A 144179-nucleotide genomic window follows, 5' to 3' on the forward strand; every position below is an offset into this window, starting at 1 on the left:
TGAAGCAATCTTAATTTTCTACTATCATTTTCTTAATCACTGTACCTGATTTGGTGGGGAAAAAAGTGCAGTTAATTATTCATAACAAAAAAAAATTGTCAATTAAAACTGTATTAAAGTGTAGAGTATAACAGTTATCAGAGTTGTGATTCAAGTGGACAGTATGTAGACTGTCTAACATGATTAAAAGATTGCACTGTGAATGATATTCAATTTTTTTTTTAATTCAAAAATATATATAAATCGATTCCTGATGAAAACTTAATTTACAAAGTTGTAAAACAGCAGAAAAAAATTGTCAACAATAAAATAAACATTACAATACAACACTTTTTTTTTAAACAAATCAGTTTTAGTAAGCTCATTTTACATCACAAATTCGAGGTATAGTTTAAAAAATTTCTTTTCGAAACCGGAAGCCAAATTCATTGCATTTTGAGTGCAAGATCTTTGCTAGTTCACTCGGTCCACAGAAGAAAACAGTAACTTTGCCTTTTCCCTGATTTAAGATTTCTGTGAAGACCTAAAAACGAAATTAAAAAACATTATATTAATTTTTTTTTAAGTGAGGAAAGAACTGTAAGAGGAATCAAAAATGATCAAGATGACATGAAAACTGCAGATAAGGATAACCTAGATATATGAAGTAATTATATTGATAGACTTAAATGAAACAAGCAGTGACAGAACCATACTAGAAAATTTTCTAAGAGGATTGCAGTGAAAAAGCAATCAAAAACTTGAAATGCAGTGAGGCAGCCAGAGAAATATTTAACTATGTGAGTATAAGGAGAGTTTTGCAGTGAGTACATTACATAATTCAGAGGACCTGGTTAGGTGGAATTTGTGAAGATTGGAGTGCAGCTCTAATACTTCTCATCTATAGAAAATGGAATAAAGCTGAAAGGCAAGAAATTCCTCTGTAATTATCACAAAATGTTCCAGGTAATATTTATGCAAGTACACTTGAAAAGAAGTTGAGAAAAATTGTGGAAGAGAAACTTTTTTTTTCCTCAACTTCAAGCATAGACCATTAACTATTACTTATTAAAAATCTGATCCTGTTATTCAGGATCAGATTTTCACTTTACGACAAATAGTTGAGAAATCATGGGAATATAATAAGGATCTGTACACAAGTTTTATATATCTGGAAAGGACATATGACAAGGTGCCAAGAGAAAATCTTATCAAAAACACTACAATTATATGGGATAAATTAAACATTATACAAAGTAATACATACTTGTAATTTATATTTAAATTGTAACTCAGCAGTAGAATTGAAGGAAATACAAAAAGATGGTTTGATGAAAACTCAGGTATAACACAAGGATGCACATCATCTACGCTCTTATTCGTTATCTACATGGATCACATTATGAAAGATTGTGGCATTAGGCCTGGTATTAGAATTGGAGATATCAAACTCAGTTCTTTGCTTTATGCAGATGTACTCCTAAATACATTTAGTACAAATCCTGGAGATTTGCACTAGATGTGTTTAGTATTTGCAAAATTTTGGGAATCATTCCCATGATTCCCCAAGTTCTTATCTCAATGTTCACTTCTAACTATAAATTTGGTAGGAAATCAGCAATAACTAACTTCAACCAGCCCTTCTATCCTTTGTGCCTTAGATGTATTTTCCTTGGAAAGTACATCTGGAACAGTACATTACCATTTGAAGAGACCTTTTTTCACAAAGAGCAATAAGTCGAAAGTCAGTTTACCGATAACTCTCCTTCTTTGTCAACCCTGCGAGGTGGTTTTGAGATTCAGTTGATGCAGAAAATAAAAAGGAATTCTGCAAAGGCATTTGACAGAATACCACATGGAATGTTAAGCAAATTAGAACAAATGGGGATGAACATGACACTTGTTAAGTGGATTAGAGGGTGGGCTGCTGGATAGATATCAAAAAAGTGGCATATAGAAATTCTGTACTGGGACCATTGCTGTTTAACTTCTGCATAAATGATACAGGAAATAACCTACAAAGAAATATTCATTTATTTGCTGATGATGCAAAATTAAATAGAGTAATAATTAATCAAGGTGAGAGAAGCTTGCAGGATGATTTGAATAAGTTGTCAGTTTAATGTGGAGAAATGCAAAGTTATGCATTTTGGGATAAACAGATTACAAGCTAAGTACCACATTAATGGAAATGTACTCCAGGAAATAGATGAATCCAGAGATTTAGGGATGGTAATGGAGTTAAAGTTTAGAGGATATAGTGCGAAGGTTGTTAAGGCAGCCCATAAGATTACTTGGCTGTTGAACACATTATGTAGAGATAAGGCCTTCATATACCCACATCTGGATTACTGTGCTCAAGTCTGGTCCCTGGGGTTTCTTGGGAATGAGGAAGTGGAGAGGATTCATAGGTGAGTGGGCTGTGGAATGTTTCCTGGGGATATATTGCAAGTGTGTGGATTGCAGAAGTTGGTTGATAGGAGAAAAAGAAGGGATATGATATAAACATTTAAGTTTTTAAAGGGTTTTATAGGATTTCTCCTACATGAGAAATGTTTCAGCACTTGTCTGGAGAGACCAGAACAAGGGTCATCCCTGGAAGTTGAATAGAGGTAAAAGGTGTGGTTTGTAGGGATATGAGAACTAGATTTTTTTTTGCTTGGAAAGTTACAAGTGGAATGGGTTGCCAGAGTGCCAGTTGTGAGTGCTTTGTCTGTTAATGGGTTCAAAGGGAGGTATGATGGATTGGACTTCCTGCTATAATTCATGAAGCCAATATAATAATCCTTAACTTCCACACAAAAGAAGACAGGATGATATTAGTTACTGACCAAAAAATGAAACTTTCAACCCTGAAAACTTCGGTCATCTCTGCCTTCCAAGCCCACCAACAAGTGGAGAAATGGAATGAACTGCCTATATGGTGAATGACCTATGACATGTCGATGAGCAGATCAGAATTTATAAGTACCGTGAACAAGTTTGAAAGTTCATCCACATACCAAATGCATACAAGCCCTCCAGGATCATATTTTTACTCAGCAAGAATAAGCATGTCAACTGCCTTGCCCTATGGATGAAAAAAAAAAAAAATTGTGCAGAAGCTTGGAAAATCGACTAAAAAGAGGAATGCTGGTGAAGAAATCAAGCACTCTTAATATAGGAAATTATCTTACGGTTTATAGGGAATGCATAGTCAACAGCAAACCTCCCTGAGCATTTCTGATTCACTTTAATTGTACATGGTCTTAAGTTCTTATCTCAATGCTCACTTCTATCTTCAATTTGTCAAACTGCATCTATATTGACAGAACAGGGACAGTCAATCATACATCAACCTCATAGCTTTAGTTGCTTTGACCATAAATAGTCCTGACAGGAATTCAAACTTCATTTTAGCATTTATGTTCACTCAGATGTACCATAGAGTTAACATAGAATTTCTCCTTTGATAGCATAGAGCTCTACCCTACCTATGAAATTCATCTGCACATCTACTGCTGTCCTAGTCAAGATCATTGTTAGGGTATGTACCACACTTAGATGAGCACAATTGTGCTTCCCCTAAATTCAAGAAAATATTTAAAAAACTATTCTCATGGACGAGATAAACTTTGCTGCATTGAAAATTGCTGACCCTAGTACCAACCACTATGAACATTGATTGCCTTCACTCCAACTTTCTCAATGGTGAAGTCTTCTTCCTTGGCGATTACAAATATTCACAATTATATTTTCTTTTCAAACTGTACAAATCAAATGGGACAGAATGCAAAGACATGTTATCACCAACAAGAATTTTTCTGTTCCACTCCAAGTTCTCTTTTGCTAACTATATGGTTCTCCAAAATGTATACAAGAGAAGAACTGGATATATCTGAGCTATCTTTCAAAATTATCTTCCTTTATTCCATAGGTTCCCAAAGTGGGCGCTGAAGCCTTCTATTCTAGGGGGGGAGGCTATAGTGGGATCAGAAGCATTTGGGGATGTTCAGGCAGTCTAGGGGTCGGTGGCTCTTTATAGAAGAAATTAATAATATTTAAAAATTAATTATTTTCGTGATTTTGCGATTAGATAATAATTTAAATATTGCATTTTAATTCATCTTATGCCTGTCTTACATGATCAATTTTTTTTTTTTTTTTTTTATCAATTTTCTATTTCAATTATTTAATCATTTGAAAATTTACCATGTCAGATTTTTAACGAAAGTTGAACCCGATATTAACAAACTTTTAAAAATGCACCAAGTTCGTCCTTCACATTAATTTGTTATTTTTTCTTTGTATTTTTACTCTAAGTTCGAAATAAATCATCTAATACATTTGATGGTGTTTTAATTATTACAATAAGATTCTTACTATTGCAATGCAATCTCTTAATTGTATTCCACGTTTTCATATTTAAACCATTGTATGAAACTGTGCATAATGTTATTCGAGCATACATTTTACAATCTTTACTTATGGGCTACGTTTCACCAAAATCGGTATAGCAATAACTGTGTTCAAGATGAAGCACATATTGGCCACTTTTTTTAAAAAATTTAACGGCATAAGCAGTAACGTATCATTAGTTGCTATTTACGTCAAAAATGTCAAACGACTTGAACGTGGAAAACTTATAATGGGGGGGTGTTACAAAATTTATGTCTTGCAAAGTGGGCGGTGGCCTGAAAAAGTTTGTGAACCTATGCTTTACTCTTATACAGAGTGGGAAGGTTTTTTCTCCAAGAAACTGCATTTTTTTTTCATACTGCAAAACAAAAAAGATGGCAAGAAGAATACATGTTTATAGACATAATACACTAATCATAAATCCAATCACCACAACCAAAGCCTGAAATTACTGCAAGCAAGTTATCAACTGATTTTGAGAGGGCTAAAAGCTTGAATATCAACTCATGTCAAAACTATTGGCGTAACATTTTCTAAATATTTCTACCATTCCTGTTGTACTTCATACATCATTCCACACCTTTTTTTTCCCTTGAATTCTTACATTGTGTTTGGGAATGGTAAGAGAACATTTACCAATGTCCCCTTTTGAGTTTTCACTGGAAAGAGATCAATATAATGCATACTGGATAGCAAGTCTGGATAGCAACTCCATATAACTGATTCCAAGAAGGGTGACAAATCCTTACCATTGCATAATCAAATATCACTCACTTCTAAAATTTAACTCAGTGGTGCTGAGGAGTAGATGACATTTTATGTGGATGAAGATGATAGTGACATATCTGAGGCTATCAAAATTCATCTTCCTTTACTCTTATTAGCCAACCGTCTCGTATAGAGGTGGCAGAGTGTTTCTTCCTATAAAAGTGGAATTGGTGGATTCAATGGTGGAGACAGGAAGTTTTGAGTTGAGTACCTTCCCTCAATGAGACCTTGGAGACGTCACGTAATAATAAAAATAAATAGGGGAAAAACAAAAACTTATTCCACCATTGTTCAACAAGGCATCTTCTCATTTATGTCTCATATTTCAACAAATGCAATTGGAAAGTATTATTATGTGACACTTCCAGGGAGTCCAAAGACTCATCAAGGAAGAGTCTGCCAACAGCATCGAATGATTGATACCCTTCCAACTACTAACCGCACTCAAACTTGCTTAACTTTTTGCTGAGCCATTAGTAGCAGAGGCTCTACCAATCAACCAACCTTTGCTGGCAAGTATCTCAAGGAGTTGCTGTCTCTAAAGCTGCATTTCCTAAAGTGTGGTACTTGTAATAAAGTTTAAGCATTCATTCATTTTTACTTTCCATTTGCAGATGTCACCTGACCTTATGATCTTGAAAAAACAAAAAAAAAAAAATAGATTTTTTTTTTTTTTTTTTTTTTTTTTGAAACCATGTATGTGAATACAAATGAGTCATCCAGAATGGCTTTTTGTTCCACACAGAACTTCTGAGCAACTACATCCCTTCTACAGCTTCCAGATCTCAACAATGAAATATTTTCATGGTTAGTGAAAACTAAAAATTTCTAGATGCTATCATTATAGATGCATCTATGGACATTTATAGGAATAACAAATATAGTTCTGCTAGATACTGAAAACTTGAAACTAGCAGTAATCAATCAACCAACATTTAATCTGGCTTTAACTCTTAACTCCAGTTTAACTACTAATTATTCTGGTCATTTGGAATACTTATGTTCTGTTCCCAGAGACACTTTCCTAACCATCAGTGCACTAGAGATCCTAAAAAATCTGAAGATTTAGGAAACCATTCATAATCTGAAGATCTGATTCATTAGTAAAAACTGCAGTTGTAAGAAATCATGAAGTAGTAATTCATAAAAATGTGTACTCAAATATTTGAAAAACCATGAAAGATCTAAGAAATAGATCAGAATATAACCATAAAACTAATAAGTGTCATTATAATGACACTTATTAGTTTACAGACACCAAATACTAGTTGTGGTGGAGGTGGGCAGTTGATGGAGATGATTTGTAGTAGAGGTTCGGTGTAGTAGTTGAGACAGTTGTAGGTGTCCTCCTGCAATGAGTCTTCGGACTCCTTGGAGGTGTCACGAATAATAATAATACTGACAAACATTATTATTATAACAATGTCTCTATCGAGTCAAGACTCTGCAGGAGACCCCGCATCAACACACTAACTATTATCCACAAAATACCTATCATACATACTCATTCACAGACGAATCACTCGCTCAATCACAAACATCTGTGGCAACGCATTCCACACATTCACCACCCTCAAAACAAAAAAATTGTCCTAATAGCCTTGTTGACCCCACTTACGCAATACAATTTCTAGGGATGACCCTTTGTTCTCTCTTCCTGCACTGTACAGAAGAAAAGTTGGTATCAATCCTTTAAACCCCCCTTTAATAACTTATGCTTCTATAATATCTTCTGTCTCTTATGCCTATCAGCTAGTTTTTGAAGCCCAAAGACTGTTTTTCCTCATAGGAAAGATTACACAGACCTGCAACAATCTATTACTCACCTCTGGATCCATTTCATTACCACAGAATCCAGGTGACCAGATCTGTGCACAGTAGTCCAGATGTGGTCTTTCTAACAGATAAGCTTAAGTGTTGATGGTTATTCATGACTTATTTTTCACGGTATTAACAACACTACAAACACTTTTAACAACAAAGATGTTTTATTAACGCTAATATTTCGCCGATTTTCAACTCAGCATCATCAGAGCACAACACACATGTAAATGCGACAGTGAGTGAGTGAAACAATATAATTGCAAAAGACAAAAGATCTAAAGTCCTATTTTTGGTGCCCTCTAACGGGGGGAAAAAAAAAAAAAATAGCAGTTATCCAGGAGTTTTTCTTAGGATAACCATCTCCCAAATTTTTGGCAAATTAATGCAACCGTATTTGTTAAGGTTGGGAGAATTCTTCAAAGCCATTGCTGACTCAAAAAATAATCTTTCAGATCTATACCGACTCCTAAATAGCACATTCGTTTTCCTCCATCTAATCCTGTGTGAAGGAGTGTCCAAAGCGTGGTCTGCCAGTCCCGACTTGCCGTAGTAATAGTAGCGAATGTATCTTTCATGTTCTTCCACGTGGATGTTCACTGATCTTCCTGTTTGCCCATAATGGGCCAAATCACAGTCACACGGAACTTCATACACTCCTGGATGTGCTAAAGGGTGAAGTTTATCCTTAGGCGAGCGGATCAGAGTTGCCAGCTTGACATGAGGTTTGAAAGTGGTGCGAAGGCCATGTTTCAACAATACTTTGGCTATCTTTTCCGATGTACCTCTGATATGGGGAATAGAAATGGTCATGTTGTATTCTTGTGTATTAGGGGAGGGCAGAGTAATGGGCCTATGTAGTATTTTATCTATTTTGTAGGGATTGTAGCCGTTGGCTAAGAACGTATGGCGCAGGTATTGGAGTTCAGTGGTCAGAGCTGTATCGTTAGAACAAATGGCTCTGGCTCTGTGTGTAAGTGTTTTTAAAATGCGTACTGTTGGACTGGATGATGATGTGATTGTTTATGTAGGTATCTTCCTGTGTGTGTAGGCCTTCTGTAAATAGAAAAAGATAGTGCACCATCTGAAAGGCAGGTGACTAATGTGTCAAGAAATGGTAAACAGTTATTTGATTCTTTTTCTACTGTGAAGTGAATTTTGGGGTGTTGGCTGTTTAGGCAGGTGACAAAAGCATCCAAAGTGTCTTGTCCATGGGGCCAGATGGCAAACACATCATCTACATAGCGTAACCACACCTGTGGCTTATGTCACCTCCTTATTTACCAATGTACCACTTATAGACACTCTTGATTTAATCAAGTCTAAATTTCCCCCAGATATTTTTGAATTATTTCAATTTACCATGAATGCAGGTTACTTTACATGGGGGGGGGGATTCTACAAACAGATTAATGGTACTGCTATGGGTTCCCCCCTCTCTCCCCCGTTAGCAAATTTTTACATGGAACACTTTGAAAACAAAGTACTTACCACAGCTACATACAAGCCACAGGTGTGGTTACGCTATGTAGATGATGTGTTTGCCATCTGGCCCCATGGACAAGACACTTTGGATGCTTTTGTCACCTACCTAAACAGCCAACACCCCAAAATTCACTTCACAGTAGAAAAAGAATCAAATAACTGTTTACCATTTCTTGACACATTAGTCACCCGCCTTTCAGATGGTGCACTATCTTTTTCTATTTACAGAAAGCCTACACACACAGGAAGATACCTACATAAACAAATCACAACATCATCATCCAGTCCAACAGTATGGCATTTTAAAAACACTTACACACAGAGCCAGAGCCATTTGTTCTAACGATACAGCTCTGACCACTGAACTCCAATACCTGCGCCATACGTTCTTAGCCAACGGCTACAATCCCTACAAAATAGATAAAATACTACATAGGCCCATTACTTTGCCCTCCCCTAATACACAAGAATACAACATGACCATTTCTATTCCCTATATCAGAGGTACATCGGAAAAGATAGCCAAAGTATTGTTGAAACATGGCCTTCGCACCACTTTCAAACCTCATGTCAAGCTGGCAACTCTGATCCGCTTGCCTAAGGATAAACTTCACCCTTTAGCACACCCAGGAGTGTATGAAGTTCCGTGTGACTGTGATTTGGCCTATTATGGGCAAACAGGAAGATCAGTGAACATCCACCTGGAAGAACATGAAAGATACATTCGCTACTATTACTATGGCAAGTCGGGACTGGCAGACCATGCTTTGGACACTCGTTCACACAGGATTAGATGGAGGAAAACGAATGTGCTATTTAGGAGTCGGTATAGATCTGAAAGATTATTTTTTGAGTCAGCAATGGCTTTGAAGAATTCTCCCAACCTTAACAAATATGGTTGCATTAATTTGCCAAAAATTTGGGAGATGGTTATCCTAAGAAAAACTCCTGGATAACTGCTGTTTTTTTTTTCGTTAGAGGGTGCCAAAAATAGGACTTTAGATCTTTTGTCTTTTGCAATTATATTGTTTCACTCACTCACTGTCGCGTTTACATGTGTGTTGTGCTCTGATGATGCCGAGTTGAAAATCAGCGAAATATTAGCGTTAATAAAACATCTTTGTTGTTAAAAGTGTTTGTAGTGTTGTTAATACCGTGAAAAATAAGTCAGATGTGGTCTTATTAATGCCTTATAAAGTGAAACAATAACTTCCCTATCCCTGCTTGTCAGGGTGTTCAACAATCATGTAATTTGATGTGAAGTTTTGTCAACCTATGTAATATGCTCTCTAAACTTAAGTTCTGTCCACAATAATTTCCCAAGTCCTTTGCCTCGTCAACTTCTTGCAGTTCATTTCCATTAATATAATAAACAGCATGTGATCTCATCCTCTCGAAGGGCATCATCTTACACTTAGCCATGTTAAACAAACAGCCTTTTAACTTTTCCCATACCACCAGCACGTTTAAGTCATCCCACAAGATATCCACATCACCTCCGTTGACAATCGCTCTTTGCAAGTTTGCTTCACTTGTTTGCTGATGCTGCGAAGCATCAGCAAACAAGTGAAGTGAAAACTAATCATTCATCATTAACATAATATAGTATCTGTTATCCAAATGTTTTTTGCTTAGTGATAAAAAAAATATATATAAAGGAAAACTTAAACCACACAATATTTTCTTAACATCCTTACGTGCAGCTTCCCTTTATATTAACGTGAACGTATCCAGACTACTCAACATCATCGTACAATTCTTAATTTTTAATTATCAAATTCGAAATTAGCCACACCTGATCTTTTCGTCACTTAAAATTGTTTTCTAAGTATTCAAAAGCCACGTCATTGCATATGTTTCTGGTTATCCTAACTCTGGAAAATGCACCTGCGATCCTACCACTTCTTCCAGCAGAAGACTTCATTCCCAAAACTCGGCGAGGTGCGGAAATGACCATATGGCATAAATGTGATTTTTTTTTTTTTTTTGGAATCAGCAACAACCTTTAATCCCCAATGCCCTTTGCTCAGAAAATGCGATTGTTCTGTGTAGAGAAACTATGCTATACTTAAATTATTGGATAAATTCATAACAGCTTTGACTTTTCTTTTTTTTATATCAAATCAGAACATGTTTGACCATAAATCTATAAATGTTAGCAATTACCTACAGTTGTACTGTCTGATACTCTCATAATATAGAATACCTGATGTGGTTCACATAGCAAAAAAAAGTCCAGCCTCCTTGCAAAAAGATCCACTAACGCCTTTTATTCTCCAAATCGGATAGGCAAAGCAGTTTATCCTCTTTTTTTTTTTTTTTTTTGATACTGTGGGAGAATAGCCAGTTCACTATTACCTAATCACAAATAGATCGTCCAAGACTATCATCCATTTTAACTGGCATCTGAGAGTAACAGAGAACAACTCACGTATATTGTCTGGAGTTCTACAGTCGAGTTGCGGGATTAAAACACCAAGTTTCTGGGAGGGAAAAACACCACTCACAGTGCCAGAGATCGACTCATTTGAGAATAAGTTGAAGAAAGGCTTGGGAAAAGTTCGTCTAGTCGACAAACAGAATCAATCTTGCAACGGTCTTTCTTCATGCTACTGAACGCTATTTTCACAGGCCCACAGAAAATGTCTCCTCGCAGAAACAAATATTCCAAAATAAGGCTCTAGGAGATTTGCTGTTGACTGCATGGGCCACAGACATTCACGTGTAGTATTTGTGCTATGATTTCTATGATAGATTTTTTGATGATGAAACATTTAAGTACAGATAACAAAGAAGACACCAAAATTAAACACTAAATTGAAATTAAAGGAATTTCTATACAGAATTATAGACAGATAAATATTTTAAAAACGATAACTGACAAACATTTAATGAAAATGAAATAACCAAAAAAGAATTAGAATTCAGCCTGAAAGAAACAAACGGAAAATCGCCTGGAAAAGATAGGCTAGGTTCAGATATAAATATGCAGGGATAAAGTTCAAAGAAAGACTCCTATTATTTTTAAATAAGATCTATTCAACTGGTAACCCCCCCCCAATAGAATGGAAAAAAGCAATTGTGATCATTATCTTAAAAAAAAAAAAGGTAGTCGAGATGATAAACCAATTAAATATGCTGAAAACTATTTTAGAAGTACAGGATGGATTTAGAAAAGGACGATCATGTATAGATCCGGTCGTTTGCCTAAAATTAATACTACAGAAAAGAAAAGAATATAATTTAAAAAAACACATTACATTTATTGACTTTGAAAAAGCAGCATTTTATTTAACATATTAAAAGAAATGCATATGAAATAATCAATTACAAGTAAGATTAAATCATGAACTATCTATCGTATACAAGAGAGATAAACCAAGGAATCCCACAGGGATGTCCTCTTTCAGCAACTCTTTAATATTTATTTAAATGAAATAAAGTGGAATAAAAACTTCTATCAAGGTATTAAAACTTTCTCCTACTGTGAACTTAAAACACCCCTTTTTGCTGATGACCAAATAATTACAAATTCTGAAGATAACTTACAGAGAGATATTTTAAATTTAAATGAGATAGCCAAAGATTATGGTATGATAATATCAACAAAAAAATAAAAAAACCATGGCCTTTAAATGATAAGATCCAGTAAGAACTAAAATAGTAATAGATAAGATTTTCGAACAGGTGAATTCATTCAACTACCTCAGACGTGTGATTACATATGAAAATGAAAAAGATATAAACCTAAAAATTGCAAAATATTTAAAAATAACAGGTGTAATTAACTATATTTAAATCTAACCTAGTTCAAAAATAAACCAGACTAAAAGTATACAATACTTCAGCCCTACCAGTCCTATTGTATGGAAGTGAATTCTGAAATCTGGACAATAAAACAAAAAGATAAAGATTAATAATATCTGAAATGAAGTTTGAGAAAAACTGCAAAGTATACTTTATTCGATGACAAAATAAATGAAATTATGAAAAATAAAATTAAACCGGAATCGTTAATAGAAAAAAAAATTTTAAAAATATAAACAAATAGATGAAACACATTGAAAGAATGAAAACAGATTACCAAATCAAGCCTTAAATTACAAATCATTAGGAAAAAGAAAACCAGGACTTCTCTCAAGAGATTCAATGATTACTTTTAAGGCTAGAATAGGCCACTCTAGGACTAAATCCTTGACAAGCATGACGATGATATATTAAATAACGTTGAGCTCTTGACTTCCTGGAGGTCTCTCTTAATAATATCTCTGTTGGTTGAAATTGAAAGTTGCGTATATTCATTTTCTGGCTGGTTGTTTCGCTAGATGAAACAAGTATCCGGGAAGAAAAAATCCCTTATGTATAAGATCTACTAACCATTCGTTGAAAATTCCTTAAAGATTTACGTTCTAGACTAAATTCCAAGCTAGGCCGTTGCAACCAGGCAACGCCAGTATTTCGACTGCATATCAGGACCGAGATATGCAAGCTTTTCTTTCTGCTTGAGTGTGCGCGCGCACACACGCACCATCCAGTCAAAATGATTTCTGTTATTTCACAATAGTCAATTTCAACCCTCTGGGTAGCACTTCTCAAACGATGAAAGACAGTATACATCATACTGGAGTTGTATGACGTTGAATAAACAGTACGTTATATAACTAGGCAGGATACGGGGAAGAATACCAGTCACTGAACCAATGACGGATCTGTAATATGGGTGCTACAAACACCTATCCATTGTGGCTGATCAGGTTCATTCACGAATGAGTGAACCTGATCAGCCATAATGTCTTCCCAGATGCAAAGGTGTGTTCCAGCAGGATAACGTTTATCACATTACTGATATCGATAGAGAGTTGTCGAACAGAACGATTTCCAGATGTTACCACGGCTGCCGAATTTGAATCCCAGAGAACATTTCTTGTTCTATGTGGATTGAGAGAGCCAGTGGTTGAGTCGTTTACTCAAATACTCGGAGACCCACAAGCAACAATCCTGAGAATATGTTGTTTAACACGTTCATTGCCTATCGCGCGATGCGAGTTCTCACCAAACGGCCGATCACGCGTTATCGCGTGGACGTAGCTAACTAAATAAACAAAATTTGGCCACCACACGAAATTCCAATTTTCAGCTTGGCAATGAAAGTGTTAAGAGATACTGTGCTATGAGAGGTTTCTACAATTAACACGAAAAAAAAAACAAGGGATAAGTAATACTATTTATTTAATGCTATATTTTCGCCTGAATATTACAGACCACTATCAATGGCGACAATAGTTAATTATCAAGTACAGGGTGGCCATAATTAAAGAGGTGTTCAGATCCCTGTAGTGAAAAGATTTACTGAAGATAAAGAATAGTAAAAAGGAACCTGGGGACATATGGCGCTATAAACGCCACCATGTGGTTCAATTTGTCCTTTCAGATGTTCTAAGAACTGCATTCTGGGCATAACCTTTTCTACGATGGAACGCAGCAAATCTGCATTGATTTGCCTCACATGCTTCGTTATTGTCTTTCAAGATTGCTAAATCAGGAACATGTCCTTCGTACACCACACGTTTCGGATAGCCCCACAACCAAAAGTCACAGAGGTTAAGATCTGGCGAACGAGGTGGCAATGCTGTGGAAAATGCACGACTGATCACTGTGTTCTGCGAAGTGTTTTCGTAACATTCGCTGTATCGGTAATCTAATTTCAAAACTTTTGAATGTATTTACTTGTTGCTTAGTTTGAATGTATTTATTTACAAACAGAATTTTGGGTTGCCTAATTTTGGCGTTGTAAGCGGCGATGAAAGACAAAACTAAGATGATTCTACTATTTCTTTATATCAGTTCTGCATGGGAGAAATTGAAACCCACAGCACATCAGCGCTGTGTGTGTGTGTGTGTGGGGACAAGTGGTCACAAAGAAAGAAACCAGTTTTGTTTTGTTTAAAAAAAAAAAAAAACTGAAGGGAGAGTCGTAAATTGTGATCAAGTGAAAACTAACATTTTCTGGAAGTTCATTTCCCCCCCGATAATGGCCTGGCAATTATTTATTTTATAAATAAATGAGTAAACTGACTAATACCTCACCTTGTTCCAGTCAGGCCTACCAGCTTGTGTTCTGGTTTTGAGTCCTGTGATGAGGCACCGTTTCTCCTTCTCGTGCAGGAGATCCAGAGCCATGTGTAGACCAAGTGCTTTCATGTCATTTTTATGCAAGGCGGAAGTTATGTACATATGGATATCTAAGAAACGATCACTGTCGCTGAGCAAAGCTTGTTCCACCTCCAACTGACTAAGGAGACTCACGAACCATTCGAACGCCTTCTGCTGTCGATTCAACCAAAAGAAGTCCACCTGGAATAAAATTACATACAGAATAAAATTAACAGATTTGCCATATTTGCTCAACGAAATGTTTCAAGTGAAAAGATACTTAAGTTTTACACTCAAGTTCCATCAAACAAACAAACAAAAAAATTATACTTTAAAATTCAGCTGCAAAACTTAGGATACTGTTATTTGTTACACAATTGTGGTGGCAGCTAAGTAAGCTTTTCAGAAGTGCTAAACTTTACTCTTAGAAGTGAATACTTGCCCCTTTGAGATCTGCTTCATGTTGGTTAACAGATTGGGTTGGTTGGAATTACAGCTGAAGTAATTGTGGCTACGAGATTAGTGTATTATGTGTGCTAACTAACTTGTGTTCTTTTTTTCAGCTGTTTGGCAAAATAAAAAATCAGTTTATAGAGAGGAAACCCACCACTTTACAAGACAAGCTAATTTTATTTGAAAAATGAAAATTTTTTTTTTTTTTTTTTTTTTTTTTTTTTATAAATTCATCATTTCAAGATGAGAATTGAAACCAGATCTTTACCTACAGTATATAAGGCTAATATTGCACATCCTTCCGAATACTCTATAAGGGTCCTATAATAGTTATACCACTAATTTAAAGCGAAGTTAAATTAATAAGCTGAACTAAATATCACAGACCCTGTGATTATATCCATAAATGAACACAAACTGTGCGTTAAGTTTGCCAAATTAAGGCACGTTTTTGTAAATATATTGACTTAAGTGGATATATTGAAGTTGGCAATGTTCAGATTAAAAACAAGGCGTTAATCTTACTCGAAAGAGGGCAGAAGCAACTTTCTCACACAAGATTCAAAATCTACATTACTGGCCTTTTTTTTTTTTTTTTTTTTTTTTTTGCCTGGAACTAATTTGGTTTTAACGTAGATCGAGTACTGAATCCAAATCTGACAGCATTCTATTCTATAAGCATTTTATAGCCATATGCATACACACTTTTCATAGATTAAAAAAAAAAAAAAACGTTTCTCTTGAATTAATGGCAAATACTAAAATTTTAAATTTTCACTTAAGTGCGTGCCCTCTTGTGGCTGTGCTAACTTTTAAGGCAGTTAGCGGTAGTTTGAAAAAGTGGAAAGAGGATTTGAATATCTGAACGTGCTTTTAAATCGCTCGTTAATTTAGGTCACATTCAGCCGTAATCAAATTCACATTCAAGTGCGGACTGCTTCCATTATATGATTTGTTTACACAAATATTACGCAAAGATCTCGATTTGCGCAATATGGACTGTGTGTATCATTGCTTCAGGAACGACACTGAGACCAATATACCGATATTAAGAATTGGGGTCATTATTGCTGTCCGTATTGTAAATGAATGGATGGTGAACCAATTGATTTTGAAGAAATAGAATACGCTCTAAGTCAAATGAAAACAAGTAAAACACCAGGGCCTGACCATATCCCTCTCCAATTGTTAAAGAAAGTAAATGAAAACACACTTAATGACCTAAAGGTTATTTTTAATAACATCTATAATACAGGATGGAGAAATTGTTGGCGAACATGGCTTAGGCACCAGAAACGACAGAGGAGATCGCCTAGTCCAGTTCTGTCAAGAAGAAGATCTAACAATAGTCTTCCACCCAGAAGACTGTATACTTGGAAATCGCCTCAAGATAACCAACATAACATTGTCAGAAATCAAATTGATTATATACTGATAAATAAAAGATTCCACAGTAGTATAAAGAGTGCAAACACTTATCCTGGAGCAGATATCTCATCAGACCACAATCCCATCGTTGCAGAAGTACGTCTTAGATTAAAATCAGCTAAAAAATCACAAAAGAAGAAAAAGAAAATTGATGTAGAAAAACTGAAAGACCCGAACATAAATAAAAGTGCCAAGACACAGCTTAACCTGCGATTACAACAGATTAACATAGAAGAAAATAAAAGTGTGGAATCTCTTTGGAATAGCTTAAAGAATGCCATCGTAACAACAAGTATTGAAGAAGTAGGTTATGTGAATAATATAAAACAACAGGAATGGATGACAGATGAGATTCTCTCTCTTATTGATACAAGAAGAATGTACAAAAACACAACATCATCAAGAAAAAATAAAAGAAGCCAAGGAAAATTGGATGAAAAATTTATGTACTGAAATTGAACTGCTTCAGGAGAAACATAATTTCAATCTGTATAAGAAAATCAACGAAATTTCCGGAAAACTGAAGAAAAAGCAAATAGTGTCTCTAAGAGACGAAAATGGAAAAATAGTTCTAGAAGAAGAGAATAAAGCACAGATTTGGATAAAATATGTAACAGAACTTTTCAATGATACTAGACAGAAGCCTATAAATATAAAAGATAACATTCAAGGACCAGCAATCATGAAATGCGAAATAGAGAATGCTATACGAACAAGTAAAACAGGAAAAGCCAGTGGACCAGATGGTGTGCGAACAGAATTTTTAAAATTAATAGAACCAGATAACATCAAACTTCTTGAAAAACTATTTAATAAAATATATGAAAGTGATGAATTTCCATCAGATTGGCTCAAATCTACATTTATCACTGTCCCAAAGAAACCCAAAGCGAATTCCTGTGGTGACTTCCGACTTATTAGTCTAATAAGCCAAACATTAAAAATATTTTTGAAAGTAATTCAGAATCATATTTATAGAAAAAGTGAAGAAACTCTAAGTGAAACACAATTCGGCTTTCGGAATGGTTTTGGTACTAGAGAGGCCCTTTTCTGTACCCAAATATTGATACAAAAATGCATAGAAAAACAGAAATCTGTCTTTGTGTTTCATAGATTTTGAAAAAGCATTCGACAAAGTCAGACACACTAACTTAATAGAAGTCCTTCAACAAATAAGGCTAGACGAACAAGACATAAGACTAATAACAAATCTGTATTGGAATCAGTCAGCTACCGTTCAATTAGACAACATTACCACCAGTGATATTAACATCAAAAGAGGAATGAGACAAGGATGTGTGCTCTCACCACTCCTGTTCAACATATATACAGAGGTAATCTTTAAAAAAGCATTGGAAGAATGTTCAGAGGGAATCGCAATAAATGGAAAGATTTTAACAACCTTCGATATGCAGATGACACCGTGCTAATTGCAGATAATATTATGGATCTCCAAAAACTCATTGACAGAGTATACATAGAAAGCCAAAGAATGGGAATAAATATAAACATCAACAAGACAAAATACATGATCATCAGCAAACATCCAGCCTCATCAATGAAACTGACACTCAATGGGAAAAGTGTCAAGTGTCAAGATATAAATATAAATAAATATAGATATAAATATAAATTGATCAAGTGTCAAGATATAAATATCTGGTTGCTGGCTTAATGAACGGTGGGATCCAGAAATAGATATAAAGACAAGGATTAAAGTTGCACGGCAGTCCTTCATGAAAATGAGAACACTATTCTGCAATGGAGACCTAAACATGGAAGTCAGATGCCGAATGCTGAAATGCTACGTGTGGTCTATTCTGCTCTATGGAGTTGAAACATGGACATTGAAGGCGACAACCATCAAGAAAATCGAAGCCTTTGAGATGTGGCTATACAGAAGAATGCTAAAGATATCATGGACAGAAAAAATTACCAATGAAGATGTCTTAAAATCCATTGGCAAAGCTAAAGATCTTATACAAATAATCAAGAAACGAAAAACATCATATCTTAGCCACATCATGAGAAACAGCAAATACCGACTTCTACAAACTATTTTGATAGGAAGAATTGGTGGCAAAGGAACTAGAGGAAGAAAAAGAATATCATGGTTTGACAACATTAAGACGTGGACAGGAAAGAGCAGTGCACAACTGCTCAGATTAGCACAAGAGCGCAGTTTGTTCGCCAAGATGGTCGCTGACCTTCGATAGAAGATAGCACAATAAGAAGATAATACAGGATACATCCCCCGATGATCTAAGGAAATCCATGTTTGTCGCTATTCCCAAAATTCCAAGAACTTTTGAATGTTCAGAATATAGACTAATAAGTTTAACAAGACGTGTTACAAAATTACTACTGAGAATAATCCTAGAAAGAATAAAAAGCACTTTATCACTAGAAATAGAAGACAATCAGGTTTTCAAGAAGACAAAAAAGGTACAAGAAGGAATTTTCAATTTGAAAACATTATGTGAAAGAAGCCTTGATAACCAAAAAAGCATATATCTTTGTTTTATTGATTGCACCAAAGCATTTGATTCAATAGATCACAAGAAATTAACACATATCCTTCAGAATAATGGGTGAAAAGGAAAAGATCTACGTATAATTACAAATATATACTGGAATCAAATGGCCTCAATAAGATAAAAATGCACATACTGACAACTTTGAAATTAAAAAAAGGAGTAAGACAAGGATGTATCTTATCACCCTTGCTGTATAATATATATATATATATATATATATAGTGAACAAGTTTTTAAAAATATTTCATTATTGAAGGGTGTAAAAGTCGGGGGTAGGAACTTCAACTTCAGGTATGCAGATGACACAGTCCTTATAGCTGAATCTGAAGATCATCTTCAAAACTTAGTCACAGAAATTTACAACAGAAGCTTAGACATGGGATTAATTATTAACCTAAAGAAAACAAAGTGCATGATTATATCAAAAGAATCAATCAATAAGAAACTAAACATAACTGTTAACAAAAATAAAATTGAACAGGTTCAGTCTTTCATACATTTGGGACAAATGTTTACAGACAGAGGAAATTCCGTTAAAGAAATAAAAAGAAGAATAGAGATACCAAGAAAAGCCTTTGATATGAAAACTGTTCTAACATCCAGAGACATTAATATACACAAGAAAACGATTAATAATCTGGTCAAGCCTTCTCTACAACAGTGAAACTTGGACTCTAAATAAACAAGCAGAGAAAAAATTAAAAGCTTTGGAAATGTGGACCATCAGAACAATGTTGAAAATACCATGGACAGAAAATGAAAAACGATGTTTTGAAGAAAGCAAAAATGAAAAGAACATTTAATGAAAATAAAGAACGAAAACAAATATTTTGGACATCTAACTAGACAAGAAGGCCTTCAGAAATTAATATTAGAAAGGAAACTGGATGGAAAAAGAGGGAGACCCAGGAGAATGTGGTTTGAAGACATTAAGGACTGGACTGGCTTTAATTACCATAAATGTACGAGAGCAGGAAAAAAAAAGCGTTCCGTGACCTGGTTGTCAACCTCCTAGGTAAGTGATGGCGAACCTATGACACGTGTGTCAGCACTGACACACTTGAGGGTTTCACGCGAAGGTAGGTTTCGGTTCATTGAAAGAGTTATATGTTATAGTTAGCCTATTTCTATTTTATCTTGTAACTAGCCTATAAACAATGAGCGTTTTAAGGTTACGTTTTCTTTCTTAATCATTATAATTTCTGCATAGTCATATGATATTATAAAAACTTATAAAAATTATTATCAATATTATATGATACAAACTTATAAATACGTGCTTTATATATTATAAACGTAAAGTTTTCATTTGACTTCTGTGTGAAATTCGTTCACGCATGCATTCCAAGTCTCTCGACTGAGTAATACAAGTTCTATATTTAAAACCACTTGAACAGAAAATATAATTCGCAGCATTAAATATTGAATTTGAGTAAATAATGAAAACATTTTTATAGTTGCAATAAATTCAGTAAATTTTGTTGAATAATGTAAATCGCAACAAAATCTACTAAATAGTATGATAGAGAGTTGGTGTATAATTCGTTTCCAGTAATTGTTAGTTATTAATTATTACTGCTTAATTACCACTGTATATAATTGTGCTCTTTTTTAATTTGTGAACCCTTTTACAATGGCAGTTAGCACTAATAAAAACTAAAATTATCACAGAAAGGAAGTGGAAGAAATTTCCAAGATGCCTGGGCTGAACAATGTGGTGTTATTGATAGAGGCGGGTTGGGTTGATAGAGATGGGTTGTAAATTGTGTGGTGAGCTATCTGTGAATAGAACTTGGAATGTAAGAAGACATTTTAAAAATAAGCACAAATGGCTCCTAGAAAAAACGTTTCAAGAACGCAAAGAATACATATCGCAACATCTAAAACTGGCAGAATCACGATCAGGGATTTCAATTAAATTTGTTTCAGGACCTTCAAATTTAGTAGCCGCAAGTTACAGTATTTCACATACTACTGTTGAATATGGGAAACCACTTAGTGATAGTGATTATATTAAAGAAGCTTTCGTAAAGTGTGCACCATTTTTATTTGAAGACTTCCATAATAAGGAAGCTATTGTAAAGCGCATGAAAGAGTTACCATTAAGTAGGAATACTATTAAAGACAGAGTTATATCAATGAATGCCAGTATAGAAAATCAAATACAACAAGACTTGAACTCCTGCCATTGTTTTTCCATTTGTCTCGACGAAACTACAGATATCACGTCACTAGCTCGATTGGCTATTATTGCAAGGTATGTTTACGGTAATTCTATTAATGAGGAATTGATAAAGTTAGAAAATTTATCTCAAAACATGACAGATCAAGACATATGCGATTGTGTTGTTAAAGTGTTCCGTGAGAAACAGATAGATTTATCGAAAATATTTTCGATTACAACTGATGGCGCGCCTAATATGGTTGGCCGTAATGTCGGTTTTATCAAACAATTTACAGAATATGTTGGTCATCCCCTGGTTTGTTTCCATTGTATTATACATCAGGAGACACCGTGTGCGAAATCAGGCTTAAAGGATTTGGATGATGTGATGAGAATTGTGACAAAGGTAATTAATTTTATTGCTGCCAGGGCTTTAAACAAACGAGAATTTAATTCACTTTTAAGCGAAGTTAAATCAGTGTACAATGGTCTATTAATGTACAATAATATTCGATGGTTGAGTAGTGGCCAAGTACTTGAACGGTTTGTTGAATGTTTAAATGAAATTAAATTATATTTAAATACGAAGGGCATGGAGCACGAATTTTCTCAGTTGAACGATTCTGCTTGGCTCAGTAAGCTGATGTTTTTCACAGATTTTTCATTGCACCTGAATGAACTTAATATACAATTGCAAGGTTTCGGAAAATCTGTCGATGTTATGTTTGGCACGATCAAGAGCTTTGAGAATAAACTCAAAATATTTCAACGTGATTTAGAAAGTAACAATTTCAAGTATTTCCAAAGAGTGAAATTTTTTTTTTTTTTTTTTTTTTTTAACAAAACCAGCTCCAAAAATCGTGAACAACATATCAACCAATCTATCGAAGTTCTAAAGTCAGTAACTGAGCAGTTTTCTTCTAGATTTGAGCAATTTCGAATGTTGGAACAAACATTCGAAATTGCTCAAATCGAAACAATCCAATTCATAAAGTATCCTGATGAAACAGAATTCACGGATCTTAAATTAGATGGCTTTGAGTGGTTGGATTTAAAAGATCTAGAAATGCACCTAGCCGACTTCCAGTGCAATCCTATCTGGAAAAGAAAGTTTATTGCTCTTAGAAATGAATTAGAAGAACTTGAGTGGGAATCTGCATGATGCCGCGTGTAAAAATTGAGACTGAAATTCTAAGCGTATGGAATAGCCTTCCCGAAAACTTTCATGCTCTTAAAATGTTTGCTAAAGCTCTTCTACATACTGTTGTGAAACTATTTTCTGCCTTAAATAATATCAAATCAAAAGGGAGAAATAGATTGAGCAAATGATTAAAATGATTAGCATTAAAATGTACACACTGCCCTTCTATAAAGAAACTTTCTACCAGTACTCAGTAACAGAAAAGTCATTAAATGTAATTTAAGTTTGTAATTTCACTTTATTAAATTAATTGTATAATATAAATTCATAGATTTTATATCAATGTCCTATTAAATAAATAGCCTAATATGATATGTATAAGTCACCATCTATGATTATGTAGGTAAATTTATAATTCATGTATGCAAGTGGCACATCAACAACGTCAATATTTAAAATAAAAAAAAAAAAGATGTTTGACACACCTGGATAAAAAAAAGGTATGAAGGTGGAAGACAATCACAAACATCCATGCCTACGCGGGATTCGAACCCGAAGCCTCTTGGTCTGGAGAGCAGATATGCTAACCAAGAGACTGCGGGTTCGAATCTCGCGTAGGCATGGATGTTTGTGATTGTCTTCCACCTTCATACATCCAAGTATAGATACACTTTCTCAATATGGACTGGGTCACTATGGGAGTAGAAGACCCAAAACCTCCCTCAATGGGAGAGGCTTTCACCCTGCAGTGGGTAGAAAAACAGGCTGTTCATCATTCTTGGACCTAAAATGTATAAGTATTTAAAGGCGAATCAAAACGTCTCACTAAATAGAAGTTCAGTAAGTATTCGGTTATTTTTTGAATTGGTAATTTTATTGTTAAAATTACAAATAACTAATCAACTTATAACAAAGTATTATAAGATGGAACATATCACTAAATTCACTTCCTTTATTCTCACCTGGACTTTTCCTATAAAGGGAAAAAAAAAAAGCTACGGTAACAAGTGAACGGTTCGACCAGTATATAATTGGAGCAAAATATATCTAGGGGGAAATGAATGTCTGATAGTAAACACGGCATGCAGAACCCACAAAGTGGATTGGATTGAGTTCTTTTGAAATTATGGCCGAATCAACTAAGGTATTCTGTGAACTGCATTATGTTTTCGGATTGGCTGCTCCTCTGAGGGAGGAAAAACCCTAATAAAGGTTCTTTGTATCCTGGATGGAATTGGAACCCAGGTCCAACTGAAGGTCATCGTCGATGCCGACAGCTCCAGAAGCTTCCCCCCACCCCTCAAGTAGATGCAATTTCAGATCTGAAGATGAGATTCCGAAAAGGCTTGCGGATTAAGATAAATATACTAGATGGTTTAAAGTGCTGGAAAACAGTTACTACAAAAATTCAAGCTGCCAAATAATCTAAAAGTTTCGTTATTTGATAGTTAAGCTATGAGAATTTTTACACATTACTACTCTTGAGGGGAGGGGGGGTAGTTGCCTGGAATGGCATTCTTAGCCCTTGGATAAAATTTCAAAAGTGAAAAGCTTCTCCACAATTGAGTTATTGACTTGATATAATTTGGTCACTAATAAGGAGCGAAATGTTGAGAGAGCAAGCCATTTGGTCAGCTTGATGCTGAAGAATTAACCTCATGAGACTGATCTGATCTACTCTTGAATTTTATCATAAGATTTATTCAACAAGTAACATTTAGTTATAATTTTTCGCCCAACCCTAATTGTAGTAGAGCTGCAACCCCCTTTCGGAAAGAAATGAAACTACATGAACATCATCCATTTAAAGTTTTTTTTTTTCTCATTCGAGGTCTCAGCGTTGAGATATTTTACGATATTCGTCAAGCAATTACACTTACCTTCCGGAGCTGCATACTCTGGTCAGGTAGAGGATCTAACCACAGATGATTACAGCTTGGACACGTGTGTCTGGACTTCTTGTATCGGTGGAAAATGCTTTGTAGGATACTGGCGAAGGGTGTCACTCCTATTCCGGTACCGATTAGAACTGCGTGTTGTGCACGAAAGATTTGTCTGGTTGGCGATCCATAAGGACCGTCAAGAATAATCTAGAAAAGGTAAAGAAAGTTTTGAATATATACGGATATTGGTAAAAAAAAAGGCAATTACTCGAAATGCATGCCGATAGGTAAAAATACTTAAATAGAAAGAAAAATTGCAAAATTACTCCACAAAAGGTACTAATTTTAGAAATTTTTTTTTAGACTTTGAAATATTTAAGCTTCTTTAAATTATTAGAAAACTTTGACCAGAATTCGAGTGATTAACTTGAATATCTGACGTTCAACTTTGCACAAAATAAGCAAACAAAAGGTGGAAAAACTTAAATGCAACTAACTGTTCTCTTTAATACATAAAAATTGTGACGCATTTAGAGGTTTCCAGTGAGATTCTAGAATTGGATTAAGTAAGATTAGCAGCTACTTGTTCACAAAAAATTTCACAATTTAATATAATGCATTCTTTTATCTGGACAAGGCAAAATTTGCAGTTTTGTAAAGCCACATATAATAGTCAACTTTTAGGATTAGTTATGTTACTGAAACGGCAATTAATGCAAAGAAAATGAGTTTAAAAAATAAGTTAAATATTTATGCACATAGCACCTGATTTTAACGCTAACACGTTATCTTACTACTCAAATATCTCCTCCATCCTATTATAGGATGATCAATAATTAAAACGCATTTCAATGATATTGGACCTTTCAAATAAATTTCTCACTTCATTAAAAATTATATCCAATGTGATATGTTAAACTTTTGTGTGAATCCTGCATAGGAAAAATTGTAAATTGATAGTATTGTTAAAATAAACCTGGATCGTTAAAATAATCCTTCCAGAGACCAAAACATTTTACTTTTTTCAAACCATTTCAAGGCTTCCAAAGTAAATAGATGGTGTTCCGCACCAGATGACGAACACTCAGTGCAGCACTAGAATTCGAACCCACAATCTGTTAGTCGGAGACTATCAACTCCGTCAACCAGACAGACAAACTACTAAGAATGTCAGTTTGAAGGAGACATCTGTTTTGGTGGAAATACAGTATTTAAGTTCTATAAAGAATCTTGGTTTCTAGCATGATTCTTTACAGAACAATAGTTTCTAAGACATGGAACCATTTTGCGGAAATTTATTTTGCGATAATCAAGTTTCAACATTCTAAGCTTTTAGGGACGCTTACTTACACGCAGTATATCAGCAATTGCTAACGTTTCAACTGTATTTCAATGTCAGTTGGTTGAAAATAATTTCTTCAGTTCTATTGAAATCGTTAAATTAGATCCGACTAATTAAAAGTTCAGTCAGATCTAAAGTATTCCGTAAAGAATAATGTATATTTTCTTGAGGACTTTTTTTTATGGTCACTTCTGAACACGGGTGGTTAATGCCATGAATAAAGCACAGAATGCAGTAGTTCGTTATTCAGTCACCTTGAGATCAATATCAAATTTTAATTTAAATTTCTTAAACTGCTGTGATAGCAAGCACTGAAGTGTTAACATTTCCTGAATGTTGCTAACACTTCCAAGTTATATTGTTTATCATCTCTCTCTCTCGTAAACTTTACTTGAGTGGGGTACTAATGAAATTGTCTAGAACATCGGTTCCCAACCGGTGGTACGCATACCCATGGGGGTACGTGCTGGGCCGTTCAGGGGTACACGAAAAATAATCGGTATTGGAGGGAAAACCTCATTTCCACTATTTTACATTAAGATAGACACTGAACAAAAGTGTCAGTATTTAAAAACAGCTATTTTAAAAACAAGGGGTACAATTTATACAAGTGGGTTTAAAAGGGTACACAGCTGGAAAAAAGGTTGACAACCACTGGTCTAGAAGAACATGCTAATGCACAATTAACAAAATATGCCTCAGAAATTAACGAGGCAAAGCAGGCACTATTTTTAATATGTTGCTCAGTGCACTTCCTTTTCTGAACGAATTTTTTTTTTCTCCTTCGTAGATAAAATACACTAGAGGTCAACGTTCACTTGCAGCTGTGACATTAAATTTGCTACAGTACTGAACCAATGACTGCAGACTTCCACCTTTCAATAAAAAGGTGGAAGTTTGCTGCGTTTTGTACTTTCAAGGAGGCTAAATCAAGTTTTCATTTCTAATTTTATGTTGTCACGAAATGTGGAAGTCATACCAGTACTAAGATATGCATCAGAAACACGTGCAGCAACTACAAAAATTACATTCATATAACTACCAAGAAGAAAACATTTAGAAAAATATGAAGGTGTATCGATAAGCAAACAAAACTAGGAACTCACGAATCGGAGAAAGTTATAAAATATAGTCAGTAATTAATTTGATCAAAAAACGGAAAAATCAAACAGCAAGAATACAGGAAAGCAGATAAAGAAAGACGAAATTGGAAGCATGGGAAAGCAAAGGAGAAGATGGGTGGGATGATCTTGAAAACAGCAGCGCTCCAAGTAACTAGTCTTAATAGTGGAAGAAGAAACTATGAAGATATTTCTTTTAAAATTAATACAACCGCTAGGGAATCTTGATTTACTGAAAATAGCATGGAAATACTGCCATGAGACTTCCGTTAGTCTGAGTAATTTCAATCGATTTGAAGAAATAACCTTCAAGTCAGAAACGGATCCGGGAGTAGTATGCAATCTACTTCGAAATTATACGAGTTCCAAGCTTAAGGATTTATTAAACAAACTTGTTTGCAATTCTGTTAAATGCAAGTTCGGTGAAACAACATCCGCTCCCCCCCCCCCCAAAAATGGAATGAGTTTGAGAAGATGAACTTTACTCTTGTACATGGATCGAGTACAAATACTCGTTGGCATTCACAAAGGTCACTTTCTTTAAACATTACTTACAAACGTAGGCGTAACTCGATAGCCACACGTACTGAAAACAAACGAGTTTGCCCTACAAATTACCTGTTGAGACCAAATAAGTTGCTTATTTTTCTTTCCATTAATGCTTGAAGAACCTGATCTTAAGTGTTTAACATAGCTCAAGAGCATTACTACAAGCTAACGTCACAAGTCACAATATAATACGTATTCAGTGAACGACAGTAGCATTCTTATTGTCTGAACATTCATGTGAAACCTAGCACGATATATCTCCCCAGATCTGTCTTGACACATGCATACGTTTAACAAATTAAACTACGTGCTTGGAGGACTATTCCAAAATAAAATAGCTTTAACTAGAACAGAAAATTAATTTTAACTGATTTAGTAGGAAATGCTAATCTCATACCGATGACAGTTATATTGGTGAACTTAAAAGTGGAATAAATGACGTATAATTTATGAGTGTTTTTTTTTTAATTTGAATATCAAAATATTCACGATGAGAATTTTTTTAAATAAAAATCTTTTCTTACAATATTTTAGTTTAAAATGTTGGCAGACAGCCAAAATAAGAGCCTTACTTTCAGTGGCTGTTGGAGAACGATGATGTTGTCTTCACCCGTGTTTTCAGCTTCAACTTTAGGTTCCTCTTTTTTCTTCACTGATTTTTTTGTCTTTCTGTTTTCGCTCTCCTCGTCTTCAGTGACAGTCGGCAACAGAATTATCGTCTGGCACTTTCTGAAGCTCTTTCTTGCTACCGAAACTCGTACAGACTTGCGCCTTGCATCAATCGGTCGCAATTTCCTACGCTTTTCCGGATTATCACTAACGAACCGCCTAACTTCGTTGTGTTTTTTCCTGAGAGTAATTTCGGCGTTGGACAGAGAACGTAACGATGACTGGGTGGTTAATTTGGCTGGTGTAGAGATGATGTGAGAATTTTCAAGAGATTCTCGGCTGATGGATATCTCTGACGGTTCGGGAGTTGAAGTGGCTGAAATTTCGTTCATTTCTACAGAAATCTCAGGACAAAGAATGCTGGAAGGATGATCTGAAGGAACAGTGAGGTTCATGTGAGTAGAGTCGCAGTTTTCGCTGGCGTTCGTGGACACCGACTTCTCCAAGTCCAAAGCCAAAGTTGGACTCAATTCAGCATTTATATCTTTTTCTTCAAAGTAGCCATAGAGTCCATTTGTCCAACCACCAACAGCTCTGATGTGCAGCCATATTTCCCCTGAAAAAAAAAATATGTCATATGGTTAAGAAATTCATTATGTTGACACTAAAATACTTGCATTTAGTGCTGAGGACTTGTGGACTTCGAATTCGTGATTCGATAAATTATAAATTCCAAACGCAAGCTGTTTTGTGGAAATAATTAAACTAAAATTTAAGGTTTTTCTGACTGTATGAAGTGGATGAATACAGAAAAATGAGGAGTCTGGGTAAAATAAGTTATTTAAATATTAAGAAAACCAGGGCGTATAGTGGTCTTTTGAAGACAAATTCAAGCTTGACTTTTTCAATTTTTCCTTTTCATACGTTTAAAATAAATATCAATAGTTTATTTTACATAATCTGTTCCTTTCTATTTCGAACACTGAAGGAATAACTGGTCGCAAATGTCAATATTTTGTATAAATAAGCACTATGTATTCTGTTTACAAGGTAGTGGGACTGCAAATTATGTTTGCATGTGGCTTCGTGTGTTCAACATTGGATTTTGTGAAATAACGAATTGAATAAAGTAATGATGGCTAAAATATAGAGCAAAAAAGGTTTTGGTTTGGCACGGGTAAATGTTAAAATGGAGGATATTATCGATCCAAACATTTTATAGCCAAATATAGAAAGAAACAAAAAAGTTTCTAAAACTAACGAGAGCTTATGAAAACATCACCTTCAAGCATGAGTCACTTTGATTTGCGCTACTTAAGAGTAAGCTCTGATAAAGTTTCGAAACTAATTTTTTTTTTCTATATCTGGCTATAAAATATGGGCTGAATCCATAATATCACATTTTAATATAATAGATGGTTTTCCTAACAAGCTATTAATACCATCGCGATTATTTCTTCTTGAGTGCATATTGCCTTTGTTAGTGAGTGAATTTAAGTATTTAATAATAAGCTAATGCCTTTTATATCCTTATAGGAAGTAAGCGAGGCCGGCCTACTTAAGTATTTAATTGTAAACAAAATAAAAACCTTAAATGTGTCTGAGAAACGTGAACGCGATGTATTAATAATACACGTTTTCAATAAAGGGCTCATAACTATAGACTGAAAGTAGAAATTATTAAAAAAACATTTAAAAGTAATCAAGTTCGTAGACATTGCTTTTGCATGCTTACGTAATGAATGAATTATGTTATGATTTCGAGTTATGCAGTACGTGAAAAGTTCGGCCAAATGCAATCCACTATATTATTTCCACGAAAAACAGGCATGCTAATAGAAAAAATGGTAAATCAATGGCGATTTACTGTATTTACAGAGGTAAAATATAGTTGGTTTAACATTGTAACAATGAACGTAGCAAACTGAATATGAAAATAAAATTACTTAAAAATCTAAAGTGTTTTTCTTGACATTAAAAACTTTTCTTTACATATTTGATAAGTACGGTATATTTATTTTATCAAAGGGTAGCATTTCAGTTTTAGTATTTGCAAAAGGCGATATTCCTTTTATTTGTAAAAACCATTAAGACAACATATAATAGAAATAAATGGGCAGAAACAACATCAAAAGAAATTAAATCGGCAAGACAATATCGAGATTTAGTAAATAAAAGCTTAAGATTTGGCTGAAAGTTCGTCAGATATTTATAACCAATGAATTATTTAGTATTGTAAAAATAAGTTAATATTGGACATGAAATACAACTGGGCAGTGAGAAAAACTTCGGTTATTGTTGTAATGAGGATATCAATTATAATCTTGTTAGTATGAAATGGCTGGTTTCAAGATAGAGGCAGATCAAATCTTTGACACCTACCGTCCAGTTCTGGAGCGCTGCTAATGGTGAAAGGATGCCACTCATTATGAGCAACTTGGGGAATATTTACGAACACGTAATCACCCGGATAAAAGTCAAAATTTGGAGGACGTTTAATGACCAAATGTGTCACCTGAAACAAATGGAAATGCAAACCTAAAATGGAAATTTATTCGGCATTAAGTCAATAAACTGTATAACCTCCATTTTATAAAAACTATTGCTATCTAATTATAATTCCACTCAAAATCTAGAATAGAATGATCAAGTCTACATAAATTTTGAAATGATTTTTGATGAAAAATGTCAATTTCTAAGAAGAGAAATGTTCAACCAGAAAGAAAATTTTTACAGCTCACCTTAGAAGGCAGGAGGACTCCTTTTTGGACGTATGCCGTACGACTGCTGGTGAAGTTTCTTTTAATCCGTATCATGCTTTCGATGAGGAAGATGATGGCAGGACCAAGGAACCATTTCCAGAAATTGGGCCCATGGAGGATAAGACAAATCCAAAACACGATGAATAACAGATGAGTGTAGTAGAAAATCTGGGAAAGACAGAATATTAAAACAATAATAAAGTTTGTACCCTGCAAATTTGTTACACTAAGCTATATTAGTAGGAAAGTAGAACCTTTATATACTGGGCCGTACGCAAATACCATTATTGCATGGTTTATTATAAGGAGGACTACATATACTGTCATTTACATTTTCACCTAAATTAAATATCAGCTAAAGGGCACATAATTTCGGGATCACCCCAGACACTGGTTAAATCTGAAAAACAGTATAAAAGTGGCTAACGATATATTTCTATTCGAGTTCGACCGTTTCTACTTATGTGGCATACAATGATTCTCTTGTATTACTGATACGTAAAGAAAAACAGGGAGATTTCGAAAATATTCAAAAGGACAGATTGTGTATTTGGAAATATGGCAGGAAAAACATGAATACTAAACAGATATAGTGAGAATAATGGCGGTGCTGCCAGTGTATGGCAAATTATCAAGCTAGAAACAGGGAAGTCTGAAATGTTCAGTCTATATGCTACATACAACATAAGGCATCTTTGAATAGACGGAATTCTTAGAGTAACGCGTCAAGTTTTTTCCAGCAATTAACCTCAGCAGGAGAATATTAAAAAGAAATCCTGTCGTGAAGAACTAGACTTCTTTATTGATAAAAAAAAAATAATAAAATTTCCAAATTGCAAAACGTTTTACAAACGTTATTTCATCTTCAAATATTTTCTTTGTTCTTTTCCCTTTATACGTATGTACATGCCGTTTCTTTTTTTGACATAAAAAAAGGGAGGGTTATGACACTTTTGGTAACACTAACATCATAATCCATTTAATTTCTCTTATTTTTATTCATACGTTTTTCTGGAATGTATCTGCAGTTCTTCCAGGTTTCGATTCATATCCCCGTTTTTTTTTATTAAAATTTCTTACATTTTAAGGGGAAAGGGATTACTAACAAGAACCACTCTTTCTTGTACTATTAGTCCGTGTTCTGATAAGAATAAAAAAAAAAAAGGAAAATGGTTCCACTATATTCACGATAAAGTTTAGAAACGTGGTTAAATGTGTTCTCGACTGTAACAAAAATCATCATGTATATTTTGTAATGCTTATAGATGGAATATGTGCTGCAGAGTAAACAGAAATAATCGACATATGCTAATATCGATTTAGTAATTATAATTTGAGATTAAAATTTTTAATTTTTCTGTCATTAGCCCTTCAATCATCAACCCTGTTAATCACTACTCACCAATAGCCATAAAGCTTCAAACAAAATGTAATTAACGATGATGAAACCTTTATTCAACGAGCCAATTCAATCCTTCAAAAGATTTGTAGTTTATGATCTCTAATGAAACACGAAGACATCGTTTTTAGTATTATTCTCCTGTACGTTTAATCTAGTGTTTGTCAAGGGCGTACGCCCCACAGGGGGGCAATTTGAATATTTTTTTGGGGAAATTAGAAAATGTACATATTTATATTATACTTTTTCAGAACTTGGCTGACTATTATGCTAGAGGGGGACATCAAAATCTTTGAGGTGGGGCATCAAGATCTTTTAGAAGTTGAGGTGGGGCATGATCCAAAAAGGTTGAGAAACACTGGTTTAACCAATAAAACGTGCAAGCTAGACACATGGCATAATGACCATATTCTCGTGCCATCTAGCGGAAATTCTAAGAAACAAGAACAAACAGAGAACTGTGTGCCATAAACACGTATTCAATAACTATCCAATTGGGACGACCAAAACTGACGTTAACTATTTCGTAAAGTTTATTTAAACCACATTTCTTTCTACAATATTTTTTCCCTCCTAAAAAGGAGAGGAACCTAAATGCTTTGTCATCCACCTAAATGCAATTTCATACTGAAGACAGTCAAGCACTAACTTGAATACTTTCTCAAAAGTAATCAACATTCTGGCTTTTCCGTATACATTTCGCTAATATTAGATGGCACGTTAATGAAACAAAATAACGATTAATATCAGGCAGAATCAGTTATGTGATACAAGTGTGAACATTGTAATTGAAAAGTGGAACAATTTAAATATTATAAGGCATATTCCGGAAATTGGACCAATTTTTTTTTTTTTTTTATTAAGCTAAAAGCACAAAAAAGAAATAAAACCAGACAAGTTTCGTAAGTCGTTTGACCTACATCTTCAGGAGTAAAAAGGTAACTGAAAGTTAAAACAACAAAAAAGAGAAATTATTCAAAAATAGTTCATACTACACAGTTGTAGCCGTCTGACTGTTTATAAAATTAAAAAATCAGAATGCAGATTCAAAGCAGTGCTAAGTTTAAACAATGCCGGATGATGCCACGTTCTGTTGTTCACGATCATAATGTCCGAGGTCTGACTGAGGTATAATTTTTATCAAAGCTGACCAAACTTGGTGTAGAATTAAGCCTTGGTTTTTATTGCATTGTGTTGGAATTCTAAGCATGTTTGCAGCTTCTTTAAATTTCCTTATGTAACAGTTTTTTTCTATATAAGACAAGTTTGTTTTCTGCCAGAGTACATTGTGGCCGGTGGTAGTGGTATTGAAAGCTAGACCTGATTTGTGTTCTCTTCTGTTTTGTACATCCTTTTGGTGTTCGTTCATGCGTATTTCCCCAGATCTTCCTGTTTGTCCTACGTAGCAGATGCCGCAAGAACAATAAATTTTATAAACACCTGGTTTTTTTTAAAGGATGGAGGTTTCGGGGGATATAGAAATCTTGAAAAATGTTTCCAGTGGCAGAAAGCCTACTTTGATGTTATGTTTGTTTAGTAATTTAGCCATCTTGTCTGTAACATTCTTGATATATGGAAGCGTGATGGCGTTTTTGAAATCTTGTTTCTGTGTGATGCTTGTAGGAGGCGTGTGGAGGATTTTTTTTTTTTTTTTTGATAGTCTTGGGTTCATAACTATTTTTTTTTTTTTGAGGATCTGTGTTAAATATTCCAATTCTTCATTTCTCTGTTTTTCTATGCTGGAAATATTATAAGCTCTGTCCCTCAGGGTTTTTATTAGACCTATTTTTTTTGCGAAGGGTGGTGGTGTGAGGCCGCATTAAGAAATCTTCCTGTGTTGGAAGATTTCCAGCACAGGAATTCTTAAATAAAAATTCTTTTATTTCCATGGATCATTATAAAATGAACCATGGAAATAAAATTATAAATTCGTGGTTCTATTTTCAGACTGCAATGAATTTTTAGGTGGAACATGTAAAAAAAAAACAATTAGAGGTAATACCATCATTTTTTTCCTCCTATCTCCGAATCCTGGTGGATCAAAAGGTTGCAGAGTTCACTAAGCACGTTTGAACAATACGCTAATTGATGTATGCTAAACTAATAACTGCAAATTACATTAAAAAGTTTTTACCTCGAATTTTCCTCGTCTTCTAACGATAGGCTGTGCTGCCACGAACATGACTATCAACACCACCAGAAGGATCCAACCCGTGAGGGCAGCAGCACCTTTTACAAGACCAGTTTTGGAACAGTTCCAGAAGAGATATTCATGCAGCGTGCATTCGGAATTAACCGATTTCGCTAAGAACGAAAATATTTGGTCTTACAAATCTTAACATAATTTGTAAATCAATTTAAATTTTAATCAATCAAGAAATACAAATTGTAATAACTAGCAAACAACCTGATTTTATATTTTCTTGGTTTTTCAGAACTTTAAATGTTTAAGACCTTCTTGAGAAAAATCCAAATATTAAAAAGAATAGTTGAAATAAGCGTTATGTCCTTCTTTGAAAGTTATAACGGTGCTTTCAAACTTACACTGTCAATAATGAATCACGTCTCTTCCCTCTACTTAATTTTTCAATCAACACTTACAGATTTTGGAAGTCTTTTTTGAAAGAAAAGTTGAATTCCAAATTTAAGTTAATACATATACCTTATGCCGTTGCAGCTTCTAGTCTAGAACAATCTGCAACGAACAAAAAGGATAACTATATTCGTTCTCTATTTTTACCCAAAAAAGATTTGTAAATCTTGGCGCAGTTTGAAGATGGCGCTGAAGTAAAGTATAGTACAACGGCTATTTATATTTGGAATATTTACATGAAAAATATAATTTAAATGCACTTATCACGATTAGATCTGTGAAGGAACGTTTAAAGAACTTATCCCTAAAAATTCTCAATGTTAATTAGGAACTTTTGCTTCATTTAGAGAATCACATAGGATTCAAGTGTTTTCGTCAAAATCATTTTTCTTTTATTAATTATCAATTATTTTTCCTTAATTCTTTATCTTAAAAGAAGACTTGAAATGATACCTTCCTCCCGCCAATAAAAGTATCAAAAAATTCTTAAACACAAGACCAGATAACGATATTAAAATACTTACCGAAGTTACAAATGTGTGTGACTGTGTGCACCAAACTATAGCCAAGAATAAACCAACCAGTTAGCTTATGAAAGTAGATATGTTGGTCCAGAGGAAGATATTCTGCAAGTCCCATGGTTCTCAGTAACGTTATCGTCTGTCGTAGTACTAGCACAAGAACGAACATACAAGTGAAGTTCAAACATTGACCTACGTAATGTAAAACAGTCCACTTAGAAGTTGTCTTTTGCAAACAAGAACTTAATGTTCTTAATCAAAGGAGTTAAGGGCACTTACCACACGCTCGGGCTAGTATAACAAAGACGTTCGCTCCTTTATTAGCATACTCCACAGACCTGGTGACGAAAAGAATGACGTTGACAGCGAGAAAGAATAACAGAAATATGACGCTGGTGTAGTTGTTTCGGATGTAATCCCACCTTAACTTCCTAGGCCAGTATTTCTTGAAAAACACTTGTTCTTTGGGAGGTGGTGGAGGTGGAAGTAGCCAACTTTCTATACTGAAATTGGAAAATGCTACGAACTATAAACCACTATCAGTTTAGAGCATTAACTACATTATATTCATGGATCAATTAAAATTGTTTGGTAACCCTACTAGCATAATGCAATTAAAAATACGAGAATCTCTTACGCTAATGTACGATGGCTTTGCAGCCTTTTGTGAGCGACATTCGCATAAAAAAGAGATCCTAACACAAGCAACTAAAATAGAAATGAATTTGAGATCAAAAATGTGATGTGTCCTCAATGAGGAAGAATGGTACGACCTTGGTCACTAGAGGAATAACACATTGACAATGCGACTTTTATTCCTGCTAGTCTTGTCTATACATTGCGTATATTCTCCGGGTCATTCGTTTTATGGTATGAAAAACTTGGAGCTTCCAGGAGAAAGAAAAAACCCGCTACCTCCTTTATGAGACCCATTGTCACCATCGACGTCTTTTCCGACAGAAGAGTAAATAATTGAGCTACCGAACACGTTAAGGTCCAGAATTCTCGCGTTATATTACTCGTGCACTAATTTACTAAAGTAGATGAATTTAGACTAATAAATTCCTATTCGTTAGATAATTTTTTTTATAATAATAAATCTCAATGTTGGATCGCCTGTATGAGGTGATCCAACAGTGTACATTTCCTTCCCGTTTTTACTAAGAAAAGAGAAATCCCAGTATCTGGACAACAGTTCAAAGAAATTGGGAAGAAAACCCACCTGAGAGTGACATTTTCCATTAGTCCCGGATGCCGTTCCAACTGCGCTCGAAATTTCTCAAAACTAATGCTTCCGCTCTTATCCGTGTCTGCATCTTCGAACAGCATCAAGGTGAGTTCTTCGATTTCGTGGTCGCTGAATGTCAGTCCGTTTTCCTTCATGCATTCTTTGATTACTGTGCGCAGTTCGGAAAATTGGATCGAACCATCATCTAAAATGGATTCAAATAATACGAATTAAAATAAATATAATTTTAGGGAAAGAAGAAAAGTCACATTTGATGTTATATACTTTAGTGGATTTTTAAATGCAAATTTAATTACTTTTCAGTAGTATAAGCTTTCCGTACATTGCACGGTAGTAACAACAGAATTTCTTGAACAGAAGACGAAGATCTTCAGTTATCCAACATTAACGTTCCTGGATCGGGAACGGATAACGAAGTTTGTTTTCCTGTGGAAACAGAATGGCTTGTACCATTAACCAACGCTTTCAAAATACGATGACTTAAGTGAAAAATGTATCAACTATAAAGCGCTGGACACTGAGCTGTAATCCCCAATGCTCCCCACTTCAAACTTTCAACTAGTCTCTCAGGAATTCTTATTGAGTTCACGAAGTTCTTAGATCCTTGCACATTGCAGTATTTTTATACTTATCACTAGAAATTCTTTGCAGTTAACTGAAAGAATATTTCATTCTCAATTTGACGATTCTTCTAAATGCAATAAAAATGCGTAGATGAAGTATTAATACGAATTCCATTTTTTTTTTAAATACAAATTTATTCCTGTAGTACAGGAGAGAAAACAAAATACAGTGCCATATGTATGCATTTTGAGTTCCATTTATAAATAATTCTTCAAATGAAGGAGAGTTAATAGGCTTGCTACAGATGTCCGAGTTTTCCTTGCCGAAAACAAACCGGCCTAAGAACACAAGTAAATAACAGTTGCGAATATCAAAGATTACAGTGAGTATTTAATTGGAAACTGTGCGTAGTCCGAGTTCCTAGAGCTTAAATCGAGTAGAGAGTCAGAGGCGAAACGTAGGATAAGCAAAAAGAACGTGAATTTGAAGAGTATCCGAATAACTGAATCTGGATTGAGTATACTTCGAAATTGAATACTTTTCCGTTATATTCCGATAAGCCACTGGTAGTTCATTGTATTCTTGCAGTAGTATTTGCAAAACGTATGAAGAGAAAAGGAATTTATTACCATCTTGTTTAAAAAATTGAGGCTAAAATTTTAGTTCAAGCCAAAAGGGGAAAACTTCGTAGAATCTGCAGTTGTACCCTCGAAAAACCGCAGATTCTATGAAGTTTTCTCGTGTTCTATTCGGTCATGAAAATATTTAAAAAAAAAATCTCAAAGTCAACTTTTGATACGAACTAACCATTTTTATTCGGTGAGAGAGCGGTCACTTAAGTCAAGGATTTTAAAAGAGGTTTCAGGAACATTGGCCCAAAAACCTCCTTAAAATAAGATGGATTTAAGATTTATACAGCGAATATAATTGTTCAAGAAGGAAGCGATGCCTGCAGCGACAGATACCCAAATTTCTTAAATGCTGAGACGTCTGGGTTTCTTATATTTCTTTATGCAAAAAGTTGAAGGATAGATGTTATTCAAAGGCGTCTTGGAATGGTCTAGATATGATTATCAAAGAGGCATAAAGAGGTCAAAAGGAATTTTCGGTGACATTAAGGTTAACATGAAATTATTTCTATCCAGTTTGTATTCGTGACGTTTAAGGAGATGACAGCACGTATTAATGTTTTGTACAAATAAGTGAATAGCAGTATTATCAGAAAAATCGTGGATAAGATTTGAAGTCAGTTATAAACTAACTATCCATCGTATGGAGATAATAAATTTGGTAAATAAAAGTAACAATTTTTTTAAAAAAATATGTTAACTTCCTTCAAGAAACTCGAGTATCTGCTGAAGATTTTGACATCTTTAAAAATAAAGCACCGTTTTGTTTTTTAAAAACACGTAATTGTTCAAAATACTAATTTTAGAATGTTTAGATTTTGAAAACCATTTTAAAGCATTGTACCGAGTGTTTGAATTACCCGTCATCCATTAAAATCGGATTAAAAGGAATGGTTCGCTGCAAAGACTGACACTAATCCCTATGAGAGCTAAGATAAGGTCTCCTAAACAGTTTCCTTATAACTAATTCAAGTAAATTATGGTGTATTGTGCAACTGAAGACTTGTCCAGGATGCATAAAATAAAACCTGTTTTTCAGTGTTTTAAATATACATGACGTAGCATGCGTCTTCGGAGCATTCAAATCAGTTTGTCAAACTAATTTTTGAGTGAAAGAAGTAAAAAAAAAATAAAATAAAATCTCAGTTTACATTTTGAAGGACATCTTATATTAAATGATTACTTTATAAATTTTATCCACGAAAGCCTGCTAGCCCAAACCTATTCTCCAGTCCGAACATTGACCTTTCCGAGCCATTCAGGATCCAATACGCGAGGTAATGGTCTCGTATCGCGTGACTGAATTCATTTACCACCTGAAGACATTCACAAACATCCATGCCCATGGTAGATTAGAACCGCAACCATTGGGAAAGAGCACACTAGCAATTCGGCCAACCAAACAGACATGGTGTACCATCCACATGGAATTCGTAACTCCAATGCTTTTTTTTTTAATTTTCAACAGCTAAGGAGATTGAGGATTCAGCACAGGAATCTTGGCTTCACTACGTGAAAGGTTTTTTTAGTCTTCAGTTTTCTAGGCATCAAGAATAGTATCGGAGTAGAGAAGTGTCGGAGCACTGACAGAGATTATCGTCTTACTGCTATTGTGTTTATGCAATGAAAGTTGTTACAACTGAAAATCTCGACGTAATGTAGTGTTACGACGTTTATTTACCAAGGGTGCATTTTTTCGCATGTTTCCATAGAATTACGATCGGCTCTGTGAATGGACTGTTCTGGATTTTTCCTTTATTTTACGATATTTTTAATTAACTTTTAAGGTAATCGTTAATCGTGGAAGCAGAAATAGATGAAAAGGATTATGCAAAAAAAAAAAATGATTTTTTTAAAATAATTACTATGAGGTGGGGGGGGGAGTTAAATGCATTTGGCATTCGTTAGATTGACATCTGTTTTATGGCTTGTAAAAACTGGTCAAGAGCACGGATAGGACTTTTCCAGTAGCATTAACTACTTTCAGGCTATCAAAAAAGTTCACCGAACAGTACATCCATTCAATGAAATTGAAGAAATTTTGTCACGATCACAAATATAGAAATTTAGGGAAAAGCAAAAGTTACTAAAGCGGCCTATCCTGAGATAATGTTACAAATGAACTCTCTAAATTTGAAATACTAGAGATTTTATGCAAGACTATTTATTTTTCTTATTCAAGAGTGTCTACATGTGTGTTGGGATATGCTAAACGGTAAACATTCTAAAGTGAATGTTTAATAAAGTTTGTTTCGATACCGATCGGAAAATTGTTTCAAGATCAACGAATTGAGTACAGTAGTTCAAACAAGGAAAATTAGTATTGAATGATGGAAAAGGATCTATAACAACTTAAAATAATGATTGGAAAAGGACTTGGCAAAAGGGTAAAAAAAAAAATAATAATAATACGGAGTCGTTTTCTATAGTGCTTGAGTTCGTTAAAACTACTTTAAGTCAAGGGACGGATTGCGGATGGAAAAAAACATGACGCTTCTGGATATTAAAAAAAAAAAGTCATATTCCTTACGTGTGCCCTCAAGGAGTATACAGGATATGTCAGTAATGATGCAACTTTCATGCAGTGCTAACTTCCTATTGATAATTTTCCTCCAAATCAATCTGTCAGACTACAACGTTATCAGATCATATATTTGTCTTGTAAGGTTTTTTTTTACTGTATCGATCAACCTAAATCTTGGCCATCTTTATCAACATTCAATATCAACTGAGATTAGCTCTGCTCACACATTCCCAAATGCTAACATCAAGTTTCTTCCTAACGTCCTCGTTTTTAATGTTTCTGCCAAGGATGTTCATCCCCCTCCCCTATCTTTCTCAGAACTCTCATGTGTAGTCTCCAGTCTTTGCTCAAGTGTTTTATTTCTAACCCAGCTCTTAGCTCTATATAAAAAATAAATTATCCAAAAAAAAAAATTAAAAACTCTAGTAACAGATGGGATGTGGATCTAATTCGTTCCCAAATAAAGTGACAAAAATTGCTTAAGTTCTCAGTACCCAGTTATGATTAGTCAATTATTGAATTTTTTCACACACACACGAGAGGTAAGAATGTGTTAAACGATTTTGTTTCGGCTCAATAGTAATGACAAATGTTGCTTCAGCATCTCTCAGCCAAATTAGTAGAATGCAGAAAAAGAAATCCAACTGGAATTATAAACACTAAAATCACCCAGAAGAAAATGGCTTTATTATTAGGGAGAGAGATCAGATTTAAAATTTTAAGGCGATTTAGAGCTTCGTATCCAGCTTTAGCTCGACGTCTATAGACGTCGTGGCCGGTTTGGGGGGGGGGGTTAAAGGAGGCGGAGAATGAGTCGGAGAATTTTGATACAATATATAAGGATGGTGGAATGGTTTAAATGATACCCTAGAACAGAAGTTCTAAGCGAAGGTGTTGATTTCGTCTACAAAGATGCTTTTCGAGTATGACTTTCCATGGTTCCAAGAAGATTTGAGAGAATACAACCTGTTCTTTCCTAACTATGTTATTGATCCTCAAATATTAATGCTTGTAAGAAAAATCTTCCTATTTAACATCTTAAAAACACTTTACGACATGGCGTAAAGTGTTCATTATTCCACTACAAAATCTTAATACATTGAACAATGAAATAAATAAATAAATAAAAATCCATAGTTTTTATAGGGAACCATCCAGCAGCATGACTCTTCGAAACCGATGAATTTTATAACAATCTTGCTTAAATACTGCATACCTATAGCACTTCTCCAGTTAATCAGACCAGAGAAAACTGTGACAACACTAATTATTCAGGCCTAGAATAATTAGCGTTGTCACACCAAATGAAATAACCTATCAAAGAAACATCGATGGCAGCATAGCGGAATTCGAAAAGTCTGTAGGATGAAGTGGAAACCATCCACTCGGCCAACCAAAGTTAGTCTTCTTATATATCTTAAATATTTCAGTATAATTATTTAGATACTTATCAAAGAATATCATTAGTATATGGAATTTACTTAATAATTATACCACAGCTTTTAATGGGTTACTCATTCTTTTCATTAGAAGTTTACGGGCAATAATTGTGTGTGCGCACTCAGTCCAGTTAGACTAACAAAAAAGTTGTTTCTAAACACTAAATACTTCCCCTATCCTGAAAATTTTAATATCTAAGTATAGGAGTAAAATCCTAAATGAATGTGCTTATTAAACCGATCTTAACTGCACCTGACCAAACAATTCTTGTTTGTCCGAACGTGCAAAAAAAAAAAAAGGTTTCAACTCAGGAAAGAAGGCGTTCCGGGATGCACTTATCGGAAGTTTCCGTCCTTTTCGTTTCCTTCCTCCGAAAGCTGTTCTTGTATTGATACTCAATTGAAGTTCATAAACTTCCACTAAACAATGCACGATCCTAGTAAGATGTCGGATCAATATTAAAATAAGTTACGTATTTATCGTACATAATATTGTAAATGTATTATATAACTTACAATTATAATTTAAAATATTTGTCACATGATTAATATAATAGTTACGCATCTTAAAATGGTCAATTTCTTTCTCAATTTCCCTCACGATTCTGCATGTTAAATACAATACAACTGCCTTATATAAGTTTAGTGCAGAATATTCATTCTTAGCAATGCCACTAGAGGGCGCCAATTATAAATAGAAATACGCCAGAAAAATAACGCTTAAAATAATTTTCATTGCCATTTATTCTTCATTTATATTCAGGGTACACGTATATTATCAATCAGAATAAGGTGTAGTGGTCTTTCCCCACTAAAGAGTTCAGAACAGTGTTCTGATATGCAACGAAGCCAAATTCCAACCAACCTTCATTTCACTGTGACCTACTGACTCACTTAATATTGCACAGTAGAGATGAAAGGTTTAATTCATACATTTAAAACCACCCACTTAAGAAATTCAGAAAACAGGTTTCATTAACTTACGATTTTGATCGTAGACTTCGAAAAGGTAACGTAGTTTCTCGACTTGCGACTGTTGGGCGAAACACCACATTGCCCTCATGAACTCTTCCAGCGAGATTGATCCGGAGTTATCCGTATCGAAAAGCTTGAATATCCTTTCGACGAAAAACATCTAGAATAGAAAATATGTAAAGAATTAGTTCACCAGATGAAGAATACGGGGTGAGAGCAAGTTCTGTGATTGAAGTCTAGATCATTTAGTTTTCAATATATTTTTATATTGAAATACATATTTTTCAGTTAGTAATTTTCTCAAAGCATGACCGTTCTGAAACTGAGTTGAATACTATTTGAACATAGTATTCAGAAAAGGAAGAAGAATATCACTATATTCTTCTTCCATTTCGAAATTTCAACAGATGACATCACATTGATAAGACTAAGTTATCAAAAGTTGATCCTGAGCAATATTCACTCAGATTCTCATGTGGGTATTGAGGCTATTTTTATACGAAATATTAAACTTAATATATGTTTTCAAGATTCCATCTGCTCTGCTATTTGTCTGAAATTGATGCTCTGATGAAAATATTCCGTGCTCGTCTCAAGTTTCCAAATTTCTCAGGAAAAATGTCCAAATAAGAATGCAAAAAAATTATTTTAAGACACATTACACCGAATACATCAAGTAATTGATACATATTACACCTGATTTTGCTCTCCGCATTTAACTAGATATTTAAAATTCAGATTTGCGTTTGTTTCCTAGGAAGTTGGTTACAACATTTGAAATAATACCAATCATATTTCCTTGTGCGCCTGCATATCACAGATACTGAGAAAGACGTACATAAACGCGAGCTTTTAATCCAATGTTGCAGGCCTCTTTGCACAAGAAAAATTGTGTGGCATCCCGTTTTAATAAATGATTAAAATCTTTTCGGTTACTTAAACTTGAATTCTCTGTAAATATACTTTTTTTCTCAGATGATTGGCATTTTCAAGGTTAATATATATTCTACTTATATTCAAGAAAGTCTCATTTCAGTTTAATAAAGTAAAAAAGCTACCCCCCTCCAAATTAAATAACACTTGATAATGATTGTATCATTATCACTATATAGCAACCAACAAAGAGTAATCCACAAATCGGTTTTAAAATAACCGAGATCCTATCCTATAAATCTGTATCTGTGCGCCCTCTATATTACGTAAAATTAACCGTATAATGTACAATGACTAATGTTTGAAAACTTTCATTTACTTATCAGCAATAGGAATATTAAAAATAGATTAGATCATAAATAATTGTTTTTGTTTAGGAACTTCAGTTATCTTAATCTTTATTGCTGAAATTGTAATTTTTTTTAAAACTTCTCTTTACTTGATTCAGATAGTTTCGAAATTGCTGCTGCTATCGGCATGAAGTATTCACACAGATCTATTTATTTAGAGAAATGGCACCAGCTTGTAATCAGACGGATAATTGGTTGGATTTCAGCTACAGTACAATTAGCCACGAATATTTCAATGGCTCAGCCAACCCTACGAAAACTTGAGTATTTGGTTAGATACCTAATCTTTTCAAAACAGGGAAAATTAATTCGAAATTAATGACATTGCAAATATTCTGAGAAATTAAATTTATTTTAAATGGAAGCCATATAATACTTACATTTTTAGACCTGACGATACGTTTGAAATTGTCCAAATCGATCTCCTTTTGATCACCTCCAGTCTTTTTGAATAGCTCTTCCAGATAATTGAGGTTGTCTGGAGTAAGACCTTGTTTGGCCCTATTGGAAAAGGAATAATTATGAACTATTTGTTGAAAATATTGAAAAAAAATAAAACTGGAATATGTAAACCTTAGGGATTACTTTAGAAACAGGAAAAATCTATTAGCTATCCAACAATTTTTGCTATTATGCAACAATTTTCTATGAATGGATAATCCGAAAAGAAACGCAAAGGAAACCCGGATTTTGATGCATCAGTAAAATTTAGGCTGAAGTGATTTGTCCGTCACTAAAAATTCTCGATTTTATTAACGTATTTAGGAATTGCACTTAAATAGTTTAAGTTTACATTCAAGTAGGGATGGATTGTCTAGACAACAATCTGATACTAAGATAATAGGCAGTCAAACTGCTTTAATGGACTACTGCAAACAATACGCGACACTGCACACTTTGTTGTCAAAGAAACAATTTACTTGACATGACAAAGAATCGAACTCTGATCTTTTCTAGTCGAAAGGCTCTTCCAACTGCGTAATACAGTGCTAAATAACTACCACTGTTGAAAGATTACTGGATGTGTACTGACCAATAGTTCCTTTAAATTTCTTTCCGAAGACCCATCTCGAGTGATGGGGTAGACCGAGAAGCGTCATCCTTATTCTTGGTTACTCCGGCTTCTATTGTGATGTTATTGTAGACCACGGAGTGGAATGGTCCGGTTGGAATTACGGACATAGCAATTATGAGGCCAGTATATTACATCAGTTAATTCTTGGGACGATATGTCCGTTCTATTATATGGAAAACCCATGCCACATCCCATGTAGTATTAGCTAATACATCCAGTTAAACTCTTAACAGAATTTCTTGTCTGTTGGGAAACTTGTCAAACGTAGTCTTTTGCAATCCACTAAAATCAATTTGTTTAGAAAACTTCGATTTTAAAAAAAAAAAAAAATCAAAATTACGAATATGATATTCCTTAGAGGAAAACTAAACATTGAATACTCTTTTATTAAATGTTTTGTTAAGCGATATTGTAGGTTGTTTTATGTTATTTACTGAAAAATGCTAAAACCACCCCACAGCATTGCACTTCCAAGAGAATTGATAACTCCATATATCTTTCCCCCACTTGTGAAAACGAAATCAAAAGTGTTGTAGCTACCCTAAAAACAATCAAAACTTCAGGATACGATTGTAAGTATTACGAAAGAATGCCAAATGTACATTATGGAATCCCCTAATGCAGTATTTCTCAACCTGTGGTCCGTAGACCACAGGTGGTCCGCAGGCAGACTTAAATTAATTACATAAATATATTTTTTAATTCTCCAAACAAATTAAAATTGAATAAGTAAAAGTTATTGAAATGGAGACTTAAAAAAACAACAAATAGTGTCAGAATGTTCAAAGACGGAAGCAATAAAACTATATTGTTGTTCACTTCACCCCTCTTTTATTATTCGTCATTCTGGCACTACAATAATTTGTAGCGGCAGAATGAACGAATAATACGAGGGGCGAAGTGAACCACAGTATAGTTTTATTGCTTCCACCTACCCTTGCTGTTTTGTCAGATTTGAAGTGAACGTGTGTTATCCACATTTCAACCAATTGCTTGTTGTTGATTTTTATTATTGAAGGTTTTCCTCCTTCAACCAAGGCTCAGTATACCTTCAGAAGTGCTAAGTGATACTTGGACAAAGTGTGTTGCGAGTTAACCCCAGTATTTTTCGGAAACATTTTTTAATAATGGAAAAGTGGCTTAGAACTAGGACTTTAACTCTTAGTAAGGGAATGCCGTGAGTAGACATAGATACAAAATTAATGACGGAAAATCTCACATAAAATTTTTTTTTAATAGTATAATTTTTGCCTGTGTGTCACAGGCATCTTCAGTACATGTAAAGCTCAAATTAAACAATAACTGACAATTCCAAAAAAAGCGCCACCTAAGTAGCAAGTGTAAGATAACTAAAAAGGTCAATAAAAAAGGTCCTCTTCAAATACAGAAGAAATAACGCGCATTCCTATCCCTTATGTACATGGCATTAGTGAGCCTATAGCAAAAGTTTTAAAACCACTGAATATTTTGTTGCCTTTCGACCGTTTAGAAAAATCTCCACCTTTCTCACTTCTCCTAAGGACTAGCTTCCACATCTTAATCATCCAGGTGTCTACCAGATTCCTTGCTCTTGTGGATTATCTTATTTCGGACAAACAGGAAGATCTGCCTCTATTCGGCTAGAAGAACACTAGTCTTATATTCAGTACCTTGAACCTGAACAGTCTGGACTTGCAGAACATGCCATCTTCACTAGACATAGAGTTCATTGGAAAAAGACAAGAGTCCTTCACAAAAGTCGGTTCCTTATAGAACGGCTTTATAAAGAAACATGCGAAACTTTACTCCACTCTCCTAACTTAAACAGATCCGATGGTTTACGTCTATCCCCTTTATGGGAGTTAGGAAAGATTAGCTGATTTGTAAAGTACTAACTTTTTATTGTATATATAGTTTTTTTTTTATTTTTTTATGAAATTTTATTGACCTTTTTAGTTATCTTACACTAGCTACTTAGGCAGGCTTTTTGGAATTGTTAGTTATTGTTTAATTTGAGCTTAACATGTACTGAAGATGCCTGTGACACACAGGCGAAAATTATACTATTAAAAAAATCTTTTTTACGTGAGATTTTTCGTCATTAATTTTGTATTTAACTAGGACTTTGAAAAGAAGAGGAACAGATGATGCTAACCTTAATTGCGATATTACAACAAGTGTAACGGGGAGTAAATCTGATACTATTAAAGTAGAAGAAACAAGCAGTTCAAAGAAAATATACAGAGGAAATATAACAGTTCATGTTTGGAATTCGGGTTTACTTGGTGTGGAGATAGAAGTGAACAGAAACCTCGATGTGTTATGAAATGTTGTCGAACGAGTGCATGAAACCTGCGAGACATTTAGAAACTACTGTTTAGTTTAAGATTGCAGAAGTTTATGGGAGATTGTTTAGATTTATTACTTCCAGCTATAAAAGATGTGGTAAAAACTATGTTTGGAAACAAGTTACTAAAAGATGTTGATTTGACTCCTCTTTCAATAACACTGTGGGTCGTAGATTTAATGATATGGCAGGTGACGTAAAATCTCGCTGACATCCCCATTCATTTGCCCACAGCAAATCGGAAACTGATACTTTTATTTATAAGACTATTACACTTTTTTTTATATAATCTTTGTCAAGTAGCTTTATTTTATCCTCCTACATGTATTGTCAAGAAAAAATTCAACATAATGATACTTTTATTTGTTTAATAAAAATTAAAACTTTGTTCAGTGATGATAACACTTTTAATCGTTTACTTCCAACTTAATTATGTTTCCATATATATTTGTAATATGTATATACAAATAGTGGTAATCCTCACATACATTTAAAAACAAATTACATAACTTAGTGGTCCGTAGAATTGTTTTCGGCATTTTACTGGTCCTTGGGCTTAGAATGGATGAGAAACGCTGCCCTAATGCACATTTTTTAATGTATCATTGATGGCAGGCACGTTTCCATCGGATTTTAAGAAGTCCCTAGTTGTACCGATTTATAAAAAGGTAAACAAAAATAACTTGGGGGGGGGGGGGGGGGAATTACAGAACGATCTCCCTTCTACCGGTCTTTTCGAAAATATTACAGAAATTGGTAAAAATTACGCATGAATTTTTGGACAAAAACAACTTTTCAAAGAATCAACAAAGCTTTTGACTGTCACATGAAATTTTAATAAAAAAAATCAGAATACGAGATACTGCCCTAAACTGGTTCAAAAATTACTTAATTGCCGCATCACAAATTGGGAAAATAGACAACAGCTATAGCAGTTCCAAAAGAAACTGTGGTGTACAACAAGGATCTGTCTTAGGACCAATTTTATTTAATATTTATATCAATGACTTCTGCAATCTTAATCTAAACAGTAAAATAAATACTTTTGCAGATGACACAGTACTAATTTTCTCTACAGACACAGCCGAACGAATGAAAACCATCGTGAATGCTGATCTTTTGAAAGTAACAAATTGGTTCCAGTCAAACAAACTCAGTCTAAATGTCTCAAAAACTAAATCTGTAAATTTTAACTTGCGAAATACAACAACAGGAAAAATTAACTTCACTGCACAATTAATTCTGCATGATTGGAATTGCAGGACAAATTCAAATTGCAACTGCGAGAAAATAGAAAAAGTCAGTGAAATAACTTACTTGGGATTAAAAATTGATAGTAATTTAAGCTGGAAACCGCATATTACCGACGTCATAAATAAAGCAAGGATTAAACAGACTTACTACCTAAATCCATTCTTAAATTTAAATGTTAAAAATATTATATTCTGCCTGGATTCAACGCACACTACAATATGGTATATTAAGTTGGGGAAGAATCTAACACTGAAACCTTTAGTTTCGACTAAAAGGTTTCAGCGTAATTAATTATTAATTTATTTACTTTATTAATAAAAACATTCAAATCTTAACTAGAAAGAAATACAAGGATACTGCAATGTGGAATAAATACACCATACTACTCTTTAGATATTTATACACTTGTAGGATAAATAAAAAAACGATAACGGATACGTAAATGTCACAAGGGCCTAAAATATATAGTTCCAAAAGCAAATAAAGAAGCAATACACAAACGTTATACTTATTTAGCGCCAAAAGTATTCAACACACTACCTTTAACAATAAGAAATGAAACTAACCCAAACAAATACAAAACTCTAATCAAAAAGTATTTATTTTCCCACAGAAATGAGGAAACGCTGTTCAAAATATCTGTGTCAACATATTTGTAATAAAAAGATCAGTTTCGGGTGTAAAATGTCAAAAAAAAAAAAAATTTAATACTATTTAACTGCTTTGTTTTATTTTGTTCCTAATAAATTGTTATGCAACTTTCTCTGTACATATTAGTATGTCTCCTGGGTTTTATTATTATGTTATAACAATAATATATATTATATGGATGTACATATGTATATAATGAATCACAATTTTTTGTAACTTTATGCATATCGTAACCTGGACGAGCTGTTGCTCTTAGGTTACACATATGATTGTTCAACATTTGGCATTGGAATACGAAGCTTGCAATAAAAGAAAAAAATACAGGTTATTTTAAATACTTAAGAGTCAGTTGAATGTTTAAATGTGAAGGAATTGTGCTGACAGTGTATTTATGTTGTGCATAGATTAATTTGGTCGCCAATGGGAGATCGTGCTTACTAAATTAATGAAGTGGCTTGGAAAAGTTCTACATTTGATCTCTAGAGTAGTTTTTGGATTCCCAATCCAAGCTTTAGACAAGTTGACAATTTTCTATGAATAAGATTCGCATTTCAAAATTTCAGGCCCGCAACTTGGTCTTTGGATTCTTTGTATCTGCTGAAAAACAGAATTCCTACTTTCGTTAAGAGATAATACTATTTTGCCTCGTCAGTGTAAAATAATCCGGACATGCACAGAATAATCTACACATTTATCAACATAACGAGTTGGAATCTTCAATTCAAAATGAAACGCTGTTCATGAAAGGAAGAATCAGGGTGATTACGATACCGATAATCTTTCATTTATCCTCTCTATCCCTTAAAAAATAATATATATCAATGTTCTCTCTCTTTACACGTGTCTTGTGGGGGAATCCTCAGTACTGTACACTTTACACTCTCCCCACGAAACGTAAACCATTAGTATTAATGGTTAAATAATCCAGGAACCCTATTCTACAATAGAGTTTCTTAAAACTTTTCCAAAGCATTAAAGGCCTCTAAAGCACTCAATGGGGTGATCTCACACCACCGATGAAAATTATCTAAATACATTCAAGTGTCCACTGTCCAGCGACCAAACAGATTACGGTTGAAATCCATGGGATGGATGTTGGAGAGTAGCAGATTTTCATCGTTTGATATGAAACTGCTCTTACTGGCAGCTTGAAGAAGTTTTTTCAAAAAGCACCACTGGGAACTGTGAATAAGTTCCCAGATTATCTATCCCCAACGAACTATACGTATTCAATTTTTCGGGAAGTTAACTAAAAGAGCTGTTTACACGAAATCAAATCGGGCTCCAGTACCGCAATATATTATACTTTCATCTCTTTAATATGAATGAAAAAATATAAATTATGCACAATATTTATTTATACAAACTAATTGGTATCAAGAATATTACAAAACATTATACCTTCATTGAAGATTATCCATATAATTATGTCATACAAGCACTGCATTGCAAGCTGGTTTTTTTTTTTTTTTTTTTGTCAAAGTCGTGAGTGATAACCATATATATACATACGTGGTTATGTGCGGCTTATAGTGGAAAAGGGGTTAGTCCTTTGAGATACACACACACAACCCCCTTCCCCCATTACTCTGGATCCAATCAACAGATCTTTCCTTCCTTTCACTTTAAATGCTTTCGTTTTGACTTGCGAAAAGCTTGGTAACTGATACTAGCATATGCAGGATTCCATATACGTATGAACCGTCTTGCATCAGTGGGACGAAGTGGTGGCATCACCTGGATAACTGGAGCCTAGCTTAGAGTATATACTTCATCTGTCTGCTCAGTCACTAAAGGCTGTTTGGAAATTGTCGAAGCAGCTAAGTTTGTCAGGAAAGTTGTACTCGTCCGGATAGCCTTAGTGTCAGCTATTTTTTTTTTTTTTATCCGCAAAACATGCGGCTGTATCCTATTCCCAGTGCTATCTAACCGCGTCCTTTTTCTCGGAAAGATTCCGCTTCACCTCCCTTTACTTTTGATATTTCGATAACAGCTTGCTCAGATTCCAAAAACTTGGTATTTCAAAATTCTACTTTTACTGTAGAACTAACATTTTATAAATCCCAAATCCATTCGAATGCCCTTTAGAATGCTCTCACATTTGTAACATTGCACCCAAAACTTCTATAAGAAAATGCTAGATTGTAACCAGCATGTAACCTTCTTAATAAATTTTCATTATCTTGTGGCCTTCATTCAGTCCCTTCTCGTAGAGAATTTCTGCATTTTCTTTTTTTATATGTATTTTTAATCACCAAAACCATTCCTTCGCTTTAATCTTGTATGAACAGTGGCAGCTGTTGGTCAGCATACAGAATATATACGATAAACCTGTACCCAACATTTTTTGGGTACAGGTCCGTGCACACACTGCATTATTATTTTATTTTATTTTTTGTGACCTCGTGCGTGGGTTCGATAAAATAAATTGATCGCCTAGAGAGTATAGCGGTTGGCTGTAGAGTAATTCTGCAACCACGAATATGACCAATGCAAATTCATTTTTATAAGTTTTGTGATCTAGAGGGAATTCAAACCCAAGGTCTTTCCAATTAAAGGACGCTGCAACTCTTCGAAAGTAACACCTGGACGCAGGTGTGACTTTTGAAAAATGTTAGGAAACGGTTGACAATCAGGACATCTTCATGGTCATACAAAACACTGGTTATATAGTGAAGTACACATGGTCCATACTTTTTCTGGGGGAAAAAAAAAAGTCATCCATTATTGTAGTGACCACGTTACCATACTTGCCTAATATGAAAAACACACTCACGGGGTTTTTAGAATCCAAGATTGGCAATTGAACTTTTGATGTCACAATTACCTAGATGACAGTGGATAAAAAGGAACTAGTTAATAAAATTTCATTGAAAACCACCGAATTAGTTTTACAACTAGTCTTTGGAGAGTAGAGTGTTGGTCTTGATGAAGAGTCTAGCTGATGAAACCAATTCTGAGCTATGTAAATATAATCTGGTATTTGTCTGGCGTACCTTTCCAGATACCATGAATTAAACTTACAAACGTGTGTACTCTTCGTTTTACGGCACAAAAGATGCGATTAATTTATGAACAAACTTATCAGTAAAAAGAATAATCATACGGTGCGATGCCTTAGTACATCAGTAATACCACAACTTAATCCCGCACCCGGACTGTGCATATACTACCCTTAAACAAGCACTATTTTGTCATCCCTAAATTGAAGAAAATATGTAAAATTGAAACGGCGTTTTTATGGATGAGATAGAATTTCGCCTATTTTTGCCGGCCCTTGACATTGTCTTAGTTGCTTACGACAACTCGAATCTACAAAGCATTGTGTTTTGTGGATTCATGTGAGGGGAGGGGAGAAGGTGAACTGAAAGGTCAGTTGTGAACATTGTCTGGTATCCCTCTCACTGAATAACTGGTGATGAGGAAAAGGTCTTTCGGTAACCGGGAAAGATTCAGGCATATACAGGATTTATAAACCTGAAAACTGACCTACTTAATCCGGACTTCCAATATTCTTATGAATGAACAAGAAATACTTCCAATGTGTCTGCTACGGCCTCGGGTATTAATGCAGAGGCATCCATTTTCAAAGAAGAACGTAATGAGTCTTTTATAACACTAAACGGCTTCAAGTAGTGGTAAATTTATTCAAAAGAATGAATAACTTCGGTTTAACTATGATTTCAAAGGAAATAAAAAAGAGTACACATTCTAGTACTTTAGTACTAGAATAATAATTTAGTACTAGAATTTGTACACGGGGAAAAAAAAAGAAAATATCAAATTAATGCATAATGCTAACTATCTGGAATAATTCAAAATGAGAATTTAACAAATGATCCTTCATAGATTTAAAAATTCATTAAATATTTGAGAGAATTATTGAAAGAGTGATAAAAAAAAAAAAAATACTTACTCCGTTCTCCCCAAAGACGAGATAAACTCCATGATGGCACATCCAAATCAACGCTACGATGCACGATAATCTTGGGAGGAATCTCTAGCCCTGTTGACAGAGGAAAACGAAATATTAATTCCAGCATTACGAATGTATAAAATTGGCACATCCGGGTCAGTAGCGAAGAAAAAAAATCTTCGCCTGCAACCTGCTACTTATGTAAACAAAATACACACTAAACACTTACACGTCAAGCTTTTTCACAACACTCGCTTTTGGTATCCTAAGAAAGTATTATCCTAAGCAGAAAGACAATCGGCTCAACACCTGACGTCGGCAGCATGGTAGAAACAATGTGGTGTACTAGTCTAGGCTCCAAATGGGTGAAAGACCAACTTGCCAAGGTTACAACCACAAGCGCTGTGGTCAGACGAGGTGTGCGTTTGACAGGAAAGTGAATGACGTCACAACCAAGGAGCTGGATGTGTCAAGGTCGGATTTAGACGTGGTGACTTTCTTCGATAGTGGATCTTGCCTTAAGGGACGAAACACCTGACTATCAAAAACGTAAAAGAAAGGCTTACATGCAAGTTCTTAATTACAGCAATAGGAGGATTAGTAATCTTAGTAACAAACGACTGTTTACCTGAACTTGCAACCCACTAAGGGTTCACACCTGTTTGGGTTTCTTAAAAAACCGTAAATATCCGTTCATCTTAGTTGCTGTTGAGATCCGTTCTAATATTTTACGTTTACTGAATAGTGCAGCTTCAAGAAATACTTCCAACTTGCCAAAAGGATTTTATCAGTGAAATATCTCCAATTTCGTTGTTTATAGTAAACAATTTCACTTTCAGTTGCGGCTGAGCATATCTCACATTTCCAGTTATTAAAAATGGTGCAAATAAGTGACGGAGTCGATTAAGCCATTTACAATTGCCACATATCTAATCAGCATCGCTACACAGATTTTTCCATTGCGGATTTTCATGCAAAAGGTACTGTTAAAAAATAAATAAAAAATTTTGAAATCATCTCCTACTCTCATGAGAATCGCTTCCCTCTAATCCTGTCTTCTATAGTGACCATAAAACCAAGTTATTATTCAGTGGTCTCAATCTTATTGAACGTTTTTGAGTGTAATTTAGACTAAGATCTTTAACACACAAGTTGATATTCTCTTTCCCTTTTTGGACTGTAGAGTTTCAGGAAGAGTAAATACAGCTGCGTTCATAGCAGCTGTATTTACACTAACCAGTTTCTCCCATTATCCACCTCTCCATTGTTTTAGTTTTTCTGATTATAAGTATGCAATTAGTTCCTAGCAATGTTTCGGAATGAGCGTTATGAAATATTACTTCAATGAGCCTAAGTCAGAACCTGTTTCTTTCTTCATATAGTAGTTAAATCGCTATAGCACCTATTAACATAGTTGTAGAATGAATAATGTTGAACTAAAAATTTAAGTTATGTTGACGAGTTAATGAAATGTTATTTCTAGGTTTAATATTTAAGGGAAAAAAGCATTCAAAAGATGGGTATAAACCTTATTAAATGGCCTGGATACATTTTGTAGTTCATGATGTTGCTAAATGCTTAGTGGAAGACCATAAGTTATGGCCAATGAGAGTTCATTTACGAAAAATACATAAAATTCCAAGCACGAGGTACTCAAAAAAGATTTTTATACGAAACTGTTGTAAGAGATTAATTAATATAAAAATTATTTTAACGAAAGATTGTTAAACGCTACTACAAATTGACTTACTGCTTCTATGAAACTATTTCTAGCTTCTAAGGTGGCTGCATTAAGAAAATTCTTCTGCTATTCTTAGCGTAAAATCCTTCATAATTAAGATAGCCGTCACGTAGATGATTGCTTAATCAGAGAATCAACGGGGAAAGTTGATTCCAATACGAGTAGTTAATGTCAAAAAAAAGGGGGTATCCAAACAAGTTTCGGATGAACAGGTTTCCCATTTCGCTTAGGAATTCTGTAGTTTGTTCTACAGGTATTCATCTGCATTCTAAATACGTTACAACGTTTGCCACTAACTCATTTTATTTATGCTGTAACACAGACGAACATTTTTAACGAATCGCATTTTATGACATCTAAAATTGCTGCATCAGTTCTACATATTCAATACACACGAAAGTTACTTCGAAAAATTAAAATTTTATTTGCAAATAAGACATTCCAGTGATCTATTATTTTCTTGTAGCTACTTAAATATAACTATTGAGCTAAATAACTAAATCCACTGGCCTACAATTAGAACAGTTGAATGCTTATGGAGTTTGCGATATACTGGAGTATAAGGCTTACCTATTAATGAGAAGAAATTAATTCGTGGTATATGGTAAATTCATTTAAGTTAACTATTTGGGTTATGGACGTCAAAATATGCCTAACAACTGGCATTCTTATAAAGCGCGCAGACAACTTCAGCGCTACCGTGTGCAGGTGGTCTCATCATATTCACTAACGGAGAAGCAGGATAAACTGGCTTTTCAGATTGTCCTCCTTTCATAATGATGGTAAGTTTATGCAAAGTGGCATATTAGTCGAACCATTCCACTCTGCTTAAAAATACGAAGATATCGACTCACTTAAAAATAATTTCAAACGAAATAGAATAAATATTCTATACTATTTTTGATGTTGAGCTGTTTTTAATTCAATACTCATCGTTTGTTGAACAGGGGTGTCCATTAAATGTTCTTTTAAGAAGTCTGGCATCGAGGTGATGGGGGAATGATAGTTTATAAAACTAAGTTAGCGCCACCTGCTAAAATTATTTCGACAGTTGTCTGCACTGCTTTTCAATCTATGAAGCAAACCTTACGTAAATTTAAAAAAAAAAATAAATAAAAATAAAAACTGATTACTAGCTACATTAATTTTGATAAGTGAAAGAAAGTGTTTGTTAAAACAAACCCTAATAAATGATTCTGACGCAAAACTTATGAAGGGGAAAAATATAATTGCCTAAAAGATATCGACTTCAGTGTTGCTGAGTTTTAAAGTTACTTTTAAAATATGCGAGGGGGAAAAAATTCTTAAAATATTGTTAAATCATAAATTATATTTAAAGTATTGTGTGTTAAAGATTATTATTAATTTTCGTGTTTCCAATTCTTGCATTTAATAATAATCTTTAACACACACACAAAAAAAAAAAACTGAAGATCTGGGATGATACAATCAAAGAAATAATCAAAAAGAAAAAAGAAGCCTATCACAAATGGTTAAGCAGTAAAAGATTAGAAGACGAAATAGAATATAAAAGAATAAGAGCCATAGCTAAAAGAGAAGTCAGAAAAAAAAACGAGAATCATGGAATAAATTTGTTTCTAATTTAGAACATGATTTATATAAAATAAGACCCAATGTATATAAGATTTTGAAACACCTAAATGCAGATACCAAAGAAAAAATTAAACACTGAATTGAAATTAGAAGAATTTCTAAATTACTACACAGAACCGTGGACAGACAAATATTTCAAAAAGACAACTGGCAAACAATTAACGAAAATGAAAAGGAAATAACTGAAGAAGAATTAGAAATCAGCCTGAAAGAAACAAGAAACTGAAAATCACCTGGAGAAGATAAGCTAGGTTCAGAACTATATAAATACGCAGGAACAAGATTCAAAAAAACACTCTTACTATTTTTAAATAAAATTTACTCAACTGGTATTCCCCCAATAGAATGGAAAAAAGCAATTGTGATTCCTATCTTTAAGAAAGGTAATAGAGATGACCCTAAAAACTATAGAGGTATCAGTATACTAAATTCATGTTACAAAATATATAGCAGAATCTTAAATAACAAACTAATGAAATATTCCGAAAACTTTATTCTAGAGGTACAAAATGGATTTAGAAAAGGATGATCATGTATAGACCCAGCCTTCCCTAAAATTAATAATAGAGAAAAGAAGAGAATACAATTTAGAAACACATATTGCATTTATTGACTTTGAAAAAGCATTTGACAATGTTAAAAGAAACATTATTTAACATATTAAAAGAAAGACAAATACCAAATAATATCCTAAAAGCTGTCACAAGTATATATGAAAATAATCAAATACAAATAAGATTAAATCACGAGCTATCATATACAAGAGAGATAAACCAAGGGGTCCGACAGGGATGTCCCCTCTCAGCAACTCTTTTTAATATCTACGTAAATGAAATAATAATAAAATGGAGTAAAAATTTACATCAAGGAATTAAACTTTCACCTACAGTTAACTTAAACACTCTCCTCTTTGCAGACGACCAAATAATAATTACAAATTCTGAAGATAACTTACAGAAAGCTATTTTAAATCTAAATGAGATATCCAAAGATTATGGTATGATAATATCAACGGAAAAATCAAAAACTATGGCCTTTAAAGGACAAGATCCAGCAAGAACTAAAATAGTATTAGATAACAAGATCTTAGAACAGGTGAATTCATTTAACTACCTAGGATGTATGATCACTTATGAAAATGAAAAAGATAAACATAAAAATTGCAAAATATTTAAAAATAACAGGAGTAATTAACTCTATATTTAAACCAAACCTAGTTCAAAAACAAACCAGGCTAAAAGTATACAATACATTAGCCCTACCGGTCCTAATGTATGGAAGCGAAATCTGGACAATAAAACAAAAAGACAAACAAAGATTAACAACAGCAGAAATGAAGTTTATGAGAAAAACTGCAAAGTATACGCTATTTGATCACAAAAGAAACAAAGATATTATGAAAGAATTAAACCAAGAACCAGTAATTGAAAAAATTAAAAAATATAAACATAGATGGATAGAACACGCTCAAAGAATGAAAACAGAAAGATTACCAAAACAAGCCTTAAATTACAAGCCATTAGGAAAAAGAAAACCAGGACGTCCTCTTAAACGATGACTTCTAAGGCCGGAACAGGCCATACTAGGCCTAAATCCTTGATACGTATGATGATGTGTTAAAGATTAAAAACTAAAAACTTTCATATGGATTTTGGGACTAGGAACCAAGGCTTATGATTCGGTGTTCAACAAAGCCTTTGAAAGACTAGCTGTTACAAAAAAAAAAAAAAAAGTAATTGTAGAACTAACGCATCATTTCCTAATATGCATCATCAAGAGCATACAGGATACTATGAGAGTATCGCATGATTAAGTTTGCATTAACAGCTTCCCTTTCGACGAAGCCTTTGAGTATAAAATTCCGAGCTCGAAGAATTATCAGTGATTTCTAACACACGGAAGAATTCTTGTTCCTGGTAGCTTGTTTTTTCCAGACGCAAAACCAGGATTCTAAAATTATGGTCGTGAAAGCCATGAATACTTGTCAAGGAAGTTGGCCTCTACGGCCGTTAAGCCAGAACTATTGATTCTTATTAAGATCATCCTAGGAATAATTAACTTCCTACAGCAGATTAATTTGGAAGCTACTTCACTCACAAACTCTGTTTGCTTAACACTTAGGTAATGGGTTACACAAGTATATAATTTGTTGGGAATCCACCTGTCAAATCTTGCATTTCGGTCTTGGAGGCACTGCATCGATCCGCCTCGATCGTCTTCCCATGGGTCTTTTCCTGAAAGCTATTGCATATTTACAAAATATGCAATATTTTGTAAATATTGCATATTTTTCAAAATTATGAACCCAGTTCATAATTTTGCTGGAAACCATGCTGGAATGCCAGTCAAACACTAATCATTCCAAATCACGAGTTCCTAAATATGATTTTTTTTTAGAGTATCATTCTTTATGGCTTCATGTGCCAGAAAAGAAGAACTCTCTCTTAGAGTATAGCAATTATTCAACTAATATTTATTATAATAATATTCATCGAATATCCCAATTGTCAGATTTAACAGTTATAAGCGTATAGGAAGGTATCGTTTTATTTCATTGGATGCTGAGGGGTAGTCCCACTCTTATGAGATTTCCAAATACTTCGATCCGATTGAATCGCCCACTCGGTCAAAAGTTAGATAAGGGCTGAAACACGTCTACTCCCTATAAAGGAATAAAAAGGCATTAGCTGATTTTTATTTTTAATATTTCGATACTTAATCCCTATTCTTGAATCTATAAATCACCTACAATACTTCAGCAGTTGTTGCATCTTCCGTCATTTAAAACGAATTTAGTGAATTAAGGTGTAATAAAATTAAGAGTTATCAATAAACTATTGCTAGCAAGTACTTACTGAGCTGAATAATAGATCTAAAAGTAATGCAAAAATTTTGATGAGCGTTTCTCGGCTACGGTATATTCTAAAATCCGTTTTTTCATAGTAAGCGAGACATCCTGTGCTCAGACCGGATTTCGCTTAGGATTTAGCAGTTCTGAAAAGGATGTTCGCAATTAATGGTAAGAGTACGCATTCATGACTAAATACTTTTTGTAATAAAACTAAATATCAATGACTACTCTGATTTTCCACAGTTACAAAACCATGAATGACGTACATGGTAGACAATTCAAAATAACATCAGGATAAAGCAACTTCCTGTGGTTTAGATCTAGTGCTATCCGGAAAATAGTTTAGTTTTGATTCACATCTTAATCATCAGATCCTTTTTGACAGTTCGTAGTTTTTTTTCCTTCTTAATTTCTGTAGAAAACTAGCATTAAGAAAATGCCTTATTACTATTTATGCGAGTTCCACCCACTGAAGGTTGTATATAACCATAGCTTACCCACATTAAAACTGTGGGTGTGTGGGGGAGGGGTAATTTTTTTTTAAATCCTCATCTGGAGAACAAACATGACTTTTTTTCAAGCAACCTCAATTCAATAAAGGGTGGCCTATCTTAAGCCCCACCTTCATCTTCCACGTAAAGACATTCAACACAAACATCCATGTCTGACTGTTGGTTGGAGAAAAAGTGTACGCTATCCACTCAATGAAGGCCAGCGATTGGAGCATCATGCACTTGTGTATGATCACGCGCCAAATACTTTAATTTCATAAAAGTGCATTGAAGTGTCTAATCACTTCGAAGGATTATTTGAAAGTATCCTGACCAAGCGACATTTCAATGCTACTCAAGGAGCGAAACTATTGACTAATATTGTTATTGCTTTAATCCGGAACCTCGTGCTGATTAGATGTATTCATTTCTAGCAATTAATTACTATGCTTCGATACATAATCTTTTCTTCCAACTCGACTCAAACCTTTATGGGAAGAATTCCAGTATCCAATAGATATGGGAAAAAAAAATCAACTCAATTATCGTTTGAGAAGTTAATGAGAAGCAGATGTCGCATTTAATTTCATATTTCTGCGTTTAGTTTTTTTTTAACAACCCACACAGAAATACGCTTATGAGCACTCCAGGTTGATACAACATAATCGCCAATACAGAACTAATCGGAGATGCAAATTTAAATGCGAATTGAGAATAACAAGGGAAAAAAATGAAGTTACCAATAGGAATTAATTATTGATGGCAATGACACAAAAAGAATAAACCAATATATTTAAGATTTACTCTGCAAAAGGTTCTATATTCTCTTAAGATGCTATTCTTGTTCAAAAACAAGAGATTTAAGTCACTAGGAGCTTTAAGCAGCAAATTGTAAAATTGGCTAGAAATCTTCAATTTTTTCTATTTTTTAAATGAAAGGACATTGCAACTGTAGGCTACATTGCGAAGGCTTATTAATAGAGTAGGCAAATGAAACTAGTTTATACACACCCGCGCAAACATTTGTAATGAATACTTGTTCTTGATTTTTAGATGATATATTAAAATAGATACGAAACTTACTGGGATTTTTTGGCACTTAACTAGCAAAGATACTTTCGCACAAAACTTGTCAGCCTAGAATTGTCTGTAGTTTGTTATGAAAGATTTTACTTATACATCAAAAGCAACGAAATTCCAACGTGATTTTCTTATTAGGCTTACAAAAGTATTGTGAACAACCAAAAATAAAGCAATATTGACATCCTGGTGCTTAGGAGATTCCGAATTGGTAACCTAGACTTCCCTCTGGTGTGTGCAATTTTTCGCATCTTTGTTTCACGAAAGTAAATACAAAGAATAATTTTCACTGTTTAACTTCCATGGGAATAATTTTCTAACGAAAGTTCTCGGTCCTAGGGAGGTAGTAAAAAAAAAATAATTCATCTTTCCAAATCATCATTGGCGTCTGGGAGCAAATTCTCCATTTTCCCACACTCAGCCTCAGTCATAAATCACGTGGAAGAATATCAAGACAAGGTTTCATTATCAAAGTTGATATGTAACGGTTTTCCTTCCGACAAATCAGCTTTCATTAGTAATATAATAGTCAATCTCGTTTTAATTGGATCCAATCTATTATTGCTATTTGAAATGTTCGTGTTGGTTGAATGCATACAAAGATAACAAGGCAAAGAAAACCGTTGTGTATTGGGTAAACCTTGAAGCAGAAGACCATTAATAGCGAATACAACGTGGTCCTCAAGTGACGCTTAGAGGAATGACCCGACTGACCTTGATATGCTGGGTTACGTAGCGAAACGGAAAAGTTCTTCCGAGAGATTGCTGTAATGTTACTCCAACAGCCAGTTGGCAATTTCCCCGTGTGTGTCACGCCATGAAATGTAACAAACCCGCACGTTGATTCTTTGTTTTTATTTTTCTAAGCGGAGTTCAGTTATTTTGTCCCATGTGTGAAATATTCTGTATTTTAGTTTTTATTAAAAATTGGGTTTTAAAGCATCTTATAAAACAGTGAAGCAAATGGTTTACTATTCTGTCCAGCAGTATTAAAGAATAATTAAAAGAAAAATCTTTTAAATAGTCCAAAGAATCCGAATACTTTGATTTGGCACTACGTACATAATGAGAAAAGTTACTCTGGCACATTCTTTTTTTTTTCATGTCCAGGATTATCTTGATCCTGGGTATAACAACCAGTTTGACTCGTTCAACAAGGATTGGGAATTCCCTTTATCGCCTTTATCCGAATTTAACAATGAGGATGAAAAAGAACCAAAAGTCACTCATCCACTGAATCTAAAAATGCCATTTAGGCAATGTCATCACGTGATGACATTGCCTAAATGGCATTTTCTTCAACTAATCTCTTCAGATTACTGATGTTACCAGTTTGTTTCTTATCCAAATCAGTTTCTGTTCACTGGTGGATAATTGCTACTGGCTACCTCTGAACTGCAGAAGTATCCTCTCTGTTCTACATCGCACGCAGTCAAAATACCACGTCCTACTTTTGCTCGGGCGACATACCTTTGTTTTCAGTTCCTTAGTAGTTGCACAACCGTTTTAAGGTTATGGGAATCACGTTAGTGTAATTCACAGGTAACGCGCTACATCTTCTCATTTAAAGCAAGTGAAAACTTGACCTAAAATCGGATTGAGGGTAAGCGATTGAATTACCTGAGGCCTTGAGAGAAAATGGAGAGAGTCAAGTGATTTCTCAATACACCGTATTGTAACAAAGTGATGATGCCCTCCAGTAGTGTGACGTGTAATGTTTCACAGAAGTCATTAGATTTATGGTTGAGCGTTACTGAAAAGTCCTTTAGTAGTTTGTTGTGCAGGGGGGGGATTGGGAAGTGGGGTAAAGAAGTTTTTTTTTTTTTTTTTTGGTCCGGACCTCTAAAACAGTTTCAAAATCCTCTCGAAGTTGCTAAAAATCTTGAACAAGTTAACGAATCTATAATTTCTCGCTGAAGACATTGACCAAACCTCAAGCTATAAACGTCCAACAAAATGGACACTAACAGCCCTCCTTTTAACCCTCAGAAAAGCCTTCAAGAAAGAATTAGCCGGATTCTAGGAGGTACCAAAAGAATTCCATACCTACTCACGCATATTACTTCATAGTTATATTTCAGATTCGGGTGAGGAGGGTTTGTCACGAACATAGCGTTTTAGTTGATCCCATAAATGCTGGAATGGTGACTGTGCTTGGACATGGCATAGCATGATTCCAGTTACCTCTAGCAAGAATAACCAAGTGTGAAAGAATGCAAATGGTCTGCAAGGATGTTCAATTAGGCCTTGGCATTCAGACGTCGCTAAATCGGCATCATGGGGGGACCTATGTTTGCACGACAACACTCCGTCACCACAGCGTGCAGAGCTGATAGGCTCGAATGTTACATCGATTCAAGCTGCTTTCCTCGTATCTTGGCTTCGATTTTAAACCTTGAAACCTTTAATTATCGGACCGGAGGATCTTTTCCTTGCCATCTCAAATATATATTGCATGTGTTCATACGCTCACTGTCTCCACAGCCCCCCCATTTTAGCAGGAGGTGGTTACGTAATGTCTATCAGATCCTAGTCGTGTTTTTGATGCACTGTGCATTCTGATATGTAATTCGACCGCTTATAAAACTTTCTTTAGACTGCACACTTCTTTTAAATCAATCAACAAGCTGTCATCAGAATTTTTCTGCTTCTGATATTTTAATAAACTCTAGACACGATTACTCGTGAATAAACTCCATCTGGTAGTTCTCATAATATTTGCACTTTTGACCATTATATTCAAGAGGCTTCGTTAACATGATAACTGAAGAGCGCTCTCACTAACTGGCGTGTAAACAGGATCGGTACAGTGCTGTCACTTAACGGGCATTTATGGCATTATGAACTATAACCCACTTAAAGAGATATGAAAGGACTCAGCATTTAACTTTTTTTTTACGCCTGAGAATTAAGATTCATACCTAAGTAATCGTACACAGCCTATGACGGATAATTCAAATCTTAGTTATTGGCGCCTTATAATCAAACATCTTGAACTCTACCTCTGCTCACAGGATAGTTTTAAGTTTATGAATGGCCCACACTCGCTGTGGTTCTCAACACCTTAAATCCCACCATTCAAACAGCAGGAATAACGGGATAGTCAGTACCGTCGACAGGGTGTAGCATAGAGGCAGCCTGCCTCACGGCGCGGCTTAATAAGGGCGCTCGTTCAGCCATATTGAGGTAAGCGCGTGGCTACGTTAACAATTTCTGTTAGCGTAGCAAGTGCGGAAAGATTTTCCAAGCTTAAACTGATTAAAAATTATTTGCGAATAGCAATGACCCAAGAATGACTGGCTGGTCTAGCAACTACATCGATAGAGGCGGACATAGCTTATCATTTAAATTTAGAAGAGCTTAAAACAATTTTATTGTGCGATATCCCCGTAGAGCAAACATTTAATTAATATTACGTAATCGTTCTCTTGTAATAAAATAGTAATTGGAGATTTTCTCATATTTTGTCTTATAATCCATCTGCTTGACTCAGGACTCGATCTAACCTGGCGACGATCTTGGGAATAGTTCACTTGATACACTGGAGAGCACCTCTAAGAACACGCCTAATTTGTAGAGTGTTAATTAGTAAAAAAATGATTAAATAATTTGGGGTATTAACAATTCAATGTTCCGTTGTTGGATTCTTGCCAATATCCTTCCAGAATTGAATTCCCGTGATTTACTAAGTGCAACTGTGTCAGTTCAATACACGTCAGTAGGTCACCAGTACTTAACCTCGCTTTTTTCACCTGCAGGGTGTTACTTACCCTTGACCTCAACTTGGAAATGTTTGTTTGGGGAAAGTTAATTACATCACGCGATAGATCACTTACAATCACGAGAACACAATAAATCATTTTCGGGTCAGAATGTCTCTTGAAATGAAGCCTTGACTAAATCTCACGCCGGGGAATTTTTTTTGTGGTGTTTCGCCAGCAGAAATTGAATCAAATATTTTCCAAAACGGAAGAATTTGGAATGCAGTTGATCGTAGTCACGTTTTTCGAACGTGCGATTAACTAGAACAGAAAGTAATAAGATTCGAAACCCAAACTTCACTTAAAATTTCCATGAATCATTTAACCGGAAGTCAATCACTTCTGACTTCCGATTTAAGTCATTTATTGAGACTCGGAATTATGAGATGGTATTACCAGCTTAATTCCTGTTAAAATATATTTTCCATATCGAATAAAGGTCATTTTAACTCCTTTCTGGCTTCCTTTGTTCTTTCCCTTAGTCAAACGCAATAAAAATCCTGGAAAACGTATTTCGGTTAAAAAAAAAAAAAAAGAAAGTCATTTGGATTATTTAAAAGAACAAATCGAGGCTTATCGCCTCGTTCCTCCCATGCTGAGCACGATATTGCCATAGTTATGAATTTGTATTATTGACGAAATAACATCGGAGTTATTCAGCCAACTTATTCGCTAACAAACATTACTAATATTTGATTCTACTTACAATAACATCACGCATTTTGTTGCCACCCCTACTTTTGATTCCATTTGGATTGCATCCACCCAAGAAAGGTTTTTGTAAATCTAAAAACACATTCGTATCTTGGGTGGGTTAAAGTTTTTTTTCTTTCTTTTCCCTACTTTCTTCCCCGCCTTTTTCTGAATTTTAAACGCCACTGGCCATTTATGATTTATAAATGAATAAACGGCGTCTTAAGAGAATGTCTTGGTTTTAAAACAATTCTGACATTTTACAATGCTCCATTCAACGGTGCGATTGAGCAAGCGGGTTGACATATCCAGAGTTACCTCTGGGAAGCGTGCCTTAGATGTGCTTGTTTGGTAAGAAGTTCCGAGGTGCATTGAAGCATTATGAGTAAGTGAACAAAAAAAGGCAGGACAACGTATTTTATAACAGGATATAAGAACTTCAAACGTCCCTTAAGTTCTCCCCCCCCCCCCAATAATTTATAGTTAACAAACTACGCAAATGTGCAACGGCAACCTTCACCGACAAAATGTACGTCGTTCAGATTAGTAATGATTATTATCCAAAATAAACTAGGTATGGTTATTACAAGAGCTACACAGCCGGGCTAATATCTTCTTATAACTAAACACTTCTACACCCCTACGTGAACGTAATTATGAAATAAATGTTTTCTCAAATCAAACCTTAGCAAGAAAGGCCCACCATTCGAAAACCCCCGCATGGGATGATTGCCACAGAAAACCGGTGCATTTAATTCAGCGTAACAGAAACCATAACTCACAAACGCCATGGGATAGATAGAATAATAATAACAATGCTCTATTCAATCTCTCATAGTTGGAAAATTTACTCTTCGGCGTTTAAAATTTACTTATCCCATCTTATGTTTACCTGCGAGACAAAAATTGCGATACGCTATTGACAGATTGATTAGCAAAATTTGAAGAAACAGAATAAAGATGCAAATATAAGACCCAAGCTCAATGAAAAGCGATGCAGTGCAGAACTATGCCGCGTGATCTGTTGAGATCAGCGCTCCTCGAGTTTTGCTAATAAGGAACCTCAACACATCTCAATAACATTTCTCTCGTTTATTCTTTGACATGGACTGGCTCGATTCCGATTGTGAAGTGGAAAATAGAAAGGATTACTAGGGTATTTGATTGAATCACATCCCTTCAATTCTTTTACGAAATTAACTACTTCCCCGTCCCCTTGAAGGTATATTTCAATCATGTCTAATTGTGTTAGCAAAAAAAAAAAAAAAAAAACTACCCTACAATATTTCAATCACCAATTATGACGTTCTGACAAGGATATTGTCAGAAAATCATCGGAGATATAATCAACCGATTTTGAATGAGAATACGAAATAGTTCCTCGTTATAACGCTAATATGAAACAAAACTACGCACTAGCTATAGAAGCAGAGTGGAATGCAACGAATGATCCACAGATGTACAGCTAATATTTCCTAGTACCGCTTGTTCGTTAAACAAGCGCTAATATTTAACCTGGAGGCAGAACAGAAGCGTGCATAATATTGATCTTTTAAATAATGAATGCATGCATTTAATTCAATCAACCCATTTAATATTTTTAATCTTAAAAAAAGACATCTTTTAATTGGCTTACTTGAAATGCCAGCAAATCCTAATAATGCAATCTCAATGAATATCCATTCCAAGTATTTAGAAACTTCTTTCACATTTAATTTATTTTCTTGAAATTATTTTTTTCAACCATTTCTGCAATAAGTCGTGTGTTGCTATAGTTGTTCGTTTTTATCTGTTTTGCACCAACAAGTGTGATATTCCGTGCAAATGATTTGAATACTACAGACAACGACAAACTAGGGGAGGGGGGAGGATAGTTCACGTACTGCTTTACTCACCACCAACAAAACATTGATATATTTAAATAATCATAGCCTAATTCCTTAATATATATAAACAACATAAGGAGAAGGACAGAGAATGATAAGTTGTTCTTACCGTGTTCTGACCCTTGAACGTTAAATGAATTTCGGTTCAGATCGAGTCAAATTGCACTAACTTTATCCCCAGGCACTCCTCTTTAACCCCACCAAAACGGAACAAGATCTTCCGTTTCCTTACTGTGAAATTGTGACGTCAGCAGTTCCTCTTCCACTAGTTTCACCATCGCTAAACTTTGTACAAAAATACACAAACGTTTGCAAGGAAACTTCCTAGCTAACTATAGCAAACTTTTCTCGAATTCTTCACTAGTCAGTTGCCATTAGCATGCTTCTGGAAGTTGTATGGTTGGCCTAACGCATGCCGGGTAGAGAGTAACACAAAAGCCATCTGGAGAATACAACGTGATTATATTATAGATGTCCATATAGGTCGTTTAGTAACGTCTTTTATAAAACTATCACGAAATTTTCAGAAGTCTCAGAGAGCAGAATAGGTCAACAAGCAGTCTTACAACTCCTAAGCAACTGGCTTTCAAAATCACGTGACCTGGTTAAACAAATCAGTCACGTGGTAGTCGTATTTGGACATTCAAAGCAGTATGCACGATTTCAATGAACGAAAGACCGAAAATACAACATTAAAATCCAATTATGACATTTCATAACTGTCAAAAAAATGCACAGAAAATGAATTAGTAACTGCTAAGTTAAAGGTCAAATAAGCAGCCCAGAAACACGCATAATCCAAATACTTATTGCTGACAAAACACAAGCTTAAACTAAATACATTCACTTCACTTACTTGAATGAGAATTATAAGAAATATTTTAGGAGTATTAAATTACTTTTGCATAAAAGTTTAAATTTGAGCAACAAATATTATTTTAAAGTTTAGTTTTCCTTAAATAAATATTTCACCAATAATTTATTAGTATTTACAAAACATTTTACTGACTTGCAGACGATTTATTATTAGTGTCGCTTTACATACTTTTCTGCGTCATAAAATGTGTTGCTATGACTACAGTTTACTTTAATTTTATGTTAATTTTAGTGAACTCACAGTGGAGGCTTACCTTTAAGAACAGTTGTAGGTCTTTGTTTTTATTATAACTGAGAAGCTATTCGCATCCGTTACTTTCCCGTTTCGCTTGACACAAATCATGGGACTAAACAAAAGTGGCAGCATGCTTGCTACTTGTCACTCTGGTTGCGCTGATAAAATATAAAACGCATTTCAGCCGACTCTGAGAACTGCTAAAAGTTTGTTGATAAATGAACCAGACTATGATAAGATATTTTCCAACTCTCGTAGATAATTTCGATGGCTATTTATAAAATAAACTGTCTGAAATTGGAACTTGATTTACAGTCTGCTAGCAAAAGCTCATTCTTAAGCACTTTAAGAAATAATAATTCAAGTACACACACACACACACAAATAGAATTATTGCCTGTTTTTCAGGAATGTACAAAAAAAAAAAAGTAATGAATAGACTCTCGGCCTAGTTGTTTAATGAGAATCTTGCAATACGGAGACTCCGATGTTAGGACATGTGACCAGTCTGTAATATCTATAGTCGAGAGAGAGATTGGTTTGGAAAAAAAATACAGGATTGAGTCGACAGACATGGGGTTCTCTATAAGTTCTCAAAGTACTTTGCAAGTCTTGTTTTAGCAGCCTACTTGCATCCTAACGAATGTGGTGGATAGCGGAGATAATACGATGGTTTTTTTGGACTTCGTAAATGCCTAGGATGATGGATTTTTGTATGGCAAGTTGGTGTACAAGTTGAGATGTTCAGGATACTAGTTGGTTGAATGATACCAACAAGTATGTATGGGGCGGGGAGCGTATCCCAGAAAACGAAGGTATCCACGAGCATATCACAGGGTTCTATTCTTCTCTTGGTTCCTCCTAATGTTTAACTTATTTGTCAATGGTATTTTGGATTGATAGGGAATGTTTAGTTGTCTGTTGATTATGAAAACTTGAAGGGTGATTCTGAATATCGTGTCCCAAGTCCTTCCAGGAAGATTTGAACTTTAAGCTTGCATAAATCTGTAGATTATCGTTTTAATAAAGGATAATCTACTGATTTATCCAAGCTTAAAGTCCAAATTGAAGAATTGTGCTGTAGGAAGTAAATGAGATTCGAGATCGAGAGGTGATGGCTAACAGTGGTCTGAAGTTTATAATCCTATCCTGTTCCCTCAGCCATACGGCTGGTGGGGGTAGCTATATGCTACCATACTGGGGAGATGATTATGAGCAAGGTGGTTTCCCGTTGTCTTCCATGCCATAGGATATATTTATGACTGTAGCCGTGTGTGTTCACGGGACAGGTTTGCCTGTTTTGAGAGGCAAACCTGTCAACAGACATGGTTTGCTTCTCAAAACATGAAAAACCCGAGTTACCAGATCTCCTCCACCATCTGCAATTAATGCAGATAGTGGAGAGAGAATGGTAGAAGGGTTCCAATCATATGGATATGCCTGGAAGTTGTGTGTTGTTGTAAAGAACGAGGAGGTGAGGAAGAGTTTTGAATTATTATTTTACGCGGAGAGTGTTGGTAGAGAATTCTTTACTGAAATATGTTGTAAATGCTAAGAATGCGAATGATTTTAAGGTTTTTAATATGATGGATATATCGATGGTTGGACAAGGACCTCCAATGAACTTGTTGACCCTATTCAGGATAATTATAATAATAGTAGTAGTAATAATAATATTATTATTACTATACTGTATATATGGAGTCAAGTTTGAGATGGCAATACAAAGACACACAACTATAGAAACGTTGCTGGAGAAGAAATCATAAAAAAATTAATAATTTCTTTTCGAATACTGAATTATTACCCCCCCCCCCCTTTAACAATATACAAACCGATTGCTAAACTTTCTCCAGGAGCGCTGGTTTACAAACTACGTGGCCCCATGAATAATACTACATGCTACCATTCTTCATTACGTGACGCCTTGCTAGCATGTAGCGATATTTTTGTGATCCTTAGGCAGGATATGTATAATAGATATATTGTATAGAGTATTTTGTGACAAACGGCATCTATCAATACGAATAACAGCTTCATGTAATTTATTGGTGAGCCCTTTGCTGATATAAGTTACATTTCTTAGTCATTTGATTTGAAATTTCTTTACAGCGGACATTTTAAGCTTAAAAAAACTCTTCTTTCTATAAACTAGTTCAATAGACCTAGTATAACCTTATAATTACTTCGAATCACAAATTTATTTTCCTTTTATGGTGTTTTTCTTCACTTTACAAAACATTATTCAAGGATATTTTATTTGCATTATAATTGAGGGGGCGGCATATAAGAAGTAATTTCTCAGGCATAAAGGCGTAGCCCGCTTTTAATAAAGGCTGCACTTTCAGTTCAGTAGGGCAACGCAGCCAACACACACACACACACACACACACACACAACCTACATATTACATAGAAGAATATTCATTGAAGTAGCAAAATAACCCATTTCAATTCAAATCTATTGTTATTGCGAATGGCAATGCGATTTTTACAGACTCCTGAATTTTTAAGTTCTAAAAATGTAATAGCAAAAAGTTGTTTCAAAGATAGAAGACGAAAAAAAAAATCGATTGATATTGCAGTGAATTTCCACATTTGAATTGCTGTAGTTATTGTGATCATCCATATCGAAGCTTTCTGAAGAAGAAAAAAAAACTACTTGCAATAATAATGAAAATAAACAAATTCAATATTTGGAAAGTCGACGTTTTGCCTTCTCAAGATAACTTTATATTGACAACACACACACACACACACACACACACACACACACACACACACACACACACACACACACACACACACACACACACAAAGATCACTTGGATCTTTATTCAAAGCATGTGTATTAATATATTTTGGGGTTGTTCGCACACTGTACGTGTTGTTTTCTATAATTTTTTTTTTTCAGAATAAAGTAATCTATCCTGTCTGTTCTCGTTACCAGATTGTCAGGAAGTGCAGTAGACAATGGCCAAGGGATCTTGATGGTCTGTGATCTATCTAAGACGGAAATCTCCCTCATGTAGGTAGAGATGGTTTTGAGATGAAAGTTTATTATTGTTGTATGCATTTTGTTTAAGTGATGGTAACAGACCTTGCTGTGCAAGATTCAGTGCTGGTCCTGAAGACGAAATTCGCTCTACCCTGGCAACTAAAGTCCCACATTTACAGTAGACAAAATACAAGAGGAATTTATCTGATTGCCTTGAACGAGACTATCGAAAAGGATTGACATCCCCTTGTTTTTCTATTTCATAGTTGAAACTAATTCGATGGCGCATATTGTTAAGGGATTGTGGGAAGTTTTTAACAGCCTGTGGTCCATAGGCTGTCAAGAAAGGAAGATCGTCTCTTTACTTCAGCATGTTTTAGGTTTGAGGCAATGGGGTGGGAGAAGTTCAGGGCAAAAGTTTCAAAAGAGTCCAAGTATAATTTAGCAGTGGGATGAAACTAGGGAATCCATTGCTACATCTTCAGCTGATTTAAAGATTCGATTGTACCAGCTAAAATACCTTGATTTAAAACGGCTCACAAACTTCTGGAGGAAATTTTTGGAAGTTGTTCAAGTGTGTGTGTCACATTGGTAAAAAAAAAATAATAAGAAGAAAGGAACGACACATAAAAGTTCACTAAGCGATTTCTTTCTGCGTGGCAGCTTTAAATTGTGTAGAATTTTTTTTTAGTAAAAGATATCTCGCTGACCTGCTTGTTTTAGCTGGATATTAAAGGCCTCCAGGATAGGGACTAGCTGACTTTCAAGCTAGTGGACCTTAAGTGTCTCATATAGCCTTGGTTTGTGGGAGTAAAAATCTTTAATTTATTCGTATAGGCCAATGTTGCCAATATTGCAAATATGAGATTCCTATTTATTTGTATGTAGGTAGACGTGGACTATAATAATAATAATAATAAAAATCAGCTAAGGCCTTTTTTTCCCGTATAGGGAGTAGGCGAGGCCGTTTTAGCCCTATCTAACTTTTGGAGACTTATTGGGTAGTTCAGTCTTCACTGGCAGCCAATCAATGATAACTGGCCCCAGGCTATCACTAATTAAGCAACACTCAGTGAAGAGATGACTAACAAGTGGTGCCATCTCGTGGTACCTAATCCTAACACAATATATTTAATGTCTGAAATATTGTGGGTTTATGGTCGATTTTCTTTAGTTTATGGGACGAAAAACCCGAGTTTCCGAGTGAAAAAACCCGCTTGCCCATATCAGAGATCTACTAACTTGGGAACCGGTCAAAAAATGCTTAGAAAAAGTTCTACTGGTGAGCGACTAGATTTCAACCCAAGTCTTTCTTCATGCTCAAGCGCCATAGAGTGCAAACAGCACTTCTACTGAGCTACACAGGTTCTTTTGTTTTTTTTTTAAATCAACTGATGCCTTTTATTCTCGTATAGCAGTGTTTCTCAAACTTCATATATCTGCATACCCCTTCTTAAATTTTCATTATTACCAAGTACCCTCTAATTAAATAATAAAAAAATTAATCAATTAATTAATTAGAAATAAATTAATTAATTGGAATTAATGATTTAATTTAAAATATTAATTAAAAATAAATATCTATTTTATTTGAATTTATATGTTCATGTAAACAAAAAAGATGATTTATTTTTAAATTTTGGTTCTCTAGAGATGTCAGACGACACACTCTTATCAATTTCATTCGATCCAGATCCAATATTAACGTTTTCTTGTTGCTTACAGCTACGTCTATTTGCTATATTGCTCTCGCTTGTGCGTTTTATAAATCCAGTCTTTAACCAATGATCCATACGTAAAAATTTGAAAGCTAAAAAAAAAAAATACTGTATTTACTGGAATATAACTAACTTTTTTTCCCAAAATGAAAGCTAAGAAATCGTGTTGCAAGATATACGTGCGGGAACTTTCGGAAACTAAAGTTTTTCAGAAAAAAACTGAAAATGGTGCGACTTACCAAGAAGCGTCTACTCGCTGACATTACTTTTGGCATCGAGAACAGTTTTTTTTGTGTGCATCGTCAAAGTTATCTACCCAAATAGCGTCTTCTTCTTTCCCATTATTTCAAGCAAAAATTACCAGTCATTTACAAGACTTGAGATACGTAGAGCAGCTATGAAGAACTGCATATGATTGGTGGGGTATTAACAAAAGATCGCGCGAACCAAAGACAAATTAGCATTTCAACAGTTGAGTTGAAATGCTAATTCCCTTCAACCGAATTCCATAATATCTGAAACACATTCGCTATATATTTCTTAGTTTTAACACGTTAACGACGGGGGTGGTGTCAAGCAAAACCATATGTTCCACCAGCAACATGTGCTTTTGCTTGGTCTATACAGCAGTTTCTGTTGAGAGGGGATGTGATTCATTAGTTAGTGCCGTTTTTATCCCGGTTGTCTCTAATTGCACTGTTTGTTGAAAAATATAATGACTCCTTTAATTATGCATAGCGAAAATTGCCACGTATCCCCTAACGACCTTTCGTGTACCTCTGGGGGGGAGGGGGGGTATACGTACCACACTTTGAGAAACACCGCCGTATAGGGAGTAGAAAAGGCCGTTTTATCCCTATCTAACTTTTGGAGACTGAGTGGGCAGTTCAATCTCTAATAAAACAATTATATGACACAATATTGTTTTATTTTTTATTATAGTCTTATTATGGTATTTAAAATCACAATGGCATTTTCGTTATCTACCTTTATCATGTGTTTTGGTTATGGTTCCATTTAAGATCGGATGTGTTAAAGAAACAAAATCTATTCGATGTTAATTGTATATCTATGAATGGATTCTCAGGTAATTGGTCTGTTTTTCCCTTCTCCCTTAAATCAAAGGGATTCTTCTTTGTCTTCTGGAGTTTTCGAAACAAGAAAAAACAACATTTGGTGGCCTAATTAATATGCTAAGGAGGCACATTCGAATCTTTATTCTGATTTTTTACTATTTCTTTCTCTCTTTTTTCCAGGAGAAAATCCTTGAGTCTCGAAGAAGTTTATCTGTGCGGAAACGAACGCAAACAACTCCGGAAATAACACACATGTTGAGTAAACAGGACATTCTCATCGAGATACACGGAGTGAGATGGTGTCTGCAGTTAAGGTGTGGTGCTAATCAGTTCGTTGACACGTAGGGGCAGTGAGAACGAAAACCAAAAGGTGAACTTGATTAAAAAGAAAGTGATTCTTGATAAGGATACTAATGAAAGGTGTGTTTTCCAAAGATTAACAGAGTCAATGAAACAGTAAGAAAAGCAAATGCACCTCGGGTGGGGGAAAATACTAAATGTTATCTCTTGAACATGGATTTGTCCACATTTTATCTCCACTCTCCTAGTAGAAGTCGTAGGACATTCTCAGAATATAAACAAAATATTTCTCTATTCGCAGAAATCAGCGTTGTTTATTTTCCTTTGATCGTAATAACTGTTTCAAGTATTTAGTGCAATGCTTTCTACTAATTTCTGGTAAAAAAAAGGTTGTATCCGATTAGTTTCTTTAAGAATTAGTAAATTCTTAAGTCGTCTTGACGGTATCTTCATTATGTCTTCTAGTTGGTCCAACAAATGGTGTTCTTTTGGATTCGTGTCTAGATTCTCTGATGATCACCAACATTCCGATGTTATGCTCTTCCACCCTCATGTTTTGCAATCATTGATGTCTGAACATGAAGCATTTTATTTACCAAAAAGGTATCTTCTAATACCTACAGGCGCCTCTCAACTTCTTCTTTTTTTCTTTTTTTTTTGACAAGGCATACAGCTCTCTAAGTGTCGAGAGACTCCTGCGGAACTGTTTATGGCTACGCACATCTCCAAAATACATCTTCAAAATACTCCATACTAGCCTTCTCAAAGTGGGCTATTCCTGGTTGTAATTTAGGCCTAGTTGGTCTTAACTTAGTCTCGTTGTCAACTGTGGACTTCTCTACGTTAGCACATTGTCGACTGTGTACATGAGAATACTCCGCTACAAAACAGGATCTAATAGGTAACTTTCTCAAAAGACATCCACATTGTGGATGTCTTTTGAGGGAAATACCATTCAGTATACAAGAAAGAAATACTTCCGAGCAAGTGCTGATTTTTTATAGGTCACACAATTTCCATATCGAATAAATTTTCTTGCAAATCAGAGGGTCATCCCCTGACTTTTGATAGAGTGGTATATTTGATGACTATCAGATGTAAATATACATTTCATAAGTAATAAATAACTTGCATTTGAGCACCCTTTTGTACCGGTGTGGTGTATGTACTGGATAGTTCTGATACAAGACAAGACAATATAAATATCAGGGTGTCATAGATAATGCTGTATTGCATATAAACGAAACCGTTCTTTGCATGTAATTTTCATGGAAGTATACTCACTCCCGCTCTGTGTCGACACAATGGGAACAGCCAGAAAAAGGAAGTGTCAAACGCACCGATTGTTATCAGCGCTAACTGGTGATTACAGTTACAATGGGCTTGATTTTTTCGCGTATTAGTCATCTTTGGAATTATTAACTCATTACAGCTTGATGGAGTTTGATTAGATATACGGAACTCTTAAAAATAGACAAATCCTTCCCAGATTAATTTGAATGATAATACACTTCCTAATCTGGTAAAACGTTTTGCAAGTCGAGCTTTAATATCCCTTTTGAGCTACTGTTCAGGTATTTCGTGACGTAGAGCAAGAAAACATTAACAGAAACCAGTTAAATGCGAAAAGCATGATCAGGATGCGACCTTCAGTGACAGTAGTTGAGGAGAATATTTTGTTGACGATTCAGGAACCACATTTCTGTGCCTTCTGGTCATATGACGTAGGATCTTCATAGTTCCTTTTCTTAGAAGTAAGACCACTGTGTATTCTTGGAGCTCTATGTGATGTCTTGTCGGTTTCCACCTGCTCTGTGTGGAAGACAACTTAATCGTCTTAAAAGGTTTATGCTACTTATGTAACTTTAGAGTTTATGCATCCCCTACTTATCTATTGAATGATAAATAAAAAAAAAGAAGGAAAAAACGATCTTATTTAGAAGCATGTGCTATTTGTTGCTTCACAGAATGCTTCGTATGACGTCACTTCACTTTTCTGTTAAGTTTATACAAGATTTAACCACTCTTATGATTTTTTTCACTTCAAAAATAATAATAAATATATTATACCCTTTATACAGAGTATATAAAGTATTTAACAATATTTACAACACTAATTAAAATATTAGCACGTTCATACTACATATGCATATCAATAAAAGTACTAACTGTTGGTTTTATTATGTCCTTACTCATTTACTAATTATTAATAATTATTAATTGATCTATGAGATATTTACATATATACATTGATCATCTTGAGTAATATTCAATATATTATTTTACAAGGTTCAGCACTGAGTGCTACATATAATGAAATTTCACTAATAATGATGATAACACGATTACAATTATATAGTTCAGAGTTACACAAGTTATATAATATTACATGTTTTAGTTTACTATTTTTTTTTTCGAAGTTAGAAAAAGCGTGATTTCATGTTACATAGTAATATTATATTAATGATATTATCACATAATAATCAGTATCTTCAGTATCTTCTTTATTGTTATATAATTTGCTGACTGTTTAGTAACATAATCTACATTCTTTGATTATAAGGATAACGTGTAGATGAGTGAGGTAAATTAATCCTACCTACTTCGAAGTTTGGGTTAGCTTTTGTGAAGAGAGTGCGATTTAGTCTTCATTATTTATGTTGTTAGTGTTTATGGATGGGATGTTGGCATTGGATGCTGGTGATGTGTGTATTAGTGTTAATGGTATATTAACTTTGTTGATGTATTTTCCAGAGTTCGTGTTTTAATGGTCTGTAGTTATCTTGGTAGGTTGTGGAGTTGCGTGGGTATCTGATGTGATCTCACAAAAGAAGCGTATCAGTTGTTGAAGGGTGTAGGGATGTAGAGAGTTGTCTACATCGTGGCTGTTTGATGTGTTTGCATAGACTGTTATATTATATGCATAGACTGTTACTGAGTAGGGATTCGCAGATACCGTGATATAGGAGTTTTTTTTTTTTTTTTATGTTGGATGGAATAATGTCTTTTACTTGGAAGAATTTTGCTGCGATGATCCGGAGTTTTGGTATGTAGGTATTCTATATGTTTTGTTCATTTAAGGTGGCAATCTATATAAATTACATACATACATACATACATACATACATACAATAATAATACTTTTTTTTCACGTTTAAACATTTTATTATGTCTCAGATAAATTATATACATAGATACAGTAATAATTATAATACATTACAATTGTGAATAACAGATACTTGCAAGTCAATAATATTTTAAAATAATAATGATAATAATTTTTTTTCTGTGTAACATATTATATTCTTTCCTTGGGAGTGTGTGGTTCTTTTACGATAATAAACATTTAAATTATTTGAAATTTCTTAAATAAATTTTGACAGAACAGCCACACGTTGGTTCGCTCAATGTAACGAACCGGAGGTGTTGACTAGGCAGGATAATCGTTAAATCGCTAACAAAATTAAAATGAATTTTAATTAAAGTTAAAATTTATTTGAACTAAAGTTTAAAAAATTCTTGCATTTTACAAGTTACTAAGAATTTAGTAACTTGTAAAAATGGTTTAATAATTTTTTTTTATATAATACGTTATACAGATAACGTATTATATTCTTTCTTTGGGAGGCATTTCTGATTTCTTCCTCGAAGCTTAGCAGAGCTTATCTGAGGAAGATAATAGATGGCGGTGATTTCATGATTATGTTTCTATACTGAGTTTCTTTATTAAAATCTTCATTATTTAAAATTTCAAAAAGTGCATCGTAAATTTCTCGTAACTGATGCAATCCGTAGAGGGCGGATGGCATTAATTTTACTTTCCCATCGCGTTTTTGATGGCTGTTTCAATGTTAAATTTTTTACAAACTTTAAAAGGATTGCCCAACGATTGTAAGAGAATGAAAAGAAATTTTATATTTCTTGAATAATTGCAAAGAAACTAATTGTATCTGCATTCACTTTGGCTGCATCGTTAATGATTAAATTTAGTGTATGAGCAGCACATAACACGTAAAAAGCTCGAGGATGTTTGTTCAAAAGCAAATTTTGGAGCCCACATTTTTTCCCTTTCATATTTGCCCCATTGTCATACCCTCGCATGTCTTCAATGGGAATGTTCCATTTTTCCAGTTGTTCCATTATTGTTGCACATAAACCACGTCCTGTGGAATCTGATATATCTGCAAAACCTAAAACGTTTTCTCTGATCTTGACAATTCCATTGTTACAGGAAACAAAGCGAATAATAATGGTCAATTGTTCTGTTTTACTTGCATCAGGTGTGCAGTCTAAAATTATGGAATAATATTTCGATTTGCGAATTGATAATAAAATTGTATCCCTGATTGCGTTACTTAAAGTTTCCAATATTTCATTTTGACTGTCTTGACTCAAATAGTGTACGCTATTGTTTCGTTGTAGGGCACTTTCAACTTGATTTTCTATAACGGGATCAAACATAGCAAACAGTTCGACTAATTTTTTTAAAATTAGTCGAGCTGTTTGCTATGTTTCCTTTATTCCTTTCCTTTAAGCCGAACCGTTATTCCTTTCATATAATTTAATGTATATAAATATACATTTAATGTATATAAATATAAATGCATATAATATAATGATCCGCGAAAAGCTAAATTTCGACTACCGAGGAATTTTATAATTTCATTCAAGCATTCTAAAACACTCGTCCAATGTTTCTTTTCCATTTCATACATGCCTTGAGTCTGGCAATCAATAGTAGTTTTTTTTTTTTTTTTAATTTTTATCAAGTTCCTTCCATTTTAAGAGATTTTTAACGTGAGTTAAACTAGTCTCATGTCTATGTAAAGTTGTACTTACATTTTTCCAATCGTTATAACCTTCTACAAGACTTAGTAGATGATTCAGTTGATTCAGTAGGTGCGACAAGTTTGCAACAGAAGCAAAAAACAGAATTTAAAGTTTCGGAATAAATGAGCCATGTTCTTGGCACGAGCTCACCGTTTTCCATTTTTCTATTATAATACGTGTCGCAAAATTTACGACCATATGTATCTCTGGGATATATTATATTTTTCTTTTGAACAGGCCCCATTTCAATTAAAACAACTCGTAATATTTCATCAATATTTCCCCATTCACCTGGATCTTCTAAATTTACAGACACTAACAATGTGTTAGTTTTGTGGTCAACTACAACTAAATCTTGTTGTAATTGACTAAATCCTAACCATTTTTCACTTAAATCATGTTCAATTATCTTGTTCAATAGTTACAATAGTACTTTCATTTAAACTGGATGATGTGCATCGTTCGTCAACTCTGATTTCTGATGTATCGAGTTGGTTACAATCTGCATCAGACTATTTTAATATTTTAACAAATTTATTAAGAGCCCAGTTTGTTTCTTAATATCTGCGTCTTTTGCAGCATGACGCTTACGATTTTGTGCACCGAATAACTTTTTTTTAATTTTTGATTCCATTTCTATTTTATACCCACAAGAAATTATTACACAACACGACACAGAGACGAAATAATAGTTGGCACTGCGCTACTGTCAGTAGCCTACTGAGATGTGTACCATATGACTGGTTAACTAGCAACAAATGTTTTGTACGAAAATTCGTTTCTGCGCATGAAAACTGTTCACCGTTTCACTTTAGATAGATTGCAGTAGACACAACATTCTGCAGGCAAGCATTTAGCCTGCTCTAGCTGCAAAATTGTAAACAGCTTGCTGATCAAAGAGGCGGCAACATCCTTTTTTTTTTTTTTTTTTTTTTTAATTCGGTGTATCCGGCCTTATTTATTTTAATATTGTCATTTAACATTCTAAGAATTTTTTGTTTTTATGATAAAAAGTTTGTTTCTTAAAAATTAACTTATGAACGTTCCCTGGCGGCGGTGCCCCCATCGTAGCAGCACCCGCATGCACCGCATGCTCTGAATGCCGCTTCCGCCGGCCCTGCTTTCAGTATCAAACCATCAACTGCTAAACTCACTCATTTTGAGGGTTCAGCAAACAGAGAACTTGTAATATTCGAATCTGAATTATTAAGTGAATATGCTAAATAGCAAGGACCCCTGAAATAAAACCTCTGGTAGTCCATTCCTAACCATCTTATTCCGAAATCTCCTTTTAGCCATTTTTTCTTACTGTCTACTTATTAACCAATGTCTTCTCCATCTTGCTAAATAATCGATTTCCATGTTGAGATCAATTTCTTCAAAAAAATAAAAAAATAAAAAAATGCGATCAGCTTTATTTACTGATTTAGGCCTTGCCAATTATTACGCTATAAACGTTTTGGGGCATTGGACTTCCTCTTCTTCTATGTCTATGGGTTGCAGAAGTTTTCGGTGAACGTATTAATGGTACGGCCGTAGTAAGTTCAAGTGGGCGTAAGTTGTACATCGTAAATCCAGTACTGAGTGTATTTATATTCATTTATTTATAAATAAATAAATTTAGATTTATTAATTAAAATATTAATTGTTATAAAGAAATTAAAAATGTTACAAAAATTAGAAAAAAAAATTATAATATTTTATTTTTATTTATTAATTTTTATTTTATTTGCTTCTTTTCTTTTCTTTTATTTGTTTGTTTTATTTTATTTTATTTTTTGCTACAGTCAGTTTCCACAGGATCTTCGGTATATTATTTATTTATTTATTATTTCACCTTAAATTCAATATGAATGAACACTACATGACGTGAAAGCGATCGAAATAAGATATTTACCATACAACAATCTCCAGGTTGTAAAATTCCTCTGGGATCCAGTTCAAGAAAAATTCATGTGAAACAGTTGATCGAAAGACATTTCACCAAAAGCACAATTCATCTAAAAAAGCGCTTCGCCAATAATTTGTGAATCAACAGTTAATCGAAAAAAATTGCCTGAAAGACAATTCACCAATTATCTCGATGAGTCCATTTTCATAACTGATTTGTTTAAAAATATTGTTTCGATGTGTTAGATAAAATTATCTAACAACATAATCAGGTCCTTGAGGATTTTAATAAATCTATTGTTCTACTTTAGAACATTGTTCTGTGCTGTGTATCTACAGAAAATATCAGTGTTAGGGTTTAAGGCCACGAGATGGCAGCAGTTGTTCGTTCATGAAACCACACGTAACACAAGTTCAGAATAAACCCAACTATCACCGATGATTGTTATTATTATTAATGCGTCCATATTACCAGTGGCTCATTCAAGATTTAATCTTGGGGGGGAAGAAGTTGAGTAGACGATTTGAGAATACACACTACGCATCGCATACGACCTATGACAGCGTCTGCAATGATCGCCAATACATGATACCCGTGATCTCCTCTGGCCGTCCTCGGAAAAACGAAGCAGCACTTGTCCGCCCCGCCTTGCATTCACAGCGGCCGTGATTCCCGAGAGCTATAGGGTATTCCAACCTTATATGACCGCTAATTCATAAGTAGTATAGAAATAGAAGACACGACACATCATAAATAAAAACATGAATTTTAATTAGGAAAAGATGTTTGGAAAATTTTCTAGTGCTTTTCCTTTTTGGGGGTAAGGGCTTGCCCCTGCCTTCCCCGGCCCGCCTGTGGGTTTTGATTTTCACGAACGAAAAAAATAAAATAATTTGAATCGAATGCGTATCAAATATTTTAATTCTACCACTAATCGATAATCGCGGAAGCTTTCTTACCCTGTTTTGTTCCAACGCGCATGCTCCGGGCACTCATGGGAAACGTGAGCGCTCGATTAGTGCGCAGGTAGCGTTGTTCGATTGTTCAGATATCGAGGTTGTGCTGCTCACCAAAGTACTAGATATGCATTATGATTTGCTTTATGCTTTAAGCCAAGGTTGGATAGCCCTGGCTTAAAGCATAAAGCAAACGAATGTAACAGCCTTATAAAGATTATTTATAGTAGCAAGTAGATTAATCTGTTTCTCTCGGTGCTGTAACCACTTACACCACCCAGTTATACACTGCTTGAAAAGAAGTCAACGGACATTCCCATGGGCAAGGTGCATCGTGCCATGTAAGGAGTCACGTGTCTGTAGCCGGCATAAATTGGAGGAACATGATGCTCTCAAGTCAGTGCAACTGTGTCCTTGCTAAAAGGCTTCGAGAAGGGAACCTCACTGGACGACTCACCACACTCACCGACCGTAACCATAGGACACTACGAAGGATAATGTGTAAAAACTGCCATTCATCAACCGACGCGTTAAATGCCGAGTTCCGGGCATCAATTGAACACGAATCTGCACCAAAACATTCAGAACCGAGGCTCACAACATGGGTTTCCATGGTAGGCCAACAATGAACCAACATGTAACGTCATCTTCAGTGGTCCAAAGAGTGCGTACAGTGGGATGTGGAAGCTTGTAAAGCTCTGTTACGGAGAGACGAATCCCACTACATCCTCTACCGAACAGATCAACTACTGTGGGTGTCGTGGATGCACGGTGAACATGTCTTACCAAAACGCGTAACTCTGGTAAGACACCCTCACCGCCACCAATTGTGATGATATGGTCCTGTTTTTCCTGGTTTGGCTCTGGTCTTTTCTTAGTCTGGTTCGTTGCCCCTCTGTTTGTGATACCACGAACTTTGAACTCCCTGCGGTATCTCAACATTCTGGACAAGGCAAAAGCTTCCTACTTTGTGACATTTCTACGGAACTGACCATTGTCTCTTTCAGCAAGACAATGCACCGTGTCATAAGGCTGATGCCCTAACTGCGTGGTTTGTGGACAGTGAACCTCACCACAATTTAGTGGCCTAAATAGAGCCCTGATCTCAACCCGATTGAAAATCCGTGGGGTAAGCTGGAGCTTCGGGTGAGGTCAAGAGACATCTGCTCCACAACCGTCCAGGACCTGGTTACATGCCTACAGGAAAAATGGTCCAAAATCCCCATTGATCGCTATCGTACGCTTTGTGGAAAGTATGCCCTTAGGGTTGCTGCAGTCATCGCAGCGAAAGGAGATCCTACATCTTATTAAGAAGGGCGTCATGGTTGTTTGTTATTCACACTATGGTGTCTGTTGACTTCATTCCAAGAAGTGTACTATGTGCTTAGCCGCTAATTACGCTATTTACTTTGCTATTTGTTTGAGCTCCACCCTATTTTGAATGTTATCTCTCTCTCCTCCTCCTCCTTACTACATGGATTAAGTATTTTGATGTCCTTATCTATCTATCTGTTTTAAGCTCACACGACTTACGACGTCCTTTGTAGCTACGTCCTTTGTAGCTTCTGAAATTAGATCCGACGGAATAGAAGGTTTATATTATAGAGGGTATATATTACATGTGTTCTGGCCTGTTTGGAGGGTCGAACCCGAGTTTCTCTGAGAGAAAACCCCTGCCATTTGTGCATGAGACCGACTAACTTACCTTTGGTAGAAAAGTCCTGATAAAAATTCTTTGCGTCCTGAAACGGATTCAAACCCAGTAGCAAGCATCGTCGAAATATCCTGAGCTACGAAGGCTGTTTGCTCTCTCTAGATATTAAATAACTGCCACCTGTATTGTGTATAAATATAAACCTCAACACCGCACACAAGACATTACAAAACCCTGCAGCGTAAGGTTTTGTAACCCTACCGTAGGCGGATGGTTGTTGAGTAAATATAATGTAATTAAGAAACTTAAACCATTGTAATTACATTTTTATAAATCTCGTTACGCTAAATGCTTTCGTTACATATTTTTATAACAAATTACATAATAACATGCGATCGCATGTGCACTTTTGATCAACCAAGTTATTAATTTTGATAATCCGGAGAGGATGTTAAATTCTTTTAGCCAAAAAGGTCATCATTATCGTCACGTTCCTGATATGTCTCCTCAGAGGTGAATAGGCGCTAGAAACAAAAGAATGTAAAGGATGAGTTTGCATCCTTTTTCTTTTTTTTTCTTTTTTTTTTTCGGAACCTTGGGTTCTCTGGGATCCTTCTATGAATAGAGAAAATATTATCTAGTGTGTGTGTGTGTGTGAGGACAGTTTTTATGGTGGCGCAGTGAAGATATTAATCTATCCATCTCATCAAACCATTCTTGCACAGACCTCACTTTCTGAAGAACATCATCGGGTTGATATAGGAATGAGCCTTCACCAAATCCCATAAAATTGGGAGGACACAATTGTCTAGAATGTCATTATAGGCTGCAGAGTAAAGATTCCCAGTCACCAGCGTTCTCTTGGCACCCACCAAACCCAAACTCGTCCATCGGATTGCCAGATGTCAAAACGTGGTTTATCACTCCAGAAAACGTGGCTTCAGCACTGGAAGATCTCGTTGTGGGATATTGTATGACCAACTAGGTGGCGATGGTGTTATTGTTGCTCCTTGGCGATCCCACTTCACAATAACATCATGGACTGTCCATTTTACTGTTAATGTTTGTCTATGAAGATTGCAAAACCGTTTGTTTCTTTTTATACCTAATGAACCATGATTATGATTTATGTATCCATATCCACTAATACAAAAAAATTCATACAATCAGTATATTTATGAGAAAAATTAAATTTTTTTTTTTCTCTCACAGAAAAGCGAAACTGCAATAAGACCATCCTAAAATGGTACGATTGGGATCCTAATTCTCTATTTAGTCTGTATTGGATGAAATGCGTGGGTAGACTATGGCCCCACTCCAAATGTGAGAACAGTATTCGATAGCTGGGAGGATCTGCGATTTGTATAAGGTTAACAGCTGTTTAGAGGTGAAGTGACGTCTTGAGTGAAAGAGAAAGCCTAGTTTTTTGGAAGCTGAGGATGCAATGGTTGTGAAGTATTTATGCCAATATTTTCTTGTATTTAGTTTTCTACTACGTTTTTTTTTTTTTTTTTTTTTTTTTTATGTTCGGCCCATATACGAGAGATTGGCTGGTCAACCTATAGTACTTTAGTACCGTATATGGGTCGTGGGATGGGAAAGGGGAAACTTGTTGACATTCGACTTAGAAGCCTGTATTGTATTCCATGGGAAATACATCAGGGGGAAGACTTTTCCAGAGTACAGCAGTAGCATGAGGTAAAGTTGAGCGATAGCTTTCGTACAGATGAGTTGGATGTGACTGTTGAATTGTAGTCCTTCATCTAATTGTATCCCAAGATCTGTTTGCCATGAGCTTTTAGCGTTATTGAGTTAGATATCTTTGTGGGATACTAGAATTCTGGTGAAGTGTATGACTGCTTTTTTGAGGATTTACTTGAAGCCTCCAATCAGAGAACCATTTTTCCAGCGTGGAGATAATGTTTTGGAGTCTTTTGGTTACCAGACAATGACGGGAAGATCTAGTTAATATCGTGTGTGTTCAGAGCTATGATGGTCGTCATAGGATTTTGTAATATCTGCTGAGGCTTGTGGAATTCCAGCTAAAATTTTTCGCTGAGCAGAGTTTATGACACTAATAATAACCTGAGGGGTCGGTAATTTTGAGGAAACTGCTGCAGGTGTTTCCTGGCTCAATTCATAATTGTTCAACTTGGTTCTTGTAATTTAAAAGTAAATTATTCAGAAAAAGAAATAGATGTATGAATATATTAAGATTTTTTATAACAAAATTCCAGGTAAATTTTTCTAAAAAGTAATTTTTATTATACTTTTTATTAATACTTTATTTTTAATATTTCAATGTTTTGACTACAATTTGTAATTAATACCTCCAAAATTTGAATCCATTAAAATCTGATGTTAATGTTAATTCTTGGGAAAAAATATCGTTCATATTTTTCCCCAAGACGTTCATCGTTCCGATTCGGTTGTCCACTAGAATTTTCTTGTTCTTCTGCTTATTCAATTCTCCAGTTAGTCGATCTTTGAAGAAAATTATTTTTATTTTAGTTTTTTTCCCCCACATACACTGTTTTCGACACTGCAACTCGGAAAAAAAAACTGACCGAATAATTTACACGGTTTCAAACAATAATATTCTAAAGAAAGAAAGTGCACATCTAAACTCGAATCGTATTTCACAGCTTTGTTTTAATCTAATCGTAATATTGTAATTTATGAAAGGTATATAAATTAAAATTTCTCTTGGTATATAAAAAATGTAGTATTTTAAGATTTTCTATTTAATATACCTTATCCTTTATACCTTATCTAGCTTTTGGAGACTGAGTGGGCAGTTCAATCTCCGCCGCTAGGCAATTAGAGATAGCTGACCCTTGTCTGTCACTAATTATAGCTGCCACTGATGAAGAGGCTGGCAAACAAGTGCTGCCATCTCTTGGTACCTAACCCTAACAAGATATGTCACTATCTGAAATAATGTGGGTATTACGGTCGATTTTCTTGAGTTTACCGGATGAAAAAACCCGAGTTTCCAGGAGAAAAAAACGGTTGAATTTGCCAGAGATTGACTAACTCGGGAATCGGTCGAAGAAAGGCTTAGAAAAAGTTCCTCCAGTCGGTGGCTAGACTTGAACTTAAGTCTGACTTCGAAGCGCAGAGGACGCATGCGTCACTCCCACTGAGCTACACAGGTAGCTCAGTGGGAGTGACGCATGTGCTGCTCTGGACCTCAATCGCCGCTCCAGTTTGTCCCATAGGTGTTCAATGGGGTTGAGGCCAGGACTATGTGCAGGCCAAGACAGTCGTTTATCACCCATCTCTCCAGCTTTCTGGCATGAAGCATTGTTGTCATGATAGTAACACGGGTCCATTCCATAAAAACTCCACAGCGTAGACAGCATCTGATTATTCAGAATATCAAGGTATTGAGCTGCCTTCATGGGACCACAGACAACGACCAGTGGTCCCACTCCAAACCAGCTGAATGCACTCCACGCCATTACTCCTCCACCACCAAACTTTACTGTATGTACAACACACACTATAGTAACAAACGTTCACCAGGCTGCCTTACACACACAGACATCCTGCCATCAGACTGGAAACAGGTGTACCTTGATTCATCGCTCCAGAGTATCATTTTCCACTGGTCAATTGTCCAGTTCACATGCTCTTTGCACCAGGCCAGACAAGCCACCTTGTTCGTTGTTGTGATGTTCGGCTTGTGTGCTGCTGTTCTTCCGTGGAAACCCAATAAATGGAGTTCTTTTCGTACACTATTAGTGCTCACCGTTGTTACTGGCACTCTGAAACTCATCACGGATGGTCTATGCCGATTGTAGTCGGTTTTTGCGTGCCACCCGCTTGTTTTAACATCCTTTTGTTTAGTCAGTCATTTTTGGCAGCTACCCTGGATGTTTTCCTGCACTAGTGATTCCAGAACAACTCCATTTGTTGATCACATCGCCAACCGTTGATTTTGGATGCTCCAGTTGAGTGGCAATGGCAAGTATGGACACGCCACCAATGTGACAGCTCATGATGACACCTCTGGCAGTCACTGAGTTCAGGCCGTGTTATCATATTAACTGTATTCAACTGCTACGATGAAATGCTGCTTCCTACTATTTGTACACCAGTTTTTATGTTATTAACAAACTTGGAGTGTTCCATAACTTCAAATAACAGGCTTGTTCGGATAGTTGTTGGCAGATAGTGTATATATAGTATAAAATAGCACATTATATGCTGTACATATATATATATATTTTTTTTTTTAAATATAGATTTAATGACTTAAAAACCAAGGTAACTTATAAAGTTTTTTATGAGAATAATACAACTAGTTTCGGCTTATAACAGTCTTCATCAGGTATTCATTAAAGGAAAAGAATAGTAATAAACATTGAAGTATCTAAACAAACTGGCAATTACAGGTAAAAATTGCCACACATAATTGATACATAAAAAACGTATTTTTTCAAGTTGTTCTAATTGGCACGCTATTGTTTATTGCGTGTGTGCATGCAGGCTCTCGTGAACGCCAATGTTGTATAACTGCAGTATGGCTATCTGGGATGTTATAACTCAAATTGTTGTTTAAGTGGACAGGGTTCAGCAGGATTTCCCTTGATTCTACAATTTTCCTCTCAAACTCATCATCACAGCGAAAAATATTTTCTGATTTATCCCAGCAAACGGAGTGACTTTGGAGATCATCATGAGGATTGTTTGAGAAAAGAACATGACTTCACAACGCAGTTGCACGTGATCTTCTGCACGGGATGTCTCTCTTATGCTCCTCTATATGTTGTTCAATAGATTTGTTGGTTTGTCCAAAATAAGGGATATTGCAATCGCACCATAATTTATATACACCTGGATATTTTAGGTTGTGATCAATAGGTTTTGGATGGCTGATAAGAGAACGGATTTTAGAAAGTGTGGTGAAGAACGTCCTGATGTTGTAATTTTTAAGGACCTTAGCCAATTTGTTAGAGACTGTGCTAATGTATGGGATGGAGATGCTACCTTTAAAATTATTATTGGTTTCTGTGGTGCACTGTCTAGGGGTATCCAGAAGAAATTTCTTAATCGTTTTTTCGGAGTATTCATTTTGTTTAAAGATAAGAGATAGGTAATTTATTTCTTTTTGGAGTTCACCCGGTTCATTCAAAAGAGAGCGTGCTCTGTGTCCTAAGGTAGATATAGTTCCAAGCTTATGTGGTGGGAAATGATGAGAATGACTATGCAGATATTTATTGGTATGAGTAGGTTTCCTGTATATAGAGATTTTTAATCTTTCAGAGCATCGTGTAATCATTACATGGATGTAATGGAAAGGTAAGGAGTTATTTTGTTCTAGATCAGTAGTAAATTTTATATTAGGATGTTGGTTGTTAAGTTGATGAAGAAAATCTATGAGAGATGTGCGTCCGCTCCATATAATGAAAACATCATCAATATAACGTTTCCAAAGTTTTGGTTTAAATGAGAAGGAAGATATAGCTTTCGTTTCAAAATATTCTAGGAAAATGTTTGCTAGAACCGGGGACAATGTTTATATATAACACATTTGTTATATATGTATAACAAATGTGTTAATAAAAGAAATAATACAATCGCTGACACAATGGATGTTTCCGACTGTATAAAACTACAAATAACTGAATAGAAAGAAGGTAAAAATTTTATTATACACTTATATAAAGCATCACGTGATTCTAAGTCACTTGATGCCATCTGGGTGATAATAAATAATAAATATTTACAAAATCTGCATATTTCTATATCACAACAGGCGTTTCCGGCACATCATTTTGTACGGCATGAATGATGATGCTCTTCGATTCCGAGTTTGCGGCACACGCTTTTTATGGAGCACGTGCGCCATGTTGACACCTATAGATGTGACTGCTGACTTCGCACACGCGTTCTTGAAAGTGTTGTTTAAACTCGGTCGCCTTCGACAGATCGGGCAACAATCCAAAAAGAGGTTCGTGTTTTTCGATAACATCTAACAGTACACGGTACGCGTTGCTATGGTGACAGAGCCACATGATTCGATCCACTGTGGATCTCCTGAAGACACATAAAGTACTAAGAACATCTCTGTGGAATTTTAAGAATCTCGTGTCCTGTTCAATCCCTTCCGGACTGGCCTTACTGTACAACAGAGAATAACTGTCCACTAATCCGCTTTCGTTGTCGATCAGCCATATTCCTTTTGTGGATCTGGACTTCACTAGGTTGTGGATCGTTTCTTGTAGGATGGAAGGTTTCTTTTCCTTGTCCGCTGCATCCTGCATACTGGCCACCCTGCAAAACACAAACGTATGAATTAAAAAGTCAAGAATAAAAGTCTTCAGCACTTCATTTTATAAAATGCTTGCCGTACTTCAAGCATCGATGTTTAAATATTGAACATCAAAATCTAATGTTGTGTAATTTACAATTATCACTTTAATGACGTCATGTTAGATGTTCTGAAGATGACTACAGTCAAATGTGGACATAAATTTATTGCCAGTGTACTAATAAATTATATTACACAAAAATGTCATATAAATTTCGTGCAAATTAAATTGCAATATGTTTTTCTGAAAAGTTATGAATAGTTAAGGACGTAGTTAAGTAATTAATGTACAGTACTTACAAAAAAAAAAAAAAAAACAACTATGCAGAGACACATTTAAGTATGAACTATGTCCACCCCGAACTGCGATGTGGCTCTTACAACGTCGTACCATGCTTGGTACCAAGTAATTCGGGAATTCTTTGAGGCAAACTGGTCCACTCCTCCTTCAGAGCAAGGATAAAGCCTTGTTTGTTTTATAGAAGGGAATTTCGAGTAGCAATGCGTCTCCCGAACATGTCATATGGTTGAGATCTGGGAAGAGTGCTGGCCACTCGATTCGATTAATATCCACAGTCTCCAGAAGTAGCCCCACTGCGAGATGATGTGACATCCATAAAAATAAATTTTTCACCTACAACATCACGGAACAAAATCTATCGTTGCAATATCGTTCACCAGGCATAGTCCCTTTTTCCAGCACCTGTAGCTCGATGCATGCATTAAGCATAATGCCACCCCACACCATGATCCCCAGCACCGCCATTTCAAAAACATTCTTGCGATGGTAAGCAGTACCACTTTCACGCCAGATCAAGTGTTGTTTAGAATCGGAGGAAAGACTAAATCGACTCTCATCTGTAAAGAGTTCATTAGCATTGGTGTCTTGTGCAATTTTTATGGATACAGCAACACTGAAAACGTGCTCCACGATGAGCTGTGGAAAACGCAGATTAGAGCTCTTCGAGCGTATAGGCCTTCTTGTCGCAGACGTCTTGCCACAGTTTGCCGAGATATTCGCGTACCTGTACTTGAATGGAGTCGACTTGCAAGCTGACCTGCCGTGGTGTGTCGATTACGTTTTATTGTACCAAAAATCTGTCTTGTCTTCGTGCTTTGTGGTAGACCTCTTAGTAAACGTCTTAGAACACATTCCATTGGCTTGAAACGCTGTCCAGAGCCTGGATATCACGTTATGTGAGATTCAAAACTCTCTGTCAATATTAGTAATTCTGCGGCCTTCTTCAAACTTTCTAATAACTCTTCCCCGCGTTAAATCATCTAGATTATGCCTTTGAGACATTACAAGACGTCCAAGTTTGCAACTTCATTCTTTTACGAAAAGAGCTTCCTTCAAACACAACTCGCTTAGCGCAGCCTTTTGCCTTTTATCCTATTGAGCGTTACCACGTGACCCCTTTGCGCATGATTCGAAAATTTGAATGTGCACCGCTTTCTACTCGAAATTGTACGAGTTCATTTCGAGTTCTATTTTGAATTTGGTTTTAATTCGATTTTTGGTATAATAAACTACCAATGAAGATTGTGCATTACAAATCTAAATATTAATTACCATCTCACTGACCTGTCGTAATTGCCCGTAATGTAATCAAAGACAATGAGATCGCTCCACTGAAGAAGTTCCACAAGTTGATCTATTTTGAGATTTTGTAGTTCCTTAGTTTTCCATGATATTGTTTTCTTCTTCCACAGAGATCGGAGAATGAGATTCGGCATCTTATCCCTATAAATGGCAAAATTAATAATAAGATTACATTATAATCGAAAATTTAGTCTATAGTACACCCTTACTTGCAGCTTTTAACTCGGTACCATTCCTCACTCATAACCACAAAAAATAATAAATAAATAAATAAAATAAAATATCATACTTAATGAAATAGCCATATTGCAATTTTTTAACAATTCTGCACCGATTAAAAGAACAGTAGGATAGTGGCGCCATCTGGTATCAAATGTGGTAACTTCTTTAACTTATTGAAAAAATTATTACTAGTAGGGATGCCGTCAGTTCACTTAATGCTTATATACAAATTTTAATATTTTAATGATCTTTCGATTACCGATAATCAATAATATACATGTGGAGTATTTAAAAAAATTGAAAATCTGCTTCTAATTGGCTCAAACAAAAAGTTAAACAAGTTTGAACGCGGTTAGTAGTTGGAAGGGGTTTAATCGTTCGATGTTGTTGGCACATTCTCCCTCGATGAGTTTTTGGACTCCGTTGAGGTGTCACAATGATAATCATAACTGGAAGATGAGCATGGTATAGTAGCGCCATCTATTGACGTTTATAGACCTTATTAGGAAACTGAATGCACAGGAGCATTCAATACAAAAATAAATTTTACAAGAACTGATGGATGGAGTCACAATGGACTTTCAGCTAATGTCATATAAAACAAATTTTAAATTAAACTTTCGTAATTTTAATTCAGTTAAAAAAAACTGAATTAAATTGCTTGATTGATTTTTGTTGTAATATTCATTAAATGTATTATTATTATTATACTGAGAGAGTCGGACTCGTCTGGAGATCCATTATTCAAACAATATCCCTCCCCTGTTTCTTAGTGTGTTCAACAACCACCTAATCTGATGTGCTGTTTTGGCAATATGCTCTCTAAGCTTCGACTTCCACCAACACCCCGCATGTCTCTGGCTTCATAAGTTTCCTGCAGTGACAATATGAGAAAAAAGTCCATCACCTTACACTTTAACACGTTAAACTAGGAATCATTTAAATTTGGCCATACTGGTATTCTGTTTAACTGATCTTTCAGAAATTTACATCGCATTCAATTATTACGTTCCCATGTGGTCTAGTGGTTAGGATACCTGGCTCTCACCCAGGAGGCCCGGGTTCGATTCCCGGCATGGGAAAGTTTTTTTAATTGATTTTAATAGTTATTAATTTTACTAGAATTAATTCTATTAATTTTTTTAAATATCATTTTATATGCATAATTATATAATATATATAATTTATATATATATATAAAATCAATAAAAATTGGAAAAAATTCTTAGCCTCTCCACGGTATGAATGTTATATAGCTTTAAAAATAAAACCTTTCTTGGGAGGGAGAAACATAAAAAAAAAAATTACTACCGCTGTTCCCAGTTTTAAATCATCAGTAAATAACTGAATATTTTCCATCAAATCATTTCCTCTACAAAAGAACCAACAGAGGACCAAGTACTGAGCTCTGAGGTACACTACTAGTTACTTGCTTTCTTCTGGACTCAACTCCTCCATATTGTATCTGCCCATCAGCCACTCTTTAATGCAAATCACAAGATTCATACATTCCCATTTGCTACAGTTTATGCAACAGAGTTCCATGTGGAATTCTGTCAGATGGCTTTGCAAAGTGAAACTGTATCACCGAGTAGTCATTTCCTTTATCCCAGTCAAGTGTCATGTCATTGCAAAAAGTCGGAAAATTACTATGCCAAGGCCTTGTCTACTCTTTACAAAACCATGCACCACCTACGAAATACATATACTTGTCCACTCAGTCATGAATTCTGTTTTTTATCAATTTCTCCAAGGACTCACTGGAGTGGAAGGGGAGTATATCCCCTTCCACTCCAGTGAGTCCTATCTAGAACTGAGGCTTAAACAGCTTGGTTAAAGGCGAGTCCAATTTCTTTACAGATTCTTGAGATTCACAGGCTGATATGCCCTGGTCATTTTAACATCCGACAATATTCTAAGCACCTCCAATTCATCTGCCTCTATAACCCCATCGGTCAACATCACATCTGGCACTGCAACATCACCAATTGGATGGTGCAACCTTGCAAAATGATCAGACATGTACTCAACTATTTGGTTTGCTTCTCTTGTTAACTCCCCCCCCCCCATTATTTTATTCGCCCTAGAGCGAACGAACATCTTAGGATTTCTTTTGGCCACATCGGCTAACTTCCTCTCATATTTAGTTTTGACCTTTCTTACCATGCAGGTCACCCTTTTGGCCCGCACCTTTCACTGGTCATAAGCATGCTAATCACATTTTTCTTTATATTCTTTCCGCAACTTTTTTTTTATTCTGCAACTCCTTTTTAGTGATGATGATGCTATTCATCCAGCTTCTGCCTGATTTATCCTCCTAACTTTTGGTACGCAGTTTGATACTGCTTTCTTTAAACACCCCTTGATCATCATCAATACAATGCCAACATCTCTCCCCTCCAAATTCTTATGCTATGACACTGCTGCAATCTGACTCCTTACCTTGTCATGATGACATACTTTTTAATTCCACGTATATCTCTGCGTGTCAGGAACTTTCCCAGGTAAAGACTACACGATCACTGTCCGTACGTGGAGGCCGATTAGCTAGATTCGTTTCTAAGTTCGCTGATGCTTCTAAGTTCGCTCGCTAAAAAGGTAATAGGTGAATAGGCATTAAGAGCTAAGCTTGGTATATTTGCATCTTTACAAGGTCTTCATACGACTTATCTTGGACTATTACGGCAAGGTCTGTTCTCCTGGTTTCCATGGTGATTCTGATACATTGAAGGGTGCGCAAAGTAGGGTGTCAAAAATGATATCAAGGTTGTGGAATACTGATTATGAAGACAAATTGAGGATTTGCAGACTGCAGACACTGACAAACAGGAGAAAGAGGGGTGATATGATTGACACTTACAAACTTCTGAAAGGTTCATACGGGATTTCAATTGATGGAATTTTTCAGTTAATGGAGGGTTGAGAAAGGACAAGAGGGCATCCTTGGAAGCTGAGAATGAATACCACTAAGAAGGGAATGAGGGCTAGATTTTTCTCTCAGAGGGTGGTGCGTGATTGGAATGGATTGTTATTAGATGTTGTGAGTGCAAGCAGTGTGAATGAATTCAAGAATAAGTATGAAAGCTGGTGTGTGTAGCATGTCACTTTTCTCGATGACATCCTGTTCCCTGGAGGTCTCTCTTAACAATAATAATAATGTACAGGGTGAATATATCATCTGTTTTTTCATAACATTTTAAAAAATTTCATTTGCTATGGTCCTCACCTTTCTAAATTATCGATCCATTGTATGAGAGCGACTGTGGAGTTCGATGCCCATCCCGAAGACATGAGATCCTTAAACACCTCGGCTACTTTCCACTGAGCTTTATTGGTAAGAGAGGACAAAGCCACCACAGGAACGTTGGGAATATCCAGCAGTCGAGACAAGTAGAATGACATCACTTCACCTGATAACAAACAAAAAGAAAGAAAGAAAAAAAAAAGCCGCTGTATAAGTGAATTCATAAAACATTTCTTAGCACTGAATCATTTGCGCTTTTTATAACTAATAAATGTCTAAGAATATCTCATCCCCATCATCCCCATAGTTTTCTATTTCTTCTAAAGATGTTGAAAATCATTAATATCACAAAATATTCGAATTCTCAGTATAGAAAGAAAAAATGTGATTAAATAAAAAAAAAACATTAGTGACACGTACGTAGTAAATTATATAAGAATAAAAGAATAATAATAATGAATACTACAAAGCTTATAAAAGGATTAAAATATCCCAATATCTCAATTATCATCGTTTTTCTTTATGTCAAGTTTTCTGATATTTGAATGACAAGCAAGCGGGTGAAAAGATAGCGAGAATATTGCATTCACCCACGACATTCCTATTTACGGATCTCGATGAAAGAACGAAGGTTTTGAACTACATAAAAAATTGTGGTTCAGTCTAGTTGCTTAAACAGTGACCTCCATCACAACTCATTCCAATCACTATCTCATAGATGCTCGGTTCAAACATGTGAATGTTGATTCATACTGTGCACAGCTGAGTATTTTATATTATTATTATTACTTGAGGAACTGCATGCTTATTCTCATGAAACACATATTCATTGGGTAGCTTACCTAAGAGTGTCATTCGCGAAAACGAGAAGATTTGCCAGAATGCAAACTAAAAGAATTTCGTTAGATATATAAATGCGTGTGTTGGGGGAGGGGAGAGGAGGCTTACTCGGGGTGAAAGCTCCAGCGATCCGTGAAAAATCAGTTGGTGGTCCGGATGTGGACTGCGCGATCACCATTTGGGGTCCCCTTGTCTACGCAATTGTCTAGGGATTTTCTGAACCCATTCAGAAGACCCTGGCAGTGCGCCACAAATGAAAGAAGACTCCAAACCCATTCTGAGCAGAAAACAGTGACCTACATAGGACACGGCATTGTTTGCTTGCGGTTTCCAGATGGTCTGGTCAAGTTATGGAAACTGAAGGACGATGCTTTGGCTATGCAGCCAACCGGTCACTACAAAAGATTGCTTGAGACGATCTACCACAGGCTATGCCTGTCCAAGTGAACTTCAGAGATTTTGTTCTTTTGTCATACAATTTATAGAGAAGTAAATAAAAGAAATCTCACCTTGTACTAGGTAGTCATGGGGTGCTCTGTAGCGAGCGCATGCTTGAGTGCCATCTTCAAATACTAAATATTGGTTCTTCGGGCGACCACAACGATTCCAGGTTGGAGGTTCGACTTTTTTTACCTTCAGATGGCGCAGCCTGTACAAAACTTCGCCAACTTCTTCTTGAATAATTCCTGTCATAACCAATAGAATAAATTAAATTATTTTAGTGTGTTTACACTAAAACTATTGTGATCATTTATTGAAAGAGAGAGAGGTTATAGTACTATCTGTACTGTTAGCGTAAGTTAAACTAATAATAATTTTCATAACCAGAGACGTAAGATTTTTCGTTCTTTAAAATAGTGAAAATATTAAGCAAAACTTTTATTGATATAATTTACACCTACATTAATAATTAAAAATCATTTTATAATAATTTAAACATGAAAACTCAAAACAATATTATTATTGAATATTATATTTAAACACCTTAAATTTATTAATATATTTAAAATATAAATAAATTCCAGTTCTTATCCACGTAGAAGGCGTGTTCCCTAGGTATTTGTTTAGTAAATTCCTAGGTCCTGATGATGTAATTAGGTAAATTTTCCTAAAAATTTTTAAATTTATTGGATACCAATAAATTATGGTTTTGGTTGAATAGTAAAATAGCAAAACTAAATGTTAATATTTAAGTTTTCCAAAATTCATTCATTTCTTTTCGCACTAAACGTTAATAAAGAAGTTGTTCGTGTAAAAATAGATCTGCTTTGTTTCCATAGAAACGAAAAACAAAAGCAGATAACCAATGAGAAAAGGAAAGACGTCAACATTTATTCCTTAAAGATAGAAATTGGACTCAACAGCATGCTTACTAAGATAGTAGTCAGTCCCAATAGACTAAAGCGCCCCCTCGCTAACTGGAAATTCCCGCATGAGCCACAGAGAAGATTTGAGGACTGTCAATGAAAAATAAAAAAATGCTTGAATATGAATGTAAATTTTGTCTTCTCATTTTTATAGTGCTTAGAGATTTGTTTGCTTTTCTTATCTGAAGTAAGTTAGTCATGCTTGCAGATAATTCTTGTCGACGGGGATTTTCTTTCTGAAGGGTTGATATACGCTTTGTAATATTTATGATGTGTGATGATTTGAAAAGTTTTGTGTACTTTACATGGGCCATGTTATTAAAATGGTGATTAATGGTTATTAAAGCCTGTGAATAAGGAGCAATAAATAAAGAAAAAATAACATGGTGAAAGAACGTGAATGATCACATCAGATTCTGAAGCGTTTAGGTCTCTGATAAGTTTTAAGTGGACATCGCTTTCCCCCCCCCCCCTCCTCTTGTTTTACAACAGGATCTGAGAAATTCTGCAGAAACTAAGAAAATTATTGTGGAATAACCTTTGAGATCGTTTTTGTATTTAATTAACTTTTTGCATTAAAATAGTATTCGACGTATTCAAAAATTATAGTCAACCAATAAGTAACATCTTAATGTGTTTCCAACATTTCAGTTAAGCATCAAGCCAACTAAGCCGATGAGATTAATTTGGGCGGTTTTTTCGCCTTGCTGGTTTTGTTTTGTGCAAAGAAAAAGCCTTCTTTACGAGGTCGGTAAACTTTGCTTCAGTTGAAAACTTTTATAGAGCTTCTTCATATCACTTGCTTCTTAAAGAGATCCGGTTCAAATCCCGACTCCGACGTTAGAAACGTTCTTCCGTGGCGAATGGGTAACCAATGGGGTCAGATAGCAGGATTTATCTTCTTACGACTTTCGGAAACTAAACTAGAATTTATTTTACACATTAATTACGCTAATTAATCATTTCTACATTTTAAATGCTTTTTTCTTTAAATTTTAAAGTTCTTAACATTCTGTGCCCATTGAGAAAATTAATTATCTTTAATGAGAAGAGAAATTAAAATAAAAAAAAAGAAGAAAAGCTATGAAGGATCCCTTTTGCAAAATATTTCGTGAGCTAATGGCCAGAAGAAGCTTCAGAGCAGAAGCTTGAGTTATCCCGAAGCAACAACAACTCACCTTTTGGAGTTCTTTCTTCCAGTTGCGCTGACCACAGCACTGTGCCTTCGATCACTGGAAATTTTCTTTTGGTAAACACCGTCACCAGATCACTAGAGTTTCTCTTCCTCCTCCAAGAGAAAGAGGGTACCTCAAACCGCACTGCATTTTCCATCCCTGTGGGCGTGGAGGGCGATGCGCTACTCAACACGCCTTGACTTGTCCTCGTTGCATCCTCCAAGGAAATCTTGCTGGACACTTTAGAAATGCGAGTTTTGTGAAGTCCCCAAGTACTTCGATCCGGGACGCGCGTGATGGAAACAGTCGTTCGGTTCGACAATACTTTGATCTTCATTTTCGGCGACACCTCACGGACACTGTCGAAATCTCCGTCCTTGAAAACGGCGTTGGCCTCCGTGTCTTCGTACTGTTCATAGTCGTCGTAAGCACTATAGTCGTCCGCCACAATGTCGTCGTCGCCGTAACTGTCGTAATCGTAACCCTGGTCGTATTCGTCGTCGGCCGCTTCCCGGGAGAGTTCGCTCTCTTTCTTGGTGAAACGCTTCGCCGTTCGACTAGTCCTTCCGTCACCGTGAATCCTGTGGTTTCGACTGCCATAGAAAGTGTTCGGAGCCAGGGGCGACATCACCCTTCCGTACGCGTGGACAACTCTGATACGCTTTGCCGTATTGTAAGTCAAATCGTTCGAGTCTTCTGCGTCATAGGTCAGAGAGTCGTTCGGAAGGTCCTGTAGAGGAAGGCTGGCCAAGATGAAGATGCCAAAACACAGCGAACATCCGATTGCCACCAAACGACACTTGTAAACCGTGTACACTTGCATACTCCCGAAGACTTGACCTCCGTTGAGCTCGGCATGTAGAATCCTCGGAGAAGTTAAAACTGAGAATGCCACAGTGGGTCATCTTGCCGAGAAGATGATGTCTTTCCACAAGATGGCTGACTGGGGACAACAAAGGATCATTCTGCAATAAATAGGAAATAAATCTGCTTTTAGTAAAGACTGAGTGAGGAGTGGTTGATGTTTAAGTGTATCATTGAACATTTTAATAAATTATTACAGCACATGCGTTTAAAATATAAATCTCGGTTTATCCCAGTTTTTTTTTTATTTCCATAAAATACTAAAATCATCCTTGCATAAAAAAAGCATTTTTAAAATAACATTTTCCCTTTAAGTGCCGATGGCACATTCGTGTTTTTTAGGCGAATATTACTCATCGTAAATTTGTTGTGTATCAGTACCATGAGTGGGTTAAAGAACTGATGCAAAAGTATAAAACAATGGCGAGCTGTACTGAAATTATAGGAATGTTAGTTCTCACTTGAACACTCAAGGCGTATTGAGTGGTCCAAGAAAAGAAAAGCAGATAAATTGAGAAAATAGGCATGTATGCTTTAAAAGTAAGCATGCACTCTGTACTATTTCATTCCAAGTACAGTTTGGTTTCGTTATTACGCAGTTTTGGTGATAATCAATCCCAAAGGAAGGCACACTCAGTTGTCTACGTATAGTAGACAACCCCGCTGTTGAACATATTCAAATGATAAACGTAATAATATGCTTCATAATACGTGTCACTGCCTTAGCTATTCCGATGTTATTATTATTTTTTTAAAGTTGACTTTTTTTTTATTACTTAGTGGCCGGTTTGTCTTCCACCTCCCATCTGGAATTGCAGATATAGAAGAGCAAAGAAGATAATTCCCTAACCAAACACAATCAAACTTCAAAGCTATAAATTATGATAAAAAATACAACTGAATAAAAAATCACTTTTCCAGTAAGAAACGGAAACGAATATTTAAACCGTTTCCATCGTCTAAAATTTGCTCTACAATAATAGGATTCAGTCGGATGTACCTTTATTTGTTAATAGGGTTCCAGGAAACTGAATGGAGTAAAAAGTCTACCCATTGATTACATCATTCATAAATAAAATATTAAGTACTCAACTGAAATTGGCACATAAATCCATTTTATTTTGTTTTGTTTTTCATGGATGGAAACCCCATCCACCTAATTGAAACTTATAGAGCACCACCACTGGTGCACTATAGGTTTCGCAACTTATAGTGCACCAGTTAATTCTCCTCAGGAAAATTAGCTTTTAAATCATATTCAAGTACATACAATAGATGAGAAAGATTGGCTCTTTCTGACTTTATAAATTGAGAACCTAGAATCGTTGGTAGTGGGATGGAGAGATTGATTCAACATGTTCAAGTATTACGTCTCCTTAATCCTTCCATCTTGTCATTTTATATAATATTTACGTTATTGGGAAGAAGATCCCATTCTGTACATTGGTGTCTGTCCACCCTAACAGGATCCTAGTTATCGCAACTCACCCTAACGAAGATGTATCGCTAGAGATATATAACATTTAAGGATCGTAAAGCCGCTCCTGTTCGATTTCGTGGTGGTTGCTAATTTTGCATGTGTCAGTGTGTGTGTGTGTGTGTGTGTGTGTGTGAGAGAGGCACTGAAATAGATATAGGAAACTCATGCTTAAATTAGCCATCATGGATAGATGTTAACAAAAAATACGACAACATATTTTAAGATTGTTCTTATGTGATTCTCCTTTTTCCTTTTGTCCCAAACAAAGATTTTTTTTCTCGTTCGATAATTATTTGCACTACATACTAAAAAATGAAAATGGAAATAAAATAAAATTTCAGTATAAAAATTAATTTTAGAAATATAGTTATCTGTTTGTTTTCAATCTTTAGGTGCTATCCATGATAAAATATCCACGCGGCATTATTTTCCACGAACAAGGTTTTAATTTTGTGAAGTGCTTCCTCAGAATGTTGGTTCTGCTTTGGATGGATTCGAAGAGAAGTTAACGGACACCACAGTGTGAGGAAGAAACAGCCATGGTGCCAATGTTAATAAGCTGTAGGACCTCCTTTCGCTGCGATCCTACGGATAGTGATCAATGGGATTTTTTGGCCGTTCTTCCTGTAGGCATGTAATGAGATCCTGGACTGTTTTGGGAGGCAGACATCCATCCCACAGATGTTCATTAGGGTTCAGATGAGGGCTGTGTGGAAGCCAATCAAGTGTGATGACGCTCATGTCCACAAACCATGCATTTATAGCATCAGTCTAATAACATGGTGCATTGTCTTTCTGAAGAAGAAGGCAACGGTCAGTTCCGTAGAAATTCCACAAAGTAGGAAGCATTGCATTGTATAGAATGTTGAGATACCTCTCGGAGTTGAATGTTCGTAGCACCACAAACGGAGGTACGAAGCTAAACCAGGACCATACCATTGCACCGCCACCTTCGAATTTCATAGCTGGGGGTTGCACACTGTGGTAAGAGATGTTCACCGGGCATCCGTCACACCAGTCCATCTGCTCGGTAGAAGGTATAGCGTGATCCGTCTCTCCATAACGCAGCTTTCCAAGCTTCCACGTCCCGCTGTACACGATTTTTGTACCACTGAAGACGATGCTGCAAGTTGGTTCGGGTAATGTGGGACTTGAATATTCCCGTCCTACCATGGAAACACACGTTGTGAGCTTCGCTTCTGAATGTTTTTGAGCAGATTTCTGTTCCCGTCGACGCTTTAAACTTCGCAGTCAACGTGTCGGCCTTAATCTTCGTAGCACCCTAAGGTCACATTCGGTGAGTGTAGTGGGTTGTCCACTACGGGCAGCACTTGCTGTTAAGTTCTTGTGCTTCGATCTCAGTAATTTAATCACTGATTGCTGACCTGAGATGGCCCAGTTTGTCAACAATTTGCCGAACAGATAGGCCTGCATCATTGCATCCTATCACAAGGCTTCTTTAAAACTCCGTCAGTTCCCTTCTCGCAGCCGGACACAGTTGCACTGGCTTTGGAGTATCACATTCTTCCAATTTATACCGGCTACAAAGACGTGATTCGCTACATGCACCTTTGCCCATGGGGGTGTCCGTTAACTTTTTTCCAAGCAGTGTATAGGAGTAGGAGTCCAGAGTATTATGGCCATTGAACAATAACTGTGAATGTAAGAACTACATGCACGAAACTTAATAAATAGAAAAATGTCTTCACTTTTATGTATTCATTTAATGCTATTGTATCTGAGATGCTGAGGAAGTTGTTAATAGAACCGAAACTGGTGATCATCTAATGAAAGCGATTTCTTCTGTGAAATAATGCGACTAAGACATTACTTTAATAGCTATGCATTCGGAAGAGTGTTAAAAAAAAAAAAAAAAAAAAAAAAACTCCAAGGCGGGCCAGTAAAAACTATCGGTTAAAGTCCCGATAAACACCTAGAACAAAAATTAATTAATTTTGTGTCTTCGTATATATCCTAAAAGGAAAAAAAATTACAATTTGATCAAACATGGGGTTAAAGGTTTTAAGATATGTTCTTTCTTGTGGTTTATATCAGTTGCTTAAATATCATTTTTGTTCTAGGTGTTTATCAGAACTTTTCAGACCCCCCTCGTATATGCTTTGTTAGTGGGGTAGACCCTCCTTGGAATATAACATCAGAGGAAACGGAAGAATTCATATTAACATGCAATCAAAATGAAATTCATTTCACAGGCCGAAAGATGCAGGATCCAGAGAACATGAATATTTGTGGTTTCTCCTGATTACTAAAGTTCCTCCCCCCCTAAAATATAAAAATGAAATAAAAGGAACACTGACAAGAAAGTAGACGAAACTGACAGATATAAATTGGTCGAAACCTTGTGGCGAAACAGTGAAAAAATGACAGATGTCCACTGATTGGAAAGATCAAGGTTTTAATCCCATCTAAGACGTGAACAACATTTTGACGTTTTCAGCTGTAGCTCAGTTGGATGACTTCCGATGGCAGGGAAAGGAATATTTTCTTCGAAAAGAAAGAAAGAAAGAAAAAAAAAACTTGAAGTTAACAGACAATACCATCTCATAGGCTTAGGTACCTCGGTGTTATCTTTACGTAAGAACAATAACTGATATGATTACCGTAAAGAATTAACCAAACAAATTCAAACCCTTCTCCCCCTATCCACTTGCTCAAATTCATAAAAGTGCTTTATCAACTATCCTTAAATCCTGTAACTATTCGCCGTCCAATCCTTTTACTCTTCCGTGGCTTTTTCTCTATTCTCTCCTTTCGAGAATATTTTCCGTCAAGATGAACTTTGACGTGAACTGCGAATCTTTTAAAACTTCAGAATTCTTTCGCCATCTCTCTCTCTTTTTTTTTTTTTTTAATACCGATAAAGACAAATCATCCAACACGTCACCTCAGCCGCCGATATTAAGCAAATTTTCGTCATACCAAGGCGGACAACTCCGCTGACTCAATAGAATAATAGCACTGGCGCACATTCTCTGCGAAGAGAAATTCGGGATTTGAAAACTGTCCATTGTGGGCTCGCGATGATGGACTGCACTCGCGATAAACACTACCAAGAAAAGGCCTGGAGAAGGAGGGGGGGGGGAATGGAGAAAAAGGAAAGCAATGGGACTTGTTATTCCTTTGTAAGGCATCAATGAGGAGGGATTTTAACGCAGCCCACTTCATTCCTTCACACATCTGATTGCATGGCTAAGAGTGAACGGCAGGCAAAACTTGAAAAATACTTTACCACAGTGTGTGTGTGTGTGTGTGTGTGTGTGTGTGTGTGTGTGTGTGTGTGTGTGTGTGTGTGTGTGTGTGTGTGTGTGTGTGTGTGTGTGTGTGTGTGTGTGTGTGTGTGTGTGTGTGTGTGTGTGTGTTTCATTAGGAGTTTGATATTCAAATATGACCATCATTTTACCCGTAGTTCGCTAGCTTACAATGACATTGAAGAAACAGCAATCCTAAGAGAAGGGGGACTGATCGTAATTTCCTATACCGCTATGAATAACATCTCCTCCATTAGATTGGACAGAAACAAATGGAGTGTCAACCGATAGGAAAGAAAAGGGGAATGAAGAATTTTCAACCGTGAGAAACAGAGAACGCGAAGAGAGACATTACTCATAGAAGACTAAGAAAATTACGATCAATTTCCATCTCTCTTTCTTTGCCAAAAGAAAGAAAGAGAGAGAGAGAGAGAGAAAGATCCAACATGTAAGCCATGCACGTGGTAAAAAGTGAATGAACTAGTGCAGCTTGCTGCAGCGTTCTTGGCTTCTAGTCAGCTGTGTCGATGGCGGTAAAAGAGAAAGAAACCTTTTTTTATTTTTCATGGAGAAAATCGATTGGATGCGAAAAACTTGCATTTAAAAAGAACATCAAGGAGTGTTTGAATCTGCTTCACTGTTAATTTACATCGACAAAAGCTGGGCAGCAAAGGTCGAGTTTGTAACAGTGCTGAACTTCAACTTTAGATGCTATGATCAAGATTAATTTGCCCCTATATAGCGTATCCGTTCCCGATCCAAACGAGTGCAGTTTTGAATCCCTCTGTGGACATGGATGTTTTTGTGATTGTCTTCAGGTGAAAGATGAATTTCATCTTTCGGTGTGAGGCCAATTCCCGGCTTATCGGAGGCCTGAAGTAGCTTAAAAAGTTCCACGTTTGGTCTTTCAAGCACCGTTTCCGGACTCTGTAAAAATAAATTTAAAAAATTACAAACAATAAATGAAACAATTTTTGAGGGTAGTAATGGTTGATTAAAATATGTCTCGATTGCGATCACAAAGGAGAAGACAATTTGAAGAACGCTGGCCTGAAAAGTATTCAGAGTTAACCGGACCCTTCTATGATTCTTATCCGTAAAAGCTAAAGGTAGATTAGCCGACTTAATAAGGAAATGCCAAAAAAATCGATTTCTTTTTCTTAGATATAATAATGTAACTTATATTTCACTTTAAAATTAAAAATTTTTAAACTTAATTTTAAATTGTTAGTATCAAAAATATGAAATAATGAATACACCTTTAAATTTTCCGTATGATTTTATAATTTAAAAGACAACTAAATATCTCAAAGAAATTGAGGGAATGGTCGACCGTGAGATGCAGTGATTAATGAATATCCTTGGAGGGTAATGGATGGCAGTGCTATAGCCAATGAAGTTCTAACTGAGGCTCGGCTATTGCTGTTATTACTCTCCTGCCATGATCAGAGCTTTAATAGCTCAATAACACCTTATCCCTACACTGTCCTCTACAGATAACGGGGAAGATGAAAAGCATTCTTGCTTCGCCCCTTTAAGCCAGTCCTCATAAGGACTCAAAGAAATTGTGATTAGTTAACACTAATTGTAATTAATAATCATTAAAAGACAGGCAAAATAACATTTTGTCGAACTTTTCAAGGAGCGGATATAGACTCGGACCATAGTTTAGTGATTGCAAACATCAAGTCGAAATTAAAAAAGAAATATAAACCCCAACATCAGAATAGAAGAGATACAGCACGAATAAGTGAAGCAGAAATAGGAAGAAGGTACAGAACAGTGTTAGAAGAGAAACTTAAAAGTGTGGAGAAAGAAAAAACTCGAATTTAAGAGTGAAAAGAGTAATGAAGGCGATAGAAGATGCAGTTGAAGAAACAGTACCAGAAGAAGAGAAGATCAAGAAGAAATGGATTACACAAGAAATACTGAAGTTAGTACAGGAGAAAAGAATGTTGAAGATAAGAAGGGATACATCAGAACAAACAGAAGAGCAACAGAGAAGAAAGTGTAATGAGATGAAAAAAGCAGTCAGAATGGATAAGATGAAATGGTTAGAAGCCCAGTGCAATAATATAGAACAGTACTATCAATAGAGAGCATAAAACAAGGGAGGTATACAAAATGATCAGAACCATTAATAGAAAGTGGCAACCAAAACAGATCACAATTAAAGATGAAAAAGGCAAAGTATTGATGAATAAAACTGACCGAAGAATTGAAGCAGATATCAACACCAGGTAATGAACATGATATGGACATTTTAAGAGGAGAGGTAGAAAAAGTAATAGGACGGCTAAAACACAAGAGTTCTGAAGAAATGATTAAATATGGTGGCTAAAGCATGGTTACAGAAATGCACCAACTATGTAACATGGTATGGAAGGGAGGGAAAATGCCAGAGGAGTGGGTGAAATCAATATTAGTAACATTATACAAGAAAGGAAATAAGCTAGAATGTAAAAATTATAGAACAATTGCCTTGATAAGTCACCTTGGTAAAGTGATGATGATCATATTGACAGAAAGATTGAGAACATAATTGGAAGCATACCTTGCAGACGAGCAAGCAGGATTTAGGAAGAATAGAACTACAATTCAACAGATTTTGACAATGAGGTTAATAGCAGAAAAAGCTAGGAGAAAAAACAAAAGCATATATACTTGCCTTGTTGATTTTCAGAAAGCATTTGACAGTATTGACCAGAAAGTGACATTAGCAGTTCTAGAATCCTATGGAATTGGTAAAAAATCTAATAGCTATATTAAAAGATGTTTATCAGAATGCAGTTGCAGCAGTTAGAATAGGTTAGGATTTGGGGAAATGGTTTAGAACAAACAGAGGTACTGGACAGGGGAACCCAATATCACCAAGCATTTTCATCGCACATTTAGAAAGCGCAATGGACAAATTGAAGGAAGATGCCAAAGGAATATCTGTACACGGAATGAGAATTAACAATCTGAGATTTGTAGATGACATTGTTATTATTGAAGAAGACGAAAGAGAACTACAAAAAACACTGAAACTGTTAAATGAGGAAGGGAAGATATTTGGAGTTGTTATGAACTTGGAAAAAACAAAGACAATGGTATTTGGTGAGAAGAACATGAAACAAAAGATACAAGTGGATGGAACTGATATAGAAAATGTAGAACAATTCACATATTTGGGAAGTAAACTGACATATGACTTGGACTGTAAAAAAGAAATAAAGATCAGGATTGCAAAGGGAAGAACAAATCTGAAGGCCATGGATAACATCTGGAAAAGTAAAGTGATCAGTCTGCAAACAAAACTAAGAGTATTGGAAACATGCATCTTCAGCGGTGTACTGTACGGATCTGAAACGTGGGTAATAAATAAAGAACCAACAAAAAGAATTTTGGCATTTAAAAGAACTTGTTACAGGAAGATTCTAAGAATAGGATGGGTATACAAAATCACCGATGAAGAGTTCAACGGGATGCAATATCCCTAAACTTAAATAAGTTCATGTTGCCGAATTGAAGCCTTTGGCTCTTCATATAATTAGTAATTTAATAGGACACCTCTTGGCAATTCTCATAGAAGGGATGTAAGTTCTGTTTGCTACAAACTTGGTATTAACTAGGGTCTACCTACTCACTGATGAGACCTCAATAAAGTTTGAAACTGGTCTGGGTAGTGACCTTTTCTCATAATGTAGAACAGTAATACAGCTCCTAGGAGCTAAGTTCACATTATGGGTAAATACCAAGAATAGTGATCGAAGCTTGCTCCACCCTTTCTATGAGTTGCCTCAGTTTGCACTACCAAATGGATCAGGTGCCACTATCCAGATATTTGCTTACGCTTGGAATCGTCGAAATTTATATAGTTTCTATATTCGGCATGAAACTCTTTGAGAGTTTCTTATTCGGCTAAGAAACAATATGGGATGTAATATCCCTAAACGAGAGCCTGTGTAGCTCAGTGGATGTGGCGTTTGCCAACCACCGCGCTTGGCCGCACGAAGGAAGACTTGGTTTCGAGTCTAGTCGGCGACTAGAGGAAATTTTTCTAAGCCTTTTTTCGACCGGTTCCCGAGTTAGTTGATCTCTGGCACGGGCAAGCGGGTTTTTCCTCCCGGAAACTCGGGTTTTTAGTCCTGTAAACTCAAGAAAATCGATCGTAGAACCCACATTATTTCAGACATTAAATATATTGTGTTAGGGTTAGGGACCACGAGATGGCGGCACATTTGAGTCGTCTCTCTTCACTGAGTACCGCTTAATTAGTGATAGCCTTGGGCCATCTATCTCTGATTGGTACCAGTGGAGATTGAACTGCCCACTCAGTCTCCAAAAGTTAGATAGGGCTAAATGGCCTCGCCTACTCCCCATATACGGGGAATAAAAAGGCGTTAGATGTTTTTTTTTTTTTTTTTTTTTTTTTTTTTTTTTTTTTTTTTTTATCCCTAAACTTAAATAATGCAGAAGATTATAAAACGGAAGCTGCAATTATTTGGACACATCTGTAGAATGAGTGAGGACCGGAAGATAAAGACATTTATATGTGATATTATGAATGGTTTAAACAGAAGAGGTAGACCATACAGAGAATGGATAGACGACATAAAGGACTGGTGTGGAATGGGTGTACAAAAACTGTGCACTGGACAAAGAGAGGTGGAAGAAGATAGTGAAGCAGGCATCGGACATCAACGGGCAGTGAGCCCATGGTTCGTGATGATGATGATGATGATGAAGATAACATTTGTACAAAATGCATTAAAGATACAAATAAAATTTGTATTTTTAGTATGTAACCGTAATAGTTATAGATCTATTTTCCTTAAAGAGAAAAAATCTTACTAAAATATCCGCTTGCCAAATAATTAATAAGATTTTTGCCACAGTCTGAAGAACAAATCTTCATAAAAAAATGAAGGATATCATTTTTTTTTATTTGTTGTTCATGTTATTGAATGATACGATTCAAATGCTGAAACTTCTAGTTTCGACTCAGAATAAAGTAATTCAAATCTTAACAAATCTTAATCAGGGATTTTATAAATGTTATTATATTATAATAATATATAATATGTACGTTATATAGATATACATATGTGTATATAATGATAATGCATTCTGCATATCGTAACCTGAACGAGAGCTGTTGCTCTTAGGTTACACATATGATTTGTCAAAATTTTCTACTAGAATATGAAATTTAGATTAAAGTTTTATATCTATCAATCTAAAAAAATAATTCTAGCCGAAACAACAAAGACTTATGAGGCTAATGTATTATGTTAACTGCTTTATGCTCTTCTTCAGCTAAAAACGTCCTTAAACTAATATCGTTAGAGAGAGACGAATATATAAGCTACACAAATCCTTTTCATACATTTCCGTATAAATTGAAGCACTCTTTGAAGATGCGCTATTTGAATAGAAACAAAGATTCACAATTTCTATTGGCCATTGCACCGAGCTAGTTAAACATCCTAAGAAAGAGACGCGATTGCCTTTTTGAAAAGGCAGTGAGAAGCTGCCACTGACTTCCCTGAAACGTAGGCGACCATTCAAACTAGTAATTGAAACTTCTCAATTCTAGTTATCGTCTACGATAACTCGTTCTGTATACTTTACCTATTTAGCACATCAAGGCTGCTCATAAAACTGATTTTATCCTTTCTTCGCATTCCCGAATCTATACACACTGCATAGATATCTTCCTAACTAGCAACATCATAATCACCATCACTATAAAGAGGGCCATTTAGAGCAAGTAGATTCAAGGAACGTGCGATTGAGTGAGGAAATACACGCATATGTAAAATCCTATTAGCCAACCTTCTAGTCTAATGATCATTTAATGGTTACAGACGTCACGTGACCCTTCATAGATGGGAACCGGAGGAGGGGGGGGGGAGAAGAGAACGGTTAATTCCCATTTTGATTTTATTGTTGTGCTTGAAGACGATAATGCTCACAAATTGGCGTTCGCGGAACGCTTCTGCTAATTATATTTTGCAGGCATGTTGACTACAGCACTTACAGTGCGGTGGATCTAATTAGCTGCAGTGTTCGTTTGGAAGAGGAAGGTGTGTGTGCTATTTACGGAAATGCTCAGTGCACAAGTGCGCACGGATTTACCTAGTCATCTACCATTCCATCCATCAAACTAACTATCCACCAGTGCTCTCTCTCTCTCTAAGTCATTAAAGGCTCATTGTCTATCTATCTGTTCAACAAAAGTTTACTTTTGATTTAGGCTTTCACTAATATAACTAGAGCTTAAGCTGCGCAGTCGCAAGAATGACGAAACATTTGATTTTCGCTTGAAGAGATCCGGACTCCAATCTCGTCTAGGAGAAACATTTATGTACAAGATAGCACTTGACAGACCTAATATTCTGGTTTCACAGTCGCTTCTGTATAGCGAAGCAATTGAAGCAAGTCAAGACATGACAGTACTTTACGTTTGCCAAGTCATGAGCCAAGTATGTGAATATATGGACTCGTTGAAATTGTGTGTTTTAAGTATTCTTGTATAGTAAGACAACTCAGAAGTAATGGATCTGTAGATCACTTTCGAAACTTCTAAATGCAACTAACTATCCAACTAAATCCACTTTCTAAATCCAACGTTCATGTTAAAATATTGAACGTAACTTTCTCCAATGCAATTATTTAAATATTATTATTTTATTTATAATAGAACGAGATAAGCAACTCTTCCCCTTGTATGTGGATGACATAATTTTCTAAATTCTATCCAGAATCGAAGAAAACAAATTAAAACAGTCTCAGAGCATCTTACCTCCATGAAATTAAGTGAGTTTGGGGTAATAAACCTCTAATGTTCATCCCAATGCAAATTTTAATGGCGCAAGCTAAAATTGTACGTAATGACTGTAGATGATTCGATCCACTGGCACCTCATTTATGTCTTTCCCTGCAGCCTTATTAAGATGTTCAGCAGTTGTGAGTCACTCCTTAGTGAAGACACAAATGAAATCTAACTGCATTAAAGAGAGCGTCTTTTACAGTATTTTTTGTTTACTTAATTCTTAATATCGTCTAATTTTCTTAAAACACAACCCATCAGTAACATAAGGAACTCGATTTAGATGTTAATAGAGTCTGCTGAGTCAGCCGTAGAGATAAACTCCGCACTTCAATTAAATCTGGCTTTTTTTTTTTCTTTCTAGAAATGTCTTAGAAAAATGAGAAACAGCCAGTTCACTATCCCCAAATAAGCACATTTTTCTAAAGAAAATAAATTTAGAAAACACATCCACTGTTCGCTAGTAGATTTTTTGTTTCAAGGTTTTATTTCACAAACTAACCTTTAAACACACCGGTTAACACACAGACCATGTGAGTAGGAAAGGGTGGAGAATTTTGTATCTGTCTAGGAATTGAGGGGTGGAGCAAGATACGCATTTCGTTTTCTTTAAAAAAAAAAAAATTCAGTTGTGGGAAGTGCCCCATTTTATTAATAGCATCTTTCATTGGTGCTATTCAGCCTCTAAATATAGTTCTTACAGACGCGTACACAGAATGTTAAATTAGCCAGAAAATCTCGATTTATTCCGGTTGGCTGCAGTCCGAGATGTAGGGAGATTATCGTCCTATCCTCATCACTATGAGTATCTCTCCCAACACAGAAACCTCTAGAAGTGTTCCAGTAAACTGAAAGAGCGGACCATTAGCTTCTACTAATTAGTTGCGCAGTAAGGCTTCATTAGCAGACTTCATTAATGGGCCGCGTCAACAGAAAAAAAAAAAAATACGGGGCGGAAGAAAAAAAATTCTTCAGTCTCTTTTGCTTAGGAACACGAGGGAGTGTCAACAGTGTGATAAAAACATCCACCAGTGATTAATGGAAGATAAAGAGTCTCGTCTAGCAATTCTTTCAGCGTGAAGCCATTAATAATTAAAAGAACACAAGCAATTACTTCAGCATGTAGTCATCAGATGATTACCCTACTTCTAGATTGCTCATGTAAAAATTCTTTATTATGCGCATGCGCAATGATTCTTGAAAAGCAAAAGTCGGTGGATTGCGGTTTTATGACATACTGGAGCAAATGGATCGTTTATACTTTCTCATCTATTTCCCACCCCTCACCCCCGAACGATAAATGTGCTTCCCAGATGTTCCAAAGCACCTCCAGGGGAGCATGCTATTCACGCTGAAGTGTACTTTTATCCTGTCCGTCAACTCGCTGACCTTTCCGAGCCACTCATTTCTAATTTCGTGTTCAGTGAAGCAGATGTGACACTAGTCTGGATTCTATCCGATCTCATCTCTTATTCTCCAAGTCTGAGTCCCCTTAAAGACCTCCCACTGGGTACATTACACGGTTCGACAGCTCATCTTTCAAAGTGGCCGACGGCTTCCCCCCTCCCCCCTTCCCGCACTCTCAAAGTCCGTCACCACGTGGGATGATGGACGGAATAAACACCAACCCCTCAGCACCAACGTAAACTACATAATCTTCGATTTCCGACTCTCTTCACCCTCCTCCTCCTCCCCCTATGCTCTTACAGAAATGAAACGCCCTCCAACCATGTTTCTGTCTCTCGCACGTGCTCCCAGTTCGTCCTCTACGACATCGAGTGCATCGGCAGGCTAGCAATGCCCAGATACACATCGCAAAATAAAAGCGATGTCAAAGGCAATTAACATTAACAAGCTAAATGGGGAACAGCACACACGAGTTCACAGGTCTAGCGATGTTCTAAGATAAGCGGGACGAGAATAGTAATAGCTGAGAGATGTATAGGCCGTATCTACGGGAAACCAAACGTCCATAGTTCCTTTCTTATCTCTGATTGTTCAACATGATGTACATTTGGATCTCGGATATTATTGAAAAAATAAACAAGCAAAAAATCTGTAGTCTGTTTCATTGTGATTGTTAAACTTCCACTCATTGTTGCAATACGTCATCTCACGAGACTGCTCTCGAATTCCTTACTGATTAATGAAACATACATGAAAGATACAAGTAGAAACACGTGGAGCATCTATTCAAATATCTTTTTTAAACAGCCTTATATTCTATTTTACGCCTTTCTCATAATTCTGTTGTAGAAGGCGTCCATTAGAAAGATATCCTTAGTTGTTCCGGTGACGGATCAAATTTATTTTCTTAGCCGGCGATCGTAGAGGGGGGAAGAGAATCATCATTCCCACAGACACTCCTTTCTTTTTCTCTCCACCTCTTTGCTCTTCCTCCCGCTTTTCGTCTGTCAGGATTGCAAATGGGCGGTGATTGGATTCACGCTAGTCGTGCCAGGGAGTCACTTGCCGTCTGGTTTTCTCCAGCCCTTTTACAGAAGGGAGCATTGTTCAAAACGGGCCATCGTGTCAAAGGTTACGCACAACACGAAGCTCGGCTTTATTTCTTCCCCAACCTTATTAAGATATTCAAATAGCAAGGTGTGATAGTGCTGCGCCCTAGTGGCAATAGCATGCAAATTAAATTAAACAACCGCCAGACAGTGGGAGTAGTCCGTATCCACTTAAGAAAATTACGTCGAAAATTAAGGTAAGAACGGCGTACAGGAAGTGCACACACATTAGCTCTCAGTCTCGCTTTACGCAGAGACATAAGAAGGATGAGAAAGTCATTAAGTTTTACGTTAGAATGTCCTGAAATTCCTTTGGTGCTACCACGAGATTTAATTCAAACCCTTCCTAGGCATCTGAGTTACTAAGAAAACTGGAAATCCCAAATGTCTTTATTTGTTCATTTCGCAGAACGCGGAACGTTGCTGATTTGTTGGGTGAAGCATAAATGCTTTTCATATTCCCCTTTGTGTGAGGGGAAGTTCTTTGAGTGGAGAGTTATTTAGGGTTATGCTCGCCCTGGAAGGGCAGTGAGATTAGCTGTGTCCAGCTGAGCATAGAATTGACTCTGGTCTTTTGTGTTTGTAGAATTCTACTTCATCGTAGTCTGAAGCTTGCTTGATCAGCGGGTTTGGGTGATTGTTTGTCTTGGTGAAGAATTTTTCTGCTAAGTCATGGAGAAAGGATTGATGTAGGGAATGTTGACTTCTCTGTGAATCTGGGAGTTTCTAATGCACCATGGGGCATCCAGAATCAATCATTCTCTAGTATTTGTTCTGTATTCTCTGCAGCTTTTGAATATTTGTATTCGAGGTGTGGCTCCATGCAGGAGATGATGACTGAGCGTATTACCATCTTGTATACGAGTAGTTTCTTCCGGATATCCAGTTTACTTCTTCTGTTGATCATGGGATAGAGCGATTGTTTTGGATGTCTTCGAGCTTATGTGTTTTACATGATTGGTGAATTGGAGTTTTTTGTCAAGCATAACACCGAGGTATTTGACTTCACTCTGCCGTGGAATCTTCACACCTAGCAGGTATATGTCTTCCTTGATCTGAAACTTTTTTTTGGTGAACAGGGTGGCTGAACTCTTCAGTGGGTTTGTTTGGATCCTCCAGTCCATCAGCCATTTCTTGTCATGTTTTGGAGTCTTTTGACAGCTATATTGGGACTGAGAGATCTTGCTAATAAAGCGGTATCAACGGAATATAATGCTGTGATTGTTCAACTTGGATTTTGAGGAATATCAGCTGTGTAGATAGAAAACATGGAGCCAGAAGAGAACCCTGCGGCGCACCTGCCAGGATCTTGCGTCTAGTTGATACGGTTGCATTTATTTTTACTTGCATGAATCTGTCTTTAAGGTAACTATCTATGATTTTTATACTTTGATTGTTCTGTTTGTGATTCCGTCTGGCCCTGGAGCCTTGTTGTTATTCAAGTGGGTTATGATATTTATAACTTCTGCTGGAGAGGTGGGTGTGATGGGTTCTGCCTTCTCCTTTTGTTCTGTTATGACCTGCCTGACTCTGCTGTGAATCTTGTAGATTACATTGATGTTTAAATTCTCGTAAGAGGGGTCACACTGAGTTTCCAAATTGTCAATCAAAGCTTCTGCTTTTTCTTGGTCAGTGTGAGCTGCTCTTTTCTTGGTGTGAATTGGCGGTGAGTTGCCTTTTAGTGCGGAAGGTTCTCAAGAATTTACAGATGGAGTTATCCTCTCGGTTCAGATTGTTCAGTTTGGTTTCCCAATCTTGATTTCGATGTTTTTGTAGGGCTTCCCGGACCTGTCTATTTAAATTATTCAGAGTTGTTTTATCTTGTGGGACTTTTGTGTTATGGCACCTCTTTCTGGCTCTGTTTTTCAGCCTTATCAGGTCCATAATTTCTTCAGGGATCCGACCACTGGAATGAAAAACTGTAGTTTGTGCGGATGAAGTTAGTGCTTTTTTAATTTGGTAAGTGAGGTTGTTGACAGCTATATCTATCTCCTCTTTGTTATGGATAATGGGTGCTGGGCCAATGTGGTCTGAGAGCGTTTTGGAGAACCTAACTTTTCCCATGATATAAAGGAGTGTGAAGGAGAGAATTATTCTCGTGTACCGAGCTTGAGCAGAATGGGTTGTGATCAGATGATAATTCGTTTAGCGTTTCCAGTTGGTATTGGTATCTGATGTTTCTGAGGATTGCGATGTCCAGTACGTCTGAGCTTCCATTTGGACTGTGATGAGTAGGCTCTGTGGGTCCGGCTATAACAATAGAATTTTGCATTGAGTAATGGTTTAGGGTGCGGCCAGTCAGTCTCAAACTTTGCCATGATAAGTTTTAAAACTTCTAATGACTCCTCCTTGTTTAGAGTCTTAATCTGTTCCTTGATGCCTTCCATACCAATCGGGAATCTCCTGGAGTTATGTAAGGGCTACGAAAAAACCCTTCAACAAAGTAGTGTAGTGAGCCTACGATTCAGTTGCTTTTAGTAATTAATCAACAATGGCGATTAGGCCTATCGAATCGCCCAATTACAGTCCACTTACCTGTGTTGTTAACTTGCTGTTCTTGTATATAATTTAAAACTGTAATCGCGTCTCTGACAGTTAATCTAGCAGCTACATTACAAAAGCAGAGTTTCACATATTTTATTAACACGTTACACCAGGGGTCGCCAAACTTCTTTGACAGTCGACCCCCTTCAAGAGTTTCTTGACTTTTTATCGACCCCCTCTATTTTACTATTACGTAATTATAATAGGATAAGCAAAAAAGACGCTTGTTGGTAAATACGTCATTTTGGCCTACTTGATTGGCCTCCGTAACTATTTTCATGACCTTGCTCCATCTTACAAGTCCTATTCATGTCACTGTTCCCACGATTCACTCTTAATTGCGTTGTCATTCAGGATGGAGATAATTCAAGTTAACCGAATTAAATATTATTACCCGTACAATGATGTCTTATATTTTTCTATCGACCCATGAGCCCGAATCGACCCCTAACAATGTTACATCAACCCCTGGGGGTCGATATCGACTACTGCGTTACATCGACCACTTCGTTACACAATCCTTAAAATTCATTGAAACACTTAATGCTTATGGAGTGGTACAAAACATCGTGTGTAACGAAAAATCTTAAGTTCTTAAAAGAACTGGGAGATGGACTGAGTCATTGACTCTTTATCCCATCATCTGAATGAAGAAAATCTGTGTGGATGGGGTGTTATTGAGCTAAAAACTCTAGTCCTGGCTGGGTAACGTCAATAGCCGAGCCTCAGTTAAAACTTCATTGGCTACAGCATTGCCATTCGTTACCCTGGAAGTCCTAAAAAGGACTTTTTCATTCCTTGTCTACAAAACCTGCTACCGAAAAATCATTAACATTAACATTAACATTTCTGGCTAGATGGGTGAAGCAAAATTGCTTTTCATATTCCCCTTTGTCTTGTAATGGAAGAACTTTAGATGGAGTGTTTGTGAGCTATATGCTCGCCCATTGAGGTTAGTTGCGTTCAGCTGAACTTAAAATAGATTTTGGTCTTTTATATTTGTTAATTTCTTCTTCATTATATTCCGAGGCTTCCTTGATTAACGGGTTTGGATGGTTACTTGTCTTGGTAAAGAACTTCTGAGCTAGATCTAAGAGAAGGGAAGAGATATAAGGGACATTAACTCGTCTATGGATCTGGGTGTTTCTTATGAACCAGGGAGCATCCAGAATCATCCTCAGGCACTTATTCTGTAATCTCTGAAGTTTTAGAATGTTTGAGTTTGCGGTGTGGCTCCAAGCTGGGGATGCGTAAGTGATAAACGGTCTAATTACCATCTTGTAAATTGTTACCGAAAAATCTTATAGTTCTTAAAAGAACTGGGCGATGGACTGAGTCCTTGACTCTTTATCCCGTCATCTGAATGAAGTAAATCTGTGTGGATGGAGTGTTATTGAGCTAAAAAGCTGTAGTCATGGCTGGATTACCGAAAAATCGTTTTTGTCTTAATTGTTTTTGTCTTAATTTAATTATAATATCATGATATGGAATATTTAAGGGTGTAACTAATATATTTAAATTTTTTAAAATTTATTTCATGCATAAAATATAACAAGGTAATATTTATCATTTATAATAAAGAAACAAAAGATTTATTATTATTGTTTTTGAAAATAAAATAAATTTAATTTATAAATCTTCTATATTATATAAGAGTAGAATGAATAGTTCACTTTCGTATATTTGTCACTTACTAAAGACATACATATTCATCGGATGTATGAATAACAAATATCTGAATGAATCTCAAATTAAAAATTTTAGTGAGACTTTAGAAAAGAAAGTTTCAAAATGATTATAATACCAAAAAAAAAAAAAAATGTAGATAACCCGATCTTTTTTTTTTTTTTTTGTTTTGAATTGGGGAAGAACTTTTCTCAAGTATGCTAATAATGACAAGCGATGGGCATATTTATTATTTAAAAATTTAGATATTATTCTAAAAACATAAACTTAATATATGAATTGGATTTCATCTTTACGAACTACATCCATTTGATTTTTAAGAGCTACAACAACCAGATTATTGAAAAAAAAGGAAACAAAAATGTAAATAAATATATGTGGCGCGCCCACGCACGATATATAGCTTTTACTTAATATTATATATAATATGATACAAATTATATTATATTATATGAGATTGATATTAAAGCAAATATTAATTTGTCTACTTCGCATTTGTGCGTGTATATTAATACTTAATCCTTCCTTTGAGTATTCAATTATCTAGAAGAAGCCTTTATAAACTACCTTTAATAGTTACAATTCTAAGATTCAATCTATAGCTCATTTATATGTTACAAGATGGGAGACGTCAAGTATTTTAGATGTGTGGCCTATAAGAAAAAATACTGCTGTCTGAGACGAACGAAATCTTTAATCAAAAAACACAAAGAAAAGGCAACGATAGCGACTCTTCAGAAGATTGTGAATATTGAAATAACGCGTTGAGTGGAGAGGAGGAGATCAAAATGAACTTGCTATGCCTTACTTTAAAAGTTCAACACAGCAGTGGTTTAGCTTACCCTAAAAATATTTTTTAACGCAAGCCTTAATTCAGCTGTTTTTGTTTAAAATACAAAATATTTTTAACGTTCTACTGAATATTATTACTCTCATATTAGGCTTAACTCACTCCATTTAATATAAACTTTTGAATTCCCCCATTCTAACCATTTTCAAAATCCGTCATCAATCATAAGATTCATTGAGTATTATTCGCATTACGCCATCAATATATCCATATTGATTGTTATCCAACAGTAAGTTTTATATGACTTCTGATTTATGTGCGTCCACTATAATCCAATTTGCAATAACATCCGTTTTGTTTGTTAAGTATCAATATCTTTCTTCCACGCCTCTATTCATCTAAAATAATGTTCTGGTTACTTCTTAATTTAAATGCACGATTCGCCGCCGCATTCTTATTGTAAAGAATAAAGTGTGAAGAAAAAGATGTTTACAAAAGGTAACAAAGGCAGCCGCAAACCCACCTCCCCTAAACTCGTTTGCCCCATAATTGATTCGTATAAAAGCCGGGAGTCTTGCCGAGCCGGTGTTCAGAATAATTGATTCGTTTGACGAATCTGAGAAAATTATGGGGATCTCGATCTGAAAATTGTTTTCGTCTCGAATGTGTCGTTGCTGGAGGCTACGTGGCAATTGAGAAGGTTACTTCAGTAGTTCGACCAGCCTCCGTACATTGCCGAACACGGACACAAACGACTATATAATGAACACGTGTTCTGAAAACGAGTCTTGGATCTTTGAAGCTCCGCAAGAGTTTCTGATTGGCTAATCGATATCACGTGATTGTCATGACAATTTCCTATCAAAACTTCAGAATTTTAAGTTGAAAACAAATCATTTTCTTTTGTTTTTAGCTAAAACTTCTTCGACCTACGTTGGCAATCATAAGAACGAATTCCGCCCCCCCCCCAACTCCACCCTCAGCTGTTAGAACGGTGTTATGAAACTTGTCAACCCTAAGAGGCGTCTCTCTCTCTCTCTCTCTTCTTTTTTTCCTAGAGGGGAAGGCTACATAGCTGCACCCCTTGTAATTTGTAAAAACGGCTTTCAAGTAAACGAGGTCATGACCTCGGGACAGCGGCGCCGCATTTCTCCAAACTGGTTCCTAGAACTTCACCGCAACCGAACGGCCTGAATGACGAGAGGGATGGTAAAACTGTCAAAAAGTGGCGTTCGCCCCCTTACGAGACGTGGAAAAGAAAAGTACAGAAACACACGGAACATGAGGCGAGACTGGCAAAGCAAGAGGGGGGACAGAAAGGTCAAACGAACGGATTACAAAGCAGGATATTGCACCTGGCATCCCTCAAAGGAGCAAGTAAGCACAGGGAGTGACAGAAGAGAATAAATTGACAAGTACAGCGAAAAAATAAGACGTCGGGTTAAGAAGATAAAGGAGGGAAACGCCAGACCACGAAAGTGGGAGAAAGAAAAATAGAGAAACGGAAACACAAGTAAAACAAAAAATCGCGAGCCATCCAAACGGTTTCTTAATGCGAAAAGAACACAATAAAAGTGAATCTCGTGCATACTGACTTTACCCACTGTTTAGAACATATTAATCCACATAAGGAAGATTTAGTCATACGAAGAGGAAAAAGACACCAAAATATCGAACTTTGTCAAAGTAAATGGCATGATAAATAATATATTTAAGCCATCCCTGGTATAAAAACACACTAGAATCAGACTAGATAATGTCTTGTCAAAACCAACTCTACTATACGGAAGCGAAACATGGATCATAAAAAAAAAAAGATGAAAAACGAATTCAAACAGCAGAAACGAAGTTTCTCAGAAAAAACAACAAGCTGTACCAAGTGGGACCATAAAACAAATGAAGAACTGTTACAATCCCTGAAAATAAAACCAATTAATTACTACATAAGACAGTGTAAACAAAAATAGATAGAACATTTAAATCGAATGGACAACAGCAGACTAACAGAAATATCATACAGATACAAAATAAGTAGTAAAAGAAGAATCGAAAGACCAAGAAAGAGATGGCATGAGACGGGAACAGGCCACCTGGCCTAAAATCCATGTTAGGAAGAAGATAACGAAGATTCAATGATCTTGATATACCTGCATCATTATCTTTCATGCACAACCATAGCAGTCTCAAACAGTTCGATTTTTGTTGTAACAATGCATTTCCTGTTTGTAATACTACATTATGGTCTCGTCCACCAGATTTTAATCGGTCTGTATTCGAGTTCCTAAGAGTTTTTCTAAGAGATTTTAATAACATAATGTTATTCTAATGTCAATCTCATATATTTGCGTATTTTCATTCAAATAATCCACTTGGTAAGTTACACTTAATAAACCTCTATCCTTTATATATGACCGAAAAAAATTGCCAGCACTGAGACTCTTAGTACCAGGATCGGAATCATTTATATTCATTTGGATAGATATTTCGGTCATGTTTTAAAATTTCTATTTTTTAAAAATAAGAATAAGATTCATTCCCATATACTTTAGCATATATTCAAGTATCTATTTGGTTTATCCAAAGAAATTCCACTTTAAATACGCATTGTTTTAAAATTATAGCGCGATTAAAATTATAACTTAAGACTTTTTATTATTATAATGCTTTAGGAATAACTAAATAAGAATAGGATTTTTAATCATAACAGGTTAAGCCATCATCCAAATGGAAAGTTTAAATGAAAAATCGAAAGTTTATAAATGAATAAATAATAGGAAATGAGATAGCAGGGATAATAAGCAGAATTTCCTTGTGTTAATAGTAATCTCTTGTCCAATGACATCGAAAGAAAAGCGAATTAGGAGAAAGAGAAAAAAAGAAACGGATTCAAGTTGAAAAAGAAAGGTATTTATTTCGAAGAAGTGGAGTCAGCCGACCAACTGAAAGAAAATAGTGATTAATGCTGCAAAGAAAGAATGTGGAAGAGGTTTTTTTGACCAAAGCGCACACGAATTTCTTGACAATTCGAACAGAAAGCAAAAGATCTTCGGAAATGTCTATTAAGGTATGTGAGAAGAAGAAGAACTCAAGGAAATAATGAAGAACACAAAAAAACTAAGGACAATACAAAACTAGTGTTAAAACTAAAACAACGAATAAAAAGGAATCTTGGAATGACTTCGGCGAAATAAACGAAGAAAATAATTTTAAGGGGAAAACGTTCGAGTATTTAAAAATGCTAAAAAAAAGGAACATGTACAATTAATTTAAAAAGTGTTTGAAGTTCTTAAAATAACCTAAAGATATACTAAAATCTGTGGGAAATTAGCATATTGAACGTAAAGAGACAGCAGACAAGAAATGAAGATATGGCAATAGAGAGAGAGAACAACATTAGAGATGTGGAACTAACGGCCTCTTTAAGATAAACAAAAGGTGGGAAAACTTGTTCGATTTTGTTGGTCGGAATTAATTAAATACATCGATAAACAAAGAGCTATCCTATTCCTGTGGTGTATGATATTAATCTATAAAACGAAGCAAATATTTAGAGATCATAATTATCTATGCCCAATCCACTTTTTTTTTTCTGTTTATTACGTCCTATTGCAATCGACCGATGAACTCATTTTCATTCATTTCAATTGTGTCCTTCAGAAAAAAATATCGCCGAAAAAAGAAAATCAGTTAATATCTAAAGGTATGTAAAATTTCTAAGACTCACTCTGTTTCGACGCTGTCCTTCGAGGAGAAAGACCTGGGTTCGAATTGCGCCTACAACAACAACAACAAAAAAAAAGCCTTTATCGGTTTCCATCTGAAGAACACAAGCAATTTAAATGCAACATTTATTACATGCATAAGGCTAACCATCCTATCCTCGAATAATAATGGATTTGAAAATCCAAGGGTATGGAAAGCCTATGGGTGTATAAGAGCCTACCAAAACTATAGGAAGAAGATAAATTTTTATGTGAACTCAAAGAATTTTGAAAAAATAAGTAATGCTGAGTTGAATTCAATATTCCATGTTCAAATTGTTTTATAAATGCCTTTTAAAACTACGATAAGACAAGTTCGTGTATTCATCTCTTTCATTCTATTTATAATTCTCAATTCTTTTAGACATGAAATGGTGCCAAATGAGTACTATCTCCCAGAAAGGGGAGATTGTACTATCTACGTCTATCCCTTTTGTGGAAGATAGTACTTTATAAATCAGCTAATCTTTCCTAACTTTTGTAACTGTATACACAACATGTACATACTTTTTTTTAATAAGTTTAGGAAATTTAGGGACCGTTTTTTAGTTATCTTACTTTAGCTACTTAGGTGGCACCTTGTGAATATGTCAGTTATTGTTTAATTAACCTTTGTACTTGTACTGATGATGCCTGTGATACTCAGGTGAAAATTCTACTAATAAAGAATATTTTATGTGAGTTAATTCCGTTATTATAATTGCAAGTAATATCTAGAACAAAAATTAATTAATTTTATGTCTTCTTATATGTCCTAAAAGAAAAGATATTTTCTGAAAAATCATTTTTGTTCTAGATGTTTATGAGAACTTTCCAGACTCTCATCGTACTTCTCGGTTGAAGTACAATCTGAGAACAACGAATTCCATGTTATTCCATGATATTTTTTCCTGCCTGTGTTCGTTCAGTCACTAATATCCGGTACACTCTTTTATGTATTTAAAATATATATCTCACACGAAGTCATTTGCATCCAGGTATCAGCAAAGTTGAGGAGAAATTTCCCTTGTAGACTTCATTGCAGCTGCCAGTGTTTCGGCAGTAACTCGCTTAAAGATTTAACGCAGTTCAATTTCGAAGATTTTTTTTTCTTTATCAGCCGAAGAGAGAGAGAGAGAGAGTAGATTAATCATGTCCTGCATTCCTTATGACATGATTAATGACCCTAATAAAAAATCATATTTTACTCATAATGATGACCAGGTGATGGTCCAATGCACTGTTGACATTGAAGCGGGTAAAATTCAATTCGTAGTTTTACCTTCGACCTGTGCAAGACATACGTATGAATAAAGAAGAACATAAAACTGCATCATTAAAATTTTTCCGGGGGGGGGATAGAGAAGAAATATATAAAATTTTTGATTTGACCTATAAGAGAGGTGTTTTTTTGCAACAAAAAAAAAGAGCCTTCTTAAAAGTGAAAAAAAAAAAAAAGAAGTGAAGGAAGACACATATAACTGAGTTCATTTTAATAACCAATAAAGAAAGTCTGCAGCTTTTAATTTAAAATCAGTAATAAAATTTATGATTCGTAACTACTGAAGTGAACTATGAACATAATAACTCGCTTGGATTGCCTTTTAAAATAGAGCATTAATTTAATAAAAGAGACATTAATTGAAAAAAAAATCCTAAATTAAACTAATAGTTTATTCTGGATTACTAAATAATAACAAATCATTAATTATTATTACTGAATTAAATGATATTGTGCTAGTTTTCTTTCATCTGAAAATTTTTCTTAGAGGGCGCTCGTGCTGTTTTCTAGCGACTAGGCATAAAAAGTTGTTGAGCGATTTACATGTCAAAAGACAAATGTAGAGTCGGAGTTCAACTTGTTAAGTTCAAAACAGTGCAGATAACTTATTCGTTTAACCTAAATTCAGTCATCAGGAGTAGAATTCCCCTGAGGATCTTTATTTATTCTTGTTGAGACAGTCCAAAGAAAACACAGACCAGACAACACTGTGGGCCTCAATAAAGATCCCTCTCACAGTTTTTATATGAAGAAAAAAGCAGACGAAAAACATACCAGAAGCGAGAAGATAGGCTGGGTTGGCAGATATCCCTTATATGAGTTTTTTTAAACATTTAAGTTATGTTCGTTGCATGTAAAAGTCTGAAGATTCAGTGGAGACCTCACGGTATAAGACAAAGATCTGTTAATACAGGTACTTTATCAAAATTAGCCGATGCACTGACCCTGAGAAGAGCACAAAATATCCCACACTTACCTCATGTTTTGTCAGCTAATTGCTTTTCGAAACAAATTAAACGGGCGTGGTTTTAAGGTGTGGACGAAAAAGAAGGGAAGTCTCCATGCAAAGTTTGGACACGTGTCAGCAGAGGCAGCCTGAGAAGGCCATGTCAAGGTCAAAAGTGTATTTAGATTTAGGTATCGGATCCAGGTTAGAAACAGTATCCAGAATTTAAAACTTAAGAACTCATCATCTACAAATTCTTTCTTTCTACGTAATATTTATGATTCGAATATCTTTTGAAGGCTTTCATTTCTAACATAATTTCGACGATGTTAAGGTAGTTGATTGAATCTCAATTTTCAAGCCATTATCTTCTAAACTGATAGATCACGATCATTGAGTTCAGGAGAAATAAAACCATCTTCTGTTATGTCACAGGAGTATGCGTTGTTTCTTGCTGAAGAATGATAGAAGATGAATATTCATTTAATATAATTATGAAGCATAAAACTTTGTTTCTACATTAAAAATATTAGAAAAAAATTGCCTTCTTTAAACAATAATCCTTGTTTTCGAAATATGGTTACTAAAACAAGAGTAGAAAGTTGTATTAAAGATCTTTGGTATCAAAAGAATGAGACAAAATAAAACGAAGAATATTTAATTTTTTTTTTTTTTAAATAATGCTTCAAGATCTGGATGTTTAGAGTTATGGCGAAGCAACAAAACTACGAGGTCAGCATATTGAGTCTGTTAAGCCTTCCACGTAAATATGACATATGCTAATTCACCTTCTATTGAAGATTCCTTATAAAGGTTTCTTTGAGTTAGATGGGATTCGAAACTAGGTCTTTCCAATCAAAGGGCATTGTCAATACTGATTGAGCTAAGCCTACGATGATCTTCAAAGGTCTGGCCTTATCCATGTTGAGCAGCGTGACCAAGAAACGATGGTTCAACAGATGCAAATCAACTCTATATATTATTATTATTATTATTATTATTATTATTTGACACCTCCAGGGAGTCCAAAGACTCATCGAGGGAGGGCACTTGCTCTACATCTCTGTCTCCACCAACTGGCCGTAACTATACCAATGCCATCTAGCGCCGACCACCACCACAATATATATTCAATATTATTCTTTCTTTTCCTTTTAATATTGTGTCGTTATTTTTATCCTTTCTTATTCCCTACTATTACGAGTATTGAAACGTGTTATCCTTCTACTCCAAAAAGTAAAAATGCTATAAACTTCACTCATCGAAGAGTGTTCAGTAGACAAGATGAATGTGATAGGAGTCCTAAATTGAATTCTTGAAGGAACTAGTTCAATTTAACAATCACATACAAAAAAATGACGTTAAGACTCATAAGGAAAGGACCAACCAAAAGCTCTTCACGTTATAGAAAAATAACGTGAAGGGGAAAACGGATACACAGCCTATTTTTGAAGTGATCGGAAGTCGAGTTTCTCGGAATGGGAAAAAACAGAAGGGCCAATAACGATTCAGTGGAACCCAACAAACTGAGCAGAACTGTGAAATGCGAGAAAAACTTGGACGAGCACGAACGCTGCCGAAATAGAGTTGGGTGGGGATCAAAGCAGTTGTAGGAGTGACCTGAAGTTCCAAAATTATGTTTGCAGTGCGAACAAAGAAGTCTTCTTACGTTTCCCGTTGCAGAAGACATTAAGAAAAATATGCCATTCGCCACGACTTGACGTGGCTAAAGGAGCCGTCTCTGAAAACAGCTCTCTGTGTTCTCTGCTTACAAGTGTCGTGTCAACTTCTTTCCCTCCCTGTTCCCCCGTGTTTCGTCAGCCTACTAGAATGACGGCTACAAATGACTCGTTTGCCCAGCTCAAAAGTATGACCCCTCGGAAAGGGGGAGTTAGCGAGGCGACATCCGGCAGATCGCCGCTGTTAGTGGGTAAAAGACGGGAAAGGGACGTTTGTGGAACGCCATGTCCCCATTTGTTCTTGACAGCCAGAATTCGTGGTCCTTGATGGATGGGAGGAATTGGTGGGGACGGAGACATGGAAAAACTGGAGCCTTCGGGAAAAAAAAAAAAAAAAGGGGACGACGAAACGATTTGGGGGGAGTCATTTGTGGATGGCTTGTGTAGAGGGGTGAATATCGGATATGAGGTTTCGCTTAACCAAATAAAGAACGCATTCCCAGTGACTAGATGTAACGAAAATCACAAAAAACACATCTATTGAGAAATTTTAGTAGCTGGAAAACTGGAATTGGAATCTCTTATTCAGGGCTGTCGGCATTTTAAATTCCCGCTAAAGAGATTCAGTTATTCTGACCTTTGTGTGACCTTTGAACTTGAAACAGAACGTGGTCAAGAAATCGATACTTCAGTCTGAGCGGATCCCATCTTCTTCTTTCGCTACATTATTTCCACATCTGTGAACTAAGTGAGTTTGATAAAATCCCGAAGGAAGAAGTTTGCGTTGTTAATAAAAGCAACCGAGTTGAATCCCTCGTTTCTGAAATATAGTGGGTAAATTCCGACCTTCTCAACATAATAAATTCCGACTGAAATCTCCCAAGCCACTTTGAGGCTAACCGAAGTATCACTCTCTTGTGTTATCTATTTCATTGCTTGCATTTTGCTCCAGTTTTATGTGTTAGCATTTTATGCGTTTCGCCTGACTTCCTAAAACACTTTTTCAGACATGCGCACTCGTTACTGAACATCAGTAGGGATGGAATCTGATATTTTCAGTGATATTGCTACATCCATTACATCTCTTGTCATAACAAAGATCCCCTGAAGCAGATAAGGATGGACGATATTACATGCATCCACGCATTAGCTAGTTTAGGATCCTCCCTTAAAAAAAAAAAAAAAAAAAAAAAAAAAAAAAAAAAAAGAAGCCGAGGGACTTCAAAGACATTAGTTTGCGTACAAATGTTAATGTATTTTGTGTTACTGTCTGGCAAAAATATAGAAAACTCACAAACAATATTCATAGCAAAGTATCTGAAAAAAGATAGGCATACTTTTATATGGAACAGAACTCCGTGATTATTTGGTTACGTTGATTTCATGATTACGTTGTTGCCACCTTAGATAGTGTTATATCAATTGGCGAAAGACTGATGTTGATAATAATAAGAAATTATTACTATGATATTTATAGTAATCTACACACATACAAAACTATATTAGAATAACGAGTATTCGAATTCTCCATTACGCTTATTCCTCAGCAGATCCAAACTGCTTTTTTCTTTTTTTTCTTTTTTAATTCCAAGCATTCGTATATTTCTTCGGGGGTCAATACGATCATGACCGAGAGAAGAAATCAGTCTACACCCGCTCACACAAAGAAACAATAAATTAACAGTTTTCATCAAGATCCCTCAATCTTTCTTCAGTATCTTCAATCCCCCCCCCCCCCAGCGAAATCCACCCACACACACAAGTTTCACAATTCTCATTAGCTGGCGAACGTGTCATCATAGCAGAGGAGTTTCTGCACAAAGAAAATGGAGTGAATCTGATGGGGGGTGGGGGGGGGGAGATGGAGACAAGCAATGAATGACGAGACACATTACATTCCAGCCGCCCATATCGGAAATGATTACAGACGGAATTTAGAGCTACTGCTGTTGAAGTTGGTTGGTTTCCGCCGTCAAAAGGAAAACTTTGGCCGCATCAGAGCAAGAACGGATTAGGGCGGCCAAGAGAAATAACAGACATTTGTCATAATGGACAGACCGAGTCTTCAACCTCGGCTCCGGCTTGGCACGCGATAAGTGTATAAATGGTGATGGAATATCAGGCCACAGGAAATGGAAGGCCTTTTGCAGCAACGAAATAATGCCAGAAACACAATACCGGTCGTCATGACAACAGACTCCTACTACACGTGTGTGTGTGTGTGTGTGTGTGTGTGTGTGTGTGTGTGTGTGTGTGTGTGTGTGTGTGTGTGTGTGTGTGTGTGTGTGTGTGTGTGTGTGTGTGTGTGTTCATTCAGCAGTTTCCATTTTTCTTCCATTCTCTGAAGCCTAAGAAATCTCAAAATGACATTTAAAATACCCTCGCCATTGGTAATAACTAAACAAAAAATGCAAGGTTCCTTGTCGCACTTCTCATCTACCTTTGTGATTATTTATGCCTTTTTTTTTTCTTAAAGGAAGTATAGACTTTTAAAAAAAAATGTTCCACGAATTCCAGAAAACATTTAGCGTATAGAAAGTCCATCCAATCAGCGTGTGTTGTACAGCGATATACACACCACAATATCTGGAATGAGTTCAAAGCTACACGTTACAAAGTTCATAGTGTTATAATTTGGTTCAACCGGAACTACTGCAGTAGCAACTAAGGCTATGAGATCACAGCATTTGCGTGTGTGTGTTAACAGCATGTCATTTATATTCTCTTGGCTTGTACTGAGGGAAGTGTTTCGTCCAGTTTATATAGTCATATTCCATCCAAAGTGATATACCAATTCTGAGATTATTTTTAAGGAATTCTTTCTTAGACTTTTGTAAGATATTTACAACTCAATTATCGCAACTTACTTCCCTTGCAGAGTCCCCCAACTATTTGCTGAGTAGTTCAATCCCTTCTTGGGTATCTGTCCTTACAAAATCAATGTGCCTCATCGAATGAATATCACGTGCCGGAGAACCTTAATCGCCATTCAGATTAAACTGATCTCTTACTAGAAGTGCCCTGGAGTTTATTATTCTATTTTTTTTTTTAAGAACACAAAAAAAATCTACCTTTATTATTCAGGAGAAAGATAATTCATGAATGATATAATATTTTATTATTAATAAATTTCGTGAAATTAATTATAAAAAGTAAATAATCATTGAGTAATATTTATTATTAAACATTAGTCATTTTACTTCAACATGTCGTAACATGTCTTAACAATAATTAACTAAATAATTGTAGTATTTTTCAGCAACTTTGGAAACTATAAAGATATTTTCATCCGAGGATCCTTTCATCTCTCTCTCTCTATAATAATTTATTGCTGTATTCCATCTCGCATGCTTTGCATTTAATAAACCAGACTCGAGTCTGATAGTTCATAATACACTATTGAAAACTAACTCGTTTCAATGAGCACATTACGTAATATACGTTTTAGTGAAGCAGAGAAAAAATGAATTAAATATAAGGAAGAAAAAAATTTTTTTTTTGCTATGCATTGATTACAAAAGGAAACGTAAAAAAGCTATTCTGAAAAGCAGCAGATGTTTGTTTTCTTTTCTTTTTAGTCCTACCCTGTGGAGGAAATCATTATCCATCTAATTATGTCTTCTTGTTTTATTTTTGTATTATTCATACGGAAATTCTGGTCATTAAACTAAGGCCTTCATTTCCTTCTACCAAACTACTACATTAGCATATAAATAAAGCTGTGCAATCGGTTGTCTACGGACCAGATCTGGAACTCGATATGATTCTAGCAAGTAGTAAGAGGATTCGATTTATTTATAAGTTTAATTAAGAAATTATCATTTTCATTTATTCCATATTATTATATAAGCTTTGTTGTTTATTTAGCATCTAAATCCTTTTATTCATTGAAGTTATCGACAATAAAAGATTTACTTGCTATTCTGGCTAAGAACATAACCATCAATTTAACCACCAGTGGACATTAACGTTGTACAACCCAATATATGCAGCATTAGCATACGACATAAAAAATGTGCTTTTAATTAAGATATAGAGGTGATGGCAATGCTTCACGTGTTTATGCAAGACAGTCTATGAGAATGGATTGCATTATTTCCCTAAATGAATAGATTGGTTGAGTTAATGGATATTTTAAGTTTTGGACTAAACCGACATTTTTATGCGATTACGTCCATCTAGTTCTAGACTGGTAAGACTAGTTCTAGATTTAAACAGATTTTTATGCGACTGGTTCTGAAATGACTAGACAAAACACACATTTATGCGAATACTAATAACTTTATTAGTAAATCTTGTATTAAAATCTAAATATTTGAACAAGAAAATTGCAGCGCGCGCGCGCGCGCACACACACACACACACACACACACGCACGCACGCACCAAGAGAGAAAGAGAAATGTTTATCATTTTTCTGTGTGCACAGAAAATGACAGCAGTGCCAACAGTCCCACTGCAACCCCCCCTGCCGTGTTACGTTGGAAATTCTGTTCCCTGGATCTATCAATATTTACTACGACACTGCGTGAGTTTCTGACAGCTGTGCTCGCATTGCGTGCTTTGTGCAAGGCTCCGTAACAGAAACAAGGTATTAATGTTAAGAGTTTATTTTCGTTTCTTTCTTTATTTTTGGACGCAACGTAAATCCTCTGTTATTAGAACGAAAGCATTATAAAGCCGCCACAATAAGACAACAGATACTCTCATCACAGTGTTCTCTGTGTTGCCGAGTTGTTTGTGTTTTGCAACTGTCACAAAAACTGTTTGAAACATCGCTTTCCTGTCAGCTTCTTAAAAACAGCTGGCTTAGTTCTCTGGCCTCTGATTGTTTATTGTAGCATCAAGACTGTAAGGAAACATTTTTGTGCTGTCAGTTAAAGTTTAAATCGCTCTCTCTCTCTCTCACTGACTCACTATATAATGAGAATACGGAGCATCTGATCTTACGTTCTTTATATTTCCCATGTTTTCGGATCATCAGTTCTAGAAAAGCGAACCAAAAACTGGTAAGTAGATTGAAAATGCACGTGCTGAAGGCTATTTTTGGATCTTTCTATTTCATTTGAGTTTTTTTTCCTCCTTTTTTTTTCTTTCTTTCTTGTCTGCTGTTTGTCTGAAAGTTTTCGCTTCTTCAAGCTACTGTTCGAGTACGGCCAAGTTCTTGATGTTTCTATTTCAGACACCCCATATGTTTTGAACTCCATCGCGGTATTTCTTCGGTATTTTCGATACAGGAGTCTGGTTGTCACGACGTAGCGATGACAAACTAAACTTGAAATAAATAGTGGGAATGATACCTAAACAGAGAAGAAATGGGGAAAAACCAGACATTTCGACAGCTCCTTAAAGTAGTCTTCCGGTTTTTTTTATGTGTGTAAGAAGAAGAAGGAGAGAGAGAGAGAGAGGGGCACAAGATAGATCAGCACTACAACGTAACTGTATCCTATTACTTCGATGCAAGAGAACATATTCTTCTTATTATTATTCAACCTTTTGGTTCTGTCCACTGCTGGACGTAGGTCTTCCCCCATGATTTTCCAGACCACTCAGTTTTCTGCCTCTCCCATCCATCTCACTCCTGCAATTAGTTCCAGTTCATCCCTCCACCTTCTTCTCGATCTTCCTTTTTGTCTTGCTTCATCCACTGGTCTCCACTCTGTTGTTTTTCTAGTCCATCTCCCGTCATTGCATCTAGCAATAATGCCAGCCCATTTCCACTTAGCCTGTTTCATGTATTTTACAATATCCATGACACCTGTTTGAGATCTTATCCAGGTATTTGTCTTCCTAACTCTTAATGTTATTTTTAGCATACTTCTTTCCATGTGATGTTGTGTTGTTCTCAGCTTTTTGTTTAGGGCTTCTGTTAAAATCCATGTTTCTCCTCCGTATGTTAGGATAGGAAGTATGCACTGGTCGAAAGCTTTCCTTTTTAGACTCATAGGGATGCCACTTCTGAATATGTCTCTCATTTTCCCACAAACCATCCATCCAAGGTGAATCTTCGTTCAATCTCTTTTCTTTGTTATCCTCAAAGGATAACAATTGGCCCAAATATACATATGAAGTAACTTGTTCTATTTCATGGTTTTCAACTTTGACAGTTCTATGGTTTATGTATTTATTTATCATTATTTTTGTTTTTTCTCTATTTATTTTTAATCCAGTTACTTTGGAGGCTTCATTTAGCTGATTTAGCCTTTGTTCCAGATCTTCAAGATTATCTGCTATTAGGACAATATCATCTGCAAATTTCAGATGATGCAGCCTTTCTCCATTTATCTTTATTCCTTTTGTTTCCCAATTAAGGGTTCTAAATTCCTCTAGTGCAGCTGTAAATAATTTGGGAGAGATGGTGTCGTCTTGCCGGATGCCTTTTTGTATTGGGAACGTTTCACTGTTTTTATATAATTTAATATTTGGTCAATGCTCAGAATAACTAAAAACATGAAATGGATTTCAATTATAAAACAAACAAAAAACTCACCTTCTGAAGAAAAACAGGAAACACACACACACACACACACACACACACACACACACACACACACACACACACACACACACACACACACACACACACACACACACACACACACACAAATACTTAATTAAATGATCTAATTTTAGTTCATGTGAAAGACTTTTTTTTTTTTTTTTGGAAGCAGTAACTGTTATATCTGCCAAATGGCAAATATAAATTATTGACAGTCATGTTTTTCAACTCGATTGTGATCCATGAAGAGCACTTCCTCATCTCTATCGATTCACTCAGTATTCTTTCCGGTTATTGTAGTGCACAAGTACTGGTAATGATTGAAATCACATAAATTGCAGCGACTGAGGTGGATGAGGTTGATTAGAAGCCGTTTCAACAGTGAAGATTTAATATTAGAGGGGAATAAATTAATGTTTTATTGAGTGTTTCCTTGGAAGGAATGACTGTTTTGCCAGGAAGCGCACTTCTTGGTATGATAGGCACCGGTTTTATTGAATTATCAGAATTTTTTTTTACTCATTGTTCTGAATACTTATCTTTCCATTATATACTATGCTGAATTGTCTACTTATAAGTTCCACGTAAAGTTAACCTTTTGGGGTTGGGAGCAACATAAAAAAAATTCAGCTTGCATACATTGGAACAAAGACGCCTGGTTGTATAAACTAAATTACAAAAGAGTCTTATGAAATTCACAGAGGAGAAGCGGGAGAAGAAACCTAAATAGACGTCCAATCCAGCTATGCATACACTCAGACTATCAGCCCACTAGTTTCCTACACGCACAGCGTTGCTTTTCAAAGTCTCACTACCAATGAAATTAACGTTATGAATAGATCACTAGCAACGAAAGAAAATAAATCAGAAGCCCCATCGTAGACAGTAGAAGCAAATAAATTATTATGCGTTGAGTTATGCTGCAACCAATAACTGGTTTGTGTGTTCTCGGCTTCCTTCTCTTCCCCCAAACGAGTTGGAATAACATCGCCCCGCCTTCGTTGCGTTATAAAAATTTTAACACACACACACACACACACACACACACACACACACACACACACACACACACACACACACACACACACACACACACACACATTCTATGTAATATCCCCAGCAGGCCCAAAGCCGGCTGAAACTTCCACCGTCCTACCGGCCGTTAAGCTAGTGATGAATGCGAACGATAGAGGGACGTGAATCTTCTGCCAGTTCTAGTAAACGCATCTAGCGACAGTTCCCCCCACAGTATCCCAGCAGGAGTCGACAGTAAAGGCGAGGGATTAAGGAGGGCCCATAACCGTCTTTGCCAGGGTTGCAGTATGATGGTGAGGGAGAAGAGAAATACAGAAAAGTGGATGGATGGAAGGGGGGGAGGAAGGATGAAGGCAGGGGAGAAAATTCGACGTAGCAGCACGTGCCTTATCGCAGAGCGCGCATGATGAAAAGGATTATGAGGCACTCATTCTAGCCGATGATGATGACTCACACCGATCAATAGGCAGCGCTTGCTGCCTGACACGTTCTCTTTCGTACGCCTGCCAGCACGCACGCTCTCACAGAATCACCCATTCTCGAAACGAAATAGCCCCATTTAGTATGTAGCACCAGTCCCTAACACACTGCTGTACCGCGTAGGCAAACCGCTTGCTACTTTTCAAGGCACGTCTACGGCTGAGAGCAAAGAGGAGAACAAGGCGGTCCGCATGCTAGTAGAATGAAGAGAAGGGGAGGAACAAAAGTGGGGAGAAATAACTTAGGGAAACTCACTGCAGGTCCGCAAATGGCTTTCAATAGCGATAAGGACAAGCAAGGCACCCATGGTGCACACCAATAGAAGCTTATGTGTAGCCATCACAGTTACTTCAGGGCATACGTCATGCGCTTTGAATACTGAAATACTACGCAGTTCAACAGCACGGCACCATCTTTTAAATGCTTCGTCTGGCCATTAATAGATGAATTATGATTCTGTCATGCTAAAATATTGAAGTCATCCCCCCCCCCCTGAAAATATAAAAATGATTCACACTTAGAAACAGGTTTATTAGGGAAAAAAAATAAAAATAAAAACCTCGCTTGTAGTGATAAGACCCGATGGTTTTAAATGCTTTCAAATCGCTAACGTGCACATAAAAGGCTCTCTTATCATCTGTAGAAGTCTGTTTCTACTTGTATTGAATTTAAATGATCATCATTGCATGAGATAACACAGTAGAGAGATTGTTCACGGCATTGTCCATGACTGAAACCCGATTTAAGTACATAATTGATGCGACAACTGATTTGAAACAAATCTAATTGAAGTGAGGTGAACGCAATTCTAAAGTTCTCATTCGGTAGAAGGAACCCACAAGTAGTATTGCAAGAAAATAAGCCAACGCATTTAACGTAGTCAAATAATGCAATTAAAAAAAGGATTGTAAAGTTCTGAAGCACATTTTCGAACATATGCATGCAACAAAGGACTGGAATGATGAGCGAGCGATTGATACCGAGACAACTATGGCTATGGGGACACAGAGCGTTGTCTTTTTTCGAGTCCGTTTGCTTAATTTAGGGGAAGAAACATTCAACTCGAGTAGTAAGCTTTACGCCTACATCACAAACGGGATAACTCGGTGTTAGCCAGAAAAAAAAAAGTATTGCATACTGTCCAAAAGTTCCTCATATAAGGACACATAATTTAATATTATTAAATTTTAATATAATTCACTACTAATGAAAACGCGACTCATCGGGGTTATGCTTTTAAGTAGCACAACATTTTGTGAAGCTATTTTGAGTGGAGTAAATGCGGGTTGCTTGGTGCAGAGTAATTTCATTCCAATGGTTATGCTTGGCCAAGCATTCCACAACTAACATTTCAAAAAATAAATAAAACAAATAAATAAAAAACTTTTTCTTAACTCAAATATTAGTCTGTTTGCTTGCTTGAGTCGAATTGATTCGAATATAAACTTTAAACATGGTGAGCTGCTTGTTGTATAGTACTTTCATCATTTGTATTGATCATTACTATCTCTAATCAATACGTCCTTTAGACTCTTAATTTATTTAAGTCTGTTGGGGACAAGCTATCGTCTGAGATATTTGGAATCATTACTGAACAAGGAACTAAACCCCCAGGGTACTTCATTAGTTCACGCATCGATTTCTACCAGATGTCTCTTCAAGTTTGCCGTTGACCAAAACATTGTGACGTTTCAGGGATGAAGAAAATCATTATTTATTTATTTATTCAACGATCAATTTACTTTTCATTGTAAATTCGATGCAAACGGCTAGAATCAAACTTCGAGTTACTATGGCTCGAGGGTTTATTCTATCTTTGAATGTTAGATGAAAGAAACACAAAAGTGAAAATCGTTTTTTTACATACTCGTATCCTCTTCGTAGACACTGACTTAGCATCAATAACAAAAAGAAAAAAAAAAAGCTAAACTATGCTTTGGAGATTAGTATCGGTTAGAAAACAAATGGGTGCAGCTACACACAAGCCTGAATAATTAGAGATGAATAATTCACAAGGTGGTAAGAATGTCACTGGAAACTGAGAAAAACAAACATCATTTACATTCCTAATACTCATTCGGTTAATATACATTACAGACTCATCGTTAAAACCTATCATTTGCTTACTTTATTATATTCATTAGATCATAACGTAACACGCCTTTCTGTTTTTACCAGTTAAACAATCAGTAAAAATTATGAAATTGATCCGGTAGATAAATGAGTTTCAGAACGAACTAAAGGTGGCGCTCTTCTCAAGTAAAGCCACCTATCATTTTCTAAATATCGATGGGATAAAAAAATGAAACTAAAACATGAGAAATATTTGCTCCTATTTGGCTGACTTTTCTTACACATAAAGCTGATAAGAGTTAATTAATTATGGAATTAATTAAGTAGCTTAAACTTTTGTTTTCATAACAAATTTTCTTCCGTACTTAATTTCATTAATGTTGATCAATAGCTAAGCTTTAAATCCTTGATTATTGATGGATAGACAGAGACAAATATTACTTCCATGTAATAATTATTAAATGATAATTATTTTTTTTATTTTGTTGTAATTAAGAGGTATTATGTAAGGTTTTAATCCAGGAAAAAAATCAAAAAGGATAGAAAGCGATCGCATATTGAATTTATAATTATGAACGCATTGATATGTCACCCCTCCAGCCTCTTCCTATAGCTCCGGTATTATTCTTTTCTTGTTTAAAAATCCGGATTTTTTTTTCCTTTTTTATTTCCTAACAAATGTTCTGTTGACATAACAGAAACCACCAAAATCGTCAAGTTTTATATTTTAACGAAAAAAAAAAATATGTAAAACGATTTGCAGTCTAGTGTAATATTAATACTGTTGTTTCTATTCTGTTTTTTTCTTGTCTGGAGGTGTGGGTGTGTTGGCTGTCTGTAGTTCGTTAACTGGTACGGCGTCATAGCGACATTAAGCGAATATAGTACAGATGTTATCGACCCTTCCACCTGCCAGTGTTTTATCACGGTCAATAGCAGTCATCGGGGAAATTGTGTGCGTCAGGTCGTTTACTGCTTTGTAGAAGGAAATTAAGGGGATGTAACTAGTAGGGTTTACGACAGTACCGGTGGTAGAAGGCGAGGAGTATTACAATCTAGCTAAGCTGAAAAAAAAAGTCATGAAAAAAGATGGAAGGAACTAAGACAGTTCTTTTCACTCCATGAATGAATGGGTCCGAATAGATAGCTGTGTATCTCACCAGTCCCGAATTGTAAGATTACAAATCATCCCAGGGGCTCTGGGATGATTTGTAATCTTACAAATCATCTTCATAGGGCACCTGATTGGTACTCTATGGAGATTTGGCTTTCGTTATTAAAATTACAAAATATTAAGAGATTAAAAAAAAGGAGTTTGAAACATTATTGAAATTATATTTTATATGTAAAGTACACAATCATTTGTCGGTCTATGAGTTCTCGAAATATTCGATTCAAAATAATACTGGTTAAATATCCAACCATTAAAATTTGACGATTGAAGTAATACAATGTTGTCTGTAATCCACACTGTGTAGAGTGTGTCTTTTGTAGGTACTTTTTTCTATCCTAAAACATGACAGAGCACTGGTGTCGTCTATTGTTCGTTTTGTCAATACACTATCCCACCTTTCTAGAGATAAATGAAATATTTCCCATTACACAGACCACCTATTGAGAGACTACTGCACTAACGTATTGATCTTGAGTGGATGGTGAAAAAAAAAAAAAAAAACGACAATCCCTTCTCCCTGTCATCAATCAATCTATAGTGATAGACTCTGACAAAAATCGTACTCAGTATAAACATGGAAATGCGCACTAGAAGTACGTATCAAAGAAGTGGGGGGGTCTTCAGAAGTGTAATCCTATGAAGACATCCCCCCCCCCGTTGTAAAGCTCTAATTCGAACGCTTTTGGGTAGAAGGAAGATGGATGAGGACATTGACGCAAATAAATGCAAGTATGTCAGGATCCTAGTTAAGCCTTTTTTTTTTTCTTCGTAGTAAGCTGCTAGGGATGAACAGCGTTCTTTTAATCACCATCGCAACTGCTTATTCAAATTAAGAGAAGTATGTGATATCGTCAAGCTAGAAACCGTGAATAAAATGCATCGATGTCGTCAAAAGAGAAAAGGATACGCATTTTTTGTAGGCTTAAAGTCTTTGGTGTCATTTATCTTCGTTCTCAAGATACCACCCTCATTTGTCAGCACTTTTTTTTTTTGCCCTCATAAGTAATGCGATAAATTTACGAATAATAATAACCTTGCTTATGCAAGGAAGCATGTTTATGATATACAATAAGTTCGCTGCATGTGTAGATAATGTTCTATACAGTAGTAGTCATTGTCACATTAGGGAACGATCATAAATTTAGGTCCACGCTACTAAAAAACCTCTTCCAGTGAGGTAGCACTTAGAATAGATCTAAGTGGAAGAAAGATTAAACTTTTACGCGAATATATATAAATAAATAAAACAACTAATGCAAAATAAGCAAATACGATATTGAAGATTGGTTTATTATTATTTTTATAATATGAAACAAAACTGAATTTTTCGAATCCTTGTGTTCTACTTTTCAAACATATAACGATCATTCAGGATTCATTGATTTTTCCTAAACGAGTTAATTCGTTCCTCTTTCTTTCTTTGTTTCCTACTGTTTTTTCCACTTGCTGACAATTCATCCTCGAGATTAGCAGTCTTATATCACCTTCCTTATCTCCTCTGAGTGGAGACTCAATCGCTTTCATGGTTTGTTGCGTTTCCTCTTGATTGGTAACAACACTTGGTGCATTTCTGATCCTTTGAGTAAAAGCTCTTCAGTCTCCAATAGCAAAACGCCACCCCACCACTTAACAATGATATTGTTGCAGTCGACTCCTTTCGGTGATATTGCGAACTAATCGAGTGGAGCCTGTTGGGTTAAACCAGTTAACAAATACTTTCACAGATATAAACAGAGATTAATGCAAAGATGATTATGCAGCATCGAATGTATTAAAACAGACCCATTTACCTCTGCTATACTGGAATCCACTATTAGAGAATTGAAAATTAAAAATTGTAACAAATATTCTTTTCTGTTAGTTTTGTTTCCCAAAATGAGTATCTCAATTTAAAGATCCAAGCAAATCGTTTTTGCTTTTAGGTGAATTGTCTTATGACAGATTGTTTCGGTATGATTTAGCTGATTTCATCTAGTTCTCTTCATCCAATAAATTTGGATGATTATTCAATGATTTTGGAGGTTCACAACCCAAGTTTTCTACTTCCAGTACATCCTGAAGATCGTACACTTTCAGGAAGAGTGTAATGCGAAATTGCAGAGAAGATCAACGGGTATATCAAGTTTCAATTGTCTTCATAAATGTAGATTTTTTTTTGGGGGGGGAAGGTCTAATAGAAAACATGAGGTAGAAATTTCGTATAGGATGCATTCCTTATTCGCAAATAAGATTTTTAAACTACTCAGTTTCATCATTTTAAAATAACTTATGCTAAACCATTCTCTGAATCCCAGAGAACAAAAAAAAAAAAAAAACTTAAGAATTCTTTTAAGTAATTTTTTTTTTTTTTTAACTATCACGAAAGTATCTCTCGTGTAATTCAGGAATTTCATTGTCTGTGAGTACTTCAAATAAGTTTGATAATCGCCAAACATAAACAACAGGAAGTCTTACAGTGAGATTGAATTTTATTGCAGAATGAATTATAGCCACACGAAAAGCACAGAAGTCATAGAAGACTTAAGATGAAAGACCTCGTGATCTAAGGATCCGAAAATCTTTTACAATGGGAACTTTATGTTCCAAACAGGGCCACCCACGTAGGGCAGGTTTAAGGCAAGGATCAACTCGGTGAACTGACTATCATCCACCTTTCCATTAAGCTGAAAAGGAAAAAATAAAATAAAAAAGGGTCACTTCTATTCTGTTATTCGAGATAGATGTGGAAGTTGACTACACACTGTGCATTACTGTGAATAAGATGCTGAAAGAAAGAATAACAAAGGAACATATAATCCAGCGGTTTGCTTGAACTAAGTTAGCTTCAAATCCAGCGTGAATTGCAGAATGAGTTGGACGTTACGAAATCCCAATATTCATTGTTGCGTTATGGTTACCATGACAACAGCTTTCTCAATGTTACATTTGAAGGTTGAGGATTACAGTCATTAGTACCGAGTACCGAGTATTAGTACCGAGTAACTACGTGGTACAAAAGAGACAAAAAAAAAAAAAACTACGCTTTTAAGCGTTTCGTAGAGAGTATGTGTTATGTGACATTTGTTTGGAAAAGCGGCAATACAAGAACGTGACTTGAATGAGGAAATAGATTCAGGGCGGACCGTGTAAACACGCGAAGCAAATTCAATTAAACGCTCGGGTGACAGAAGAGATGTGTCCAGGGTGTCTACATGCAATAAACATTGGATTTTCACATGGTGACTTTTTTTTTTCGTTCAGTACATTCTAAAGAAATGTCAATAAACGACATTCCCACCACCCCATCCTCTATAGGGATGTAGAAAACGAAACGTTCTTTTCAACTGATGTCCAAGTAAGAAAAAAAAATACAAAAAGACATTCCGATGATTAAATCAAGGACATTAAAATGGATAGAAAAGAAACAGCTGTGACCAATCGATATCTAAATGTACACGACCGGTCAAAAAAAAAAAAAAAAAAAAATGCTCACTTTTTCCTTGAGAAAATCTTCACATTAATTGTGATTATTATTAATGAGAGGAAGATGTTTCTAAGGGAAGATTGCGATAACGTTTGGGGGGAGAGAAGGAAGCCAGTTAGTAAGAGAACGGGACAGGTGACGTCATCCCAGTGGACCAGAAGCGAATGATAAGAACGGTGTAGACACACTTATCTCTGGTCCCTTCCTTTAATGGCAAACGATAAGGAGAGCAACCTTCTCTGACGTCTGCCTACTGCTTGTAATGCTGTCACATTGACACTTAGGTGACGCCGACAAACGATGCTGTGATCCCAACTGTCATCGGGACTGACGGGTTGGCTCTTTGTTTCCAGTACCATTTCTACCACTGCACGCTAGAAATGATCAAATTCGGGTATCTGAGAAGAGAAGGGCAGTTGAATACATTGGATGTGTATTCAGCACGTGCGTGTCGCCTCAGGGATGGGTAAGGGTTGGTAGAACAGTCGGCTCTAATAAATGTCGGGTATTAGGGGTTAGTGGTCTCTCTACACCGTTATTTCTAGAGTTAGGATTGCCAACAATAAAAATAATATTTATTTATTTATTGATAAAAAAGAGGAAAAAATACGGCGATTAAGTTTGTTTCTTACGGTCTTATAACATTGGACAAAACTAAATAATATTCAAACACTTTTAATTATTAATTAATATGAATATTATTATTTTATTTTAAGTTCATATAGTGGATTATTTTCAACACTTGTCTCTCTATATAATAAAATACTTCGGTTTGTTTTTAAGTTCAAGGGGGATTGTGATATTTCCATGTGTCCTTGACAACGACCATTTACGTCATCAAGAGCGAAATAGGCGAGTTGTGCTTAGCTCAGTAGTAAGATGGTCACCTCTACTTCCAAACACTCTGCATTGAGTACAAATTAGCACACAAATGGGAAAACGGAGCTGTTAACTGGTGTGTGTGTATAATAGTAACTTTGCAAAACAGAAGTCGTAAATATACGTTTAAATCTCATAAATTTAATTTAAATAATACTTCACAATAAGTTTTATTTTTATTTTCGTGTGTATTTTACCCTAACTTAAACAAACAACAATTTACACATGAATTAACTTTACTACCTGCTTTCGCAGTTGAGTTCGCATCAAGTTGCCCTTAGTATGTTTAAAGCTCGTCTCCTAGGAAGATGTAAAATTGTTGGCCATCTAAGCAATTGTTTGTTGAATATATTAGGAAGATATTATGTATTAGAAGTATATTAGGAAGCGTACATAGTCGATTGATAATCCTACGTGGAGATCAATGAAACAGTGAATAATTCCCGATTAACTTGCAATCTTTACACAATAAATTTTAATTAACAGCGCCCTCTACTCTCAAAAATTTTCAATATATTTTGCAAAAATTTTTGAAAAGTACTAAAGTTATAAAGCCATTGAATTATGTCTGTTAACTGCGTGTTCTATTGGTGGGGTTGTCTGTTTTGCAAGTCGAAAGACTTGAATATCTACGAGGGAAAAAACCTATCTAGGTTTTGCGAGAAACATCGGAAGGGCATCGCCGTTTTAGCTACGAAGAGCCGTTGATAAAATGAGAAATAAAATACAAAAAAAAATAACTGGAAAATGAAGGAAAAGAGAAAAAAAAGTTCAACAAAAGCGAGAGAGAGAGAGAGAGAGAGAAATGAAAAATGAACTGAAAGAGTCTTTTAGAAAGATAAAAGGTGACGCCTATTAATTTTTTCTCCTTTTTTCGACATTTGAGTCATTTTTCTTTTTTTCCATTTACTGTTGAGACTGCAGAAGAAAATCAAGTGTGCCGACACGAACTTTAACGAGCCTCGAACCCCCCTCTGGATACAACCAACAGCGCCGAATTAAGCCAACTGGCTAAGGTGTGCAATTATGGTGTTCCTGTATGCCGCACAAGTTCTCCACCGTCTGCTCTGACTTCCCCCAATTGGTGATGCCAGTCACGCTTTAGCTTGGAAAAGAATCACGTCCCTTTTTCTCGCCCTAGGTCTGGAGGAGGGTAGCTACTGAACATAAGTTACGAGTAAAGAGAAACAGAGAAGGCAGTTGAAAATGAATGAGGAGTAGAAAAGCATGAAGGGCATAATCATTGTAAGTTATATTATAGTGCACTATATGCATGTGCAGTAGACTCCATGTGATTTCACTGTTTTGCGTTATAAATGATTTTAGCACCATTTACAAGAATTTTACTTTTTTTTGTTGTTGGAAATTAAGATTATTATTTGTTTTGTAAATCAGCATTTACTTTTATTAAAATTCTGTCAATTGGTACTTCATATAAAAGAAAGTTAAATAAATAGGCGCCCTCCAAGAAGACACATTTAAGTAAATGGGAGCCTTATATAAAGAAATTTAAAAAATAGGTGCCTTATAGGAAGACATTTAAGTAAATAGAAGCTTTATATGTTTAAAAAATAGGTTTAAAAAATAGATGCCTTATATGAAGACATTTAAGTAAATAAGAAAATGAACACATTTAAGTAAATAGGAGCCTTATATGAAGATATTTAAGTAAATAGGAGCCTTATATGAAGACATTTAAGTAAATAGGAGCGTTATGAAGACATTTAAAAAATAGGTGCCTTATAGAAAGACATTTAAGTAAATAGGAGCTTTATATGTTTAAAAAATAGGTTTAAAAAATAGATGCCTTATATGAAGACATTTAAGTAAATAAGAAAATGAACACATTTAAGTAAATAAGAAAATGAACACATTTAAGTAAATAAGAAAATGAACACATTTAAGTAAATAGGAGCCTTATATGAAGATGTTTAAGTAAATAGGAGCCTTATATGAAGACATTTAAGTAAATAGGAGCTTTATATGTTTACAAAATAGGTTTAAAAAATAGGTTTAAAAAATAGGTGCCTTATATGAAGACATTTAAGTAAATAAGAAAATGAACACATTTAAGTAAATAGAGCCATATTGAAGACATTTAAGTAAATAAACTGTTATATGAAGACATTTAAAAAATAGGTGCCTAATAGGAAGACATTTAAGTAAATAGGAGCTTTATATGTTTAAAAAATAGGTGCCCTATATGAAGACATTTAAGTAAATAAGAAAATGAACACATTTAAGTAAATAGAGACCTTATATAAAGACATTTAAGTAAATAGGAGTTATATGAAGACATTTAAAAAATAGGTGCCTTATAGGAAGACATTTAAGTAAATAGGAGCGTTATATGTTTAAAAAATAGGTTTAAAAATAGGTGCCTTATATGAAGACATTTAAAAAATAGGTGCCTTGTGTGAAGACATTTAAACAAATAGGAGCCTTATATAAAGCTCCTATTTACTTAAATAGAAGCTATTAAAATATAGGTGCCTTATTTAAAAAATAGGAGCCTTATATGAAGACATTTAAGTAAATAGGAGCGTTATATGA

General features: G+C 35.6%; 2 protein-coding genes and 1 non-coding gene across 7 annotated transcripts in view; 1 reads left to right on the plus strand and 2 right to left on the minus strand.

The window, feature by feature from the left end:
- Positions 1–203: 203 nt before the first annotated feature.
- On the minus strand, positions 204–68377 carry Nox (NADPH oxidase). 4 transcript variants are annotated; one of them, XM_090414545.1, is made up of 14 exons: positions 68239–68377; positions 52992–53081; positions 44150–44270; positions 42496–42646; positions 36329–36539; positions 35386–35609; positions 35110–35298; positions 34127–34296; positions 30573–30761; positions 30214–30346; positions 27795–28447; positions 24208–24417; positions 14539–14805; positions 204–523 (listed from the first exon to the last, which is right to left on the minus strand). In XM_090414545.1, the coding sequence occupies exons 2-14, from the start codon at positions 53021–53023 to the stop codon at positions 392–394; spliced, it is 2682 nt and encodes an 893-aa protein (XP_090270671.1). In that variant the 5' UTR covers positions 53024–53081; positions 68239–68377; the 3' UTR covers positions 204–391. The 4 variants fall into 4 exon arrangements, with proteins under 4 accessions (XP_090270671.1, XP_090270672.1, XP_090270674.1 ...); XM_090414546.1 differs by lacking the exon at positions 68239–68377 and adding an exon at positions 67218–67280; XM_090414548.1 differs by lacking the exon at positions 68239–68377 and adding an exon at positions 66859–66998.
- Positions 68378–89271: 20894 nt separating this feature from the next.
- The window catches only part of LOC150092658 (four-jointed box protein 1-like), a 68047-nt gene continuing 13139 nt past the window's right edge, over positions 89272–144179 (minus strand). Inside the window, exons 2-7 of one of the 2 annotated variants that reach the window (XM_090414626.1) lie at positions 122102–122151; positions 98415–99376; positions 96379–96555; positions 95012–95195; positions 91546–91704; positions 89272–89923 (exon numbers count right to left, since the gene is read on the minus strand). In XM_090414626.1, coding sequence (XP_090270752.1) covers positions 89479–89923; positions 91546–91704; positions 95012–95195; positions 96379–96555; positions 98415–99234 — 1785 coding nt within the window. In that variant the 5' untranslated portion in view covers positions 99235–99376; positions 122102–122151 and the 3' untranslated portion in view covers positions 89272–89478. The remainder of the gene's footprint in view (positions 89924–91545; positions 91705–95011; positions 95196–96378; positions 96556–98414; positions 99377–122101; positions 122152–144179) is intronic. The other variant, XM_090414625.1, reaches the window with a different exon arrangement.
- TRNAE-CUC (transfer RNA glutamic acid (anticodon CUC)) lies at positions 92796–92867 on the plus strand. The gene has a single exon. It is a non-coding gene; the product is annotated as a tRNA-Glu (tRNA).

This window comes from Typopeltis vanoorti, chromosome 25 (assembly GCF_054136105.1).
Source record: "Typopeltis vanoorti isolate ZY-2024b chromosome 25, IOZ_Tvanoo_1.0, whole genome shotgun sequence".
NCBI classification, from domain to species: Eukaryota; Metazoa; Arthropoda; class Arachnida; order Uropygi; family Thelyphonidae; genus Typopeltis; species Typopeltis vanoorti.

Coding starts and splice junctions, on each gene's coding strand:
- Nox (XM_090414545.1), bottom strand. CDS start 53,023: ATGGAGTTTATCTCGTCTTTGGGGAGAACGGA. Junction 44,271..52,991: donor TCGTCTTTGGGGAGAACGGA/GTAAGTATTTTT, acceptor CTTTTCCAATAG/GGCCAAACAAGGTCTTACTC. Junction 34,297..35,109: donor CACACACATTTGTAACTTCG/GTAAGTATTTTA, acceptor TTTCGTTCTTAG/CGAAATCGGTTAATTCCGAA.